Consider the following 144,179-nt stretch of genomic DNA (forward strand, 5'->3'; position numbering starts at 1 on the left):
ACCCCCTGAACTGGGCCCTCGGGTGGATGCGAGACCTCCGGGAACACTCCGGACGACTGCGCGAGTCACGCGGGGCTCTGCATAGCTCTGCGTACGCTCTGTGTTGGAACCCGTGACTGACAGGTGATACGAAGCGGCGGTGACTGGACACGTGTCGGAGGGATGTGTGGTGATCCGGGGTGGTGCAAGCCACACCTGGGAAATTGGCACATCGGGAATTGGATATGACTTCATTAGGGGATAACGGGGGAGGATGCTCAGCCCACCAGCCTGTTCGTTCGATGCCCCCCAACACACGGGTCAAACACTAGTCCAACCCAAAATCACCTTTATGACGTACCATGCTTGGTGCTCTCTTGGGCGTGTGGTGATTCAGGGTCCCGCAAGCCGCATCTGGTGTACAATCGGGAATCGGATATGACTACATTAGCAGATGGGTGGTGGTGGTGGGGGGGGGGTACTCAGCCCACCAGCCGGCCACAAGCCTGTTCGTTCGATACCCCTCAACACACGGGTCAGACACTAATCAGAACATCAAAGTCCAACCCAAAATCACCTCTATGACGTGTCATGTGACTTCGTGTAGGAGTCTCCAGCAGCTTGATGCTCTCTTGGACTCCTGGGTTCAGGCTTCAGCGCCTTCTGGATCATTCAGTGTTAAATTCATCCTGCTGTTATCAATCCTAGTCCCACCAGTCCTCACCGACCCTCCCGAACTCGCCCCCGCCGCATTTCAGAGGTTCGTTAGAGGTTCTGGGTGCAGGACGCATATTTCTGAAGAACCCGAGTGATTTAGTTTAAGGTGGAACGGTTCCGATCTCCTGAAGCTCAGATTCACCACACAGGTGAGGAATGAGTGTCTGGAGGGGTGACGTTCTCTTTCAGGGGTTAAACACACACACACACACACACACACACACTCTGCTCTTCTACTGCAGCGTAAAGATCATCCAGAACGTTTGCTTTTATCCCTCTCGGTTCTCTCTGCGTTTGTGTTTAGTTTCTGCTGGTGTTTCCGCACTGACGTCTGACGATGAACGAATGTTTTAAATGAACTGTGTTCAGCTGAAATTTGGGAAATGTATTTTTACCACGTGAACTTTTTATTCTTTTCTCTCACCACCTTTTTCTTCCTTTTTCTTTGTAAATTGATTTTTTTTCGTCACCAGACTGCAAAAACGACAAAAAAAAAGAAAAAAGTCCTCCTGTGTTTAGGCTCTTAAGCTTTACTTTGTTTTTTTTTTGTGTTTTTTTATATTAGAAAACAATCATGTTTGTGATGGTGACCTGATGGTAAAATTCCACAAGGTATTTTAATAAAATCCTGAAGATTAAACGCTCGTTCGGCCTCTTCATGCTCACAATAGAATAGAATAACATTAAAAACCACCTGCTTGTTAAAACCAGCTCCACTTACCATATAGAAGCACTTTGTAGTTCTACAATTACTGACTGTAGTCCATCTGTTTCTCTACATGCTTGGTTACCCCCCCACAGGACCCCCACAGAGCAGGTATTATTTAGGTGGTGGATGATTCTCAGCACTGCAGTGACACTGACATGGTGGTGGTGTGTTAGTGTGTGTTGTGCTGGTATGAGTGGATCAGACACAGCAGCGCTGCTGGAGTTTTTAAACACCGTGTCCACTCACTGTCCACTATTAGACACTCCTACCTAGTTGTTCCACCTTGTAGATGTAAAGTCAGAGACGATCGCTCATCTATTGCTGCTGTTTGAGTCGCTCATCTTCTAGACCTTCATCAGTGGTCACAGGACGCTGCCCACGGGGCGCTGTCAGCTGGATAATTTTGGTTGGTGGACGATTCTCAGTCCAGCAGTGACAGTGAGGTGTTTAAAAACTCCAGCAGCGCTGCTGTGTCTGATCCACTCATACCAGCACAACACACACTAACACACCACCACCATGTCAGTGTCACTGCAGTGCTGAGAATCATCCACCACCTAAATAATACCTGCTCTGTGGGGGTCCTGACCATTGAAATCATGTAGATAATGGACGTAACTTTTTTCCTAATTATTAAGTTAAAATGAGAAAACAAAAACACACACAACTCTACCATTATGAACATTTTCTTTACATTTTTAACTTCTATTTAAGATTTTTGACATGCAAATGATGTATTTATTTATTTAGGTAAAATTGGGGTTAAAAACTGTGAACATGAGCCGTGCTGATGTCTCAGGGGTTTGTTTGCATGTTTGGGGCTGCGCTGGAACCCTGTGGCGCGTGTTTACGATGCCCGCATGCCCCTGGCACGTGTTGGTGATCCAGTGCCATCAGGTTTATGAGCGCTTTCGGGCGTAAACACCCCGCCTCGCCTGCCAGCCCAAATTGTTACCAAATGGATCTTTATGAGCCGCCTCATCGCTGCCCTACATTTCAGAAACATGTTATTTTTTTGGCTGCGAGATCAGAACCCGCTCATCGAGGCCGCAAAACTGTCCGTCAGATCCACATCTAATAGTAGATCCCTCACCCTCACACGCACCATCAGATCCACATCTAATAGATCAGATTATTATTTGGACAGCCATTACTTTTATCCTTGTGTTATTTTTCAAGTGTCCATATAGTTTTGACTCAGGGAAGGTTGTTTTTCTGCTCCTTTAAAAGCTGCCGTTTGATGTTTTGATGTCCGTGTGTTTTGACTCCGTGGGGACGATGAAGGGAAACGAGTTTCACAGAACAGTTTTGGGATGACGTACCCTCGGTTCTCCGAAGAGCTTCAGCCAAACACGAGCCGATGAAACCGGAGCCCAGAGATCGTCTGTGTGACCCATCGGTTCAGTCTGATCCAAATCCACACACACGTGTTTACGAACCGCCTGTAGAACCATCGGTGCTGAGATCTGGAGCTCTGGGGCTCTGCTATCAGCCGGCCGGGCGCCTACACAGACTCACGATTGGCTGTGTGCCTGTGGGGGGAGGGAGGATGGCTGAGAGGGTTTCTCAAAACAAGGCTGGTGTAAGTGCGACCTCTGCTGGCAGTGCTTTGTGAGACTCCAGACCTAGCAGGGGAAAAGAAGCGATCCACGGCTGTGTGCATGACAGAAGGGGTGTGGGACAGCCAGAACTCCAATTGGCCACGCCTAGGTTTGGTGGAAAAAAGGGGAGGGGGAACATATGAATTAGAATCTCTGCTCTGCTACCGGTTGGCTGGGCGCCCCCTAGCGGGCACGTTTCGGCGGTGCAGCAGACCAAATTGGGAAAAGACGGGACTAAAAAGTGGGCGGGGTCGCTGTGTAAGGACTCTGGTTAGTATCCCGAGGCGCCTGTACAGAAGTGGAGGAACGTGGAGATCAGCGCGTGACTCTCCCTGAGTGAGACCGACCTCACACGCAGATCCACCGAAGTACGAGCGAATAAGAAGGGCTCACGTCAGAGGGAGGGCATGTCAGGAGAATATACCCTCCGTACGCCATCGGGGTCTCCAGCAGAGGAAGAGGAACTGGCTACGACTAAACAGGGAGACACGTGTGTGTGTGTGTGTGTGTGTGTGTGTGTGCAGGAGTGTTCCACGTGCGCTACAGTGCCGTACACGACCGCGAGCTGAGTGTGTATTATGTCTGAGAGCTTTACGAGCGAGCCGCTCTGTTTATGCGCCCTGATCAGCGGAGAGGAGACGATGTTTACGTGGTGCTCGATCCCCGTGTAGATGTTGAGATGTTCCGATGATGATGGAGGTGATTGTGGTGATTGTGGTCGCGTTTCTCCTTCACTGCGTCTGCACTTCATCTCAGACGCTGAGCTCATTCTTTCCATCCGGGATTTAGTTCTGCAGGGAGGCTGAACGTGCCGGGTTCTGAGGGCACGACGCGAGGAACGTTCCGGAGCTCTTGAGGAGCATCTGAGGAGCATCTGAGGAGCAAAGAGGCTTTGCTCAGCCTAAACGAACTCACTTCAGATATTAGAAGATGCACGGTCAGCATCGTTAACAAACGTCAAGGTTTTTATAGATCAACGCACTAATTAAAAGAAAGATGGGACAGTAGAGTAAAGGTAAACAAAAACAGGCAGCATTGCCTTATTAAACTTGTTCTGTGTTTCACGGCTGCAACACTTTCCAAAAAAAGTTGGGACGGGAGACTTGCAGTCTTTAACCTCGAGAGGGTAAACAGGTGTCAGTCACATCTAGTAGGAGCAGCATTGTTGGCCTTGCAGTCTCGGCTTGCAGTTTTTAACCTCGAGAGGGTAAACAGGTGTCCGTCAGAACCACCTCGGGGTAAAACAACAGAAGATGGAGTTACAATGTGAAATCATTAAGAATAAAATATCAGTTTTACAGAGAGTAGCTTTAGACTCCGCCCACTAATTATTACAGCATAACTAAAAGGGAGAGCGTGACCTGAGTGATCGGACAAGAGTGGCAGAACGACAGAAACCCAACATCCCTGATCACCACAAGTTTCTATCACTAAGAACCTCCAAGCTCTGCGCCTTTGTCTATATTCGGGGTGGGAAGCTCCGGTCCTAGAGGTCAGAAGCCAACATGCCCAGACCCCAGACGTCCAGGACCGGAGCCACACACCCCTAGTTTATAAAGACTAATCAAAAGCCTGAGTAAATAAATCTGTTTTCGATCTAGACTTGAACATTGAGACGTGTCCGAGTCCCAAAAAAAGGAAGGACGTGTGGTCGCCCTACTTGACACACTCGGTGCTTTTTTTATTTCCAGCACGTTCCATGTGAACCTGAATAGTTCCTCGTTCCTCTCGGATCTCCAGCGTTCCTCGGCGTGACCTGCTTGCTCGGAGCTTTTGTCCGGCGGAGTTCAGGTGGAGGTCAGTGTGTTCAGGGACGCGGTTTTACAGTCCGGTCAGTTTGTTCTGCTGTCCAAACGTAGACGCGGTCACCTCAGAACAAACCGCGCTACAGGAAGCATGTGTCCACCATTCCACGGGTTTACTCCACCTCTACGCTTGAGCAGCGTCAGTGATGGTTTGTTTAGGTCGTGATTTACGGGACCGAATGAGACGCGTCTGAATGGTCGAGGGTTTGTTTTAATTTCTGGATTGGTAACGAGCAGCCGCTTGCACTCGCGTCCCAATAAAGAGCTTTTTATTCTTCACGTTTTAAACGCGCTCTCCAGATCCAACTAGGCCGTCCTTGTAAAAACATTTTCCACAGACTGAAGCCATTTAGGAAACCGCGTTTATTCCTAGAAAAAAAAAAGAAAAAGACGCGGAGCTTCACCGATTCCTCCAGTTCTGTAATAACACACAATTCTGAAGGTCTGAGACGAAAAAACAGACACAGCGATCACTAACAGGTGTAATAAACCAGTCATATAATGGAAATACACTGTGTTCCAAATTATTATGCAAGTTAAATATCAAGTCAAGTCAACTTTATTTAAAAGGGCCAGTGATAGCTCAGTGGTTAAGGTACTGGACTAGTAAACAGAAGGTTGCCGGTTCAAGCCCCGCCACCACCAAGTTGCCACTGTTGTGGCCCCTGAGCAAGGCCCTTAACCCTCAATTGCTCATCGTGTTCAGCTCATTGTGTAAGTCGCTTTGGATAAATGCGTCTGCTAAATGCTGGAAATGTAAATATAAAATATTTATGTAGCGCTTTTTACAATAGACATCGTCTCAAAGCAACTTTACAAAATCCAGGACCAACAGATACAAAAACTCCTACTGAGCAAGCCGAGGGCGACAGTGGCAGGAAAAACTCCCTTAAAATTACAGGAAGAAACCTTGAGAGGAACCAGACTCAGCAGGGACCCACGTCCTTCTTGGGTGGCCTGGAGGATACTTTAAATAAATAAGATTTACACAAATCATACAAACACAGAATTAAAATGAACTAAAAGTTATAACTAGCAATAAATAAATAAATAATAATAGAGTTATTATTCAGTCCAGTCTGTGATAAAGTCTGTAGTGAGTTCTTGACATTCTTGGTGCGAACACGCCAGGTACCTGTCACATCCGGCAGGAGCAGCATTGTTGAAAAATATCTGTTCTACCGAGAGTTTTAGACTCCGGCAGCCCTAATTATTACAGCAGAACTAAAAGGGAGAGCGAGCAGGTAACAAGGTCATGAAGGCTTTCACAGGACATCAGCGCCCACCTCTCCTACCCAAACCGGAGTGATCGGACAAGAGAGGCAGAACGACAGCAACCCAACATCCCTGATCACCACAAGTTTCTATCACCAAGAACCTCCAAGCTCTGCGCCTTTGTCTATATTAATCAAAAGCCTGAGAAAATGAATATGTTTTCAGTCTAGACTTGAACATCGAGACTGTGTCCGAGTCCCGAACAGAGGCAGGAAGATTATTCCAAAGTTGTGGAGCTTTGTGAAAAAATGCTCTTCCACCAGCCGTGATCTTTTTAATTCTTGGAACTATAAGTAACCCTGCATCTTGTGAACGAAGTGGACGCGCTGGGTTGTAGTGATTAATAAGTTCACTCAGATACTGTGGTACAGACCATGTAGCGCTTTATAGGTTAGTAATTAATGCAGAATTTAACTGGCAGCCAGTGTGGAGATGATAGAACAGGACTGATATGATCAAACCTTCTAGTTCTAGTTAGCACTCGAGCTGCTGCATTCTGAACTAACTGGAGTTTGTGTATGGATCTACCAGAGCATCCAGTGAGAAGAGCATTACAATAATCTAACCCAGAAGTTATAAACGCGTATAAATAGGAATTCGATAAAACAAGCATTTAGGTTTTAGTTTTTAAAATGAAGTGTTTACTTGTTTTGTTTCTTATATTGTTTTAGATCTTTGGTATCAAACTCAGGCCGGTTTGTTAATTTGATTGCCAGATGATCCTGGTTAAAGGGAAAGTTACTTAAACAGATTGTTCCACGTTATTAAGCACGTCACCGTTCTCATGCAGTATGGTGAGGAATAAAGAGCTTTCTGAAGATGAAAAGCGTAAAATAGCTCAATGTCTTGCAAAAGACATAAAAACAACTGATATATCACGAAAACTAAAGAGAGATCATCGAACTGTATAAAGATGTGAGTGATTCACAGCACAGGTGAACACGATCTGATAAAAGCTTATTAAGGAGAGTTTCTATAAGACAAAATGAATCTTATTAAAAGCGCAGCTGTAAAATTCCACTGATGAGCAGCAAACAGGTATTTGAAGCTGCTGGTGTGTCCGGATCGTCACAAACCTCTCGATGCAGGATTCTCTTCACATGCTGCAGTTGTGCATAAACCTGTCGTTTGGCCACCTTCACCCAAAGCTCACTAACAGAAGGCTCACTATATTGCCAAAAATATTCGCTCGTCTGCCTTCACACGCATATGAACTTGAGTGACTCCCATTCTTAATCCATTGAGTCCTTAGTCGCTGTGGGCATAAAAGGAGATAAAATCTTGGTTTGGCCACCATCATCTCCTGACCACAATCCTACTGAGAACCTGTGGAGCATCCTTAAAAGGAAGATCTGTGAGAGTGGTCATCAGTATACCTCAAAACAGCAGCTCTGGGATGAACCGGAACATCGACTGATCGATCAGCGTCCAGGTGTACCGACTGAATGGGCACAAATTCCCACAGACACACTTCAAAGTCTTGTGAGAAGCTTGTCAGAAGAGCGGCTGTTGTTCTAGCTGAAAGGATCACACAGGGGGTCGGTCTGTTTTGCGTAAAATCAGATCAAACCGAATGCACCACCAACACCGCGCTGGCCAGGGAGAGATGCAGACTTGCACCTGGATGTATTGGCTTGTGCGGCGAAGGGGAATTCCTCATAACTGCTGCAGTTGCGCCCTCTGCTGGCTGATCGATGGCACTGCACAGAGACGGGGGATAACAGAGATCGGTGCGTGACTCTGATCCGTGTGTAATTCGGATCTCCGTATGAACACGCCCGGTGCAGGTGAAAAGAAGCATTCGGTACCGCACACGTCTTGGAGGGGGCGTGTGTCAGCAAGGAGGTGAAATACCATCAGGGAATTGGATATGACTAAGTTTTATGTTGCTGTTTAATGCTTTTTACATTTAACAGTACTCCGGGACGTTGGGAATTGTCGTGTAGGGCTGGAAGGGGAATGAGAGACAGTTGGGAGGATTTAGGGTGGGTGGGGGGTACTTTTTTGCACCCATACAAGGAGAAGGGGGGTAAAGAGGGGGCAGAAGGGGAGGGACGAGAGAGAGAGAGAGAGTTAAGGAGGGAGAGAAAACGAGAGGAGGGGAGAACAGGACGGGGTAGAGAAGGCTGGACGTTCTGCTCCGAGCTGCACATCTCCAGATCCAGCTCCCGACTCCGAGTGCCCGGCTGGCGTCTCCTCCTCTGCCCAGGTGAGCCTGTCTTGCTGTCTTGGCATCTCTGCCTGCACCGGGTGGCACGGGCACTGAGGGTGCCCACTCTGCTCTCCTCTCCTAGTGCTCCTGATCTTTTCTCTTCAATCTTCTGCAGCTCCTTCATCAGTGTTTCAGGTCTTTGCATGAGACGGAGGTGGCATGCACTCCGTCGCATGCGGTTTCCTAATTACGGCCTCTCCGAGTCACGCCCTCTTCCTCAGGTGCTAAAAAGCCACGGGCGCCTCGCTTTTATTGCGTCTGGTTCGCGCCCGAGGAGAAGAGCCGCCGTCTGAAAGCCGAAGACGATGTCTGAGCCTCCGTGTGTGTGTGTGTGTGTTGTGGGCAAATAAAGGTCGTCTTGTTTGAGGTCAGCGTGGGTGAAACTGCACATCTGGGTTCGTGCCTCGGCCCGATCTTTATCCGTCGGCGCAAGCAGATCTACACGTGTCGGTGTATTTACGGACCGGCCGCGGCACCGGTGGTAAAAGTTTGTGAAGCGTTTTATTGGCTGACCGGCCGCACCTCCTTTACGGGCCGTAAACTTTACGCCTGCGTGCAGAGCTGCAGAAAGTCCTCGCAGCAAAGTATGGGGACGCCGCGTTTAAATACACAATGACAAAAAGCTCCAGCAGTCTGCAACAGTTCTGGGATGAACCGGAACACCGACTGAAGCCATACAAATGCTGCTATCTTTTAACAGAATAGCCACAAATCCCCATAGACATACTACAAAGTCTGGTGAGAAGCTTCTTATTGGAGCGGCTGTTGTTCTTTCACTCTATAGACGTCCGACAAGCTCTTGGTCAGGCGTCCGAATACTTTTGGCCGTATTGCTTGTATGAACCTGTTCCTGACATGCCATGCCAGTACGTGGCAGCAGAGGGCGTGTTTTAGGTATGGCAGCAGCGACGAGGAACCCAGTCGGCCCTTCCTCCCTCGTGTGGCGTCAACTGTGCCTGTCGGACGTCCGGTCACGTTGATAGCACCACCGAGGTGAGAACACAAGAGCTTGAGATGTCTGCGCCACCCAAGTGCCCACGTTACACTTGCACAGTGATAGCTCAGAGGTTAAGGTACTGCACTAGTAATCAGAAGGTCGCTGGTTCAAGTCCCACCACCGCCAAGTTGCCACTGTTGGGCCCCTGAGCAAGGCCCTTAACCCTTGCTTAAAATCGTGTTCAGTCATGAATGTAAGTGGCTTTGGATGAATATCAATAAGTGGCTAAATACAACAACCTCCATCGCACTTCACAGCTGAATCTGATTGAGGGTTGAAATACTTTTTAAACCAAGTGTAACACACAGAGATTAAAACCACCTCCTTGTTTCTACATTCACTGTCCATTTTATCAGCTCCACTTACCATATAGAAGCACTTTGTAGTTCTACAATTACTGACTGTAGTCCATCTGTTTCTCTGCATGCTTTGTTACCCCCTTTCACCCTGTTCTTCAATGGTCATGACCCCCACAGGACCCCCACAGAGCAGGTATTATTTAGGTGGTGGATGATTCTCAGCACTGCGGTGACACTGACATGGTGGTGGTGTGTTAGTGTGTGTTGTGCTGGTATGAGTGGATCAGACAGCAGCGCTGCTGGAGTTTTTAGACACCTCACTGTCACTGCTGGACTATAGTCCAATAACCAAAAACATCCATCCAACAGCGCCCCCTGGGCAGCGTCCTGTGCCCACTGATGAAGGTCTAGAAGATGAGCGACTCAAACAGCAGCAATAGATGAGCGATCGTCTCTGACTTTACATCTACAAGGTGGACCGACTAGGTAGGAGTGTCTAATAGAGTGGACAGTGAGTGGACACGGTGTTTAAAAACTCCAGCAGCGCTGCTGTGTCTGATCCACTCATACCAGCACAACACACACTAACACACCACCACCATGTCAGTCTCACTGCAGTGCTGAGAATCATCCACCACCTAAATAATACCTGCTCTGTGGGGGTCCTGTGGGGGTCCTGACCATTGAAGAACAGGGTGAAAGGAGGTAACAAAGCATGCAGAGTAACAGATGGACTACAGTCAGTAATTGTAGAACTACAAAGTGCTTCTATATGGTAAGTGGAGCTGATAAAATGGACAGTGAATGTAGAAACAAGGAGGTGGTCATAATGTTATGGCTGATCGGTATAAATCTAGTCCTTGCTGTATGGCCAAAATTGATTTTCGTCAGAATCTGTGTGTGATCTTTTTATTTAGAACGACGGCCTCGCCTATGAGAAGCTCCTCACGAGACTTTGAAGTGTGTCTGTGGGAATTTGTGCCTGTTTGGTCAGTATGGCTGGGCGCTGATCGATCGGTCGGTGTTCCGGTTCATCCCAGAGCTGTTGAGTGGGGCTGAGGTCAGGGATCTGTGCAGGACAATGGAGCTTGTCTTCATGTCTTTATAGAGAACAGGCAGGTCCTTCCCTAAACTGTTGCTGCAAAGTCTGAAGCATCATGGATCATTTCCTTTATATGATTGATTTATTTCACCTGGCTGTTAGTGACTTAAGTAATTAGAAGGGGCGTCTAGATACTTTTGCCCATATAGTGAGGGTCTAGTACATGGAACAGTGGTCTCTTTGCCCAGGTCCTTGAGGTGGAGGGTGAGTTTAGCTCCGGGAACACACAGCTCGTGTGAAACTGTAGACAGTCAAGCGAGCATCAACACAACAAACCTCAGAACTTCAGTGTGAGAGTGAAGCTCGCTCGACTGTGTGCGGTGTCACCGGTGTTACCTCACATCATGACATGCTTTTAAATGTGGGGAAACAGTTTAGGGAAGGTCCTTTATTACGTTTCATGACAAACTGACAGCCATGAGGACTCGTGGAGGAACTCCAGCAGCCAGCGAACGCCGTGGAACGCCATGGGGAGGAATCGGAATGTCGACCGCCAGCCAGTTCTTCTCGTCCAAAACGTTCTGTTGACCGGATGAGCAAAAGTTTGTGGACACTCACAGAAAAGCACAGGCAGTGATGGATTAAACCGAAGTACCGACTGCGCACAGATGCAGTTCCATCCCGCTCATGCTCAGGTGTCCACATACTTTTGCTCGGAGCTCTCACGTCTTTATTAGGTGTGAGTCGGCACTTATTTTTTGGACGTCTGCTACGAGGTGAAGGAAGCCAGACGTCCTCATGAGCCAGGAGGTAGAACACGGAGACGTTAGCTCATCCTGTCGTCCCGTATGACTCAGAATTGCCCCAAACTTCTCTGTGTCCGTATAATTCCGGTCGTTCATCTTTTTCCTAAATCGTGCCGGGATTACCAGCGCAGACTCTCCGGGACCGCTGGAAAATGTGCGGAAGGTGACCGGGCCGCTGCTTTGGAAGCTGTGAAGCCTTGTGAGAAGCTTCCTACAAGACGTGGAAGTGTGTCTGAGGGAATTTGTGCCTGTTTAGTCAGTACGGCTGGGTGCTGATTGATCAGTCGGTGTTCCGGTTCATCCCAGAGCTGTTGAAAGGGGCTGAGTTTTTCTTCACATCTTTATAGAGTCTGCTCATGCTGGAACAGGAAGGACCTTCCCTAAACTGTTGCTGGACTGTTGGAAGCATGTGATTTTGGTTGTATGACTGATTTATTACACTATGCGGCTGAAACACGCGAATTCAACCATTAAAAGTGGCGTCCCAATACTTCTGTCCCTATAGTGAGGGTCTAGTACATGGAACAGTTGTCTCTTTTGCCAAGGTTGTAGGGTGTGGGTTTAGCAGACTCTCCGGGGCCGCTGGGAAATGTGGCCTTTGAACCGGCGGTCCGAGCCAGGCTGACCGGTCAGTGGGTGCAGTCGCCCTTCAAGGAGTTTACGTTTATAAATTGGCGTCGACAGACGTGGCGAATCCGTCTGGCACGCGTCCCCGCGCTGGACCAGACACACCCGCTCTGAAATAGCCGCCGCGCCCCCCCCCCATCCCTGACCCCGCTGTTGTCCAGCTATTTCGGTTCGGACGGGCCGTAAATCAGGACGTGCGAGGAGACGCGAGGGTTTGTTTGTGCGCCGTGGGGATGACGGATGGCCGTCGGAGACTCTCGGTTATTTACGGGCCGCGCCGAATTTACCGCCATCCCGTCCGACCCAGGCGAGCGCCGCTTATTTTAGGGCCGGCCCTCGAACCGTAGCACGTCCTGCACAGAGGGACTCGGCCGCTATTTTAGCCGCTTTGTAAACACGGGGAGATGAAAACGACACGCCGGGATCCTCGCCGTGCCTCCACTGGTGTTTAAAGTCGGTGATGACAGGGCACGAACGAAGTCGGTCGATCCTCGCGCGCCCGGGGGCTTAGCACCTGGCGAAAATAACCGCCGTCTCTTCTTTTTTGACCTCGCGGCGTTTCAGGCGCACGTCCGCAAACCACCTACCCGCCGTGCAGCTGTGCGACACCGCCTTCTCCCCGGGCGCTGATTATATCGTCTGGGATTATTGTTTGGGTTCCTCTGAAGGTTCCTCCGGTCATTCGGAGGATCTCGTTTAACCTAGTCAGGTACGGAGGGCCACGCCAGGCTCCGTGTGACCCCGCCCGCGTCCTCTCACACAGCGGCAGAGCGAAGGACCCGCCGTCCGACCTTCTCTTCATCAAACACGACACACCCAACTGTCTACTGGTCAGCTGGGCGCCCCCTAGTGTCTGCAGCAGACAAAATCGTCCGCTAGTCTGCTGGGTGGGAAAAGACGGGACTAAAAAGTGGGCGGGGTCTTGGATGTCGTGTGAGGACCCTGGTTAGTATACCGAGGCGCCTGTACAGAAGTGGAGGAACGTGGAGATCAGAGCGTGACTCTCCGTACGCGAGACTGACCTCACGCGCCGATCCACCGAAGTTTTGGCGAATAACAAGGGAGGGCGTGTCGGGAGAATATACCCTCCGTACGCCATCAGGGTCTCCATCAGAGGAAGAGGAACTGGCTATGACTAAATTGGGGAAAAAGAGAAAGTCGTAGGTCTCCGACGTTTCTCTAATGCAGCCTGTTCTTTCCGTAGTGGCATCTCATAGCTAATAATCTGAAGGTTGCCGGTTCAAGCCCCCGAACAACCAGATTGCAGTGAAGGTGGTGGTCTAGTGGGGAGAGATGTTTGAATCCCGGCTCTGCCATACAGCCACTGTTGGGCCCTTGAGCAAGGCCCTGAACGAGAACAGATGAAGGGAATCAGGATTGGTTTGGGACACGCCCCGTCTCTGTAAAGCTTGCTTGACCGAGGACAGCGGTAAACTATTCGGACGCCTGACCGTGAGCTTGTCGGACGTCTGTGTGATCTTTATAGCTAGAACGACAGCCGCTCGCTCTTCTGAGAAGCTTCTCACAAGACTTTGGAGTGTGTCTGTGGGGATTTGTGCCCATACTATCATTTCATTAATATAATTGCTTTATGACGTTACTCTGGGCGTCCCGATACTTTTGACCGTGTACTGTACTGGAGTGAAATGTCTTTATGTCCCGCAGACGATGACCTCTGAACCTTCCCTCCGCGCCGTGCTGCAGCACCTCCTCGTGGTGCTCCTGAAGCTGACCGTCTCCTCCGGCGCCCCCCTGAGACCGACCAACGGAACGGCGTGCCAGGCGCGAGGCCCCGCCTCCTACATCCTGGTCTTCACCGGACACTGGAGCCCGCTGATGTTCCCCAAGCAGTACCCCTTATTCAGGCCCCCGGCGCAGTGGTCCAAACTCATAGGTAAGACGAAGCTTATTTATTCATTCTCGCAGTTTAGTCGTACCCAGTTCCTCTTCCTCTGCTGGAGACCCCGATGGCGTACGGAGGGAATATTCTCCTGACACGCCCTCCCTCTGACGCGTGTGCGCTCCACCGACTCCTTCTTATCCCCCAGTACTTTGGTGGATCGGCGCGTGAGGTCGGTCTCGCTCACAGAGAGTCACGCGCTGATCTCCACGTTCCTCCATTCCGGGTTACTAACCAGGGTCCTTACACAGCCTCGAAGACCCCGCCCACTTTTTAGTCACGTCTTTTCCCACCCAGCAGACTAGTGGCCGATTTTGTCTGCCAAATTTGCCAACTAGGGGGCGCCCAGCCAACCGGTAGCAGAGGTGAGATTCAAATCCGAGGAGTTTAGAACCCCAGCGCTGGTGTGCTAGCGGAATAATTCGGTGAGCCAAGAGCCTCAAGCTGAAGCCTCACAGCTGATAATAGATCAATAAATAAATAAAATACATAAATAAATAAATAAAATACATAAATAAATAAATATATAAATAATATATATAAATATATAAATAAAATACAAAAATAAATAAATAAAATACAAAAATAAATAAATAAAATACATGAATAAATAAAATATATAAATTAATAATTAGATAAATAATTAAATATATAAATAAAATAAATAAATAAATAACTAAAATACATAAATAAATAAAATAATATATATATATACATAAATAAATGAATAAAATATATCAATACAAAAATATATAAATAAAATACATAAATAAATAAAAAACATAAATAAATAAAATATATAAATAAATAAATATATAAATAAATAAATATATAAATAAATTAAAAGTACACAAATAAAATACATAAATAAATAACTACATAAATAAATAAAATACATAGATAAATAAATAAGTTAAATAAATAAATAAAAAAATTCTAATAAGTAAATACATAAATAAATTGAAAATACACAAATAAAATACATAGATAAATAAATAAATACATAAATTAAATAAATAAATAAATAAATTAAATACACAAGTAAATAAATAAAATACATGAATAAATAAATAAATAAAAAACACAAATAAGTAAATAAAATATAAAAATATATAACTTAAATAAATGAAAAAATAAATGAAATCAAAATAAATAACTCAATAAATAACTCAATAAATAACTCAATAAATAACTCAATAAATAAATAAATAAATGCCACAATGCATCAAGAGCCTGAAGCTGAAGCCTGGCAGCTGGCCCTATAACCCACTGCATTGGCACCCCCCCCCCCCCCCCCCCCCCCCCTTCCTCCAAAAAATAAAGCCCTGGTCCATATGGGAGCGAGATGGATAATGAGGATAGCAGGAGGCGCGGGGGAGAGCGGGAGGAGAGTGTAAGTGCTACCAGATGACGGCGGTCACCACGCCGGTTCCATGTACCCGGGTGTGGGTGGAGGAAGCAGATCTGCTGCAGAGCTCTAGAGGAAGCAGGAGGAGGATGGAGATTCGACCTTCAGCGACCTTTTAAATAAATATATAACATTTACGCTCCCTCGCTGTCGGCAGGCAGAACTGCTCCCCGGCGTGTTTACAATAAGAAACCGCGCTGAGGGCATCCACGCCGTCCCTGCCTACAGGCCACGAGAGGACGGGACGCAAACCTGCACACGTCAGGGCGGGACCGTTAAAACCTTTACAGCTGGGGGAACTTCAGCACTGTCCAGATCAGCTTAGCTACTGGAGATTCTGTTCATCTGGACTGTCCATTTAATATTACAACTACAAATCAGAAACAGCTGGGACAGGACGGAAAATACAAATAAAATAATAATAAATAAAACACATAGATAAATAAATTAAAATGAATAAATAAATTAAAAGTACACAAATAAATTCTGTCTGCAATCAAATCACCGTCAAAACAAATTTATTTATTTATTTTCTTATTTATTTAATTTGTATTTGTTTATTTTTGTACTGTTTTATTTATCATTTTATTTATTTATTTCATTTACTGATGTATTTATCTATGTTTTTTATTTGTGTACTTTAAATTTTTTTTATGTATTTCGTTTATTTTTCTATGCATTTTATTTACTTATTTAATTAATTTGTATTTATTTATTTATCATTATATTTATTTTATTTTTTTATTTACTGATATATTTATATATTTTGTTTACTTATCTATGTATTTTATTTATTTATTATTTATTTATTTACTTATTTATTTAATTTGTATTTATGTATTGTTTTATTTATTATTTTATTTATTTATTATTTTGTTTATTTATGTATTTTATTTATTTATTTATGTATTTTATTTGTGTACTTTTAATTTTTTTAATTTATTTTGTTTATTTATTTATGTATTGTATTTATTTATTTTATTTACTGATATATTTATTTATGTATTTTGTTTATCTATACATTTTATTTATTTATTTACTTATTTATTTCATTTGTATTTTTTTTTTTAATTTTGTTTATTTATCTATGCATTTGATTTATTTATTTATGTATTTTATTTATTTATTAAATTTTTTATTTATTTGTTTTTTCCGTACCGTCCCAGCGTTTTCTGATATCTGGCAGATGAAGAGGTCACACGAGGCTCTGAGAAGGTTTTAGGGAGATAAAGACAGAGGTGAAGAGGACAGGGAGGGACGATTACTGTCGATTGGTGGTTGAGTTGTCTAAGCTCGGGATGTTTTGGCACTGGCTCGTGGCGCTTGTTCCAAACCCGGTGCAGTCGAACCCTCTCTCTCTCTCTCTCTCTCTCTGGCCCTGCTCACATTGCGGTTTGTCGCTGTGTAATGCGCCGCGGGATATCGAGGACACGCCTGATGACTTTTAAAGCTACTAGCAGCTCTGGGTTTTGGTTTTGCTCCCGTCTCCTCTAAAACATGCCAACCTGAAGCTTGTGACCCCCAGCTTTGGTTTTGAGTAATCTGTGGTTGATTAAACAGGAAAAGGTTCTACCTGCTTTCTGGAGACCTCAACCATGAACGATTCGAGAATAACCAAAGGTGTGCTGGCTTCTGACGGGCGCAGATCGAGGGGAATGTTTATGACGGGCGCAGATACGCTAACAACCCACGTGTGAAACCGCCAGCTGTGCAGGATTGTGTTTACGTTCAGGGTTTTTCTCCACATGCGTTTGTTTTATTCCTAAATGCAAACCAGAACCATAATCACTCCTGATCTCAGTAGGATAAGTAGTTTGGATAAAGAGCCTCTGTTTTACCTAATTCAAATCCGCTTCACCAGCGCTAACACTCCCGCACTTCCATTAAAGGAGACGAAACCTCAAACCCTACGATCGGACTGGCAGCGACTTTGAGTCTTATGTCGCTCCATGTTTACACTGGAAGCGTCAGAACGTCGATCTGAACGACTTAAATGTGCTCAAAGACTAAAAAACACGAAAACATTCCCAGTTCCGTTCCCTTGTGCTCCAGTTTCACCAGTAATGGTTTCTCTCTCCTCCTGCAGCCATCACCCATAATGAACAGTACCAGCTGTGGCAGGAGGGGGCGCCGGCGAGCCCCGGTGTGCAGATGTTTGCCGAGCTGGGCGTCACGGTCGAGCTGGTGAAGAAGGCGAAGGAGGCGAGAAAGAAGAGACTCATCGGATCCATGTACCGCACGGCCGGGATCCCGACCGGAGTCGGACACAGTTCCACCGAGCTCCTCCTGCAGCCCAGGAACCCACTGGTACCAAAAATCATCTCCAAACACCATCGAACATCTCCAAACACCATCAACATCTCCAAACATTTCAAAACATCATCAAACATTATCAAACATGTCTAAACATCATCACCGACTATCTCCAAACATCTCTAAACACCATCAAACATCTCCAAACACAATCAACATCTCCAAACATCTCAAAACATCATCAAACATCATCAAACATTATCAAACATGTCTAAACATCATCACCGACTATCTCCAAACATCTCTAAACACCATCAAACATCTCCAAACACAATCAACATCTCCAAACATCTCAAAACATCATCAAACATCATCAAACATTATCAAACATCTCTAAACATCATCACCGACTATCTCCAAACATCTCTAAACACCATCAAACATCTCCAAACACAATCAACATCTCCAAACATCTCAAAACATCATCAAACATCATCAAACATCTCTAAACATCATCACCGACTATCTCCAAACATCTCTAAACACCATCAAACATCTCCAAACACAATCAACATCTCCAAACATCTCTAAACACCATCAAACATCTCCAAACACCATCAACATCTCCAAACATCTCAAAACATCATCAAACATTATCAAACATCATCAAACATCTCTAAACATCATCACCGACTATCTCCAAACATCTCTAAACACCATCAAACATCTCCAAACACAATCAACATCTCCAAACATCTCTAAACACCATCAAACATCTCCAAACACAATCAACATCTCCAAACATCTCAAAACATCAAACATCTCTAAACATCATCACCGACTATCTCCAAACATCTCTAAACACCATCAAACATCTCCAAACATCAACAAACATCATCAAACACCATCACCAAATATCTCCAAACCACCAAACATCTCTAAACACAGCCAAACACCACTGAACATCATCAAACATCATCAAACATCACTGATCGTTCAGCTCTCAACACTTGGCTTTGTCTTTTACACTCTAGTTTGTTTTTCTCTGAACGGTTCTGGTTTAGATTCTGGTTCAGATTCAGGTTCAGGTTCTGGTTCAGGTTCTGGTTTGGTTCTCCCGGTGACTGGTAGCTGTTGATGGGTCGTTATTAGAATGCAGAAGCTGAAGCGAGCGTGATGGGAAGCGGCGAGCTGTTTATCTTTATTAGCTGCCGCGTGAGGAGCATGAGGAGGAGACTTGGGGGGGGGGGCTGGGGGCGATATAAAATCAGTCACGCTACTTTTCTTGGGCACATGCCTGGCATTGGTGCCCGACTCTGAGTGACCTCGACGTGTCACATGACTGAACGGCGGGATGACTACCATAGCGTGGCTGTTTTTAGATCAGCGGGGCGGATTATGGTGAACACAGAGCCCAGCGTGAGTGAGGTGCCACCTGACACACTTATTATTAGATTATTATTATTATTATTAATTATTATATTATTATTATATTATTATTATTATATTATTATTATTGTATTATTAATATTATTGTTATTATTCTTATTCTTATTATATTATTCTTATTATATTATTATTATTATATTGTTATTATTGTATTATTATTATTTTTATATTATTATTATTGTTGTTATTATTATATTATTATTATTATTATATTACTATTGTTATTGTATTATTATTATTATTATTATTATTATTATTATTACTATTATCATTACATTTAATATTATTGTTATTATTATTATTATTATTACACAGACCAAGTACAGACTCGATCAGCAGGTATTCGTCTCTCCCTCCCTCTACTCAGGCACTCCAGCTCAGCCTGATTGCCCTGATGGTGGCGCTATAATGTAGCGTTAAACTTTGAGGTCCATTTGAGGTCTTTAAATATATATATATGCTTCTCTAACTCTAAGAAAGCATCACACAGACATGTCACCAAACTCCAGAGTCACAGAGCTCAGGAAATACAGTGTAACTGCAGCACTATAACATGCATGATGATAATAATGTTACACAAACACAGACTGTCTGATTGATATGAATTTTGGCTCAGTGCTTCTGTGCCCTCCTTCAGGACTGGTTCTGTACATACTGGGTCACACTGAGCTCACAGTGCTCGAACCCTGGAATCGTCTCTCACTGTTCTCACTGTGAAGCACTTCGGTTCAAACCGACTTCCGTCCGTGCTCTCCGTGCAGGTTCATCTCCGGGACAAACTTCACCTCAGATCATGTGAGAAGGAACGGGGTTTCGATCAGGCGACCGCCGAGCTGCAGAGCGATGGTTCGAGCACCAGTTACTGGGTTTCGTTTGGAGACGTTTAGGCAGGACGTGGATCAGAGATAAATATTTATGGGTCGGTGCCAGGAGCGCGTGTTTAATGGGAACCAGACGCGTTATTGTTATTATTTTTATAATAATAATAATAATTATTATTATTATTATTATTACTGTTATTATTAATAATATTGTTATTATTATTATTATTATTACTGTTCTTTTTAATAATATTGTTATTATTATTATTATTATTATTTTAATTGTCTTTTACTTTTATTATTATTATTATTATTTTTACTATTATTATTATTATTATTATTAATAATAATATTATTACTATTATTATTATTATCATTATTATTATCATTATTATTAATATTATTATTATTAATATTATTATTATTACTATTATTATCATTATTGTTATCATTATTATTATTATTATTATTATTATTATTATTATTATTATTACACAGACCACATACAGACTCGATCAGCAGGTATTCGTCCCTCCCTCCTGATACTCAGGCGCTCCAGCTCAGTCTGATTGGCCTGATGGTGGCGCTATATTCTCACCTTGAAGCACTTCGGTTCAAACCGAGTTCCCCGAGTCCGTGCTCTCTGTGCGGGTTCATCTCCGGGACAAACTTCACCTCCGATCATCTGAGAAGGAACGGGGTTTCGATCAGGCGACCGCCGAGCTGCAGAGCGAGGGTTCGAACACCAGTTACTGGGTTCCGTTTGGAGCCGTTCAGGAGGGACGTGGATCAGAGATAAATATTTATGAGTGGGCGCCGGGCCGAGCGCGTGTTTAATGGGAACCAGACGCGTCCGGGGGCTGAAGCTTCATGTACGTTTTGGCTGAAGTCCTGCACCGGTGAGTCACATGTTGTTTTGGTGGTCGTGGTTCGTTTCCAAGCGTTTGGACGTTTTCAGGTCAGGGAGGAAATAAATGAAGGAGGTGCGTGCGATCTCGGCCTCGCCGGTCTGCACGCGTACCTCCACGCACCGCCGCGCTCCTCACACCAAACGTCCATCACGGTCGAACCGCCGGAGCCGGACGCGTTCCTGGAAGAGCCGCGGTGGGGGCTGGAGAGAGGTGGGAGGCGGGAGAGGTGAAGGAATCATCCATCAAACGTGATCGGTGATCCGGCGCGTGCGTCACTAGCCGGCGCTGGTCCGAGGATCAGGTTCGTGCTAGCGGTTATCCGAGCGCACCAGGAATAATTGCTCGGGTTCTGAGGTTCTGTGGCCTTGGATCGACCTCGCGGTGATTTCAGCTCGACGTGACTTCGCAGGAAGTTCTCTCGGCACAGCGCCGTCCCTCGAGCCAGGGGGTATAACGAGCGTGGGCGCTCACTGAAGAGGAAAAACACCAGCGCACTCACATAGGAAAGCCCGGAAGGGTCGCATTCGCTGCTGTTTGACCGTCTCGCTCTCTCTTCTTTCTCTCAGCTCTCCCTGATGGTGAAGGTGATCCCGAGTCCTGATTGGTTCGTCGGGTTGGACGGTCTCGACCTGTGCGAGGGTGGGCAGTGGAAGGAGGAGCTGACCTACGACCTGCACCCGTTCGACGCCGGCACCGACAGCGGCTTCACTTTCTCCTCGCCCAACTTTCCCACCTCGCCCCCCGAGAACATCACCATGGTGAGACCGACGTTCTGCTTTTCTATTTTATTTCTGCATTTTCTTCCAGTTTAGTCGTACCCAGTTCCTCTTCCTCTGCTGGAGACCCTGATGGCGTACGGAGGGTATATTCTCCTGACACGCCCACCCTCCGATGTGCCCTTCTTATTTGCCCATACTTCGGAGGATCAGCATGTGAGGTCGGTCTCACGCATGGAGAGTCACGCGCTGATCTCCACGTTCCAAGACCCCGCCCACTTTTTAGTCCCGTCTTTACCCACCCAGAAGACTAGTGGCCTGTAGGGGGCGCCCAGCCGACTGGTAGCAGAGCTGAGATCCAAACTTGGGGAGTCCAGAACCCCAGCGCTAGAATCCCAACGTCAGGAGTTTACATACACGCGACATTAAAGGCCAAAAGTATGTGGACGCCCCTCCTAATGATTATACTTGTTTCTGTCACAAGTTTGGGGAAGTCCCCTTTACTTTTACCCCTTTTACACAGAGTCCTGGCTTAACAGTTATCTTCCATCACTGACTTTACTGGGTGAACAGGCACAAATCCCCACAGATACACTCCAAAGTCTTGTAGAGGAGTGGATGATATTGAAGCTACTAATGAAAGACGGAGCGATTCAGTATAAGTGACACGGTTTTGAGACGGGACGTCCGACAAGGTGACGCTCAGGTGTCCAAAAGTATGTGGACACCTGGTGTATTTGTGTTTATACCTGTGTGAGTTTAGGGCACTCGGGTGGCACAGCAATTTAGCCCAGCACCTCAGAGACCTGTTTTTGAATCTCAGCTGTGCTATCGTCCGACGAGGCGCCAAACCCTTACCTTAGCACAAAGCAATGAGCTCCAGTCGCTCTACACAGAGTCCCGGCTTATCACTTATCTTCCATCACAGACTGTATTGGGTGAAGGGGCACAAATCCCCACAGACACACTCCAAAGTCTTGTAGAAAGGCTTTTGTAGAGGAGTGGATGATACTGAAGCTACTAATGAAAGAGGGAGCGATGTCCGACAAGGTGATACTCAGGTGTCCAAAAGTACCTGGTGTATCTGTGTTTATACCTGTGTGTTTGTTGTGTGAGTTTTGGGCACCCGGGTGGCACAGTAATCCATCCCAGCACCTCAGAGACCTGGGTTTGAATCTCAGCGGTGCTGTCGACCGACTGGGCGCCTACGTCATGCAGGCGTGATCGGCTACGTCTAAGTGACCCGACACGATGCGCTCGATGTAAACGGAACTACAGAAACGAAACCTTTACGCCCCAGTTTACTGTTTACGTTTTCAGATCACGTCCCAGAAGCCCAACCACCCGGCGAACTCCTTCTACTACCCGCGGTTATCGGAGCTGCCGCCGCTGGCCACCGTCTGGCTGAAGAAGCAACCGCGCTCAACCTCCCGGCAGCAGAACCACGTGTCCAACCACATCCTGCCCCGACTCAGCAAAGCCCTGCAGTTCTCAGGTGAGAAACAGATGCACTACAGGGCCAAAAGTATGTGCACGCCCTCCCGAACGTTCATTTAACTTGGTGCACAGACCAGCATCCATAAAGACCTAAATTTGACTGAATGGGCACAAATTCCCACAGACTCCCACGCTCCAGAATCTTGTGGAAAGCTTTCCTTAAAGAGTAGAGACTGTTATAGCCTCAAAAAAATCAAAAAAACTCCATCTTAATGCCTATTGGTCCACATTTTATGGCGGTATAGTGCACACGTACGATGTGTTTATATGAGCAGAACCCGGAACTTCCCTAATGTGTTTAATTGCTAAGACTACACCATGCGACCAAACGTATTCGGACGCCTTACAGCGAGCTTGTCGGACATCCTGATTTAAGTGACTTTGAAGTACGTCTGTGGGAATTTGTGCCCATTCTGTCAGCATTCACACGGCTTTGCACTCATGACGGTCAAGAACGCCTCAGTTGATGTTCCGTAGGCTGTCCAATACAGACCCACATCCTGACCATAGAGGGTCACTAGGGATGTACTGTATTTTGATACAGACCGCTTCTTTTCACCTACCAGACCGGATCCCAGAGGTGGAGGGCTAACTTAATGGACGGCTGTCGCCTTACAGCGAGAAGGTCCTGGGTTCGATTCTCTTTCTGTGTGGAGTTGGCATGTTCTCCTTGTGTCCTCCAAGTCAGGTTAACTGGAACTACTGTCTTAAGTGTGTGTGTGTCTACTCTGTGATGGGCTGGCGACCTGTCCAGAGTGTTTCCTATTTTTCGCCCAATGAATCAGACCCACCGCGACCCTGACCAGGATAAAGCCATGATAAAACAGACAATGAATCAATGAATCGATGAATCAGTGAATTGATTCGCTGATTCTTTTGCGTATAAAGGTTTTTGGGTGTAATTTAGGAATTCAGGAGAGGTTTTCGGGTTGAAACGTTCCTCGTTAGCTGGGCACCGATCTTCTGGGACGATCTCGTTAACCCGAGGGAAGAGTAAATGAAATAAACGAGGTTTTTTCCCCCCCGAACGATTCCTGTAAATGACTCTTCAGGTTTCTCAGGTTCTGGGATTTAGGAGGCAGATTTTTTCCGTTCTGGTTCTGCGAAGAATCAACGTGGAACATTTGGGACGGGTTTGAGACGGGCTGTGTTTGAGAGGCTTTACACGCGTGACCGCGCCCGCACAAACGAAAACGTGTTGTCCCTCGTTAAGCTCGTTACTGAATCCTTTTGTTTCCTTCGCTGAACATCCGAACATGACGTTCGAGTTTAAATAAAATCACTCCGGCTCAAACTGTTCATCTTGGACTCGTTTGTTCTTACGGCTGTGATGAATGAGGCCTCCTGTACCGAACCACAACCCCCCCGAATCAGCCCCCACCCCCCTTCGACAAACCCACCCGCCCCCGCACTTTCCAGGAACTGCAGGACTGCAGGACTGATCCGAAATCCTATAAAGCGAAACCGAATTTACACGGAATCCAGACTCCTGACGTCTGTGCACTACAGACTATATAAACAAAAGTATTGGGACAGCATTCCTATCAGACGAATGAAATCAACGATTTAAAATAGATAACATGCCTCTAAATATGTGCCAACAGTTTGGGGAAGGCCGTTCCCTTCCCTCCAGTATGACTGTTCCACTGTGCACAAAGAACACGCTCATTAAAAACTGGTGGAAGAGCACCGGGATGAATCGGAACCCTGACCGAGCCTCCCTCTCTCTCTCGTCCCTGCTGCCACCCCAACCCGGATCGAGGGGGCTGAGATGGTCAAGCACCCCCTCCGACGTGCGCCACCAATCACACGCTTCTGTTCAGAGCACTGTATCGCGTACGGAGAGCCGGTCAGCAGAGGTCCCACTTACACCAGACAACCCAATCGTGTGTCTGTGTGGGCGCCCGGTTGGCTGATAGCACAGCTGGGATCGTGGACGAGGTGCCACCAATCGCACGCTTCTGTTCACCTGAGGGGCGGGGCCTCACAGAGCACTGTATCGCGTACGGAGAGCCGGTCAGCAGAGGTCACACTTGCACCAGAGACGAGGAACGCTGTTCAGCCATCGTCCCGCCCCCTACAGACACACAGCCAATCGTGTGTCCGTGTAGGCGCCTGGTTGGCTGATAGCACAGCCCCCCTTTGAGATGCTCCACCAATCGCCGCTATTCACCCGAGTATCGTAAGGCGTCCGGATACTTTCGGCTGTGCGGTGTTACTCGTTACAAGCGGAATATCTAAATCTCGCTCTCCGGTGTCACCGGTAGGTCAGCGGGTTCCACGGTCGAGTCCGGTCGCCTGGAAAAGCGATCATGATCACGTCCCAAAATCTCGGAGGCCTGGAGCGCGTCTCGCTGTCGGGATCAAAGCCAGGAGCGGCGTCCAAAAATCACTGACCGCATCATTTACAACCACCGCATCGGAGACTCAAAGATACCGCTTAAGATATCGCTTAATGGAGCGCTCACTGACTTCTATAATGCATCTACAAATAAGTATAATAATGACCAAAAGTATTCGGACGCCAGACTGTGAGCTTGTTTCAAAAACAGACGATATTAAATTAAAGTGACCTGTGTGTGATCTGTGTGAACAACAGCCGTTCTTCTGAGAAGCTTCTCACAAGGTTTTGGAGTGTATCTGTGGGAATTCGTGCCTGTTTAGTCAGTATGGCTGGATGCTGATTGATCAGTCGGAGTTCCGGTTCATCCCAGAGCTGTTGACTGGGGCTGAGCTCAGGGCTCTGTGCAGGACGCTGGAGCTTTTCTTCACGTCTTTATAGAGCTCAATCGTAGGGCAGTTGTAGTCTAGTGGTTAAAGTATAATCAAAAGGTCGCCGGTTCAAGCCCCACCGCTGCCAGCTTGCCACTGTCGGGCCCTTGAGCGAGGCCCTTAACCCTCAATTGCTCAGACTGTACACTGTCACAGTGCTGTAAGTCACTTTGGATAAAGCGTCCGCTAAATACTGAAAATGTAAATGTAGAACAACAGCCGCTCTACTGAGAAGCTTCTCACAAGGTTTTGGAGTGTATCTGTGGGAATTTGTGCCTGTTTAGTCAGTATGGCTGGACGCTGATTGATCAGTCGGAGTTCCGGTTCATCCCAGAGCTGTTGACTGGGGCTGAGCTCAGGGCTCTGTGCAGGACGTCTTTATAGAGCTCGCTCATGCTGGAACAGGGCAGTCCTTCCCTAAACTGTTGCTGCAGAATCAGAAGCATCATGGATCATTTCCTGTATATGATTGATGATTGAATAACCCGCTCATTGATTGTCTGTTGCAGAAACGCCGCTGGACTGCGAGGTCTCCATGTGGTCGTCCTGGGGCCTCTGCGTGGGCCCCTGCTCCAGCGAAGGGGTCCGCCATCGTACCCGCTACATCCTCCTGAAGCCCGCCAACAGCGGCACGCCCTGCCCCGAGCTGGAGGAGCAGACCCAGTGCACGCCACACAACTGCCTGGTGCAGCAGTGATGCCCGTTCCGGTCCTGGCACTGACGCTCCGACGCTCCACACCCAGAGCCGGCTCGAGGTGCCAGGCGTCGCCGTGTCACGCCCTCCGAGCGCTGGCGCCTAACGTGTTGAGCTCTGGATCCCGAGAGACTGATCATAAAATATCCACGTCACATATTTTACAGTCGTTATTATTATTATTATTATTATTATTATGGACGCTAGATTTTTTAATACTCGTTAAATTGTGGACGCTTTTTATTATTAATTACGTGTCACAACAGCACTGAGACGCAAGAACTTCAGTTGTGAATTAAATCCGCCGACCGTTCCCGGTTCTCCTCACCAGTTCACTCGAAGGAATCGTTTGGCCAAAATAAAACACACCGAGGACCGAATCGGCTCCGTACACGCGGCGAGGGCCCGAAAGTTCGGGGCCGCACAGTGAAAACAATCCTGGCTCTCAGAAGGGAGGGAGTACCGTAGTGATTCCTCATAACTGCTGCAGTTACGCCCTCTGCTGGCTGATCGACGGTGCTGCACAGAGACAGGGGATAATGGAGACTCTCCGTGCGCGATGCGGATCTTCGTATGAACCCGTCGGAAAGAAGCGGTCGGTGCTGCACCGCTATACAGCTGTGTGTCGTCTGCATAGCAGTGAAAATCGATGCCACGTTTATGCATAATTTCTCCTAGTGGCAGCATATAGAGTGTAAATAATAGAGGTCCCAGTACTGACCCCTGTGGAACACCACACTTTATTATTTACATAAATGAATTGAGAGCGGTCACTCAGATAGGATTTAAACCAAGAGAGAGCGAGTCCTTTAACACCTACTGTATCTTCTAGCCTCTCCAGTTGAATGTTCTGATAGACCGTACCAAACGCTGCACTAAGATCTAATAGAACAAGAAAAGAGACGCGTCCATTATCAGAAGACATTAATAACTCATTAACTACTCTAATTAATGCGGTTTCGGTACTATGGTTGGGCCTAACCCAAGAGCATTACAATAATCTAACCCAGAAGTTATAAACGCATGAATCAGTTTTTCAGCGTCATTAACAGATAATATATTTCTTATTTTAGAGATGTTACACAGATGATAGAAAGCAACTCTAGTAATATTATTAACGTGTGTATCAAAGGAGAGATCTGAGTCTAGTGTGACACCCAGGTTTTTTACATCTGAACTGGGAGTAACAGAGAAAGTGTTCCCATCTCCCGAAACCCTGAACCTCTTGGTCCAATTGAACAACTATATAAATATAATTTCTGGCCAAATTATTCCTTTAATTAAATCCCGGTGAGACTGAAATCTGATATTTGATGAAATTTGGGCTCTTTAACATGATCAGTGTGAATACGTAACCCCATATATCGGCGTTTTCTTTATTCCAGAGACATTTTATAGGTTGTATATATGTGTATTTGATAATTTTCTCCTCTAAATAAATGATTCCTTTCATTACGGTGTTCTCTGTTCTTTCTGTCGTCCTTATACACAAACCTGGTGAGGGCGTCTGAATCCTTATCTCCCTTAAAATGCTCCTACTGCTCCCAATAAATTCTCATTGATGTTTAATACACCGATCATCCATAACATTAAAACCACCTCCTTGTTTCTACACTCACTGTCCATTTATCAGCTCCACTTACCATACAGAAGCACTTTGTAGTTCTACAATTACTGACTGTAGTCCATCTGTTTCTCTGCATGCTTTGATAGCTCCTTTCATGCTGTTCTTCAATGGTCAGGACCCCCACAGAGCAGGTATTATTTAGGTGGTGGATGATTCTCAGCACTGCAGTGTGTTGTGCTGCTGGAGTTTTTAAACACCGTGTCCACTCACTGTCCACTCTATTAGACACTCCTACCTAGTTGGTCCACCTTGTAGATGTAAAGTCAGAGACGATCGCTCATCTATTGCTGCTGTTTGAGTCGCTCATCTTCTAGACCTTCATCAGTGGGCACAGGACGCTGCCCACGGGGCGCTGTCGGCTGGATGTTTTTGGTTGGTGGACGATTCTCAGTCCAGCAGTGACAGTGAGGTGTTTAAAAACTCCAGCAGCGCTGCTGTGTCTGACCCACTCATACCAGCACAACACACACTAACACACCACCACCATGTCAGTGTCACTGCAGTGCTGAGAATCATCCACCACCTAAATAATACCTGCTCTGTGGGGGTCCTGACCATTGAAGAACAGCATGAAAGGGGGTAACAAAGCATGTAGAGAAACAGATGGACTACAGTCAGTAATTGTAGAACTACAAAGTGCTTCTATATGGTAAGTGGAGCTGATAACATGGACAGTGAGGGTAGAAACAAGGAGGTGGTTTTAATGTTATGGCTGAATCCTGCACTGATCACTAATTACAAGCCGCGTGAACTCTTGTGATGTGGTTTCTTGAAGCTCCGGCCCAGACGCCTACTGAGCCACCCTGACCGGTAGACGAGTCTAAACAAATCCGAGGTACCTCAGAACAAACCTGCTCGTTAGGACTAAGCTCTCCGCTCCTGATGAGAAGGTGCAGGTTAACTGGGGCGGCTACTGTGTAGATTTAATACCATGGTGGTTTCATCCTGGTCCTTAATCGAATGACCCTGGACTTCTGGGTTCAGTGTTCCACCCTGGATCAGTCCTTAGGTCGTCATCAGGCAGGGTCGTTCTGGATGGGTGATGCTGCGTGTACTTTATGTGTGTGTTTACGGGGTATAAACGACGGCTCTACTGGAGGTTGGAACAAGCTGCAACAAGAGTCCAGGGGACCTGGGTTTGATCCATGCTTACAATTCCTCTCTATGATGAGTTTGTTGTGGGTTTCATGTTCGGCTGGGTGCTCTGGTTTCAATTCACTGGCGTGTGTGTGTGTGTGTGTGTGTGTGTATAAAAGGTCTAGCCTTGCAGCCAGCGTTCCCGGGTATAGCACAGGACCCATTTCAACCCTGACCAGGATGAAACGGCGTGTTTTCCTGCTGTCAGTAAGTCAGTGTGCCTTCAGGATGGTAAATGATGCTGGAGCCTATCCCAGCTTTTCAATGGGCACAAGGCACACAGTAACACCCTGGACGATGCACCAGTCCATCGCAGGGCAAACACACACACACACACACACACGCCAGTGAATTGAAACCAGAGCTCCCAGCCGAACATGAAACCCACAACAAACTCATCATAGAGAGGAATTGTAAGCGTGGATCGAACCCAGGTCCCCTGGACTTTACCCACAAGGCTGCTGTATCACTCTATCGCTCTATCAGGCTAATAAATCATGTTGATTCATTAAAAAAATCACATAATTTAAGGCACAGTGGTTAAGGTACTGGAGTAGTAATCGGAAGGTCGCTGGTTCAAGCCCCACCGCTGCCAGGTTGCCACTTTTGGGCCCTTGAGCGAGACCCTTAACCTTTAATTGCTTAGACGAAACACTGTCACAGTAAAGTAAGTCGCTTTGGTTTGATAAGTGTGGGTGCTGCACGGCTCCAGGTTCCTCCTGACCAGGGTGCGATCATCACTGTTGATCCTTTTGGTATGTGAGATTTTACATGTTCTCCCCACATGTTCTCCAGGATCTGTGGTGTCATGACCTTGGATAAACACATGGACAGGATGGTTAGATGCTGTAAATGCTCCTCATGTGTGATTAAATGAACGGATGAAAGTGAAAACGTGAATATTAAATTAAATCCGTGTTTACAGATGAGATGAAACGAGGCTGAGAAATTCGTGTAAAGCATCTGGCGCCATCTAGTGGTGAGTGTGGGGAGCGTCTAAAAACAAACTACAGTATATTAAAACAGAGATATACCGATCAGCCATAACATTATAACCACCTCCTTGTTTCTACACTCACTGTCCATTTTATCAGCTCAGCTTACCATATAGAAGCACTTTGTGGTTCTACAATTACTGACTGTAGTCCATCTGTTTCTCTACATGCTTTGTTAGCCCCCTTTCATGCTGTTCTTCAATGGTCAGGACCCCCACAGGACCACCACAGAGCAGGTATTATTTAGGTGGTGGATGATTCTCAGCACTGCAGTGACACTGACATGGTGGTGGTGTGTTAGTGTGTGTTGTGCTGGTACGAGTGGATCAGACACAGCAGCGCTGCTGGAGTTTTTAAACACCTCACTGTCACTGCTGGACCGAGAATAGTCCACCAACCAAAAACATCCAGCCGACAGCGCCCCGTGGGCGGCGTCCTGTGAGCACTGATGAAGGTCTAGAAGATGAGCGACTCAAACAGCAGCAATAGATGAGCGATCGTCTCTGACTTTACATCTACAAGGTGGACCGACTAGGTAGGAGTGTCTAATAGAGTGGACAGTGAGTGGACACGGTGTTTAAAAACTCACTCATACCAGCACAACACACACTAACACACCACCACCATGTCAGTGTCACTGCAGTGCTGAGAATCATCCACCACCTAAATAATACCTGCTCTGTGGGGGTCCTGACCATTGTATGTAGAGAAACAGATGGACTACAGTCAGTAATTGTAGAACTACAAAGTGCTTCTATATGGTAAGTGGAGCTGATAACATGGACAGTGAGTGTAGAAATTGGCTGATCAGTGTAGCTCTGTTTTAAGCTTGTGGTCAGGTGTTCAAATACTTTTGGCCACACAGTGTAAACTGTGAAACACTTTGAGAACAACACGAACGTCCTGCAAAGATTACAGTGCTGCTTTTATCTGCTTGTTGGATAAAAAATGTATTTCAGTACATAAACCCAAGGCCTCATAATAAAGTGTGTGTACGATCACTACATTTACATTTGGATTTAAACAGAACTCGTAACTACAAACCACATTTTCCATAAAAGTTGGGACATTTTGTAAAACAAATCTATTGAATCTGTATTTAACTGATAAAAGTAGAAAGAAAAGATTTCCAGATTCTGGTTCAACCATTGTTGGGACCTTGAGCAAGCTGCTTAACCTTCATTTCCTTGGATTGTGGGGTGTGTTGGACAAAAGCGTTTGCTAATTAGTAGAAAAGTAAATGCAGGAGTGTGAAGTAAGAATACCCTTTAAGATAATTGTCTGTTTTACCACTGGTTTATCCAATTCAGGGTCGCAACGGGTGCAATTCACTGGGCAAAAGGTTGCCAGTCCATCACAGGGTAAACCCACACACACTCACACACATATACACCCATACCTAGGTGGACTTTAGTAGCTCCAGTTAACCTGACCGCATGTCTTTGGACTGTGGGAGGAAACTCCAAATTCCACACAGAAAGGACCTGGACTGCTCCACTTGGGAATCAAACCCAGAACCTTCGTGCTGATGAGCTTCCAGGCCCTTCTCGCCTCAAAACAAGGCGACCAGGGTCCTTTCTGTGTGGGGTTTGCATGTTCTCCCCATGTCCGTGTGGGTTCCCTCCCATGAGTCCAAAGACATGCAGTCACGCCTTTCACCCAACTAATCAGACCCACCGCGACCCTGACCAGAATGAAGGTGTGGTAAAACAGACAGTGAATTAATTCATTAATAAACGAAACGAATGAGTGGATGGTTTTGGATGTGCATTCTCGGTGATGTATTGACGGTAGGAAGGGCCTGGGTTCGATTCCCAGGTGGAGCGGTCAGGGTCCTTTCTGTGTGGAGTTTGCATGTTCTCCCTGTGTCCATGTGGATTTCCTTCAGATGCTCCGGTGGCCTCCCATGAGTCTAAAGACATGCAGTCAGGACCATGGCTGGATTACTGACCGGGCCAGTGGGGCCAGCGCCCAGGGGCCCTTGAGGTCAGGGGGCCCCGGGGGGGGCCCTGGCCCAAAACATTTTGCGATGCCTATCAACATTTATGATACAATATATTTTTATTTCCGACGGCCCTCCATTTTAAGGATCCTCTGACTATTAGGGACTTTGACCCCAGGGCCTCTTGGGGCCCCTAGCCATGCTTTAGGGCCCCTGCCATGCTTTTGGGCCCCTTATGAAAATGGATGAGGTGTTGTGGCACTGCTCTGACTTCGACTTCTGGCTATTAGGGGTCCTAGGAAAGAGGGGGGCATATTTTTAGAGGGCCCTGGTTATGAGAGCCCCTACCAGGGGGCCCTAGAGAAGAGCAGGGCATACCATTAGAGGGCCCTTGATCACGAGGGCCCCTGCTATGGGGCCCTTGACTTCCTCCTTGACCTACTAGGGACCTACAAATTGCCAGGCAAGCTACCAGATTTCATAACAGACGTTTTGTTGCAAATATGCGATTCAGGCCCTTACTTAATGTTTCTGAATTTGTATTGTTTCAAAATTATTATGTTCAATTTCTCTTAAGCGCAGAGACACACATTAATTTAGCAATTTTGCCCAGACTATCCTTAATCCGTCCTTGGTCAGGACATTTAAAGCCACTGCCTTGCCACTGCCTTTCACCCAACTAATCAGACCCAGCGCGACCCTGACCAGGATAAAAACCGTGGTAAAACAATGAACGAATGGTTTAGGACTTTAGCATTTGCGATGCTGTATTGCCGGTGAGATCCAGCAGGGGGCGCTGCGGCGCTTCTCGCGCTGTGTGTACGAGGACGAGGAGTGCGTTTGGTTAGTACAAACCTAAATGGCGGATGCAGCGCAGGGGCCGCAGCTGAACAATAACACTTCGGATTGTGTGTAAAACGCAGCGCGGAGCGGCTCGATTCTCCCCGGAATCGCTCCCTGGACGCGGCTTTCATCGTGCAGATGCAGCTGGACGTTGATCGCGGGTCTCTGCTGGTCTGGTTCGAAGCGATTTGAGGCGTGCAGCATCCGAGGCTTCGCTAATAGCTGCGGGAGTTTGAGGCAGAAGGACGCGGCCTCTCGGTCTCTTCATGCTGGATCTGTGAACATGGGAGACTCGCTGGGTCTGATCGGGAAACGGCTGCTTCTCCTGCCCAACGATGCAGCTCCTGCTGCCGGGAACAAACCGGAGCAGCAGGCGGCCTGGCTACGAGGAACCGTCCGGGCAGTCAGGGCAAGTGGGCAGGCGAGCCCGGGGGTGGAGGTAGGAGAGCCAAAAAATGTGACCAAGAAATAACAAAAGCAAAAGAGAGAGAAGTCAATAACACAACTAATGAGGACAAATACAGGGTGAAATTAAACACTAAACGAGGAGAAATAAAGAGAAAAGGGAACAAAACATTGATTAAGGGTGGGGGTATGGGGGTGGGGTGGGGTGGGGGAGATGCCTTTTAATTATATTAGAAAGAATCGAAAATGAGAGCAAATATAGAAAAAAATACCCAAAATAAGAACAAAAGAAGTGTCTGTCTGTCGGGAAAATAAGAGCAAATACACTGGGGAAGCAAAACTACGAGGACAAAGCATAAAGTTTAGGAGGAAGAAGCAAAAATAACACACAATTTGTGGCAGGGGAACAAAAATAGGACCAAGTATCTGTGGAGAAAACAGAAATATTGCAGTTGTGCAAAAGATAAGAGCAAATATAGGGAAAATATGGAAAGAAAATGATTATTGATGTATGAAAGACAGCAAAAATGAGAGCAAATACACTGGGGAAGCAAAGCTAGGAGGAAAAAGCACAAATAACATAAACTTTGGGTCTGGGGAACAAAAATAGGACCAAATATCTGAGGAAAAAACAAAAATATTGCAGTTGTATGAAAAAGAAGCAAAAAATGAGAGTGAATATAGGGTAAAATACCCAAATAAGAACAGAAGTAGGGAAATAAAATGATTGCTGATGTTTGAAAGAGCAAATACACTGGGAAAGCAAAACTAGGAGAAAAAGCAAAAATAACACAAAATTTGAGGCTGGGGAACAAAAATAGGACCAAATATCTGAGGAAGACACAAAAATATTGTAGTTGTGCAAAAAATGAGAGCAAATATAGGGAAAAATACCCAAATAAGAACAGAAGTAGTGAAAGAAAATGATTGCTGATGTATGAAAGACCAGGAAAAACCAGGAGACCAGGAAAAAAAGCACAAAGTATGAGAGAAAGAAGTACAAATGACACTAAATTTGGGGCTGCGGAACAAAAATAGGACCAGATATCTGAGGTAGAAACAAACATATTGCAGTTGTATAAAAAAAGAAACAAAAAATGAGAGCAAATACACTGGGGAAGCAAACCTGGGAGGAAAAAGCACAAATATTGGGGGGAAGAAGCAAAAATAACACAAACTTTGGGGCTGGGGAACAAAAATAGAACCAAATATCTGAGAAAGAAACAAAAATATTGCAGTTGTATAAAAAAGAAGCAAAAATGAGAGTGAATATAGGGGAAAAAAAACCCAAATAAGAACAGAAGTAGTGAAAGAAAAATGATTGCTAATGTTTGAAAGACAGCAAAAATGAGATGCAAATACACTGGGGAAGCAAAACTAGGAGGAAAAAGCACAAAGTATGAGAGAAAGAAGTACAAATGACACCAAATTTGGGACAGGGGAACAAAAATAGGACCAAATATCTGATGTAGAAACAAAAATATTGCAGTTGTATAAAAAAGAAGCAAAAAATGAGAGCAGATGTAGGGAAAAATACCCAAATAAGAACAAAAGTAGGGAAATAAGATAAGATAAGATAAGATCGCCTTTTATTATCCCACGGGGGAAATTTGCAGTGTTACAGCAGCTTTCAAGAATATAAAAAGAAAAACAATACAAAAGCAAAACTAGGAGGAAAAAGCACAAATATTGGGAGGAAGGCTGGGGAACAAAAATAGAACCAAATATCTGAGGAAGAAACTAAAATATTGCAGTTGTATAAAATAATGAGAGGAAAAAATCAGAGTAAATATAGAAGAGGAAATTAATACTTAGAGAAAGAATAGAAAAGAAAACCAAAGATAAGAAGAGAAAACCATAAAGATCGACTGCAGTAAAGTTATATTAATAATAATAAAAACAGATAATAAAATAATTATTAGAAGAATAAGATGCAGAGAAAAGCAAAAATTTAATGTCATGTAATGAAAGCAACATCAACAAAAAACACAAATAAGACCACAGGTTAGAGAATAATTGACAATAGAACATAATTGCAGATGATGTGGTGAACAAAAACTAAAAGAATAAATAAAATACAGAGGAAAAAACCCCAAATGAAACTCAGATTAGAGGAGAAACAACAAAATAATACGACAATATAATAATACAAGCATTTGTGGAGAAAAAGGCTAAAAATCTGAGAACGAAACACAATATTACTGCAGAGGATAGTAAATAAAATCAAATGAAAGACCAAATATGTTATTAAAAAGACGAAAAATTTAAATACTGCACAGGAATATCTTTAATTTCATGTGTGTATTACATTTAGCGGGATTACTGAGTGATTTGGGACACGGCCCTCAACTCCAGCTATCGCTTTCGTTCAACCTCAAAACTACACACAGAACAAATACGCACAATAATAAACACAAAGTTATATACATGTAAAATAAATCAGTTTTATGAAGTAAAGCGCGTTTATAAATCATTTTCTGTACCAGAAGCGTCGAATCTCGGTTATAGATGTGTACTATGCTAGCGGGACAGCTAACCATACATGCTAAGTAAGCTAGCATTCATTGTAAATCTTAGTTACAGATCGTCGCGATTAAAAACATCTGAGGTAAAACCACTAAATAATCACGTAATAAAAACAGACAACAATTTGATGTTTTATTTTGTGTTTCTTTTAATTGTAATGACTTAAAAGCTGTTCAATTTGTTAGCTAGCATGTGAGGTACGCTAGCTTGAAGAATGCTAACCAAACAGAAGAAACAACACAAGTGAGGGGTGAAAAAGTTTTGGCACCCCGGTGAAGTCGTTTTATCGAGTTTATTTATTAAACTGTATAACTCGTGTTTTATAGACTTACTATAGTAGTAACATACACGATTAGAATGAAAGTATCCACACCCTTGCTTTTGTAACAATAGCAATTATTGATCCATCACCCATTTTGTATTTGTGAGGTCTGTCCGTATGGTAAAGTCTGTCTACAAAACTAATCAGTAAGTCAAGTGAGTTAGACAACAAACTATTGAAACATACATAGAATACAGCCATGCTGCCTAAATCAGGTCGACCCTCCAAACTTGGTTAACAAACCAGAAGGGCTCTTGTTAAATTGGCTGCTGATGGTTGCAAAATCTGTCGGATCAACAACTTTCAAGATGTTCCCTCATAAAATAAACCAGTAGATCAATGCAGATTCAGTGTTTCCAGTCAGTATTGTGCAGGGCATGTTACACTTTCTATATACACCAATGAGCCAAAACATTAAGAACTCTCCCATAACGTTCTGTCAACCAGCTCTGACCCACAGAGACCTGGACTCCACAAGATATCTCAAGGATTTCTGTGGTATCTGCTACCAGGACGTTACCAGCATCTCCTTCAGTTTCTGCACTTTGTGATGTGGATCGTCCTGCAGGGCATTGTTTTTTTTGTGGATCCTATTGTGGATTCCTTATGCCGGTTGACCTTCTTCCACTGCCCAGATGTCCAGTTCTGATGTCTGCGTGCCTATTGTAGATGCTTTTGACAGTGGACAGAAAGTAGCTCAGGCATTTTGACTGACCTGTGACTACGCAGCCTGGTACACAGAAGGGTTTGATGCCCAGTGTGCTGTGACACATTCACGTCAGTCTTGGCCTCCCGACAACCTGCTGCGTTCAACACGTGAACTACAAGGAACCTCCATCAGATCCACATTTAATAGATCCCTCACCTTCACACGCACCATCAGATCACTATCTAATAGATCCCTCACCCTCATACACACCATCAGATCCACATCTAATAGATCCCTCAACCTCACACGCACCATCAGATCCACATCTAATAGATCCCTCACCCTCACACACACCATCAGATCCACATCTAATAGATCCCTCACACGCACACACACCGTCAGATCTACATCTAACAGATCCCTCACACGCACCATCAGATCGACATCTAAGAGATCCCTCACTCGCACCATCAGATCCACATCTAATAGATCCCTCACCCTGAAACGCACCATCAGATCAACATCTAACAGATCCCTCACACCCACCATCAGATCAACATCTAATAGATCCCTCACCTTCACACGCACCATCAGATCACTATCTAATAGATCCCTCACCCTCATACGCACCATCAGATCATCTAATAGATCCCTCAACCTCACACGCACCATCAGATCCACATCTAATAGATCCCTCACCCTCACCATCAGATCAACATCTAATAGATCCCTCACCCTCACCATCAGATCCACATCTAATAGATCCCTCACCCTCACACACACCATCAGATCCACATCTAATAGATCCCTCACCCTCACCATCAGATCAACATCTAATAGATCCCTCACCATCAGATCCACATCTAATAGATCCCTCACCCTCACCATCAGATCCACATCTAATAGATCCCTCACCCTCTTACACACCATCAGATCCACATCTAATAGATCCCTCACCCTCTTACACACCATCAGATCCACATCTAATAGAGCCCTCACACACACCATCAGATCCACATCTAATAGATCCCTCACCATCAGATCAACATCTAATAGATCCCTCACCATCAGATCCACATCTAACAGATCCCTCACCCTCACCATCAGATCCACATCTAATAGATCCCTCACCCTCTTACACACCATCAGATCCACATCTAATAGATCCCTCACCCTCACCATCAGATCCACATCTAATAGATCCCTCACCCTCTTACACACCATCAAATTCAACAACAAATAGAGCCCTCACACACACCATCAGATCCACATCTAATAGATCCCTCACCCTCACCATCATATCCACATCTAATAGATCCCTCACCCTCACACGCACCATCAGATCCACATCTAATAGATCCCTCACCCTCACCATCAGATCAACATCTAATAGATCCCTCACCCTCACACACACCATCAGATCCACATCTAATAGATCCCTCACCATCAGATCAACATCTAATAGATCCCTCACCCTCACACACACCATCAGATCCACATCTAATAGATCCCTCACCCTCACCATCAGATCCACATCTAATAGATCCCTCACCCTCTTACACACCATCAGATCCACATCTAATAGAGCCCTCACACACACCATCAGATCCACATCTAATAGATCCCTCACCCTCTTACACACCATCAGATCCACATCTAATAGATCCCTCACACACACCATCAGATCCACATCTAATAGATCCCTCACCCTCACACACACCATCAGATCCACATCTAATAGATCCCTCACCCTCACCATCAGATCCACATCTAATAGATCCCTCACCCTCTTACACACCATCAGATCCACATCTAATAGATCCCTCACCCTCTTACACACCATCAGATCCACATCTAATAGATCCCTCACACACACCATCAGATCCACATCTAATAGATCCCTCACCCTCACACACACCATCAGATCCACATCTAATAGATCCCTCACACACACCATCAGATCCACATCTAATAGATCCCTCACCCTCACACACACCATCAGATCCACATCTAATAGATCCCTCACCCTCACACACACCATCAGATCCACATCTAATAGATCCCTCACCCGCACACGCACCATCAGCTCCACATCTAATAGATCCCTCACCCTCACACACACCATCAGATCCACATCTAATAGATCCCTCACCCTCACACGCACCATCAGATCCACATCTAATAGATCCCTCACCCTCACACACACCATCAGATCCACATCTAATAGATCCCTCACACGCACCATCAGCTCCACATCTAATAGATCCCTCACCCTCACACACACCATCAGATCAACATCTAACAGATCCCTCACACCCACCATCAGATCAACATCTAATAGATCCCTCACCTTCACACGCACCATCAGATCACTATCTAATAGATCCCTCACCCTCATACGCACCATCAGATCATCTAATAGATCCCTCAACCTCACACGCACCATCAGATCCACATCATCCCTCACCCTCACCATCAGATCAACATCTAATAGATCCCTCACCCTCACCATCAGATCCACATCTAATAGATCCCTCACCCTCACACACACCATCAGATCCACATCTAATAGATCCCTCACCCTCACCATCAGATCAACATCTAATAGATCCCTCACCATCAGATCCACATCTAATAGATCCCTCACCCTCACCATCAGATCCACATCTAATAGATCCCTCACCCTCTTACACACCATCAGATCCACATCTAATAGATCCCTCACCCTCTTACACACCATCAGATCCACATCTAATAGAGCCCTCACACACACCATCAGATCCACATCTAATAGATCCCTCACCCTCACCATCAGATCAACATCTAATAGATCCCTCACCATCAGATCCACATCTAACAGATCCCTCACCCTCACCATCAGATCCACATCTAATAGATCCCTCACCCTCTTACACACCATCAGATCCACATCTAATAGATCCCTCACCCTCACCATCAGATCCACATCTAATAGATCCCTCACCCTCTTACACACCATCAAATTCAACAACAAATAGAGCCCTCACCCTCACCATCAGATCAACATCTAATAGATCCCTCACCCTCACCATCAGATCAACATCTAATAGATCCCTCACCATCAGATCCACATCTAACAGATCCCTCACCCTCACCATCAGATCCACATCTAATAGATCCCTCACCCTCTTACACACCATCAGATCCACATCTAATAGATCCCTCACCCTCACCATCATATCCACATCTAATAGATCCCTCACCCTCACACGCACCATCAGATCCACATCTAATAGATCCCTCACCCTCACCATCAGATCAACATCTAATAGATCCCTCACCCTCACACACACCATCAGATCCACATCTAATAGATCCCTCACCATCAGATCAACATCTAATAGATCCCTCACCCTCACACACACCATCAGATCCACATCTAATAGATCCCTCACCCTCACCATCAGATCCACATCTAATAGATCCCTCACCCTCTTACACACCATCAGATCCACATCTAATAGAGCCCTCACACACACCATCAGATCCACATCTAATAGATCCCTCACCCTCTTACACACCATCAGATCCACATCTAATAGATCCCTCACACACACCATCAGATCCACATCTAATAGATCCCTCACCCTCACACACACCATCAGATCCACATCTAATAGATCCCTCACCCTCACCATCAGATCCACATCTAATAGATCCCTCACCCTCTTACACACCATCAGATCCACATCTAATAGATCCCTCACCCTCTTACACACCATCAGATCCACATCTAATAGATCCCTCACACACACCATCAGATCCACATCTAATAGATCCCTCACCCTCACACACACCATCAGATCCACATCTAATAGATCCCTCACACACACCATCAGATCCACATCTAATAGATCCCTCACCCTCACACACACCATCAGATCCACATCTAATAGATCCCTCACCCTCACACACACCATCAGATCCACATCTAATAGATCCCTCACCCGCACACGCACCATCAGCTCCACATCTAATAGATCCCTCACCCTCACACACACCATCAGATCCACATCTAATAGATCCCTCACCCTCACACACACCATCAGATCCACATCTAATAGATCCCTCACACGCACCATCAGCTCCACATCTAATAGATCCCTCACCCTCACACACACCATCAGATCCACATCTAATAGATCCCTCACCCTCACACACACCATCAGATCCACATCTAATAGATCCCTCACACGCACCATCAGATCCACATCTAATAGATCCCTCACCCTCACACACACCATCAGATCCACATCTAATAGATCCCTCACCCTCACACACACCATCAGATCCACATCTAATAGATCCCTCACACGCACCATCAGATCCACATCTAATAGATCCCTCACCCTCACACACACCATCAGATCCACATCTAATAGATCCCTCACACGCACCATCAGATCCACATCTAATAGATCCCTCACCCTCACACACACCATCAGATCCACATCTAATAGATCCCTCACACGCACCATCAGATCCACATCTAATAGATCCCTCACACGCACCATCAGATCCACATCTAATAGATCCCTCACCCTCACACACACCATCAGATCCACATCTAATAGATCCCTCACACGCACCATCAGATCCACATCTAATAGATCCCTCACCCTCACCATCAGATCAACATCTAATAGATCCCTCACCCTCACACACACCATCAGATCCACATCTAATAGATCCCTCACCATCAGATCAACATCTAATAGATCCCTCACCCTCACACACACCATCAGATCCACATCTAATAGATCCCTCACCCTCACCATCAGATCCACATCTAATAGATCCCTCACCCTCTTACACACCATCAGATCCACATCTAATAGAGCCCTCACACACACCATCAGATCCACATCTAATTGATCCCTCACCCTCTTACACACCATCAGATCCACATCTAATAGATCCCTCACACACACCATCAGATCCACATCTAATAGATCCCTCACCCTCACACACACCATCAGATCCACATCTAATAGATCCCTCACCCTCACCATCAGATCCACATCTAATAGATCCCTCACCCTCTTACACACCATCAGATCCACATCTAATAGATCCCTCACCCTCTTACACACCATCAGATCCACATCTAATAGATCCCTCACACACACCATCAGATCCACATCTAATAGATCCCTCACCCTCACACACACCATCAGATCCACATCTAATAGATCCCTCACACACACCATCAGATCCACATCTAATAGATCCCTCACCCTCACACACACCATCAGATCCACATCTAATAGATCCCTCACCCTCACACACACCATCAGATCCACATCTAATAGATCCCTCACCCGCACACGCACCATCAGCTCCACATCTAATAGATCCCTCACCCTCACACACACCATCAGATCCACATCTAATAGATCCCTCACCCTCACACACACCATCAGATCCACATCTAATAGATCCCTCACACGCACCATCAGCTCCACATCTAATAGATCCCTCACCCTCACACACACCATCAGATCCACATCTAATAGATCCCTCACCCTCACACACACCATCAGATCCACATCTAATAGATCCCTCACACGCACCATCAGATCCACATCTAATAGATCCCTCACCCTCACACACACCATCAGATCCACATCTAATAGATCCCTCACCCTCACACACACCATCAGATCCACATCTAATAGATCCCTCACCCTCACACACACCATCAGATCCACATCTAATAGATCCCTCACACGCACCATCAGATCCACATCTAATAGATCCCTCACACGCACCATCAGATCCACATCTAATAGATCCCTCACCCTCACACACACCATCAGATCCACATCTAATAGATCCCTCACACGCACCATCAGATCCACATCTAATAGATCCCTCACCCTCACACACACCATCAGATCCACATCTAATAGATCCCTCACACGCACCATCAGATCCACATCTAATAGATCCCTCACACGCACCATCAGATCCACATCTAATAGATCCCGTGCACATAGTTTTTTTCAGTGGTGGTCTAAATGTTCTGGCTCTTTAGTGTAACCGTACACTGTAGATGATCTGACCAAATCTGATGTAGGTTATGAATTGAACCCGAGACTGTAACGCACACGTTACGCTGGTTTTTCTAGGTGTTCCTGGAGTTCGAGGGAAGCCCATGGCGGCAGCGCACCTGGATTCAGGTGTTCGGAGAGGAGGTCAGAGCGGCCCTGATGGAGAACACCGTAGTGTGGGCGCCTGTTAGCGACTCCTCCGTTTCTGCGGTCGGGGGAACGTCTCCGAGCCTCTGGCCAGCCTTGGTGAGTACTGACGCCTCCCTTATTTACTGTTACGTCTCCAAAGTTCAGTCTGAAAGGATCAGGTGGCTTCTTCAGTCTGCAGACTCGGAGGGCCGACCGTCTATCCGACGCTGTGCTGCAGCAGTGCTTTATTTTCATTTAAAAACAGATCAGAATGAATTAAAATGAGCTGCTTATTACCGACACGGAAACAAACACGAACATTATGTTCATGTGAACTTGGACTTTATGGAACTGCGTCATAACCACCATGTCCACTATACATTCATGATGAAGATGATACTTCAAGATAAAACTCTGTGTTATACAACAAAACTTTGTTTGGTAGCTTTCAGTGAGACCAGCAGCAATTATATGTACGTACACACCCATCAGCCATAACATTAAAACCACCTCCTTGTTTCTACACTCACTGTCCATGTTATCAGCTCCACTTACCATATAGAAGCACTTTGTAGTTCTACAATTACTGACTGTAGTCCATCTGTTTCTCTACATGCTTTGTTACCCCCCTTTCATGCTGTTATTCAATGGTCAGGACCCCCACAGGACCCCCACAGAGCAGGTATTATTTAGGTGGTGGATGATTCTCGGCACTGCAGTGACACTGACATGGTGCTGGTGTGTTAGTGTGTGTTGTGCTGCTGGAGTTTTTAAACACCGTGTCCACTCACCGTCCACTCTGTTAGACACTCCTACCTAGTCGGTCCACCTTGTAGATGTAAAGTCAGAGACGATCGCTCATCTATTGCTGCTGTTCGAGTCGCTCATCTTCTAGACCTTCATCAGTGCTCACGGGATGCTGTTGGCTGGATATTTTTGGTTGGTGGACGATTCTCAGTCCAGCAGTCACAATGAGGTGTTTAAAAACTCCATCAGCGAGAATGATCCACCACCTAAATAATACCTGCTCTGTGGGGGTCCTGTGGGGGTCCTGACCATTGAAGAACAGCATGAAAGGGGGGTAACAAAGCATGCAGAGAAACAGATGGACTACAGTCAGTAATTGTAGAACGACAAAGTGCTTCTATATGGTAAGTGGAGCTGATAAAATGGACAGTGAGTGTAGAAACAAGGAGGTGGTTTTAATGTTATCGGTGCACATCAGTCCTGTGATTAAAAACATCCCTAACGGTAAACGTTTACCTCCTTGTTTCCGTGGTTCAGGTTTTCCAGCCGCTCGTGGACCGTGTCGGGTTGGGATCGCTGGTTCCTGTTGAGTTCTTCATGAGCAGGAAGCTGGAGTTCCTCTCCAGTGTGAACACGCTGCAGAGATTTGAGGTTCTCTTTGATTACTTATATATATATATATACACACGTGTGTGTGTGTGTGTGTGTGTGTGTGTGTGTGTGTGTGTGTGTGTGTGTGTGTGTGTGTGTGTGTGTGTGAGACTGGAGCTCAAGGTCATGCGTTCTGTTCCTCTGCAGGCTGATAAGGACCTACGGCACCCGCTGTTGCAGGAGCAGCCGGCCCTCCATGCGGCGGTCAGCGGCTGGAACCAGGACAAGGAGCTGCAGGAAATTCTAAGAAAAGGTGAGCTGAAGTTGTGGATAGAGCTTTAGGCTATCAAGCAGCCACTGTTGGGCCCTTGAGCGAGGCTCTTAACCCTGTCTGCTTCAGGGGCCGTACGGTGGCTGGCCTGCTCTCTATATCCGGCTTCCAAAAAGCTGGGACACGTGTAAAAGTATTTAATTGCACTGTACACGTGTATATGAATATATGACAGATGAAGGCATTGTTTTGGGTCTTTGGTTAGGTCCGTTCACCATCCAGGGCAGACGGGTGCGGGTTTACCAGCCGGAGTTTGAAGAACCCTGGGCTCACGGGCTGGTCTCTCAGCACGACCCCGTTACACACGTGATGGAAATCACCATGGACCAGGTTCGTGTCTTATAATCTTCGTTCAGATCTTTTATTCTGTTATAATATCGCTTCAAAAGTATTGGGACATCCTTTCTAATGACTGAATTTAGGTGTAAATCGATCATACGAATGAAATTATATGATATACTGACACAGGTCAACGTTCTTCACCCAAGTTCCCCTGGTGCAGTTCCAAATCCGGTCTGATGCACCGTATCGGAATCGGATCCGGTCGCATCCAGTACCCGTGCACCGATCCGCCCCGTTATGAAAACAGAAAGACCTTAATACCCCAAAAAACGATGGGAACAAAGTATCTACACAAGATGCCAGGGCGGCACGGTGGCTAAGTGGGTGGCACTGTCGCCTCACAGCGAGAAGGTCCCGGGTTCGATCCCCGGGTGGCGCGGTCCGGGTCCTTTCTGTGTGGAGTTTGCATGTTCTCCCCGTGTCTGTGTGGATTTCCTCCAGGTGCTCCGGTTTCCACGTGTAAGTGAGGTGAACTGGAGACACTGAATAGTTCATGACTGTGTTCGATATTCAACCTGAACTGATGAATCTTGTGTGAGCAGTAACGACCCGTCCTGTCATGAATGGAACCAGAGTGTGTAAAATATGACGTTACAATCCTAATAAATAAATAATAAATAAATACTACCCCCAAAAAACATTGGGAACAAATGATCTACGCAAGGTACGCACCAAATTCACCCATACCTGCCTGACAAAAGGAGGACAGGCCTCCACTTGGCCCATTTGTGGATCAAGAACCTCTATTAAACACATCCTCTATTTATGGCGAAGGATAAACACCATCAGAACAGAATTCTACCATACAGACAACTAAAAATTGCTTAAATTTTAGGAGCACTAGCACTTAATACAATTAATAACAGCCATAGCAGCTAACATGGTGTTAAGAATCAAACAAGTATCAGATTAGGACGTGCCTTAGAAAAGCATCTCGGACTCTGATTGGTCAGATTGTTTTGTGTTTGAATGTTTATTCGCTCTGATTATTTTCTGTTACAGGGTGAGGAGTCGCAGGTCGTCGATCCGCGCGGCGTTCACGTAACGCTCGCTAGTGATTCAGCAGATGAGGTACGAACACCTTTTACTACACTGTACTTATCATCCCTCATCTCATTGCCAATCAAGACCCACACTGATTAAGGAGAGCTGAAGAGGGGCTAAGTGAGGGTGAAGGAGGGCTGCTGGTCCACAAATCTCGTTTTTCTGAGCAAGCCCACTTTCCCTCCAATTTAGTCATGTCCAGTTCTAGGGATGTCCCGATCTGGTCTCAAAGATCGGGATCGGGGCCGATCGAGGCATTTTTTAACTGACCGGTATCGGCTTTTCTAAACCCGATCGTAATCCCGATCCTTCGTTTAACGTCAGCATGTCCGCTGTGTGGAAATACTTTAAATTGGAAAGTGAAACGAGTCCAGCAGTGAAGTGTAACGTCTGCACTGTGAGCGCTTCACGAGGCGGTGGGAGCAGAGCCGCGTTCATTACTGTAGAATTTTACTGTTTATAATGGTGTGTGAGTCCAGGATCACTCCGGTTTACAAAACAATAACTTATAATCCCAGTATGAAAACTTCAGGACCAGAACATACAGCTTTTACGAGTTTACGTGTTACAAGACAAGTGATGCACTCGCTTAATGAAGAAATAAATACTCGCTATATTCACAGATTGTCGGGAGCATTTAACACTTTATTAACTTCCTCTGTTACGGTACCGGATAGCGGACAGCGACAGTCATCGCGTCAGCCGAGCACGCTATTCCATTCACTATGGAAGCCCCGAAGGGTCAAAACACTCTCACTTCACGCAGAAACGTCCATCAAACCGTCGTCACAATACAAGCACTTTAAGAACTGGCTTTCCTTCATAACAAAAGAGTGACTTTCCATTTTATTTTGGTATTCAGGTTTTACTGTAATGCTGTTAAGTAACTTATTTTTTTTTTTTTTTATATACAAGTTAAGCTGCTACACGACTTCTGAGTGTTCTAGTGTTACTGCTACACTGCTGCACTAAGTTTGTTTAGTTTTATGTTGTAAAAATAAAAGAACATTAAGCAATAGTTGGATGCAGGCGATTGTTTTTCCTACAGCACTGCAGAGCTATTCAGTTGTTAAACATGTACACTGGATTAATGTGAGTAACTGTAATGTAGTTGAAGTGAGCACCGTGTGAACAGTATTATCCAGTTCTTATCTAGACAATATCTAGAAAATACAAGTATCGGTATCGGATCGGGAACAATAAAACGTGATCGGGACATCCCTATCCAGTTTCCAAGGAGAGCTGTAGGACTATCTATAGAGTTGTCCTGTACCCCAGCGGTCCCCAACCTTTCTTGCAGCACATATAAGTTTCATATAAGATATAATTTCACGGACCGTCAGGGTGCATAAATGACCCATGCACCGGTACCGGTCCGCGGCCCGGTGGTTGGGGACCACTGCTGTACCCAACCACTTCTTTTTACGTGCCGGAGGCGCTTTGACCGGCCAGCAGAGGCCGCAATTACTGCGTCCTGCAGTGCCAATCATGAGGACAGTGATGGCTCAGTGGTAAAGGCTAGTAATCTAGTAATCTGAACATTACCGGCTTGAGCACCACCACTAGCAGGCTGCCACTGTTGGACCCCTGAGCGTGGCTCTTAACTTCCTTGGATTGTTTCGGGTCGCTGTGGTTGCCTGACAGCTGAAATTCGAACCTGAAAGCATGCGATCTTGGCACTGGGCAAAAAAAAACAAAAACTGCTACCCCAGACTGGAAAACCTGCCTGCCCTGGCGCTCTGGCTCGTGATTTAATCTCCAGATAGCCCTAATAAAATATCTAATCCGCTCGTACGCTGAGCCGGTGCATGCCAGGGTGACTTTATCTCCAGGTGTCTTCTGCTTCGTGACGTTAATGACCTTTTGTTTTGGCAGAGCCAGGACCGGCGAAGGAAAGAGACGGACGGAAAGGGCGAGTGCGCGCGGCGGAGACGGACGGCATCCGAGTGCGACGAGGACGTGACCCTCAAGCGATTCAAGGCTACCGGAGAGGTCGCGCCGAATGGGCAGGACGACGGCGTGTTCAGCAAGGACTCGGAGACCCTGGTAACCATAGGCAGCGAGCTTTCTACACCGGTATTCGTTTGGCAAATAATGTAGAGGGTAGAAAATCTGTTTTCTAATCTGTTCTCTGTCAGCAGGAACACTCGGGCGTCAGATCTGCCGGGTTCATCAAGGAGAACGGCAGCGCCGCGCTGATCCAAGACAAATCTGCGGTGCCTCCTACGTCCACCCTCACGCCCCCACCTTTAAAACCCGCTCCCTCAGCCTTCTCCAGCTCCTTTCCCTCTCTGGGTCAGATGCCCAGTCTGGTGCCCGGAGCGCCCGCGTCGAGGTCCTCCCCCACAGCAGCGGAGCGGGAGGACGGCGTTCTCTCGGTCTATCCGAAATCTGCCCCCCTGATATCCCCGGGGCCCGTCACTATCTCCTCCCCCTCCCAGGGTAACTCTCCCAGCGTCATCCTCTCGGCGCACCCCGAGCTCGGCCGGAAGGCGCCCGTCTGGGGGGCACTCGCAGAAGCAAACCAGGTAAGTTTTATTCCTGTTTTGATTTCCACACGCACCCTTTGACACGTGTCCGATCTGCAGCCGCTTCTCTTCACCTGCCAGTGTTGGGTTCCTGCATACGGATAGCCACGCTAAGCCGGCTGAGTTCCCCCTCCCCCTGGCACAGTTCCATCCCAAACGTTTCAAACTTTACTCTACAAGCAAATCTTGATAGTGAATGTTTGAGAAATAAGCTTATCGTTTGATTCAGTTCCGCTGGAGGTGCCTGACTGATTCTTACTCGCGCACACATTGTTAACGAGGGCTGCGTCCCAAACCGCATTGGGTCCTACAAGTCTCGGAACTAAACCACTGAAGTGCACTATTAGGTGTACTACTTAGTAGTGTAGTTAGTGATTTGGGACACAGCCGCTTAGAATGTCACATATGGAGCTTCGTTTTTAGGAGGCGCAGATCGGCTTCCACGTGTTCTCAGTCTTTCTAGTGTTCTGAATTTCCCCAGTCTTCCCAACGTTCCCAGTATTCACAGTGTTCCAAATGTTTCCAGTGTTCCAAATGTTCCCAGTATTCACAGTGTTCCAAATGTTTCCAGTGTTCCCAACGTTCCCAGTATTCAGTGTTCCAAATGTTCCCAACGTTCCCTGTATTCAGTGTTCCAAATGTTCCCAGTGTTCCCAACGTTCCCAGTATTCACAGTGTTCCAAATGTTCCCAACGTTCCCTGTATTCAGTGTTCCAAATGTTTCCAGTGTTCCCAACGTTCCCAGTATTCACAGTGTTCCAAATGTTCCCAACGTTCCCTGTATTCAGTGTTCCAAATGTTCCCAGTGTTCCCAACATTCCCAGTATTCCCAGTGTTCCAAATGTTCCCAACGTTCCCTGTATTCAGTGTTCCAAGTGTTCCCAGTGTTCCCAACGTTCCCAGTATTCACAGTGTTCCAAATGTTTCCAGTGTTCCAAATGTTCCCAGTATTCAGTGTTTCCAGGATTCACAGTGTTCCAAATGTTCCCAGTGTTCCCAACGTTCCCAGTATTCACAGGGTTCCAAATGTTCCCAGTGTTCCCAATGTTCCCAGTATTCACAGGGCTCCAAATGTTCCCAGTGTTCCCAACGTTCCCAGTATTCAGTGTTTCAAATGTTTACAGTAGTCACAGTGTTCCCAGGATTCAGGGTTCCAAATGTTCCCAGTGTTCCAAGTGTTCCCAGGATTCAGGTTTTCAAATGTTCCAAGTGTTCCAAATGTTCCCAGTATTCCAAATGTTCCCAGTGTTCCCAGTGAAGTGCACTAACATCTGGCCTGGTTTGATGGTATTGGTAAATCTTTAGGATGAATTGGAACCTTGTTAGTGAGCCAGGCCTTCTCTCTTAACATCAGACTCTCACCTCATGAACGTTTTTCGACTCGCGTGCTTGAACGTGTCTCCACCATGTCTCCACCATGTCTCCACCATGTCTCCACCATGTCTCCACCATGTCTCCACCATGTCTCCAAACATCTCCACCACCAGTTAGTGGAGGAGAAGTGTGAGTTCACGGTGAGACGTTGGTTATAACCCGGTGCTTCTCTTCCAGACTCACAAGACGACCCTCGTGGGTTCTGGAGTCGGTTCTTCTCAGCCTAAGCAGTCGGGCGTGTTCGGAGACGTGCAGACGAACGGATCTTCTCAAGAGGCCGCGCCCTTCGGCTTCTACTTCTCCAGCAGCAAAGAGTCCCAGCAGCAGGCGTCCAGTCCGTCTCAGAACCTGTTCATCCAGTGCATGTCTCAGGCTCAGAGCCCGGCGCTCGGCCAAGGTCAGTCCAAGGACACGAACTACTTTACGGCCGTGTCGGAGAGCCTGAGCAAAGAGCCGCCCACGCTGTTCAAACCCGCCGCGCCCTCTCCCTCCGAGGGCCTGAAGAAGGCCGTGGTGGCGTCGGCGTCCGCCGGGCTCTTCGGTTCCGCGCCGGTGGGCGCCCTGGCGTCCGTCAAGGAGCAACCCAAAGCGCTGGACGTCAAGGCGACGGGGAACGGCGTCCTGATGAACAAACCTTTCGGAGCAGGAGGGGACGCGCTGGGCAAACTGGCGCCCGGGTTCCCCGCGGGTATCGGCAGCAACCCGGTCGTAGGTTCGGGCGACATTTCCAAACCCGCTCTGGGCCTCGGGACCTCCCTGGGTCTGAGTGGATTGAAAGCTCCGAGCGTTGCCAGCCCCGCCAGCGGGTTCGGCCTGCTTTCGGGCGGCAAGGCTTCAGAACCTCACGAGAACCTGTTCCTGCAGGCCTCGAAAGAGACCAATCCCTTCCTGGCTCTCGGCGGGGGGGTCTCGAACAGCCCGTTCAGCTCGCTGCCCACTCCGAAACCGCCCCCGCCGGTGTCGGCGCCTCTGCCCGCGGGCGGCGTTCCTAACCAAGATCCGCCCGCCGCTGACAGCCAGGCCAATCTCTTCACCATGGCCGAACCTCCCAAAGGAATCCTTTCTTCCCAGTTCGTCGGTTCTTCCACCTCGGCGGCGTCTTTTACGCCTCAGCGGGAGGAGGGCGTGGCCGGCGTGGGCGCCGAGAGCAGGCTCGCGGAGGGCCCGGCCGGCCCCGTGCTTTTCGACCAGGCGTCTCAGAAGTTCGCCCTGGACGAGCGAGTTCAGACCAGCAAGCGAGACTCGGACTCCAGCTCCAACAGCGACCTGTCTGACCTGAGCGAGGCCGAGGACGATGCAGAGCAAAGCCAGGGGGACCACGCCCAACCGGGCTCCGCAGACGGCGCTAAGGGCCAGAAGACCAAGGCTCAGGGCGTCCCTAAGGGCAGGCCGAGAAACCAGCCATTCAAAGGTAGATACTTTCTCCATTTTAGAAGGTGAGGGATCTATTAGATGTGGATCCGATGGTGTGTGTGAGGGTGAGGGATCTATTAGATGTGGATCTGATGGTGCGTGTGAGGGTGAGGGATCTATTAGATGTGGATCTGATGGTGCGTGTGAGGGTGAGGGATCTATTAGATGTGGATCTGATGGTGCGTGTGAGGGTGAGGGATCTATTAGATGTGGATCTGATGGTGCGTTTGAGGGTGAGGGATCTATTAGATGTGAATCTGATGGTGCGTTTGAGGGTGAGGGATCTATTAGATGCGGATCTGATGGCGAGGGTGAGGGATCTATTAGATGTGGATCCGATGGTGCGTGTGAGGGTGAGGGATCTATTAGATGTGGATCTGATGGTGCGTGTGAGGGTGAGGGATCTATTAGATTTGGATCTGAGGGTGAGGGTGAGGGATCTATTAGATGTGGATCCGATGGTGCGTGTGAGGGTGAGGGATCTATTAGATGTGGATCTGATGGTGCGTGTGAGGGTGAGGGATCTATTAGATTTGGATCTGAGGGTGAGGGTGAGGGATCTATTAGATGTGGATCTGATGGTGAGGGTGAGGGATCTATTAGATGTGGATCTGATGGTGCGTGTGAGGGTGAGGGATCTATTAGATGTGGATCTGATGGTGCGTTTGAGGGTGAGGGATCTATTAGATGTGGATCTGAGGGTGAGGGTGAGGGATCTATTAGATGTGGATCTGATGGTGAGGGTGAGGGTGAGGGATCTATTAGATTTGGATCTGAGGGTGAGGGTGAGGGTGAGGGATCTATTAGATGTGGATCTGATGGTGTGTGTGAGGGTGAGGGATCTATTAGATGTGGATCTGATGGTGCGTGTGAGGGTGAGGGATCTATTAGATGTGGATCTGATGGTGTGTGTGAGGGTGAGGGATCTATTAGATGTGGATCTGATGGTGCGTTTGAGGGTGAGGGATCTATTAGATGTGAATCTGATGGTGCGTTTGAGGGTGAGGGATCTATTAGATGTGGATCTGATGGTGCGTGTGAGGGTGAGGGATCTATTAGATGTGGATCTGATGGTGCGTGTGAGGGTGAGGGATCTATTAGATGTGGATCTGATGGTGCGTTTGAGGGTGAGGGATCTATTAGATGTGAATCTGATGGTGCGTTTGAGGGTGAGGGATCTATTAGATGCGGATCTGATGGCGAGGGTGAGGGATCTATTAGATGTGGATCTGATGGCGAGGGTGAGGGATCTATTAGATGCGGATCTGATGGCGAGGGTGAGGGATCTATTAGATGCGGATCTGATGGCGAGGGTGAGGGATCTATTAGATGTGGATCTGATGGCGAGGGTGAGGGATCTATTAGATGCGGATCTGATGGCGAGGGTGAGGGATCTATTAGATGCGGATCTGATGGCGAGGGTGAGGGATCTATTAGATGCGGATCTGATGGCGAGGGTGAGGGATCACTAAAGCGTTTGTTTTTTTGGTTGCAGCCGGTCAGTCGGTACTGAAGGACCCGAACAAGGTGCGGCGGCTGAAGCAGTCGGGCGAGGCCTTCCTCCAGGACGCCTCCTGCATCAACGTGGCGCCGCACCTGCACAAGTGCCGCGAGTGCCGCCTGGAGCGCTACCGCAAGTTCCGCGAGCAGGATTCGGAGGACGACGACCCCAACGTGTCCTGCCGCTTCTTCCACTTCCGCAGGTCAGTACGGGAACGCCCAGGGGAAGATCCAGAGGGTTCTGGGTTCTAACGTTCGTGTAATTAGGTAGTGGAATTGGTGGGTGGGTAGGTAGGGAGCAGGGTCGGGCCTCACCGCCGCCACCGTTGGGCCCCTGAGCAAGGCCCTTCCCCTCAAACTGTAATCACTTTGGATAAAAGGCGCCTCCTAAATGCTGAAAATGCGAATCGTGCTTGTTTTATTATCGTTATTCATGGCGCGGGCGTCTGCGGGTTCGACTCTCAGCGGTGCTACCTGCCAGCCCGGCGTCTGCGCAGACATGATCGGCATCACAGCCGTTTGTGCCGGTGTTCTCTCGCCTTTAGTGGTGAACGCTGGTGAGGCGGGTAAACGGGTCTGTCGGTTATCAGACCAGCGACGTTATGGGTTCAGGATCTTCACTAGGTTACAGAAGTGTTTGTCGGGCGTGATGTTCAGACAGGGCTGGACGATATGGCTAAAATGTATATCACGATATAACTCCTAATTTCGGTTGATACGATATAATTCCGATATCGATATGAATAATACAAATGTCAGAAAAACTGCCAAGAACACCAACATTAAATGTCTGCACCTGCAAACCTCTTTTCTGATTTCTGGCAAGAAATACAAGCAGAATACACGACTGAATCAGTCCGTCCTCTCTCATCAGCTATTTCATCAAGTGAAAAACTAAAATATAACCTATAACCTTAACATTACGAGGAAGAATTTTAAAGATATTCCTTTGCAATACTTGATCATTTGACTGCAAACTTGTGTACTGATGAGACTCATCCGAACCCCAGAACATGCCGGTGTGAATGCATGGAAAATTATTAATGCATGGAAATTAATTTTCTTTCAAGAATATGATACAGACTGACCAACACTATTAAGCCAAATCAGCACTGAAAATTGACTTTATTTGTAATATCCTTCTACAATGCTGGAGCTTCTTAAAACTGAATGTTTTCTTTGAAATAGAAGTGATATTTAACTGCCATTAAACAACAGTTAGTTCCGACCTTACAATCTGATTGGTTGAGAAGCGTTCTAGCCGTGCTGATATTGGTGATAACGGTGCGGCCTTTTCACACCACAACCGTATTACTCCGCTGACGCGTCGCCATTAACGACGAGCTTCGTGCACACAAACGCGCACGCAGGCGACACCGACTTTATTCCCGATCGCGTTTTAAATCCGTTATCTGATACACAATCTAGTGCACTATGTAGGGAACAAATCAATTATCTAATTCACTATAAAGTGCACTGTGTAGGGAACAAATCAATTATCTAATTCACTATAAAGTGCACTGTGTAGGGAACATAAATCTGTTATCTGATACACTATCTAGTGCACTGTGTAGGGAACATAAATCAATTATCTAATTCACTATCTAGTGCACTGTGTAGGGAACATAAATCAATTATCTAATTCACTATCTAGTGCACTGTGTAGGGAACATAAATCAATTATCTAATTCACTATCTAGTGCACTATGTAGGGAACATAAATCAATTATCTAATTCACTATCTAGTGCACTGTGTAGGGAACATAAATCAATTATCTAATTCACTATCTAGTGCACTGTGTAGGGAACATAAATCAATTATCTAATTCACTATCTAGTGCACTATGTAGGGAACATAAATCAATTATCTAATTCACTATCTAGTGCACTGTGTAGGGAACATAAATCAATTATCTAATTCACTATCTAGTGCACTATGTAGGGAACATTAATGTGTTTGTAACACGAACAGTTAGCTTAATAGCCCAGTTAGCAGCTCCTACAAGTTCTGTTATCACCCATAATCCTTTGGTGTGTGCGAGAGGTTTTTTATTTCTTTTTTTCCCTTCGGAGGTTCTCGCTTTCTTCTTCTTCTTCTTGTTCTTCTTACCTCCCTGAAATGAGTTTTTGCAGCTTGGGATGTCTGCTGTGTAGTGTTAAACTATATATTCGGTATGGAACTACTTTTTGGCGGAAGGTTTTGTCAATATTAAAGCATATTTATTATGTAATTCAGGGCTTCTTTGATTTATTTTCTTTCTTTATTTTGTAAAAACTGTTGTATAAAAGCAACAGAACACTCGAGGTCGTGTGTTACTCACCTTCGCCTCGTGCCTGCGACCGAATCACAGCCGTGATGTACTCGGTAGTATTAGTACTCAGTAGTACTACTACTTCTGTAATTGTGTTGGTGGTTGACGTTTATGTTGAGTGTATTACTGCACTGCTTTGGTGGAGAACTACTTGCTTGAGGTGCGCTGTTGAATTGCGTCCCTGTGGGAACACCTGCGAGCTCGTTCCCTCACAGCTGGCTTCGTGCCTGTGGCGTACCTCATCATGCACTGACGTCGTGTATATCCATATGGAATTATTGTTCAGCGCGGCGTTTCTCCCTCGAGCAGGCTGGCGTTCACCAAAAAAGGAGTCCTTCGTGTGGAGGGCTTCCTGACCCCGCAGCAGAGCGACAGCATGGCGATGGGCTTGTGGCTCCCCTCCTCTAACGCACAAGAGGGCCTCGACCTGGACACGTCCAAGTACATCCTGGCTAACGTCGGGGACCAGTTCTGCCAGCTCGTCATGTCCGAGAAAGAAGCCATGATGATGGTGGAGCCTCACCGTAAGTCCTCGCCGTCTGTACGACCGTTTAAGTTGCCAGATTGTACAAAGTTCCTCTTCCCTCTGGGTTACGCTCGGTGTGTGTGTGTGTGTGTGTGTGTGTGTGTGTGAGCAGAGAAGGTGGCGTGGAAGCGGGCGGTCCGGGGCGTGAGGGAGATGTGCGACGTGTGTGAGACCACGCTCTTTAACATCCACTGGGTGTGTCGCAAGTGCGGTTTCGGTGTTTGCCTGGACTGTTACCGGCTCCGGAAGAGCCGACCGCCCGACGGTGAGCTGACGACGGTTTGGTTTTCGCTTGCCAGCAGTGATGTTGGCCGCCGTTCCGTAACCTGTGTGTGTTTCATGCCCGTGTAGAGGATGAAGAAGGGGCGGACGACGACGTCTTCTCGTGGCTGAAGTGTGCCAAAGGTCAACCTCACGAACCCCAGAACCTCATGCCCACTCAGATCATACCTGGCACAGGTAGGCATTCCATTTCTTTTTAAATGTAGATGTGCTGTTTATTCCTAGTGGCTTAAATCCCAGTAGGCCTGGTGCTAAAAATCCAACAGTTTAGATGAATCAGATCCGGATGCGTGGAGATTCGTTCGAGTAAAAACTTGATTCCTTTGTGAATCATTCGGTGAGTCATATAGAATTTCAATTCACAATTGTAAATATGCAAATACAACGTGCTTATTTTATTATCGTTATTTTTGCGGGTTTGAATCTCAGCGGTGCTACCTGCCAGCCCGGCGTCTGCACAGACGTGATCGGCATCGCAGCCGTTTGTGCCGATGTTCTCACGCTTTTAGCTGTGAACGCTGGTGAGGCGGGTAAACGGGTCTGTCGGTTCCAGACCACCGACGTTATGGGTTCAGAACCGTACCAGTTTTACTGTGCAGGATTTTACCACCAGCACCATGCCAGTGGAAAAGTGCTATCAGAGAACCGGCCCACGATTGCACCAGTTTTTACTGGTGGGCACTGAACAAAGCCTATGCTGTTAGAACTCGACACGCCCACGGATGTCCTCACGGTTCGTGCTGCTGTTCTTTGGTTCCAGCTGGGAACTGTTCCCGGTTTTTAATGGAACTGGTTCCATAAGCTTCTTAACAGCTCGTTTGTTGTTCTTGCCGGCCGTCCTCTTCCTCATTTACCCTCAACTCCTCCGAGTGTACTGGTCTTTTCTGCTGGTTATCCACCGGTTCTTTTCAGCTGTGTGTTTGGGTGCTTTGTGCTGATATAGACGTTATGTTGTCGTAGCGCTCTACAATATAGGGGACATGGTACACGCGACCCGGGGGAAGTGGGGAATCAAGGCCAACTGTCCCTGTACCAGCCGACACATCAAAGCCCCGACACGCCCCGCTGCTCCCAACGGCCTCTCACAGGTAAAGCTCCGTTTAAACTTCTGAATGAGTGATTCAGGGATTGAATGATTAAATAAATGAATGACTGAATGATTGATCAATTAAATAAATGAAGAAATGAATTAATAATCAATTAAATAAATAAATAAATAAATGATTGATGAATTAAATACATAAATAAATAAATGATCGATCAAATAAAGAAATAAATGATTGATCATTTAAATACATTAATAAATGATTGATCAAATAATTAAATAAATAAATAATTGATCAATTAAATACATAAATAAATAAATGATTGATCAATTAAATAAATAAATGATTTATCAAATAAATTAATGATTTATCCATTAAATAAATAATCAATTAAATAAATAAATAAATTATTGATCAAATAAGTAAATAAATAAATTATTGATCATTTAAATAAATAAATAATAGATCAATTAATTAAATAAATAAATTAATGATTAATCAAATAAACAAATGATCAATTAAATAAATACATAATTGATCAATTAAATACATAAATAAATAAATGATAGATCATTTAAATAAATAAATAATAGATCAATTAATTAAATAAATTAATTAATGATTAATCAAATAAATGATCAATTAAATAAATACATAAATGATTGATCATTTACATAAATAAATAAATAATAGATCAATTAAATAAATAAATGATTGATCATTTAAATAAATAAATAAATGATTGATCAAATAAATAAATAAATGATTGATCAATTAAATAAATAAATAAATGATTGATCAAGTCAATAATTGAATGATTAATTAATTGAATACATAAATAAATGATCAATGAAATAAATGAATGAATGAAAGACTAATTGAATTAATGAATGAGTGTGTAAAAGAATAAATTAATGATTAAATAATTGAATAATTGAGTGAATGAATAAACGATTAAATGACTTGTGAATTTTTGAATGAATGAATGAGTGAATGTGTAAAAGAATAAATGAGCTGTTATTAGAGGTGTCCACATACTTTTGGCCCTGTGTTGTGTATCACAACAGTGTTTTTTTGTTCGTTTGCAGTCGGGCGCTTCCTCCAGCACAGGAAACGGAAACGGTGCCGCTTCCACGTCGACCACGCCTCGACCTGACGGCGATTCCGCGACAGCCGTGTCGATGAAACTAGAACCCGGTACGGAGGGGAGCGGTGCCGATCCGTCAGCCGCCAGCGGTGCCAGCATCAGCGCAGCCAGCGCAGCTAACGCCCTCACGCCTGGCACCAAGGATGGCAAGGGTAACTCCTCGTCTGCTCTTCACTGGCTGGCTGATCTGGCCACGCAGAAAGCTAAAGACGACTCCAAAGGTGAGCTGCTACCTCATACTGGTTCCTCAGACCTGCAACTGGAACCACTGGCTTAATCAAAACTGGTCCATCAGTCTGACCTTCTGGTTCCAGTTCATTATTCTACCAGCTTGAGTGAAGATTAAAGTGTAGTTAAGTGAGGTAGATGGATAGAGTAGCTAATCCACCTACTGGCACAGATGTGAGTAGAACACGCCCGGTTCTCTGGACACTCACTGGAGGCAGGTTTGAACCCGGGTCCCTGGTGTCGTGCACAACCACACAACAGTGCCAAAATCGGCCAGAAAGACGTGGACGAATTTAAATCTTGGTTTCATTGGCCCGACGAGGCGCCCGCACAGACACGATTGGCTGTGTTTGTGGGTGATAAGGTCGATAGCGGCTCTCTGTGTCAACCTGTGTCTGGTAGGTAAAAAGAAGCGACGGCGACTACACCTGTCAGATGGGGCGTGTTATAAATACGGTCAGGCTCGGGGTCTGTAGCTGTTGGGAATTAGGTATGACTAAATTGTGAAATGTTTATTCATGGTGGATTATGACGCGTTAGAGGCTTAAATCCCAGTAGGCCTGGTGCTAAAAATCCAGCAGTTTAGATGAATCACATTCAGATCAAGTACAAACTTGATTCCTTTGTGAATCATTCAGTGAGTCATATAGAATTCGAATCCACATCGAGGGAGCTTGCTCGTTTGAAAGGCTGAGCGGCACCAATCACACTGTACATGTGATTGATCAGTTAAATACATAAATAAATGAATGATTGATTGATTAAATAAATAAATGAATGATTGATTAAATAAATAAATGAATGATTAATTAAATAAATGAATGATTAATTAAATAAATAAATAAATGATTAATTAAATAAATGAATGATTAATTAAATAAATAAATGAATGATTAATTAAATAAATGAATGATTAATTAAATAAATAAATAAATGATTAAATAAATAAATGAATGATTGATTAAATAAATAAATGAATGATTAATTAAATAAATGAATGATTAATTAAATAAATAAATAAATGATTAATTAAATAAATAAATGAATGAATGAATAATTAAACAAATAAATAAATGAATGATTAATTAAATAAATAAATGAATGAATGAATAATTAAACAAATAAATAAATGAATGATTAATTAAATAAATAAATAAATGATTGATCAATTAAATAAATAAATGATTTATCAGTTAAATACATACATAAATAAATAAATGAATGAGTAATCAATTAAATAAATAAATGATTGATCAATTAAATACATAAATAAATAAATGAATGATTAATCATTTAAATAAATAAATGATTGATCAATTAAATACATAAATAAATAAATAATTGATTAATTAAATACATAAATAAATAAATGATTAATCAATTAAATACATAAATAAATAAATGAATGATTAATCAATTAAATAAATAAATGATTGATCAATTAAATACATAAATAAATAAATAATTGATTAAATACATAAATAAATAAATGAATGATTAATCAATTAAATAAATAAATAAATGATTGATCAATTAAATACATAAATAAATAAATGATTGATTAATTAAATACTTAAATAAATAAATGAATGATTAATCAATTAAATAAATAAATGATTGATCAATTAAATACATAAATAAATAAATGATTGATCAATTAAATAAATAAATAAATGATTTATCAACTAAATACATAAATAAATAAATAAATGATCAATTAAATACATAAATGAATGAATGATTGATCAATTAAATGTGAGTGAATGTATAAAAGAATAAATGAACTGTTATTAAAGGTGTCCACATACTTTTGGCCCCATGTTAGGGATGCCAGGTCTCCGAAAATCAACCCTGGGTCTGGTACCCGCTGACTAGAGTAGAACCTCGTCTGATGTGATGTGAGATACGTTCAGCGTGTTGGTTTGCTGGTCACGTAACGCCGTCCTTACGTCCTCTTTAGACTCGGGATCCCTGCGGGCCATGATGAATCGGGATGCCCGGCCTCCCTTCGGCCTGGACGCCTTCAGCACCCTGTCCAAGCCGCCGGGTTCCAGTCCCAAACTCTTCAACAGCCTCCTGCTGGGCTCCGGCCCCACCCAGCCTAAAGCGGAGGGGAGCAGCCTGCGGGACCTGCTGAACTCCGGCCCGGGCAAACTGCCCCCGGCCCCTGATGGTGGAGTCCAGTTTCCTTCGGTGTTCTCCTCCTCTGCAGGGGTAAGATCAGATCAGTTTACTTTAGATGGTTTGTAAAGTGTTCATGATGGAGTAAGCAGCACCTCTTGTTTTTTTTGGCAGGCTGAAAGGGGTAAGGGGGGTCTTCCTACCATCCTGGATCACATCATCGCGTCTGTGGTGGAGAACAAGAAGGCGGAGGGTCGGCGCGCCGCCGGCTCGGCCGAGGCCGGGGAGTCCGGAGGCGTGCCGCGCAGAGACGGGGCGATGGGTCTGAGCGTGCTCGACCCTCACACGTCTCACTCGTGGCTGTGCGACGGGCGTCTGCTCTGCCTGCAGGACCCCAGCAACACCAACAACTGGAAGATCTTCCGCGAGTGCTGGAAACAGGGACAGGTACGCGCCCTCGTATCCGATTCCCCGACTGTACCCTCACCACCCGGGCCGAGGAGTCTCACAGAGAGACGTATGGCGTACAGAAAGTCACGCTGCTATCGGAGAATGAAAAATCTCTCATGCAGGTGCATCGACCGGCCAGCAGGGGTCGTAATTGCAGCAGCAATGAAGATTCAGTTCAGCCAATCGTGTCTGTCTAGGCGCCCAACCTGTTGGGCCCTTCATCGAGGCCCCTATGCTGTGAAGCTCGCACCTTGAACCATGAACTGTGTGCCAAACGGTATTACGATTGATCAGTTAAATACATAAATAAATAAACGATTGATCGATTAAATACATAAGTAAATAAATAAATGATCAATTAAATAAATAAATAAATAATAGGTCAAATAAATAAATAAATGATTAATTTAAATAAATAAATAAATAAATGATTGATCAAATAAATAAGTGATTAATGTAAATAAATAAATGATTAATCAATTAAATAAATAAATAAATGATTGATCGATTAAATACATAAGTAAATAAATAAATGATCAATTAAATAAATAAATAAATGATTGATTATTTAAATAAGTAAATAAATAAATAGTATATCAAATAAATAAATGATTGATTGATCAATTAAATAAATAAATAAATGATTGATCGATTAAATACATAAGTAAATAAATAAATGATCAATTAAATAAATAAATAAATGATTGATTATTTAAATAAGTAAATAAATAAATAATATATCAAATAAATAAATGATTGATTGATCAATTAAATAAATAAATAAATGATTGATCATTTAAATAAGTAAATAAATAAATAATAGATCAAATAAATAAATACATGATTGATCAAATAAATAAATAAATGAATAATTTAAATAAATAAATGATTAATCAGTTAAATAAATAAATAAATGATTGATCATTTAATTAAATAAATAAATAATAGATCAAATAAATAAATAAATGATCAATTAAAAAAATAAATAAATGATTAATTTAAACAAATGAATAATAATATATGAATAAATAAAAACAGGCGTGGCACATCTATCTACTCTGTAACATCAGTGCTTTTATTATCTAGCACGGGGTTTGGGTCGCGACCCACCCAACGGCCAAAACACATATATGTACATTTATGTTTTCGGACTTACAGTACTGTGATAGTGTACTGTCTAAGCAATTGAGGGTTAAGGGCCTTGCTCAAGGGCCCAACAGTGGCAACCTGGCAGTAATGGGGCTTGAACCAATGAGCTCTTGATTACTAGTCCAGTATCTTAACCTAAACTGCTACAACAGGCATATAATCACGAAATGAACTTGTACACAAACGCCCCCTTGTGGAGGCTTTGCGTTACACCTCGTCAACCACAGTGTGACCAGATCGCCTCCGTTTTTATTAATGAAATATATTTAGTTTTGTGTTGAAACGTCCGTGTCCTTCCCCAACGTTGTTGTTTCTGTTCCCCGTTCAGCCGGTCCTGGTGTCGGGCGTCCACAAGAGGCTGAACAGCGGCCTGTGGAGGCCCGAGGCCTTCAGCGAGGAGTTCGGCGACCAGGTCGTGGACCTGGTCAACTGCAGGAACTGCGCCATCATCTCTGAGGTCAAGGTCCGAGACTTCTGGGACGGCTTCCAGGTCATCTCCAGTGAGTAGAGTGTCCGTCTAGATCAGCGAAGTCACATGATCCAGAGATCCAGTCGTTGGCCTTAGTTTTTAATGTCGTGTCCGAACCTGCTACGGTCACACCATCATCTGGTGGGTGGGTGGGGTGGGCGTCCTTTAGGGGTAATTTTCCATTCATAGTTGGGGTACAGAGCAACACAGACAACAGTCAGTGATTGTATACCCACCTGGTTTATCTGTATGGTATGCGTATATACTCTAGGACTCTAGTTCATCCTGTGTTCTGATTGGGTCTTCAAGCGCCCTAATGCCTCAAAAGCTTCAGTTTGGCACAGAGAGTCACGCACCGATCACTACTATCCCCCGTCTCTGTGCAGCACCGTGGATCAGCCAGCAGAGGGCGTATAACTGCAGCAGTTATGAGGAACCCATTCAGCCCGCCCTCCCTCACTCGGATGAGCCGGTCATCGCCCGACTGGCCGATAGCAGAGCTGAGATTCGAAAACAGCTTTTATCCAAAGAGACTTACAGCACTGTGACAGTATTACTGTCTAAGCAATTAAGGGTTAAGGGCCTCGCTCAAGGGCCCAACAGTGGCAACCTGGCAGTAGTGGGGCTCGAACCAATGAGCTTAACCACTAGACTACGCCTGATGCATTCAGCAGACGCTTCTATCCGAAGCGACTTACACTTATCACTGAATACAATTCAAGCAATAAAGGGTTAGGGGCCTTGCTCAGGGGCCCAACAGTGGCAACTTGATGGGGCTTGAACCAGCAACCTCATGATTACAATTCCAGCACCTTAACCACTAGACTACACCTGCCCGGCCGGGTTTACTTTTCACGTTTACAATTGCGGCATTCAGCAGACGCTTCTATCCAAAGTGACTTACAGTACTGTGACAAGTGTACTGTCTGAGCAATTGAGGGTTAAGGGCCTCGCTCAAGGGCCCAACAGTGGCAACCTAACAGTGGTGGGTCTTGAACCAATGAGCTTAACCACTAGGCTACACCTGCCTGGCCGGTTTCATTTTTACGTTTACATTTACAGCATTCAGCAGACGCTTTTATCAATTCAAGCAATTAAGGGTTAAGGGCCTTGCTCAGGGGCCCAACGGTGGCGACTTGATGGGGGTTGAACCGGCAACCTCATGATTACAAGTCCAGCACCTTAACCGCCAGACTACACCTGCCCGGCCGGGTTTACGTTTACATTTACGGCATTCAGCAGACGCTTCTATCCAAAGCGACTTACATTCATCACAGAATACAATTCAAACTATAAAGGGTTAAGGGCCTTGCTCAGGGGCCCAACGGTGGCGACTTGATGGGGCTTGAACCGGCAAGCTCATGATCACAAGTCCAGCTGTGCTACCCCTGCCCAACAGGACTGATCTGATTCTGCTTGGTCGATATTTTAGGTTCAGATGCGCCCACACTGATCATGTCTGTGTTTGTAATCCTGCAGAACGGCTGCAGGGCGCCGATGGTCAGGCCATGGTACTGAAGCTGAAAGACTGGCCCCCGGGGGAGGATTTTCGGGACATGATGCCCTTGCGGTGAGCTCTTCTCGAGTCCTGAAGCTTAAAGATCAAAGAAGAATTGTTCTTAATATTAATATTCGATCCTCTGTGTGCAGGTTCGACGACCTGATGAATAACCTTCCGTTACCAGAGTACACCAAGAGGGACGGGCGGTTAAACCTGGCCTCCCGGCTTCCTAACTTTTTTGTGCGGCCGGATCTCGGGCCCAAAATGTACAACGCGTACGGTGAGGACGCCGCCGAGTCTGCTTGACCGCTCGCCGTTCCACGGATCGATTCTCCGGGTTCACACTCTTGTTTTTCGTTACAGGTCTGATATCCACGGAGGACAGGAAGGTCGGCACCACCAACCTGCATTTGGACGTGTCCGATGCGGTTAACGTGATGGTGTACGTGGGAATTCCACGAGACGAAAGCAATCATGAATCAGGTACCGTGTGGATTTCTTGAGATGTATTCCCTGTATGGAAATGTCGAAGCGATCCCTGTGGTTAAATTATTATTATTATTATTTTGTAATCGATGCCAGTGTGCCAGACAGCCCCCCGTTTTATCTTTTTTTGCAAAATGCATGTGCTTTGTGCGTTTACATGTTTCAGTCTGCATTTTGGAGTCGCCCCCCCCCCCCCCCCCCCCCCCGGGGTTCAGACTGTCCGATCGCACGTCGTTTAGTATGTTATCCTTCAGCTCAAAACAAAGCGTAGGGATCAAAATGTTCCGAATCCTATTAACCGATAACAGGCCGTCGTTAGGAGTCACTTGATCTCATAAGAGATACCCGTTTGCATCCAAGGAGAAGCACGTCGTGCACAACCCTCCTCTTTTTGCCCCTGCATTTTGCACAGGCGTCTCTTACGCACGGTGTATGACGCATAGTCCGGCCACACATAGTCCGGCCCCCGCCCTGCAGATACGGTGGCCAATTAGTATCTGCTGCAGGCGCTGCCAAGTATGCCCGCTAGATGGTGCCCAGCCGACCGGAGGGCCGTCGTTATTTTAACGAGGACAGCCTGGGTTTATCCACATACCACAGCAAATTCAGTCCCCCGACGTTTAGGAGCAGGGAAGCTTACAATTACTGACTGTAGTCCATCTGTTTCTCTACATGCTTTGTTACCCCCCTTTCATGCTGTTCTTCAATGGTCAGGACCCCCACAGAGCAGCTATTATTTAGGTGGTGGATGATTCTCAGCACTGCAGTGACGCTGACAAGGTGGTGGTGTGTTAGTGTGTGTTGTGCTGGTATGAGTGAGTTTTTAAATACCGTGTCCACTCACTGTCCACTCTATTAGACACTCCTACCTAGTCGGTCCACCTTGTAGATGTAAAGTCAGAGACGATCGCTCATCTATTGCTGCTGTTTGAGTCGCTCATCTTCTAGACCTTCATCGGTGGTCACAGGACGCTGCCCACGGGGCGCTGTCGGCTGGATGTTTTTGTTTGGTGGACGATTCTCAGTCCAGCTGCGCTGCTGTGTCTGATCCACTCATACCAGCACAACACACACTCACACACCACCACCATGTCAGAGTCACTGCAGTGCTGAGAATCATCCACCACCTAAATAATACCTGCTCTGTGGGGGTCCTGACCATTGAAGAACAGCATGAAAGGGGGGTAACAAAGCATGCAGAGAAACAGATGGACTACAGTCAGTAATTGTAGAACCACAAAGTGCTTCTATATGGTAAGTGGAGCTGATAAAATGGACAGTGAGTGTAGAAACAAGGAGGTGGTTTTAATGTTATGGCTGGAAATATTCTACACTGGTGGCGGGTGTGGGGATTTCTGCTTGGTCAGATTTCATCACAGCGCTGCATTAATTTAAACATCAGTCGTTATCGGACGTTATCGGTTAATCGTTCGGTCGTTTCCATCCCTACCTGTGAGCATGTTTAGTTAGCGTGAACGTCCCGAGCTCGCTGGCCCCCCGGCCCCCCGCGTGGCCTCTAGCTCGGTCGTTCAGGGTCCTGCTTCTTTTGATTGTGGCACCATTTCTCATTCGCAGAAGCAGACCCGGCTGGATACAAAGGTGTGTGCATTTTATTTTTTACAACCTGTCTGTTTTTATTCGCATGCTTCTCCAGACTAACCTCTCCATCTTTCTTCTCTCTCATTATTCTCTTCATGTCTAAACGAATCCCTGCTCAGATCGAACAGGCGCTTTATCCTGGTCAGGGTCTGGGTGCAGGGCAGGAACACCCTGGCCTGGTGTTCTGATAGCACAGCTGAGATTCGAACCCGCGTCCCTGGATGGTGGTGGAGCGTGATACGCTGCTGTGCCACCCGAATTACCAAACTATGATCATTTCCGGGTCTGAACAACATAAACCAAAACAAACAAACACTGAGATTCTGCCATCAAATACTATCCACTCATTGAAGCTTTAAGGGCCTTAATGAGGAGATTAGAACCTTTGACCTTTAGATTGCTAGTCCGATACCTTAAGCACTGAGCCGCATGTTATATAGATTTTATATGATCGTGAGGCACTGGGGTGGTGCAGCAGTCTGATGCGCTGTAATCTAGCAGACCGGCTCTCGAGTTCCAGTCTCAGCTGTGCTATCGACCGCCCGGGCGCTTGCACAGATACAAGTGCAGAAGGGCACCGGATAACCCGCAGCTCTCCTCGGTCAGGGCGGGGGTCCGAGGGCAGGGCTCTGCACCGGTAGTGGGGGAAAATGATAAAATAGAAAAAATTATATGATTATGCTGGAATCCCCAAACTATCCCACATTTTCAAAGGCTGTAATCCCAAAGCATTCCCACATTTCTGTATCTGCAATCCCATGTTTCGAAATCCTGTAATCCCAAAGCATTCCCACATTTCTAAAGGCTGGAATTGCTTGTCTAAGCTCTGTGGCCCTTTGACACCAATCAGTGCGCATTTAGATTAGCAAAATAAAGCCTCATAAAGCCGCTTTGGTCCAAGCAATCCCACATTTCTGTATCTGCAATCCTGCATTTCCAAATCCTGGATTCTCAAAGCAATCCCACATTTCTGTAAATGCATTCCCACATTTCTAAAGACTGTAATCTCAAAGCAATCCCACATTTCTGTATCTGCAATCCCATGTTTCCAAATCCTGTAATCCCCAAGCAATCCCACGTTTCAAAATCCTTCAGTCCCATATTTTGAAATCTTGCAATCCCGCATTTCTGAATCTGCAGTCTCGCATTTCCCAAGGCTGTAATCCCAATGCAATCCCGCATTTCTGTATCTGCAATCCCATGTTTCCAAATCCTGTAATCCCAAAGCATTCCCACATTTCTAAAGGCTGGAATTGCTTGTCTAAGCTCTGTGGCCCTTTGATACCAATCACTGTGTATTTAGATTAACAAAATAAAGTCTCATAAAGCCGCTTTGGTCCAAGCAATCCCACGTTTCCAAAGGCTGTAATACCAAAGCATTCCCACATTTTAAAATCCTTCAGTCCCACATTTCCAAACCCTGTAATCCCACATTTTTAAAGGCTGGAATCCCATGCTTCCAAAACTTGGAATCGCTTGTCGAGGCTCTGTAGCTCTTTGATACCAATCTGCTTTGGTCTAAGCAATCCCACATCCTGGAATTTTTAAAGCAATTACACATTTCCAAATCCTGCACTTCCGAAGCATTCCCACGCTTCAAAATCCTGGAATCGCTTGTCGTGGCTCTTTGATACCAATCGTTGCGTATTTATATTAACAAAATAAAGGCTCATAAAGCCGTTATAGAGCTCGCCGCTCTGTGCTCGTGACAGTCGCCTGAAAGGAACGCCAACAAATTCTACGCCTGGTTGATCATGCTCCTCCATCAGTGTGTGGTTCTGGATCTGTGGTGGTGTGGTGTGCTGGTGTGAGATGGGAGAAGCTTCGTACGGTCCTGTATGTTCTGGTGTTGGGTGGATGTGACGCGGATCTCTTTCCTCCTCAGTTTTTTTACTTTAATGCTGTTGTTATGTTTCACGTTCAGTAGCAACGTCACATAAATACGCTGATCGAGCGCCGAGTGCAACCGAGGTCTCAAAGCCTCCCCCAAAAAACCTTCACTAAACTCAGTCTGTACCAGCGGCTTCATAGTGGTCAATACACCGATCAGCCAAAACATTAGGACCACCCACATAATCCGCTGTAAGATCAGCTCCGACCCGTCGAGACGTCTGAAGGGTTCATGTGGTATCTGTTACCAGGATGTTACCAGCAGCCCCTTCAACCTCAGTCTATTCTGATGCCCGGATGCCCACTGCGGGTGATTTGGATGGACCATTGTGCCTCTTAAACCACAGTAGATGTTCCGTCGGTCAGTACCAGACGCCACAGCCTTCACGTCCTCTGGCTCATCCTTCTTTGGACCACGCCCGCCTTCGACACCCCCTGCTGTTTAATGCGTAACGATCCGTCCTGGTGTCCTAATGTTTTGTCTCGTCAGTGTATAAGCACAACGTGAGGTGTTTTTATGTGTATGGTTGTACACTGTATGACCAAAAGTATGTGAACACAGGGGCGCCCAGGTGGCGCAGCCGGAGATTCCGCTAGCACACCAGCGCAGAGATTCTGAACTCCTCGGTGTTGCCACCGGTCGGCCGGGCGCCATCTAGCGGGCGTAATCGGCAGTGCCTGCAGCAGACACGGTTCTGCTAGGGCGGGATGACCGGACTACGTGGGTGGGGTCTTCCAACGCTGTGTAAGGACCCTGATTGGTAGATAGGAGGCGCCTGTGCAGAGTGCATGGGTGAAAAAGGGTTCTTCGGAGGCGTGAGCAGCAACATACCCACCTCACCTACAATCAGGGATCCACCAGCAGGGGGAGACAAACTGACCACGATAAACTGGGAGAAAATAGAAAAAAAAGTATATGAACACCCCTCCAGGCTGAGTGCACTAGCCCACCTATCCAGTCGAACTCAAGCCTATAGACCACCTATGTGATGAATTGGAACGCCGACTGCGAGCCATGCCTTCTTGTTTAACATCAGTGTAGAAAAAGCCTTGTTAGAAGAGCGTGGGCTGTTATAGTCGCAAAGAGGTGCATCGTTTCGGAATGGGACGCCCAACGAGCTCGTGGTCCGATGTCCACGTACAGTAGTAATGAACTGAACATGATAAACCAACACAAGGGGTCACGGTCGAAGATTCAGAAAGTATTCACACCCCGTGACATGTTGCACTCGTTATTGTGTCATGGGTTTGATCTTGAATGCACCAATCACCCAGAACGACACGGTGAAAACATCAGAACCTGAAATCTCTCCCCAAAAGTATTCAGACGCTTTATTAAATACTCTGTAGACGCTCCTTTGGGAGCAGTTACATCTGTGATGGATTTAGGCAGTTTATCCCGTTCGTCATGGCAGATCTTTGAAGCTCTGTCAGATTAATGGTGAGTGCCTGTGATCTGGCCTCTTGCTGGACCACTCAAGACGTTCAGAGCCTCGTCCTGAACCCCCTCTGTTGATGTTTTGGCTGATGGAAGGTGAACCGTCGCTCCAGTCTGAGTTTGTGTAGCTCTGGAGGAGTGGCTGCATTCATTCGTCCCTGCTGCTCAGAAGCACCCTAATGCACGATGCTACCACCACCACGTTTCACTGCAGCGATGGTATTAACCAGAGGACCTGCAGTTTAGCTAAACCAAGCGGGATTTATGGAGGCTACAGAGATGGTTGTCCTTCCGACAGGTTCTCCATCTCTGCTCAGGACCTCTGGAGCTCTTTTAGAGTGACCGTCTGGTTCCTCTTTACCTCCCTGACCTAGACCATCCTTGCCCGAACGGCAGGAGTACACCCACAGAGCCAGAACATCATCTCTAACCACATTAAACAACAAACGTCTACCGGAAAGTCTTATTAAAGTGCTTTTTTTATATGGACAAAAGTATTGGGACGCCACTTCTAATTGTTTAATTCAGGGTTCAATTTATCAAGATGATTGAAGCCTCAGATATTGTTTATACGATGGTGGAGCTCCACAGACGCGTCCTCGGACTTCATGGTTTGGGTCCTGAAAGTGCAGTGTAGATTGGGGGGGTTCTTAGAAACCACAGCGTGTCTGGTCAATTCAGATTCCAGTAGGTGGATTCAGTTCAGTTCTGGACATGTCCTCAAGTGTCCTGAAGCAAACGGGGTCTAAAGAAGAGATTTTAGATTTTGACGTTCTCCATTGGTCATTCTGGGTGCACAAAGGTGTGTAGGTGTGTGTGTTTGTGGTCACTGACCTGTGTTATAACCGCAGAGGTGTCGACCACCATCGAGGAGGGTGACGTGGACGAGATGACCAAGAGGAGGATTTATGAGAATAAGGAGAAACCTGGCGCCCTCTGGCACATCTACGCCGCCAAGGACGCCGAGAAGATCCGCGAGCTCCTGCGGAAGGTAACGATGCATCCTGTATATATACACTGATCAGCCATAACATTAAAACCACCACTTTGTAGTCCCACAATTACTGACTGTAGTCCATCTGTTTCTCTACATGCTTTGTTACCTCTTTTCATCCTGTTCTTCAATGGTCAGGACCCCCACAGGACCCCCACAGAGCAGGTATTATTTAGGTGGTGGATGATTCTCAGCACTGCAGTGACACTGACATGGTGGTGGTGTGTTAGTGTGTGTTGTGCTGGTATGAGTGGATCAGACACAGCAGCGCTGCTGGAGTTTTTAAACACCGTGTCCACTCACTGTCCACTCTATTAGACACTCCTACCTAGTTGCTCCATCTGTTGGTGGATGATTCTCAGTCCAGCAGTGACAATGAGGTTCTGTGTCTGATCCACTCGTACCAGTACAACACACACTAACACACCACCACCATGTCAGTGTCACTGCAGTGCTGAGAATCATCCACCACCTAAATAATACCGGCTCTGTGGGGGTCCTGTGGTGGTCCTGACCATTGAAGAACAGGGTGAAAGGGGGCTAACAAAGCATGTAGAGAAACAGATGGACTACAGTCAGTAATTGTAGAACTACAAAGTGCTTCAATATGGTCCCTCTGGGATTTACAAGATGTAACACAAAGCCTCCACAAGGGGGCGTTTGTGTACAACCTTATTTAATTCTTTATATGTTTCTCTGCGAACGCATCCTTAAATCACGGCGCTCTCCTGCTAACCGTCTCACCTCACGTTCTTGTAGGTGGGAGACGAGCAGGGTCAGGAGAACCCGCCGGATCACGACCCCATCCACGATCAGAGCTGGTACCTGGACCAGGTCCTGCGCCGGCGGCTCTTCGAGGAGTACGGCGTCCAGGGCTGGGCCATCGTTCAGTTCCTGGGAGACGCCGTGTTCATTCCCGCCGGAGCGCCTCATCAGGTAAGAAGTGAGATCCTCCCGCGGGTTTCGATGCTCACCGGTGTGTAGTCCAGGACTGACTGTGGTTTGCCGGTGTGTTCAGGTGCACAACCTGTACAGCTGCATCAAGGTGGCGGAGGACTTCGTCTCGCCCGAGCACGTCAGGCACTGTTTCAGACTGACGCAGGAGTTCCGACACCTCTCCACCACACACACCAACCACGAGGACAAGCTGCAGGTACGTTCTCCACAGGGTTCACTGCTAGGAACTTTAATCCTGCTCCGTTCTTCAGTTATTAGCATATTCGAGAACTTTTAGATCATTTGAGATGTTTCGTGTCTGTGAGTGGCTTAGATCAGGCAACCCACATTTTGTCCATGATTTTCTATACAGGATGTAACATAAAGCCTCCACAAGGGGGCGTTTATGTACAATTTATTATTAATAATTATTATTAGGGATGCATCAATACCATCAATACCAATTTTTATCCCTATTCTAGTCGTGTCCAGTTACCCTTGCCCCCTCCGGCACGCAATCAGTACAGCCTGCATTTTTCACCCGCACGAGCCGAGTTCATACACCGAGAGACACCGCGCACGGAGGGTCACACCCCCCCCTCGATGTTATTCCTCAGCCCTGTGCAGGCGCCGTCAGTCAACCAGCAGGGGCCGCAGTCGTACCAGTTACGAGGACCTACGCTCCGACTCTACCCCTAACCCTGAACAACAGCCAGACGTTGTTCATACTGCCGCCCGACCCGGTCGGAAAGGTAGAGCCGAGTTTCGATACGATGCATCTGGAGACCCCGACTCTGGTGCGCTGGCGTACTTTACCGCTGCGCCACCTGAGCGGCTTAAGTACATGTATTTTTGTACTTGCCGATACCGATACCTATTGGATCAGATATCTGACGTGCTAGAAAACTCGATCCGGTCGCCGAGCGCTCGGCGAGCCGGTCGGATCGAGTTGTTGGATAGTTCACACTTAGCGATCGAGAGCCGAGTTTTGATCGCCGAGCGAACGGCGAGTTGCTCCCGAGCCGAGTGAAAATCAGGGCAAAAATCGTGTAGTGTGAACCGGGCGTAACGCAGCGACGTGCACTAGGCTCACGGTATCGGATGTTTAGTATCGGAGCCTCGTTTGCGAGTACGAGTACGAGTTAATGAGCGCGGTATCGGGCAAATACCCGACACCAGTATCGGTACTCGTGCATCTCTAATTATTATTGTTTTTCTCTGCGGCCCATTTTTTAAAATAAAAAACCCTGGTTTAGAACACACTTCATCTACACCGACGATTCTGTGGTATCTGGGACCAGGACGTTCCCAGCAGGTCGTAGCCTGGTTCAGAATCTTCCACCTATGTGTTTAGTTCCATTACCAAAACACAGCACTGAGTCTTCTCCTGTAATGCTTGATTAGATGGGAAATGGAAGAAATCATGCCTCTCTAACCATCCTCCTCACTTCCGACTTAATAATAAGTGCTACTCGTTGGCGGCTTTGAGCGTGATGAGCGTTATGCGCTCGATTCCTGGATCAGGAAATGCCCGGTTTAAGGTGGAACGGAACAATTCCCTTCCGATGCCGTCATATAAACAATACGTCTGATTGCGGTCACCGGGAAACGCAGATCTGCAGATAAAGTAGGGTGTCGATATTATTTTCTCTGTGAATTTGGCCGCTGTCACGTGGTATTTGTACCCCTTGGTGAAACAGGAGGTCAGGGGCGAGTGCTCAGGAGGTTTTCACCAATATATTTAATAGTTTTTCTATAATAAATCTGATCTATGGGCCGCTCAGGTGGCGCAGCGGTAAACACACACGCTGGAACACCAGAGCTGGGATCTCGAATACACCCGGCTGGGCTGAGCGGCCACATGAACGACGATCGGCCTGTTGTTCATATAGGGGTGGGGTATTAAGCCGGATGGGGTCTCTCTCTCATAACTGATGCAATTACGACCTCTGCTGGCTGATTAATGGGGCCTGCACAGGTGCGTTAATCAGGGTGTGTCTCTCTGTACACAGTGCTGAGCTGCACTGCACTCGTCAAAGTGTAGGTGATGAAACTCATACGGCTGCTGCCCACGTGTCGGAGGGGGCGTGGGTTAGCTTCGTTCTCCTCATTTAGAGTGGGGATTGGCATTGGTGGAGAAGAAGCATGACACAATCGGGCAATTGGACATAAACATAAACAAAATATATATAAAAAATAAGTAAATAAATCTGATCTATAAAATACTTTAATAAGAGTAATCTAAGTGGGTGACAAATTACAGGAAAAAACTGTATGATTGGGTGGGGAAACAGGTGCACTCATGATACAGGTAAGCAGTTCCGGTCCCAAACACGTGTCTGAACAGAAATAGATTAAAAATGCTTCATTTTATTAATTCAGCAACAAACTCGCACATCCAGCAGCCGTCTGAGTACTGATTGGTCGGTGCTACTCGCAGCAGACTCGTCCGGTTCTGATTGGTCAGTTACTGAAATGATCCGCGCTGACTGCTTCTCGTTTTGTGTGCCGTTTCCAGGTGAAGAACATCATCTACCACGCTGTGAAGGACGCCGTGGGGACGTTAAAAGCTCACGAAGCCAAGCTGGCTCGCTCCTAGTCCCCGCCGCTCCCTGGCTGACCTGAAAAGCTGTAGAGCTGTAGAGCTGGAGGCCGAGTGTTATTGGGCACTTAAAAAAAAAAAAAAAGGGGGTTCGTGGGGGTTCCGATGCGCTCGCCGAACAAGCTCATTAGTTCGAGACGTCGGCTTCAGATTAGGATTAAAGATTCGCTTCATCAGTGTTACAAACGCCTCTCTCTCACACACACACACACACACACACACACACACACACACACACACACACACACACACACACACACTCATTTCATCTGAGATATGGGAGGATTTTATAATGCGGGACGTTCGTGGGACTCCTGGAGAAGGATCCACGGCAGGATGGTTTCCTCCGGGGACCACGCGAGCGCCGGGTTCTTTTTAGCCGACCTGATTTCTTTTCTTTAGCTCTGTACTGATGGTTAATAAAGGTTCCTTCCCTCGTCTGTTCTCTTCTCTTCTGTTTGAGGTGGACATGCGTTTTTAATGAAACTAGACCAAAGTTTTGTATTTTTAGTTGTTTTTTCTCATCATTTCAACTAAAACATCATCATCATCATCATCATCATCGTCTGGTCTGGTTTTCCTTTTATAGGCCCTTAGCTGATTTGATTCACTGATGAACGCTAGTCAGACATGAAATGTTCAGAAATCAAGATTTTCCAGTCATGGACTACTGGTCGTGGATATGTAACGATATGTATTGATCTTAGCCGTGTGTATGATTTTTCAAAATAAAGACAAACAAACAATTAAACTCTGTTTACAGACGTGTGTCGACTCTGTTTCTACTTGGTGTTTGTGGATTTCAGGTGCTTTCCTGTTCCAGTATGAGCGAGCTCTACACTGATCAGCCATACACCGACACTGACACGGTGGTGGTGGTGTGTTAGTGTGTGTTCTGCTGGTATGAGTTTTTAAACACCGTGTCCACTCACTGTCCACTCTATTAGACACTCCTACCCAGTCGGTCCACCTTGTAGATGTAAAGTCAGAGACGATCGCTCATCTATTGCTGCTGTTTGAGTCGCTCATCTTCTAGACCTTCATCAGTGGTCACAGGACGCTGCCCACGGGGCGCTGTTGGCTGGATGTTTTTGGTTGGTGGACTATTCTCGGTCCAGCAGTGACAGTGAGGTGATTAAAAACTCCAGCAGCGCTGCTGTGCCTGATCCACTCATACCAGCACAACACACACTAACACACCAGCACCATGTCAGTGTCACTGCAGTGCTGAGAATCATCCACCACCTAAATAATACCTGCTCTGTGGAGGTCCTGACCACTGAAGAACATCATGTAGAGAAACAAATGGACTACAGTCAGTAATTGTAGAACTACAAAGTGCTTCTATATGGTAAGTGGAGCTGATAAAATGGACAGTGAGTGTAGAAACAAGGAGGTGGTCATAATGTTATGGCTGATTGGTGTATATTCTTTGAATTCCTCCACTATTGGTGCTGGCGCCTCAACCGGACAACAAGAGTCTGTTGCAGCAGCATTGAGAAAAAAACCCTATCCCATCTCTCCAGCCACACCCAGTTATGTCTGTTAAGCACTTGGTCAGGTTGGTAGCACAGCTGACTGTTGCACTAAGTGCCAAGTTAAAGAAAGTTTTGAAGTCCAGCCACCTCTAGGTTGATTAACCCTTGTTACAATTTTTTTCTTAGTTTATAGACAGGGACCCTGTTTTCTAAAAATCACACCACATTTCACGTTAGTCACTAAATGACGCTCATAAACTAAATGATAGAATAAATAAAGCTATGATACACAGCACAGCTACATTAATAGTTGAATATAAACCTAGAACATCCAGCGACGGTGTGAGGCTTCATGTTCTGTCTCAAATACCAAAATTCTCCTCTGTGTTTGGACCCCCCCTCTGCGTCCACAGAATTGGTTGTTAGTTTTCCAGACTCACTTACCCGAGTCGTGTTTTTAGCTGCTTTACACTGTTCCACATCTCTGACATTTTGACCAAGCGATTGCTAACTGAATTGCCGTAGTATTGCTAGGATGCCTCATAGTGCAGATTAACCAGTAAACATGAGACATTTGAACACGTATGAAAAATGTTAAATCGCTAAATACAAACATTATATAGGGCAGTGATAGCTCAGTGGTTAAGGTACTGGACTAGTAAACAGAAGGTTGCCGGTTCAAGCCCCACCACCACCAAGTTGCCACTGTTGGGTCCCCGAGCAAGGTCCTTAACCCTCAACTGCTCATCGTGTTCAGCCCATTGTGTAAGTCGCTTTGGATAAAAGCGTCTGCTGAAAATGTAAATTATATTTAGAATTTTACAGCAAATTTCATATTACACAGGAGACAGCTCATTTCACGGTCCATGACATCTTGGACATCATAACGTTTTTTGCTGTTCCAAAACGTTCTAAGATTGCAGAATGGTTTTCCTGTAGAAGCTTTAAACTAACTGCTTGACTGATGGCAAGATTTAGATGAGTGAGCTTGGTATTCTGCACGGCAAACAAGTTTAGGCTGGTTGTGTCCTTTTATTAGCTAAATAGACCTACCAACATCTACCAACTGAATGATTTACTAACCACAATTATTATTATTCTTTTTTAATCAGGGTGATGTGTGTGTTGGATAACTTTGTTCCATAACCAACTCAAATTGTGTTTAACACATTGCTTAGTTTAAACTTCACCTCTGGTCAAAAAATAAGCAGGTGTGACCAACATGCAGTAATAACAGCCATCAGGAATGGGTTGGATGGATTGGCGCCCTGTTTAGGGTATTCCTGCCTTGTGCCCAGTGTTTCCTTTCTGAAGCCGGACCTTCCACCTCCTGAGAACATGCGGAAGGTAAATTGGTTTCACTGAGACACCCTGAGATGGGTTTGCGCCCCAGTTTAGGGTATTCCTGCCTTGCGCCCCGTGTTACCTGGTGAAATTGGACCTTCCACCTCCTGAAAACATGCAAAAGGTAAATTGGTTTCACTAAATTTCCTCGGCGATAAGGTTGGAACACCCTGAAATGGGTTTGCGCCCCAGTTCCGGGTGTTTCTGCCCTGCGCCCGGTGCTTTGGGTGGCGCAGGAAACCAATGAGAGAATGATTGGCTAAACTATGTTGTATTATTTCGGGGTGGCAGTGGCACGGGGAGACAACTGGCAGAGTAAAGTCCACGTGGCGCAACAACAGGGGATCTGGGCATCTGGGTTCGATCCTTGTGTAGAGAAACATCTCCTCACATCAGCATGGATTAGCTGTTCAAATTGCCTCTAATGTGTCTTCAGGTTGGTATCCAGGTGGAACAGGGCCCACTGTAACCCTGACCAGGATGAAACCGTATATAAATGTATTGTATTTATTTTATTTTAAATAAATGTATGAATTTATTTGGTGTGTTTATGATAGTGTTACTTTACATGTTTGTGTTGTGTTTAACGCTATTCCTTTCAATGAACGACAAAGAGGACGCGGTCTCTTTAAGAGAGGCTTCATCTCAAATAACTCTGCGGGTGTCATGTAGTGCACTAGATAGCGCGCACGAGCCTTTATCACCCACCGCGTGTAGTGCACCTATATAGGGAGGACACTGCCATTCGGGATTCAGTCAGCGTCCATGCGAGATGTAGCAGTCAGCAGGCGAGATGTTGGAAGGTACCCGTGATTGATTCGAGGCGGCGGTGTGATCAGGTGGAAATCGGCTTTATTTATAGGAATGATTGGTAAAGATAGTTAAATATAGAGACGCGACCAGGATCAGGATGGTGTCGTGGATTATTTCCAGGATGGTGGTGTGAGTATTGATGTTACTGTTATTTTTATGCTCATGTCGGCCAGGCTTCCTGCATCCTACCTTTACTGGCCAAGGAGCTTCTGAAATAAATATATACATTAAATCAAATGCATTATATACATCTATTTATATATTCCAAAATAACATTTGAATGTATTTATTTTAGTTAATAGGCTGTTAGCTGCCAGAATGCTTATTAAACAGAATCCAGAACCTTGTTTGTGCAGGTCGTCGTTTAAAAGCACATCTTTAATTAATAATAAAATCATAAACATATTTAATAGTTTTCCTGTAAGAAATCTGATCTATAAAATGCTGTAATAACAATAATCTAATTGAGGGACAAATTAAAGAAAAAACCCGTAATGATAGGGTGTGGAAACAGGTGCACTCATGATACAGGTGAGTAGTTCCAGTCCCATAATGCTTTATAGTGTTTATATAAAATACACAAGTAAGGTGGATTTTATATGAAAATGGTGAGTCTGTCTATATACACCGATCAGCCATAACATTAAAACCACCTCCTTGTTTCTACAGTCCATTTTATCAGCCCTTTGTAGTAAGAGAGTACCGGTGCTGTACTGGCCTGCCTGCAGTGCAGATCTTAAGTCGCTGCATCGTGTTTAAAACTATGTTTATAAAGGATCCTTTTTAATTTCTACATCGTCTCCGTTCATATAAGCGTTCATATGATTCCCTCAGCACTACTCGCCGTGTGCAGGACCTCAGTCGTATCTGCTCCGGTCGCTGGTTGGCGGCATTAAGCGCCGTCTTAAAAAACGCCGTCTGCAGCCGTCAGAGGACGATTGTAGAGCTTTCAAATAACAGATCAAAGTTCTCCACGACCCAAATCATCCAAAGTTTGGCACAAAACTAAAAGCTGGTTTGTTCACTGTGTAAAGCTTTGATGGTACCACAGCAGCACCGGCGCCGTGCTGCACGTCTATATTGTTTCATTACGCTTCTTAATCGTGGAGATGTTGGAACAGCGTATTTCTTATTGAGTTCAGTTAGACCGCCGCGTACTTTACTGCGTCAGACTCTCATGTGTAACACTCACCACTGTGTTTACATGGTTTAGAATGTGCAGTAAGTGTTGAGTGAATGTGGAGGTTAGAATCGGGGCTTGTTCTGTCGTTACTGTACGCTGGACTTAATGAGACGCGGCTACATCTAACTATTTTATCTCTGCTATAAGTTGAAGCATGTTGCTGTGTGTACAGAACAGCATAAACACGAGCTGCACTCTGTTTAATATGGAGCACTTATATGAGAATGTGATCATATGGACATAAACCCTGTTTACATTTAGTTCTGTGTTAGATTATTATGCTGTACAGTTTAGTGTTCCAATAAAAGAAGCTTAAATGAGATTCTGAATTACACTTTTTGGAGGAAAGTTAATCGTTGGATTAATCGATTAATCGATAAACTACTGTTTAGATAAATCATTAGAAACACAGTCATTAGTGGCGGCCCTAGATCTGTCTCCTTTTGAAATCGTATGAATTCTTATGAAGCACAAGATAGGAGAGTAAAGGTCCTGGACCGTATCAAGCAATATAAACACCTGAGTTCTCAGATTATTACAGAGCGTACGGTGGTGAACACGCCCCTGTGTTGTAGATCAGAAGCAAGGCATTATGGGAGTGTCTCCAGCCCAAGTAGGACAGAGGGCGTGTGCACTGCACTGCACCGAACCTGCACACAGATACACAGTCCGTGCACGTCAGTGAGCGACGACCGTTCTGTATCACGGCGGCCTCAGATTCTGTCCCATCAGCACGAACACCATGAAGCTGTGGCCCACTGGGAGAGCTGGGAGAGCTGACATTTTTTTGTGTCTGCTTTCTGTGCAGATCCACCATGTCAGTGTAGTAGTGAGCGGTTCTGGGGTCAAATCAATGTTCGTCGTTTGTTTATGCTGGTTGTTTGGTTGCCACTGTTGGACCCTTGAGCAAAGCCATTAGCCCTCAGGTGCTTGAACCGCACTAGGTAACGACTTTAGATGAAGCGTTGGATAAAGTGTCCCTCATTCTCGCTCTGTAAATCATCACTAATCGTGACGGCCATGACTTGTTCAGCGTTTACACGTCAGGAGCTGCTTGTGGGTCACGTGGAGATTAGAAACGTGTGAGGGATCTGGACTATTGGTGGGTAGAAACAATAATCCGATAATAAAACTGAAATAAATAAAACGATCCACGACTCCTGCGAGTGGAGTGGAGTTCCAAGCTGTGCTGTGTCCCAAACTTCAAACTACTAATGTAAATTGTAGGAACTGTATGCATTCATAATCAGTGGTTTTATGTTTTGTTTTGGCTATTTTGGCTATTTTATCGATTATTCGATTAATCTAAACGATTAATTTTCCTCCAAAAAAATTCATTTAGAATCTCATTTAAGCTTCTTTTATTTTAACAATAAACTGCACGGCATAATAATATAACACAGAACTAAATGTAAACAGGGTTTATGTTCAGATTATCACATTCTCAGGTGCTCCATATTAAACACAGTCTATTCCAACATCTCCACGATTAAGAAGCGTAATGAAACAATATAGACGTGCAGCACGGCGCCGGTGCTGCTGTGGTACCATCAAAGCTTTACACAGTGAACAAACCAGCTTTTAGTTTTGTACCAGTTTTAAGTATCACCAAACTTTGGATGATTTGGGTCGTGGAGAACTTTGATCTTCTCTTTGAAAGCTCTACAATCGTCCTCTGACGGCTGCAGACGGTGTTTTTTAAGACGGCGCTTAATGCCGCCGACCAGTGACCAGAGCTGATACGACTGAGGTCCTGCACACGGCGAGTAGTGCTGAGGGAATCATATGAACGCTTATATGAACGGAAACTGTAGAAATTAAAAAGGATCCTTTATAAACATAGTTTTAAACTTGATGTAGCGACTAGGACGAGCAATCGTACACCAATAATTACCATATATTAATCCCTTGTTGTGTGTCCAAATACTTTTGGTCACATGGGTCTGTGTGAAAACTTAGCGATCTCTCTAGACAGACACATTTTACATCATCCTACACTCCCGAGAAGAAGGCATGTCTAAATTTTTAGATTTGTGCGTCTAAATAATCTGATTATGAGCTCCAGGTCTGATTAGAATCCTCTCTACTGATTTGCTGATCAGGCAGGTAGTGGGGAGCAGGGCGGGTCACCAGGTTCTCACAAAGACCCAGTAGTGTACTGTGTAATTCGTCTCAGTCAGTGTAAGATGATCTGGGCTGAGTTTACTGGAACAGAGACTGTATTTCCTCTCAGCTGAAGGTGAACGTCTCTCTCTCTCTGGTTCTCTTCATCAGCCTGGCGTTCGGGACCCTGTACCCAGCGTACTCCTCCTATAAGGCGGTGAAGACGAAAAACGTCAAGGAGTATGTGAGTATTCCAGCGCGGCTGCACGTCCTTCTCCTGTACCCATTACAGCACATGGAACAGTGGTCTGCCTCGAGGCCTGATGCTTAGATACAAAAACTGCTGGAACATGGCTGCCACTGTCCATATTCGAGCAGGTTCTAAACTATACGTTTACCTTACTTTGAGACTTGGGTTACATCTGACCACACAGACATTTAGCTTTACTACCACTGTGGGCACTCTGTGGGTGGAATGGCAGTAAAATATGCCAGCCTACCAGCATCAAGGTCTTGGGATCGAATCTGAGCGCTGCTATCGGTTGGTCGGGCGTCTACACAGACATGATTGGCTGAATTTATCAGAATAAACGACTTTTAATTACAGCAGTCTGCAGTTTTTAATCCGTCCACTAGTTGGCGACAGTTGCTTATTGTAATTAGTAATTAATAATAAGGGTTCCGGGTGTCACGGTGGCTCGGTGGGTAGCTCTGTCTCCTCACAGCGACAGTGCGGAGTTTGCATGTTCTCCCCGTGTCTGCGTGGGTTTCCTCCTGGTGCTCCAGTTTAATCCCACAGTCCAAAAATGTGCAGTCAAGTTAATTGGAGACACAGAATTACCCTATAGGTGAGTGTGTGTGACGCTAGGTTCTCATACAGACCCCTGTGTGTATTATCTGTAGCTGTGTTTAAATATCTGGTGTGTGTGTGTGTGTGTGTGTGTGTGTGTGTGTGTGTGTGTGTGTGTGTGTGTGTTTCAGGTGAAGTGGATGATGTACTGGATCGTGTTTGCTTTGTTCTCTACAGCTGAGACGGTCACAGACATGTTTCTGTCCTGGTGAGTGACCCTCACACACACCGAGCGACGCCGGGACCGAATTACAGCATCACATTATAACATTAAAACCACCTCCTTGTTTCTACACTCACTGTACATGTTATCAGCTCCACTTACCATATAGAAGCACTTTGTAGTTCTACAATTACTGACTGTAGTCCATCTGTTTCTCTACATGCTTTGTTAGCCCCCTTTCATGCTGTTCTTCAATGGTCAGGACCCCCACAGGACCCCCACAGAGCAGGTATTATTTAGGTGGTGGATGATTCTCAGCACTGCAGTGACACTGACATGGTGGTGGTGTGTTAGTGTGTGTTGTGCTGGTATGAGTGGATCAGACACAGCAGCGCTGCTGGAGTTTTTAAACACCTCACCGTCACTGCTGGACTGAGAACCGTCCACCGACCAAAAATATCTAGCCAACAGCGCCCCGTGGGCAGCGTCCTGTGACCACTGATGAAGGTCTAGAAGATGAGCGACTCAAACAGCAGCAATAGATGAGCGATCGTCTCTGACTTTACATCTACAAGGTGGACCGACTAGGTAGGAGTGTCTAATAGAGTGGACAGTGAGTGGACACGGTGTTTAAAAACTCCAGCAGCGCTGCTGTGTCTGATCCACTCATACCAGCACAACACACACTAACACACCACCACCATGTCAGTGTCACTGCAGTGCTGAGAATCATCCACCACCTAAATAATACCTGCTCTGTGGGGGTCCTGACCATTGAAGAACAGGGTGAGAGGGGCTAACAAAGCATGTAGAGAAACAGATGGACTACAGTCAGTAATTGTAGAACTACAAAGTGCTTCTATATGGTAAGTTGCTGCTCTACGCAGTCGACTGATACGATTTATGAAGTCCCGCCCCCTAAACCATATAACATGTTGGACTTTGATCCAAAGTGACGCACAATTATGACTGAATACAACTTGCGCAATTGAGCATTAAGGGCCTCGCTCAGGGGCCCAACAGTGGCAACCTGGTGATAATGTGGCTTGAACCAGAAACCTTCTGATAACAAATCCTGGACCCTAACCATCGAGCTGCTGAGCTGCTGCTCTAGATCACTTCAGTCTTGTCACAGACTGATGGATTTTATCCCCTTTATCTCCCAATTTGGTCATTTCCAGTTCCCGATAGTGAACACGCTGGTGCTCGCATGACCCCCGATCTGATCAAGAAGACTGTGGTATGATGGAAGCTGTTGGAAAGATTTAATACTGTTTCAGGTTTTCTCGCTTTGGACTTAGTGGCTCTCGCTGTGGTTCTCTAGAGTCCTAAAAGCTTGGCAATAGCTTTGTAAGCTTTTCAGAGGTTACTCAGGTTGCCCGTCTCTCCCTTTGATGTTTTTTTTAATTTTATTTGAAGCAATTAAACATGACGAATGTGTGAAAATGAACGGAATTAGAACTCTACACATCTCACGCTTCACAGGTTTCCGTTTTATTTCGAGCTGAAGATCGCCTTCGTCGTCTGGCTGCTCTCGCCGTACACCAAGGGCTCCAGCGTGCTCTACCGAAAGTTTGTGCACCCCACCCTGTCCAACAAAGAGAAGGTCTGGACTCGTACGCTTGACACTGCACTTGTACTGTACGCCGCACCCACCGGCGCGTTCACGTTCCTCACGCCAGCGTTTGTCTTGCAGGAGATCGACGAGTACATCACCCAGGCCAAGGACCGCAGCTACCAGACCACCATGCGTTTTTGGAAGAGGGGGCTGAACATCGCGGCCACGGTGGCGGTCTCGGCGGCCGCTAAGGTCAGCGCGCGCTCGGCTCGGTTTCTGACAGGGTAACGTTGGGTGGTGTGTGTGTGTGTGTATTTTCGGGTGATGGTGTGTATCGCGCAGGGTCAGGGCGTGCTGTCGGAGAAGCTGCGCAGCTTCAGCCTGCAGGATCTGACGCTCATCCAGAACGAGGAGGAGCTGCTGGATGGTGTTGATGAGACCCACGCTGCTGCTACGCTCCCCCGCGCCAAAACACGCACAGGTACACGCTAGCACCTGCACTGCCAGCTAGGTGGGTTACACAGAAACATAATACCTGTCTTACCATATAGAAGCACTTTATAGTTCTACAATTACTGACTGTAGTCCATCTGTTCCTCTACATACTTTGTTACCCCCCTTTCATGCTGTTCTTCAATGGTCAGGACCCCCACAGGACCACCACAGAGCAGGTATTATTTAGGTGGTGGATGATTCTCAGCACTGCAGTGACACTGACATGGTGGTGGTGTGTTAGTGTGTGTTGTGCTGGTATGAGTGGATCAGACACAGCAGCGCTGCTGGAGTTTTTAAACACCTCACTGTCACTGCTGGACCGAGAATCGTCCACCGACCAAAAACATCCAGCCAACAGCGCCCCGTGGGCAGCGTCCTGTGCCCACTGATGAAGGTCTAGAAGATGAGCGACTCAAACAGCAGCAATAGATGAGCGATCGTTTCTGACTTTACATCTACAAGGTGGACCGACTAGGTAGGAGTGTCTAATAGAGTGGACAGTGAGTGGACACGGTGTTTAAAAACTCCAGCAGCGCTGCTGTGTCTGATCCACTCATACCAGCACAACACACACTAACACACCACCACCATGTCAGTGTCACTGCATGTCAAGACGATGACGGTGGACGATCCTGGAACCTCTGGGGCTGTATCTGTAGAGCACAAACCCACCCAGCCGGAGTCGTGTGCTCCTTTTTTAGCTGATTTACTGGAACCCAGTTGAACCCAGACAGCCTTTGTCCGAGCTCGTCTGTATTCTGCTGTGTGACCGGTGTGTGATTTCGGGAATTTAAAGAGACGGTGAGATGGAACTGGTCAGATCAGTCGGGTGCTCTGGCCACCCTGGCAGAACCGGGTTCGGTCCGGAACGTGTCGTTTGGGGAGGGTGAATGTGCCAGCCAGCATCACGCTCCGTGCCAACATTCAGCGTGGGTAATGTGGGCAGTTTAAATGCAGAGTTCGTCTCTCTGGCTCTGAAGGTCCGTCGAGGAGAAAGAGAGGGAGCTCGTCAGGGGCGGCATTCGAATTAAGATCAGTCTCGGTTCAGGCGTTCAGATTCTTAGTGCTTGATTATTTAATTTATTACAACTTCTGATGGCCCAAAATGTGAAGACACAATAAAATAAACAGACAGGAACATAATACCTGTTTTGTCATTAAATAACACACACGTGTTAAACATTAAAACCCAACGGTTTACCATACGAACATTTCGGGTTACAAACGATCTGTTTTAACTTGACGCGAAACACGTGACATCACGAACAAGTTGACTCCGAGCGTCTCTCTCTCTGTATATATTTAGTGAGTGAAAATTTGCACAGCGGACGGTGTTTTTCCGGTGTTTTCGGTATTAAAATGTCCCCAAATAAGGTGCAGAGAGAGCGCAGAGCTGAGAAACATTACGTTTGTTGTTGTATAATTACTCCTGCCAGTAGGTGTCACTGTGTATCAGACAGAGGGGACAGTGAGTGAGAGAGAAGAAGGAACTCGTCTTTCTTTCGTGCAGTTACACCTACAAAATACAACACTACTGAAATAAAGAAGGAAATAATAGAGAAATATGAGAGTTATTGTTGTTTCTGGTAGATACAGTTTATATAAAAGAAGGAAATGTATTATGGTGTATGTGATGGTGTATGGTGCAGCACATGCACTGTACTGAAATGTGGTGTGTTTATGTACTGGACTACTGTGTATTATTGTTTATTACAGTATTATCTATTCTATAATTTAAGATTTAAGTGAAAATATACGTGTATTTATAACAAAAAAAGAGCATTTAAGAGATTAGAGAGGTTAGGGGTAAGGGGGGGGTTGGGAGGTCTGGCACGGATTAATTCTGTTTACATTATTTCTTATGGGAAAAAAAACAGGTTTAACTAACGAACATTTTGACTTAAGAACAGAACTTCAGAACCAATTACATTCATAAGTCAAGGGTCTACTGTAAATAAATAAATAAATAAATAAATGCAACAATTTCCAGACTTTAGCAAAAAGAAAAAAGTCCCGTCCCAATATTTATGATGAACTGTACTTGCAATCCAGTTCCCAAAAAATACATGGGACGGTAGGTATTATGCAAGTAATTGGTAACCTTTTCAATTTATATACACTAATTCAAAATTTGATGCCTGAAACACATTCCAAAAAATTTAGGACAGGGGCTGAACTGATTGTCACGATTGTCTATAACAGGAGCTCTAACGAAATCGAAGAATGATGGGTCTGTGCGAGCGAATAACCCAAAGTTTTAAAAAGGCCACCGTATCTGCAGGGTGGGGGCCGGACTATGTGTGGGTGGGTGGGTCGACGCCTGTGCAGAATGCAGGGGCGAGAAGAGGAGGGCGTGTACAGCGACGTGCTCTCCTCGGATGCAATCTGGTATCTCTCAGCAGCGGGGGACAAAATTGAGTCGCTAAATCAGGAGGAAGATGGGGAGAAAACGCTTTAAAAAAAAAAGAGCAAAATTCTGGGAATTTACCATCTACAGTCCATAATATTATTACAAGATTCAACAAAATCACTTCAGTCTCTCAGACCGGATCTCACACTGTAATAAACAGAACCACGTGGACTCTGGAGTTCTTCAGAAAACCCTCGTCAGTGAACACGGTTCATCACTGCAACTACAAACATGAGTTAAGAAATGCCACTGACGTCTCTAATGTCAGAATCATCTGAGAAGGACCAGAGGAAGTAGATTTGGGGAGTCTATCTCCAGCTTTTCCTTTGTACCGATCTTCAGAGGAGGATCATGGTCGCTCGGAGGTCCTGAGCCTAAATCTGCCCCTTAAAGCTCAGCGCCGTAGGGTGCGCCTGTTATATGACCGACCAAAGCCGTCACTGGACCTTCTGATTCAAATGGGCGCCGCTCGTACTAGTACTGAACCTTCAGGAGCTTAACCTCCTCTGAACATCTGATGAGGGTCTTGTCTCAGTGGCTGGTGATTCTGATACACATGTTCAAAAGTATTTGGACACCCCCTCTAAAGAATTCACATGTTTCAGCCACATCAGTTACTAACAAGTGTAATGACTCAGTCATGTAAAGGAAATGATTATTACTTTGCGTTTCTTCTCCTGTCAGCACGAGCCCCGCCCATAACGGCAGACAGCGAATCACAGCTCAGTTCCCGGCCTGATGCCGACCAGTCTGATAGCCGGACGGAGCAGTCGGAGGAAGATGCTGCTGATAAAATGATCAAGAGGGCGCCGAGCGTCAGAGCGGCCAAGAAACCAGCCGCTGCTAAGACTGAGGTAAACACACACACACACACACACACACACACACACACATTCTAGGGATCTATTAGATGTGGATCTGATGGTGTGTGTGAGGGTGAGGGATCTATTAGATGTGGATCTGATGGTGTGTGTGAGGGTGAGGGATCTATTAGATGTGGATCTGATAGTGTGTGTGAGGGTGAGGGATCTATTAGATGTGGATCTGATAGTGTGTGTGAGGGTGAGGGATCTATTAGATGTGGATCTGATGGTGTGTGTGAGGGTGAGGGATCTATTAGATGTGGATCTGATGGTGTGTGTGAGGGTGAGGGATCTATTAGATGTGGAGCTGATGGTGAGGGTGAGGGATCTATTAAATGTGGAGCTGATGGTGTGTGAGGGTGAGGGATCTATTAGATGTGGAGCTGATGGTGCGTGTGAGGGTGAGGGATCTATTAGATGTGGAGCTGATGGTGCGTGTGAGGGTGAGGGATCTATTAGATGTGGAGCTGATGGTGAGGGTGAGGGATCTATTAAATGTGGAGCTGATGGTGTGTGAGGGTGAGGGATCTATTAGATGTGGAGCTGATGGTGCGTGTGAGGGTGAGGGATCTATTAGATGTGGAGCTGATGGTGAAGGTGAGGGATCTATTAGATGTGGAGTTGATGGTGCGTGTGAGGGTGAGGGATCTATTAGATGTGGATCTGATGGTGTGTGAGGGTGAGGGATCTATTAGATGTGGATCTGATGGTGCATGTGAGGGTGAGGGATCTATTAGATGTGGATCTGATGGTGCGTGTGAGGGTGAGGGATCTATTAGATGTGGATCTGATGGTGCGTGTGAGGGTGAGGGATCTATTAGATGTGGATCTGATGGTGTGTGTGAGGGTGAGGGATCTATTAGATGTGGATCTGATGGTGTGTGAGGGTGAGGGATCTATTAGATGTGGAGCTGATGGTGTGTGTGAGGGTGAGGGATCTATTAGATGTGGATCTGATGGTGTGTGAGGGTGAGGGATCTATTAGATGTGGAGCTGATGGTGCGTGTGAGGGTGAGGGATCTATTAGATGTGGAGCTGATGGTGAGGGTGAGGGATCTATTAGATGTGGAGTTGATGGTGCGTGTGAGGGTGAGGGATCTATTAGATGTGGATCTGATGGTGTGTGAGGGTGAGGGATCTATTAGATGTGGATCTGATGGTGCATGTGAGGGTGAGGGATCTATTAGATGTGGATCTGATGGTGCGTGTGAGGGTGAGGGATCTATTAGATGTGGATCTGATGGTGCGTGTGAGGGTGAGGGATCTATTAGATGTGGATCTGATGGTGCATGTGAGGGTGAGGGATCTATTAGATGTGGATCTGATGGTGAGGGTGAGGGATCTATTAGATGTGGAGCTGATGGTGAGGGTGAGGGATCTATTAGATGTGGATCTGATGGTGTGTGAGGGTGAGGGATCTATTAGATGTGGAGTTGATGGTGCGTGTGAGGGTGAGGGATCTATTAGATGTGGATCTGATGGTGTGTGAGGGATCTATTAGATGTGGAGTTGATGGTGCGTGTGAGGGTGAGGGATCTATTAGATGTGGATCTGATGGTGCGTGTGAGGGTGAGGGATCTATTAGATGTTGATCTGATTGTGTGAGGGTGAGGGATCTGTTAGATGTGGATCTGATGGTGGTGTGAGGGTGAGGGATCTATTAGATGTGGATCTGATGGTGCGTGTGAGGGTGAGGGATCTATTAGATGTGGATCTGATGGTGTGTGTGAGGGTGAGGGATCTATTAGATGTGGATCTGATGGTGCGTGTGAGGGATCTATTAGATGTGGATCTGATGGTGCGTGTGAGGGTGAGGGATCTATTAGATGTGGAGCTGATGGTGAGGGTGAGGGATCTATTAAATGTGGAGCTGATGGTGTGTGAGGGTGAGGGATCTATTAGATGTGGAGCTGATGGTGCGTGTGAGGGTGAGGGATCTATTAGATGTGGAGCTGATGGTGCGTGTGAGGGTGAGGGATCTATTAGATGTGGAGCTGATGGTGAGGGTGAGGGATCTATTAAATGTGGAGCTGATGGTGTGTGAGGGTGAGGGATCTATTAGATGTGGAGCTGATGGTGCGTGTGAGGGTGAGGGATCTATTAGATGTGGAGCTGATGGTGAAGGTGAGGGATCTATTAGATGTGGAGTTGATGGTGCGTGTGAGGGTGAGGGATCTATTAGATGTGGATCTGATGGTGTGTGAGGGTGAGGGATCTATTAGATGTGGATCTGATGGTGCATGTGAGGGTGAGGGATCTATTAGATGTGGATCTGAAGGTGCGTGTGAGGGTGAGGGATCTATTAGATGTGGATCTGATGGTGCGTGTGAGGGTGAGGGATCTATTAGATGTGGATCTGATGGTGTGTGTGAGGGTGAGGGATCTATTAGATGTGGATCTGATGGTGTGTGAGGGTGAGGGATCTATTAGATGTGGAGCTGATGGTGTGTGTGAGGGATCTATTAGATGTGGATCTGATGGTGTGTGAGGGTGAGGGATCTATTAGATGTGGAGCTGATGGTGCGTGTGAGGGTGAGGGATCTATTAGATGTGGAGCTGATGGTGAGGGTGAGGGATCTATTAGATGTGGAGTTGATGGTGTGTGAGGGTGAGGGATCTATTAGATGTGGATCTGATGGTGCATGTGAGGGTGAGGGATCTATTAGATGTGGATCTGATGGTGCGTGTGAGGGTGAGGGATCTATTAGATGTGGATCTGATGGTGAGGGTGAGGGATCTATTAGATGTGGAGCTGATGGTGAGGGTGAGGGATCTATTAGATGTGGATCTGATGGTGTGTGAGGGTGAGGGATCTATTAGATGTGGAGTTGATGGTGCGTGTGAGGGTGAGGGATCTATTAGATGTGGATCTGATGGTGCGTGTGAGGGTGAGGGATCTATTAGATGTGGATCTGATGGTGTGTGTGAGGGTGAGGGATCTATTAGATGTGGAGCTGATGGTGCGTGTGAGGGTGAGGGATCTATTAGATGTGGAGCTGATGGTGCGTGTGAGGGTGAGGGATCTATTAGATGTGGAGCTGATGGTGCGTGTGAGGGTGAGGGATCTATTAGATGTGGAGCTGATGGTGCGTGTGAGGGTGAGGGATCTATTAGATGTGGAGCTGATGGTGAGGGTGAGGGATCTATTAAATGTGGAGCTGATGGTGTGTGAGGGTGAGGGATCTATTAGATGTGGAGCTGATGGTGCGTGTGAGGGTGAGGGATCTATTAGATGTGGAGCTGATGGTGAAGGTGAGGGATCTATTAGATGTGGAGTTGATGGTGCGTGTGAGGGTGAGGGATCTATTAGATGTGGATCTGATGGTGTGTGAGGGTGAGGGATCTATTAGATGTGGATCTGATGGTGCATGTGAGGGTGAGGGATCTATTAGATGTGGATCTGATGGTGCGTGTGAGGGTGAGGGATCTATTAGATGTGGATCTGATGGTGCGTGTGAGGGTGAGGGATCTATTAGATGTGGATCTGATGGTGTGTGTGAGGGTGAGGGATCTATTAGATGTGGATCTGATGGTGTGTGAGGGTGAGGGATCTATTAGATGTGGAGCTGATGGTGTGTGTGAGGGTGAGGGATCTATTAGATGTGGATCTGATGGTGTGTGAGGGTGAGGGATCTATTAGATGTGGAGCTGATGGTGAGGGTGAGGGATCTATTAGATGTGGAGTTGATGGTGCGTGTGAGGGTGAGGGATCTATTAGATGTGGATCTGATGGTGTGTGAGGGTGAGGGATCTATTAGATGTGGATCTGATGGTGCATGTGAGGGTGAGGGATCTATTAGATGTGGATCTGATGGTGCGTGTGAGGGTGAGGGATCTATTAGATGTGGATCTGATGGTGCGTGTGAGGGTGAGGGATCTATTAGATGTGGATCTGATGGTGCATGTGAGGGTGAGGGATCTATTAGATGTGGATCTGATGGTGAGGGTGAGGGATCTATTAGATGTGGAGCTGATGGTGAGGGTGAGGGATCTATTAGATGTGGATCTGATGGTGTGTGAGGGTGAGGGATCTATTAGATGTGGAGTTGATGGTGCGTGTGAGGGTGAGGGATCTATTAGATGTGGATCTGATGGTGTGTGAGGGATCTATTAGATGTGGAGTTGATGGTGCGTGTGAGGGTGAGGGATCTATTAGATGTGGATCTGATGGTGCGTGTGAGGGTGAGGGATCTATTAGATGTTGATCTGATTGTGTGAGGGTGAGGGATCTGTTAGATGTGGATCTGATGGTGGTGTGAGGGTGAGGGATCTATTAGATGTGGATCTGATGGTGCGTGTGAGGGTGAGGGATCTATTAGATGTGGATCTGATGGTGTGTGTGAGGGTGAGGGATCTATTAGATGTGGATCTGATGGTGCGTGTGAGGGATCTATTAGATGTGGATCTGATGGTGCGTGTGAGGGTGAGGGATCTATTAGATGTGGAGCTGATGGTGAGGGTGAGGGATCTATTAAATGTGGAGCTGATGGTGTGTGAGGGTGAGGGATCTATTAGATGTGGAGCTGATGGTGCGTGTGAGGGTGAGGGATCTATTAGATGTGGAGCTGATGGTGCGGGTGAGGGTGAGGGATCTATTAGATGTGGAGCTGATGGTGAGGGTGAGGGATCTATTAAATGTGGAGCTGATGGTGTGTGAGGGTGAGGGATCTATTAGATGTGGAGCTGATGGTGCGTGTGAGGGTGAGGGATCTATTAGATGTGGAGCTGATGGTGAAGGTGAGGGATCTATTAGATGTGGAGTTGATGGTGCGTGTGAGGGTGAGGGATCTATTAGATGTGGATCTGATGGTGTGTGAGGGTGAGGGATCTATTAGATGTGGATCTGATGGTGCATGTGAGGGTGAGGGATCTATTAGATGTGGATCTGATGGTGCGTGTGAGGGTGAGGGATCTATTAGATGTGGATCTGATGGTGCGTGTGAGGGTGAGGGATCTATTAGATGTGGATCTGATGGTGTGTGTGAGGGTGAGGGATCTATTAGATGTGGATCTGATGGTGTGTGAGGGTGAGGGATCTATTAGATGTGGAGCTGATGGTGTGTGTGAGGGATCTATTAGATGTGGATCTGATGGTGTGTGAGGGTGAGGGATCTATTAGATGTGGAGCTGATGGTGCGTGTGAGGGTGAGGGATCTATTAGATGTGGAGCTGATGGTGAGGGTGAGGGATCTATTAGATGTGGAGTTGATGGTGTGTGAGGGTGAGGGATCTATTAGATGTGGATCTGATGGTGCATGTGAGGGTGAGGGATCTATTAGATGTGGATCTGATGGTGCGTGTGAGGGTGAGGGATCTATTAGATGTGGATCTGATGGTGCGTGTGAGGGTGAGGGATCTATTAGATGTGGATCTGATGGTGCATGTGAGGGTGAGGGATCTATTAGATGTGGATCTGATGGTGAGGGTGAGGGATCTATTAGATGTGGAGCTGATGGTGAGGGTGAGGGATCTATTAGATGTGGATCTGATGGTGTGTGAGGGTGAGGGATCTATTAGATGTGGAGTTGATGGTGCGTGTGAGGGTGAGGGATCTATTAGATGTGGATCTGATGGTGCGTGTGAGGGTGAGGGATCTATTAGATGTTGATCTGATTGTGTGAGGGTGAGGGATCTGTTAGATGTGGATCTGATGGTGGTGTGAGGGTGAGGGATCTATTAGATGTGGATCTGATGGTGCGTGTGAGGGTGAGGGATCTATTAGATGTGGATCTGATGGTGTGTGTGAGGGTGAGGGATCTATTAGATGTGGATCTGATGGTGCGTGTGAGGGATCTATTAGATGTGGATCTGATGGTGCGTGTGAGGGTGAGGGATCTATTAGATGTGGATCTGATGGTGCGTGTGAGGGTGAGGGATCTATTAGATGTGGATCTGATGGTGCGTGTGAGGGTGAGGGATCTATTAGATGTGGATCTGATGGTGCGTGTGAGGGTGAGGGATCTATTAGATGTGGATCTGATGGTGCGTATGAGGGTGAGGGATCTATTAGATGTGGATCTGATGGTGCGTGTGAGGGTGAGGTATTTATTAGATGTGGATCTGATGGTGGGTGTGAGGGTGAGGGATCTATTAGATGTGGATCTGATGGTGCGTGTGAGGGTGAGGGATCTATTAGATGTGGATCTGATGGTGCATGTGAGGGTGAGGGATCTATTAGATGTGGATCTGATGGTGTGTGTGAGGGTGAGGGATCTATTAGATGTGGATCTGATGGTGCGTGTGAGGGATCTATTAGATGTGGATCTGATGGTGCGTGTGAGGGTGAGGGATCTATTAGATGTGGATCTGATGGTGCGTGTGAGGGTGAGGGATCTATTAGATGTGGATCTGATGGTGCGTGTGAGGGTGAGGGATCTATTAGATGTGGATCTGATGGTGCGTGTGAGGGTGAGGGATCTATTAGATGTGGATCTGATGGTGCGTATGAGGGTGAGGGATCTATTAGATGTGGATCTGATGGTGCGTGTGAGGGTGAGGTATTTATTAGATGTGGATCTGATGGTGGGTGTGAGGGTGAGGGATCTATTAGATGTGGATCTGATGGTGCGTGTGAGGGTGAGGGATCTATTAGATGTGGATCTGATGGTGCATGTGAGGGTGAGGGATCTATTAGATGTGGATCTGATAAAAGTGTTTTTGTCCTTCTTTTTGAAACCAGGTGACCAAGACGGTGAAGAAACAGCCGAAGAAGAAGAGCACGGCTACGAGCAACACCGCCGAGACGCCGCCTTGAGATCCAGAGTCCCACACACACACACACACACACACACACACACACACACACGTCCATGCTTACAGGTTCTCGATCATCTACATCATTATGGTCCTCCTACATCCCATAATATGCTCACTTAGCCCGTATGCATGAGCCACCACCATCATAGTATCTCCTCAGATCCCAGTTCCCCCAGTTTTAGGACGTCACGTCTTCCAGTCACGGGTCTGGTTTTCTTTTCTCGGCACGTAGGGCGCCCCCTGTGGGACGTTTGGCGGATTTCAGAGCTGCGAGCACAACTCTGACCTCACTTGCCGCCGCCGCCGAACATCATCCGTCACCACGCCCGGAACTGTCGTCGAAAATAGTCCTCACCTCGCGTTCCTCCCCTCAGCCTCGCGCGGCTGACCTCACATCTTAACACGTTAGGTTTTAATCGGGATTTTAGCCTCATAATAAACGATTGTAGCTTATCATCGGCCTGCATCGGAACCCTAACGGCTCAGGCCGGGCAGTTCGGCTTCTCGTGAATGTGTCGGTGTACTGGCGTCTCCGAGTCGCCCTTCTACGCTCGGAAACGCGGCCTGTGAGCCGCACGCATGTCGTTTTTATTCATTTTAAATCAATAAAACGCTGCTGTCAGGACTGTGTGGTTTTCCTCCCGGCGCTCCGGTTTCTGTGCTTTGGCTGGTGTGTGTGCGTGTGTGTGCGTGTGCGTGTGCGTGTGTGTCTGAATTCATGTGTTTCAGCCACAACAGTTACTAACAGGTGTGATATAAAGGAAACCATATGCTTCCAACTTTGCAGCAACAGTTTAGGGAAGGCCCTGTCCTGTTCCAGTATAACTAAAGAAACAGCCCTGAAATCCCTGCAATCGACAGCTCAGCGCCCAGCCATACAAATGCTGCCATCTTCTGACCGAATGGGCACAAATTCCCATACACAGACGCACTTCAAAGCCTTGTGAGAAGCTTCTCAGAAGAGTGGCAGGTCGTGGTGCAGTTACTACAGGCGTCCAGCAGGGGGAGACAAACTCTGCCGACCTGAAGCTCACACGAGCCTCATCATGTTTACGTCATGTTTATTAGTTTATAATTTGAGGTATTTTGGGTATCTGAGGGTGCTGTTTGTGGTCTGGGTCGCTGAGCTTATGATTTTAGGACCTCGAGGTGGTTTCTTGTGTAAATTTACTGCTAAACACGGTGTAAATGTGTGTATATTCTAAACTGTACTGAACCAGCTTTGCTTGTTTGATGGTATTTGCTCTAAATGAAAAGATCACACAGACGTCGCTCTGTTTTAATAGCGTTTGTTTTTAAAATTGGACGTCCGACAAGCTTAAGGTCAGGTGTCCGAATACTTTTGGTCATATCGGGTACGAGCATTAATACAGCTGCTCATTTAGGTTTGTCGTTTTAGCAGTTCTAGATTCTGAAATACATGATTGAATGTTTTACTAAATTAAACTGACCTGGAGAATTCCCTGCTCGCGCTTGGATCTCCACACTGATCCTGCTTCTTATCTTAGACGAAAGCCAGTTGCATAACTACGCTTCAGAATTCCCTGCTCGCGCTCGGATCTCCACACTGATCCTGCTTCTTATCTTAGACGAAAGCCAGTTGCATAACTACGCTTCAGAATTCCCTGCTCTCGCTCGGATCTCCACACTGATCCTGCTTCTTATCTTAGACGAAAGCCAGTTGCATAACTACGCTTCAGAATTCACTGCTCGAGCTCGGATCTCCACACTGATCCTGCTTCTTATCTTAGACGAAAGCCAGTTGCATAACTACGCTTCAGAATTCACTGCTCGAGCTCGGATCTCCACACTGAACCTGCTTCTTATCTTAGACGAAAGCCAGTTGCATATCTACGCTTTAGAATTCCCTGCTCGCGCTCGGATCTCCACACTGATCCTGCTTCTTATCTTAGACGAAAGCCAGTTGCATAACTACGCTTCAGAATTCACTGCTCACGCTCGGATCTCCACACTGAACCTGCTTCTTATCTTAGACGAAAGCCAGTTGCATAACTACGCTTCAGAATTCAGAATTCAGCTTATCATCGGCCTGCATCGGAACCCTAACGGCTCAGGCCGGGCAGTTCGGCTTCTCGTGAATGTGTCGGTGTACTGGCGTCTCCGAGTCGCCCTTCTACGCTCGGAAACGCGGCCTGTGAGCCGCACGCATGTCGTTTTTATTCATTTTAAATCAATAAAACGCTGCTGTCAGGACTGTGTGGTTTTCCTCCCGGCGCTCCGGTTTCTGTGCTTTGGCTGGTGTGTGTGCGTGTGTGCGTGTGCGTGTGTGTCTGAATTCATGTGTTTCAGCCACAACAGTTACTAACAGGTGTGATATAAAGGAAACCATATGCTTCCAACTTTGCAGCAACAGTTTAGGGAAGGCCCTGTCCTGTTCCAGTATAACTAAAGAAACAGCCCTGAAATCCCTGCAATCGACAGCTCAGCGCCCAGCCATACAAATGCTGCCATCTTCTGACCGAATGGGCACAAATTCCCATACACAGACGCACTTCAAAGCCTTGTGAGAAGCTTCTCAGAAGAGTGGCAGGTCGTGGTGCAGTTACTACAGGCGTCCAGCAGGGGGAGACAAACTCTGCCGACCTGAAGCTCACACGAGCCTCATCATGTTTACGTCATGTTTATTAGTTTATAATTTGAGGTATTTTGGGTATCTGAGGGTGCTGTTTGTGGTCTGGGTCGCTGAGCTTATGATTTTAGGACCTCGAGGTGGTTTCTTGTGTAAATTTACTGCTAAACACGGTGTAAATGTGTGTATATTCTAAACTGTACTGAACCAGCTTTGCTTGTTTGATGGTATTTGCTCTAAATGAAAAGATCACACAGACGTCGCTCTGTTTTAATAGCGTTTGTTTTTAAAATTGGACGTCCGACAAGCTTAAGGTCAGGTGTCCGAATACTTTTGGTCATATCGGGTACGAGCATTAATACAGCTGCTCATTTAGGTTTGTCGTTTTAGCAGTTCTAGATTCTGAAATACATGATTGAATGTTTTACTAAATTAAACTGACCTGGAGAATTCCCTGCTCGCGCTTGGATCTCCACACTGATCCTGCTTCTTATCTTAGACGAAAGCCAGTTGCATAACTACGCTTCAGAATTCCCTGCTCGCGCTCGGATCTCCACACTGATCCTGCTTCTTATCTTAGACGAAAGCCAGTTGCATAACTACGCTTCAGAATTCCCTGCTCGCGCTCGGATCTCCACACTGATCCTGCTTCTTATCTTAGACGAAAGCCAGTTGCATAACTACGCTTCAGAATTCCCTGCTCGAGCTCGGATCTCCACACTGATCCTGCTTCTTATCTTAGACGAAAGCCAGTTGCATAACTACGCTTCAGAATTCCCTGCTCGCGCTTGCATCTCCACACTAAACCTGCTTCTTATCTTAGACGAAAGCCAGTTGCATAACTACGCTTCAGAATTCACTGCTCGAGCTCGGATCTCCACACTGATCCTGCTTCTTATCTTAGACGAAAGCCAGTTGCATAACTACGCTTCAGAATTCCCTGCTCGAGCTCGGATCTCCACACTGAACCTGCTTCTTATCTTAGACGAAAGCCAGTTGCATAACTACGCTTCAGAATTCCCTGCTCGCGCTCGGATCTCCACACTGATCCTGCTTCTTATCTTAGACGAAAGCCAGTTGCATAACTACGCTTCAGAATTCCCTGCTCGCGCTCGGATCTCCACACTGATCCTGCTTCTTATCTTAGACGAAAGCCAGTTGCATAACTACGCTTCAGAATTCACTGCTCGAGCTCGGATCTCCACACTGATCCTGCTTCTTATCTTAGACGAAAGCCAGTTGCATAACTACGCTTCAGAATTCACTGCTCGAGCTCGGATCTCCACACTGAACCTGCTTCTTATCTTAGACGAAAGCCAGTTGCATATCTACGCTTTAGAATTCCCTGCTCGCGCTCGGATCTCCACACTGATCCTGCTTCTTATCTTAGACGAAAGCCAGTTGCATAACTACGCTTCAGAATTCCCTGCTCACGCTCGGATCTCCACACTGATCCTGCTTCTTATCTTAGACGAAAGCCAGTTGCATAACTACGCTTCAGAATTCACTGCTCACGCTCGGATCTCCACACTGAACCTGCTTCTTATCTTAGACGAAAGCCAGTTGCATAACTACGCTTCAGAATTCACTGCTCGAGCTCGGATCATCCGTCACAGACTCGTATCAGCCCAGCCGAAAAATTAAAGCATAAAATCGTCCCGGTGAGAATTTGGTCGTGTTTTTTAAAGATCCGTATCGGCTGGATATATCGTTGTAACTCTGGAGCATCACATCTCCCCGCCCATGTGACATGTAAAATACGAATTGAGCTCCACATTCGCTCAGTTAAACAAACTGGCTTTCGACTTTTATTATCTGTCGATTTTAATTAAACGAGTTCTTTGTTTTGTTGTTTTTTTCGGGACAGGACGTGTGTTGATTCGCTCCGGATGCTGTCGATCAGAATTCGGGTTAAAAAAACGCAGCAGTATTTCTTTACCCCGTCTGATTTTATATAATAATCTAAAATAATGTTGAAATCATTACGGGGGGATAAAAAAGCGCCCTGATATCTGATATTTCTGAGCCGTGTGGCCCCCCCGGGCGTGTCTGATCGCCCCTGTTGTGTATGCCTCAATTTCCTTCGGGATTAATAAAGTATCTATCTATCTATCTATCTATCTATCTATCTATCTATCTATCTATCTATCTATCTATCTATCTATCTATCTATCTATCTATCTATCTATCTATCTATCTATCCTGGCCGGCGGTGGAAAATCTGTCGTGATGCAGTTACTACAGGCGTCCAGCAGGGGGAGACAAAACTCTGCTGGCCTGAAGCTCACACGAGCCTCATCATGTTTACGTCATGTTTATTAGTTTATAATTTGAGGTATTTTGGGTATCTGAGGGTGCTGTTGGTGGTCTGGGTCGCTGAGCTTATGATTTTAGGACCTCGAGGTGGTTTCTTGTGTAAATTTACTGCTAAACACGGTGTAAATGCATGTATATTCTAAACTGTACTGAACCAGCTTTGCTTGTTTGATGGTATTTGCTCTAAATGAAAAGATCACACAGACGTCGCTCTGTTTTAATAGCGTTTGTTTTTAAAATTGGACGTCCGACAAGCTTAAGGTCAGGTGTCCGAATACTTTTGGTCATATCGGGTACGAGCATTAATACAGCTGCTCATTTAGGTTTGTCGTTTTAGCAGTTCTAGATTCCGAAATACATGATTGAATGTTTTACTGAATTAAACTGACCTGGAGAATTCCCTGCTCGCGCTCGGATCTCCACACTGATCCTGCTTCTTATCTTAGACGAAAGCCAGTTGCATAACTACGCTTCAGAATTCCCTGCTCGCGCTCGGATCTCCACACTGATCCTGCTTCTTATCTTAGACGAAAGCCAGTTGCATAACTCCACACTGATCCTGCTTCTTATCTTAGACGAAAGCCAGTTGCATATCTACGCTTTAGAATTCCCTGCTCGCGCTCAGATCTCCACACTGATCCTGCTTCTTATCTTAGACGAAAGCCAGTTGCATAACTACGCTTCAGAATTCACTGCTTGAGCTCGGATCTCCACACTGATCCTGCTTCTTATCTTAGACGAAAGCCAGTTGCATAACTACGCTTCAGAATTCCCTGCTCGCGCTCGGATCTCCACACTGAACCTGCTTCTTATCTTAGACGAAAGCCAGTTGCATAACTACGCTTCAGAATTCCCTGCTCGCGCTCGGATCTCCACACTGATCCTGCTTCTTATCTTAGACGAAAGCCAGTTGCATAACTACGCTTCAGAATTCACTGCTCGAGCTCGGATCATCCGTCACAGACTCGTATCAGCCCAGCCGAAAAATTAAAGCATAAAATCGTCCCGGTGAGAATTTGGTCGTGTTTTTTAAAGATCCGTATCGGCTGGATATATCGTTGTAACTCTGGAGCATCACATCTTCCCGCCCATGTGACATGTAAAATACGAATTGAGCTCCACATTCGCTCAGTTAAACAAACTGGCTTTCGACTTTTATTATCTGTCGATTTTAATTAAACGAGTTCTTTGTTTTGTTGTTTTTTTCGGGACAGGACGTGTGTTGATTCGCTCCGGATGCTGTCGATCAGAATTCGGGTTAAAAAAAAACGCAGCAGTATTTCTTTACCCCGTCTGATTTTATATAATAATCTAAAATAATGTTGAAATCATTACGGGGGGATAAAAAAGCGCCCTGATATCTAATATTTCTGAGCCGTGTGGCCCCCCCGGGCGTGTCTGATCGCCCCTGTTGTGTATTCTGGCCGGCGGTGGAAAATCTGTCGGCTCGAGTTGAGAGACGATCTCAGAAAGAGCGTGAATAATCAGATTGTTGCTCCTGGCAGATTTGTTAGGATCCAGATCAGCTTCAGCCTCCAGCTCTCCTGTCAGGATCGATTAGATCAACCTGAGTAACGGAGCTGTGATGCAGTTACTACCGGCGTCCAGCAGGGGGAGACAAAGCTCTGCCGACCTGAATCTTACATGCGCCTCATTGTGTTTACGTTTTATTAGTTTATAATTTGAGGTATTTTGGGTATCTGAGGGTGCTGTTTGTGGTCTGGGTCGCTGAGCTTATGATTTTAGGACCTCAAGGTGGTTTCTTGGGTAAATTTACTGCTAAACACGGTGTAAATGCATGTATATTCTAAACTGTACTGAACCAGCTTTGATGGTATTTGCTCTAAATGAAAAGATCACACAGACGTCGCTCTGTTTTAATAGCGTTTGTTTTTAAAATTGGATGTCCGACAAGCTTAAGGTCAGGTGTCCAAATACTTTTGGTCATATCGGGTACGAGCATTAATACAGCTGCTCATTTAGGTTTGTCGTTTTAGCAGTTCTAGATTCCGAAAGACACGATCGAATGTTTTATTTATCACCAGACTGAGAAGCTTCAAATGCTCGTCCGGGTTTCTCTGAGGACTTTAGTTTCTTTCCACTCCCCCAAAACCTTCAGCAGGTGGATTGGCTGCTTTAAATTGCCCTGTGGTGGTGGATTGGTGCCCTGTTTAGAGAGTCTGGGTGAAGTGGTTTGAAAAGAATCAAATGATTGTTCCACAAAGGGTCGTAGTGGGTCCGGTTTCCCCAGAATCACTGGGCGCAGTTCAGTAACACGCTCTCAACAGGACGCCAATCCATTGCAGGTCCCTGCCAACCGTCTGTATGTAGGTGCCCAACCAACCGATAGCACCACGATGGCTAAGAGTTTAGAGACGCCATATACACTGATAAGCCATAACATTAAAACCACCTCCTTGTTTCTACACTCACTGTCCATGTTATCAGCTCCACTTACCATATAGAAGCTCTTAGTAGTTCTACAATTACTGACTGTAGTCCATCTGTTTCTCTACATGCTTTGTTACCCCCTTTCATGCTGTTCTTCAATGGTCAGGACCCCCACAGAGCAGGTATTATTTAGGTGGTGGATGATTCTCAGCACTGCAGTGACACTGACATGGTGCTGGTGTGAGTGTGTGTCCACTCATTGTCCACTCTATTAGACACTTCTACCTAGTCGGTCCACCTTGTAGATGTGAAGTCAGAGACGATCGCTCATCTATTGCTGCTGTTTCAGTCGCTCATCTTCTAGACCTTCATCAGTGGTCACAGGACGCTGCCCATGGGGCGCTGTTGGCTGGATATTTTTGGTTGGTGGACTATTCTCAGTCCAGCAGTGACAGTGAGGTGTTTAAAAACTCCAGCAGCGCTGCTGTGTCTGATCCACTCATACCAGCACAACACACACTAACACACCACCACCATGTCAGTGTCACTGCAGTGCTGAGAATCATCCACCACCTAAATAATACCTGCTCTGTGGGGGTCCTGACCATTGAAGAACAGCATGAAAGGGGGTAACAAAGCATGTAGAGAAACAGATGGACTACAGTCAGTAATTGTAGAACTACAGAGTGCTTCTATATGGTAAGTGGAGCTGATAAAATGGACAGTGAGTGTAGAAACAAGGAGGTGGTTTTAATGTTATAGCTGCTGCAGTTACGCCCTCTGCTGGCTGATCGATGGTGCTGCACAGAGACGGGGGATAATGGAGATCAGTGCTTGACTTTCTGTGCGTGATACGGATCTCTATATGAACCCGGGGCAGGTGAAAAGAAGCGGTCGGTGCTGCACACGTGTTGGAGCGGCGTGTGTTAGGTACGACTTTCAGTCAGGAGTGGAGGTGAAATATTATTGGGGAATTGGAATATAATTAAAAGCGTTTTCTTTCTCCTTCATTTCTGCGCTGTGTGTGTGTGATCAGTATTATTGTGTACAGGACTTTAGTCATTCAGCTCTAATATTATTAATATTATTTGTTCTGATCTGAGACGCTCGACTCTAATAAAGAACGAAGAGGAAAATGAAACGTTAAACTGCTGCTCTGTACTGATTTAACGACTGATAAAATAAAAAATAAATAACACTCATTTACGCCTCTTTTTTTTGCTTTGAGTTGTATTGATCATGTTATAGTGTCCACAGGCGAGCAAGCTTTACGATGCAGTGGACTTGGAGGCTGTCGGGGACTCCGAAACCACGCCAGCGTAAAGCTCACTTGACCGTGGACGACTTTTTATTTGACAGTTTGAGCTGTGGAAGACGAACTGCGCCTCCTGAATACTGAGCTCATAATAACATTGGTGTTCTAAGTGGCTGTGTCTCAAATTGCTCTCTACTTAAGTAAGCAGTACGTTTAAGTAGTTCACTTCAGTGGTTTAGTTCCACACCATGTAGCACACTGCGGTTGGGATGCAGATGAGACGTGATGAGATCTCTGGACACGAAGGTGAAGTGAAGATCGCCGCGCTGGAGCCGGACCATCTGCAGTGCAACACCTCCGAGAGAACTCAATCAAACGGTAAGCTCATTTCTAAAACATTCACTCTCAAGATGTGTCTGGTTTTCTGGACGTTGTTGATATTTGAGTCCGAACTCGTGTTTGTAGATGCAGTGATGAGCCGTGTTTACTGACGAGGGTTTTCTGAACGATTCCTTGTGCTTCTGTTCTTTACAGAAATCAGTGTTGATTTTTGGCTTTTTTTTTTTTTTTTACACACACAGGAGATTTCTCTGGTTTATTTGAATCTGTTAATAATATTATGAACGGTGGGTGGTGACATTCTAAAATTGCATGTACATAAATTCTACTGAAGGTGTAAAAATTAAATGTATTTGTGCTGTTAATAATGAAATTCCTGTGAAAGACAGTTTAGAAGTCACACCCTTCTGTTTTTATTTGCCTTTATACACTGTCCCAAATTTTTTGGAATTGGTTTAGAGCAGCAGTTGCAACGTTTTTTGCACCACAGACTGGTTTCATATAAGATATAATTTCATGGACCGGTGGGGGCCGGAGGATTTAAAATAGAATAACAGTACTACTCGCGAATTATGGGAAATGACCATTTTTTTTGCTGCAACGAGACTCTGCTCCCACCTAGTGGTAATGGGAGACAATAACACCTGAAGTGTGTTGGAAATGGAAGCAGTATGTCATTGCTCTTGTAGCGTCTCTAATTATTTATTCTTTCTGTGCGGCCCGGTAATAAATGACCCACGGACTGGTGCCGGTCCGCAACCCGGTGGTTGGGTAGCACTGATTTAGAGTTTTATCCAGCTCTGTCTGTTTGTAATCATATATCATTTGTATTTTGATGTTTGATTTGATGCACTTGTTAATTTAGAATGGATAAAATCACAATTTTTTCCATCAGTCAACACTTAACGACGGTGTGAAAACGTGGCTTATTAATATTGAACTGGAAGGAGCTTGGCACACGGGCTCGGCCGTCCAGCCTGTCTGAGCCAGAGACATTCACAAGTCACAAAATACGAGTCTGAGTCGAGTCACGAGTCAATATAATCTACACAAAACATATATTATAAATGTAGTGTAGAAATAAAGAAATAATCAGTAAGTTCAGATAAAAACAACAACAGATTAGCGAGTGTATTTAGCCGTTTTACTTCGTGCCTTTACTTTCCTAGGTTCCAGTTAAAAGCTTAAACTGACGTTTTGTTTTCATTGCAAATCACGGCACAGCGGCCAAAATCACAAGCAGCAAAATATCCACAATACTGCTTACCTGAGCTTCTGTTCTTCCAGATGCTATTACATTTATAAGCGCGCGTCCCATTAGGAACAGAATCCGTTATTTTGTAAATGTGCTTATAATTAAAAACCTTCAAACTTTTCCCGGTGGTGAAGTAAAACAGGAAGTGGTTAGAAAGCCGATCGAGCGTTTCATTACCACGTCATCTGTGTGACGCAAACCGAATAAATGCAAATAACAGCATTTCTTACTAACAATTACAATCAGAAGCTCTGATTGGTTCAGAAAGCGGTTCTTACAACCATTAGCTCCGATTCTGTAGGAGCGTTCCATTCACCCCGGTTGTTCCTGTGAAGTGCACTATGTAGGGTATTCCACCATTTTAAGCGAGATTCTGATCCAAAGGTAACGAGAATGTTCAAATGAAGTGAACTTCAGACTGTGTAGGGAGTAGGGAGCGACGCTTCATCACTACACCGGAAGCTGCTGGAACATTTACACATTGCGTGTGTTGTGGGTTAAGACGGCCGGAGTGTTATTATTATTATTATTATTATTACTATTAGAGAGCAGAAAATGACACAATCAGAATGATGTCGGATCATATATATATATATAATTGCCACACGTAACTAATGTTGCTGACTTTTGTTGTCCACGAGTCATTTTATGCGAGTCACGAGTCGAGTCTGAAGTCGCTGTGTGTGCGACTTATGTGCGACTCGGACTCGAGTCCCCGTCTCTGGTCTAAGCTTCAGTGAAAGACGGTCTTGGTCAGGAAGGAATGAAAGAACCCAACAGTCACTCCAAAAGAGCTCCGGAAGTCCTGTGCAGAGACGGACAACCATCATTGCAGCCTTCATAAATCAGACCTTTATGAGAGCGGCGGGATGGGAAGCCATGTGGCGGGTAATTAGAGATTAGCTAAACGACATGTGAAGGATGGAACAGCAGGCACCGTGTCTGGCACAAACAGCCACTTAAACCAGATCAGACACCTGAAGACGGAGCTTGACAGGATAAGCCATGAATAATGGGATAAACTGCCTAAATCCTGATGTGCAATACTTGTCGAGACGTATCCAAAAAGACTTTCAGATGTAATTGCTGTCAAAAGAGCGTTTATAAACCCTACAAAGAATAATTCTGTGAGTGAGATTTTAGTTCTAAATGTTTTCACTTCGTCATTCTGGGTGATTAAGTGCATCACAAACAACAACAACAACAACAACACACAGTGTGCAAAAACTCTCAGGGTGTGAATACTTTCTAAATCCACGGTACAAACTGAGAACACAACACCGAGAACACCGAGGATCATCAAGCATCATCGCTGAATGATTTTAAATCTTTATTTCTGATATTTTTGATATAAAGTGTGAGTGCAGTACTGTGCAGTACCACTAAGCGTCGCTCTTTACCAACTTACCGCATCATAACATGAGCTCTGCTAATCCGTTACCGATAAATGTTGTGCTAATTTTGTAGCGTCTATATACTTTTGCTTTACATGGGTCAGATAAAACAGCCTAATAAATGGACAGATAAACAATAAACACAGCTGTTGTTCTAGAGTCAGTCTATTTTTAAATAGTTTGTTTTTGAAACTGGATGTCCGACAAGCTCACGGTCAGGCGTCCAAATACTTTTGACCATGTAGTTCCATAAGCAGTTTAGAATTGAAATGCTTTCTGTAACTGTACGATTGAAATACGCCTTTAGTTAATTTATCTTGGTGGCGTGAACCTCTTATTCCTCATCAGGGACTACATGCCCATATAAATAGGGGCAGGTTTGGCTAAATTGTATTACATGTGCATGGAACAGTGGTCTTCTGCCAAGGTTGGGAACCTGTACTGCTTTAGTGGAATTGGGGGCACTCGTGTGGGTTTACTCCGGGTGCTCTGGTTTCCTCCCACTAGTCCAAATGCATGCAGTCAGGACAACTGGAGCTACTAGAAATTGTCATGACTGTATTACATGTGCATGGAACAGTGGTCTTCTGCCAGGGTGGGAAACCTGTAGTGTTTGTGTGGAATTGGGGGTGGCACGGAGGCACGTTCGTGTGGGTTTACTCCGGGTGCTCTGGTTTCCTCCCACTAGTCCAAAGATGTGCAGTCAGGACAATTGGAGCTACTGGAGCTACTTGAAATAGGGCCAGCTGTAGCCTAGTGGTTAAGGTACTGGACCAGTGATCAGAGGGTGGCTGGTTCAAGCCCCACCACTGCCAGGTTACTGCTGTTGGGTCCTTAAGCAAGGCCCTCAAACCTCAATTGCTTTGACTGTATGGTGTCACAGTACTGTAAGTCGCTTTGGATAAAAGTGTCTGTTAAATGCCAAAAATGTGAATGAATGAGTGAATGTGTGTGTTTAATCATGTATCACATCAAAGTGAAGCCTCCCTTTCATCTGTTGTTTCCGTTATTTTGTCCGCTGGTGTGTGTACAGCAGTGTGTGGATGTCAGGTCGACTGTGTGGGGTCCAGGCTGGTTGCATAAGGCTCCGCAGTGGCTGAATCTCATTAGTGCTGCAGTGCTTGTGTGTGTGTGTGTGTGTGTGTGTGTGTGTGTGTGTGTGTGTGTGTGTGTGTGTGTGTGTGTGTGTGTGTGTGTGTGTGTGTGTGTGTGTGTGTGTGTGTGTGTGTGTGTGTGTGTGTGTGTGTGTGTGTGTGTGTGTGTGTGTGTGTGTGAGTGTGTGTGTGTGAGTGAACGAACCCCTCCGGCTTGGGGAATCCCTGGGCTTGCCCAGTACCTTCATTACCACCAGTTCTCTTCACCCCCCCCATCCTGCTTTTACAGTAGGTGAGTGGGTGAGTGGGTAAAGGGGGCGGATGGGTATCCTGTTGCTAAGTGCCTCTCTTCCAAACCGACCCCCCCGGAGACTGCGGAGCTTTTGGGTTTGACGTCATGGGACAGACCCTGTTATATAACCCGGGCTGTTCCGGTGCAGGCCGTGTGGGTGGAGGGGAGTTTACTTACTGCTGTTAAAGCGCCATTATTCAGCATTCAGAGAGCTTATTTATTTATTTACTTATAAATGTTTATTTCTTTCAAAGTTTTATTTATTAATTCATTTATATATTTTTTGTATACATTCAGCTTATTAATTTATTTTGTTTATTTATGCATTTTTATGCATTCATTTATGGATTGATTTATAAATATTTAAATTTATTTTTAATTTATTAATTAATTTATCTATGCATATTTAGTTATTTATTAATTTATTTATTGAGAAATTGTTTATTTATTTAATAATTATTTTTTATACATTTTGTTTATTTATTCATTTGTTTATAAATTGCTTATTTGTTCATCTGGTTTATTTTGCTTATTAATTATTTTATTTATTTATGTGTGCATTTATTTATGAATTGATTTATAAATATTTAATTATTTTAAATGTATTTATTTAAAAATATTAATTAATTTTTGTTTTTGTACATCTGTGTATTTATTTTATTTATTTATTTAATTTATTTATACATGTATTTAATTATACATATTGCTTATTTATTCATTTATTTATTTATTCCATTTATTTATCCAGGTTTGTGTGTTTATTTAATTGTTTTTATTTATTTAATAATTTATTTGTGTGCATTTATTTATTTATTGATCTGTGCATATTTAGTTATTTATTAATTTATTTATTTAGAATGTGTTTATTTATTTAATTGTATTTTGTATTTATTTATTACTTTATTTATTTAGAAATTGTTTATTTATTTAATAATAATAATAATAATAATTATCTGGTTTATTTATAAAAAATTTTTAAATTTATTATTTTACATTTGTTTTAAATACACCAAATTCAGGCTGATCCTGGTTACCGTGCATCAAATAAAAAAAAAAAATTATAATAAATATTATAAATTATATTTTAACAAAAAAATTTCCGGGGACCAAAAATATCAAAACTTAATTTGTTAATTCATTCATGTTTTCATTTGGCTGGACTCACTTTCTTGGAGAATCTTTCCTTCAGGTTTTGGAGAGTGTCTGTGGGAAATTGTGTCCACTCAGTTGAAACACATTTGTTGCTTTAGACCCGGCATCATTCAGACAGCCAATCATGTCTGTGTGGACCAAAAGCACCACTGAGATTCGAACCCTGGATTAGATGTAACAGACAGTTTTATATTGTTTATCCTGGTGCGTCATGCTGTCATGTGACCACCAGGGGCCCTTGTTAGATCAGAAACCAGTGTTCCACGTACAGTAGAATCACTGGAACTGGCTTCAGAAATACAGAGATCAGAACAGTTACTCTAATGTGACTGAATGTACTGCTGTATCGGCACCACTGGTCTCGAACCTTCCACCGGGCGCCAGTCCTCCCAACCAATCACAACGTCAGTAACAGACGGTTCGGATTTCTGGCTTCACGGTCACGTTCTGCTCTGGGTTTGGAGCCGATACAGCTGAGACTTCAACTCGTACCATCTCCTCCAGAGCCTTCAGCAGCCCAGGGGGACAGGAACAAAACGGGTCATTCCTTTGATCTTTCTTTTGATCATTTCTTTGATCTTTTTTTAATCATAAGATTAAAAATTGTATTTAACTTTTAACAAGTGCAGAGTTTTGTTCATATTTCCCCCCGTTGTAGTCACACTTGCACCAGAGACGAGGATCCCTGTTCCAGCCGTCGTCCTGCCCCCTAGAGACACACAGCCAATCGTGTGTCTGTGCAGACGCCCGGTCGGCTGATAGCAGAGCTGAAATTGGCACCACCCGAGTTTTGTTAATATTTTGAATAAAAGGTAAACAGCCGTTGGGATTCACGTCTTCCAAAGACTTTATCGGTAGTGACTTCTGATTCTGGCAGCAGTATTTTGGCCGCTCCCATATTTAGGCGTCGCCACAGCGGCTTGGCGCAGGTTTTACGCTCGATGCCCTTCCTGGCGCATTTAATTTGTGCTTGGGACCTGCACTGAGAACACACTGACAAGTGTGCCTCACAATACCTAGGCTGTTTTGCCAATCATGCCTGTGTGGACGCCTGACCGACTGATAGCACTGCTGGAATGCAATTACCTCTTATCCAAGTGCGACATGCAGAAGGGATTCCTTGTTTTTGCTGTAGTAATAGCGGCCTCTGCTGGCTGGTCGAGACGCTGCACAGAGACGGTGAATAACAGAGAGCAGTGCGTGGCTCTCTGTACTATATGAACCCACCTTGTGCAGGTGAAAAGAAACGGTTGGGTGTTAGGTACGACCCTCCTCAGTTAGGGTCGGGGTCTGCAGCAGCAGAGCGGATACAACTGGGGAACTGGATACGACTAAATACGGAGTGAAAGAGAAAAAATTCAGAAATATTGAAGCTGCTAGCCTGTGGCTCTCCTCGGTCAGTGCGGGTGTTGAATGTTTAAACTGGGATGTAAAAAGGTGAGCTCACTTTCGGTATCAGCGGAAACGGTGTGTGTGTGTGTGTGTGTGTGTGTTGACAGTACGCCAGCTGTCCCCTCAGCAGTGACTCCACGGTAAACACAGGTAGACGCAGCGAGGCCGAGCTCATCCACCTCTCGAACCCGGTCCTCCCGTCAGCACGTACGCCCTTCATCCGCCCAAATCTGTCAGCCCTGAGATCAGCGTTTATCAGAGCGTGACCGGGTGGGAGTGGGGTGTGTAAAATGAAATCAGTGGGAAGGACGAGACCTTGGCGCTTGGTGCTTGGACACTCGGGGCGATGATGGAAGTGTGCTCTGGACGTCAGCGGCTCTCTGAGGTTCCTCATTACGGCTGGATGGGAGGGCGGGGTCGCAAACATCTGACCACCAGAGTTTCTACAATCACCGGTGACTCCCGGTTCTGCTTCTCGACAATGTAGTCTGTAATAGGTGCAGTCAAACTTGCCTTATTTATATTGGCACAGAGAAGTCACCAGCTGTACTCAAACAGGAATTTACATTTACATCTTCGGCTTTTAGCAGACGCTTCGCTTGTATCCTAAGCGACTTACATTACTGTGACAGTATACAGAGTCGATCGCTACAGACCTCCAAACTTCATGTGGCCTTCAGATGAGCTCAGGAACAGTGTGTAGAGCTTCATGGAATGGGTTTCCATGGCCGAGTAGCTGCATCCAAGCCTTACATCACCAAGCGCATGGTGTAAAGCACACCGCCACTGGACTCTAGAGCAGTGGAGACGTGTTCTCTGGAGTGACGGATCATGCTTCTCCATCTGGAGATCAGATGGACGAGTCTGGGTTTGGCGGTTGCCAGGAGACGGTACCTGTCTGACTGTATTGTGCCGAGTGTAAAGTGTGGTGGAGGGGGGATTATGGTGTGGGGGTGTTTTTCAGGAGTTGGGCTCGGCCCCTTAGTTCCAGTGAAAGGAACTCTTAATGATTCAGCGCACCAAGAGATTCTGGACAAGTTCATGCTCCCAACTTTGTGGGAACAGTTTGGGGATGGCCCCTTCCTGTTCCAACATGACTGCGCACCAATGCACAAAGCACAAGCTCCATAAAGACATGGATGAGCCAGTTTGGTGTGGAAGAACTCGACTGGCCTGTCCTGACCTCAAACTGATAACTGATAAACGGGCGTTTTTATCCAAATATGAGCGATTGCAATATGAGCAAGTGAGGGTTAAGGGCCTCGCTCAAGGGCCCAACAGTGGCGACTTGGTACTGAATACTGAAGATACTGAAGATAAAAAAAACAGAAGATAAGAGAAGGAAAATAAAAGAGGAAAATGAGAATCATAGGAGAGGATGAGAAGAAAGAAGAGACGAGAACTTGATCTGAAGATGAGTACGAGACGACGAATTTAGAGAGCAAAACAAGAACAAGAATAAAAAATAAAATTATGGAGCGAGAAAGATGAAACAAAAAAGATAAACTTCAGAAATGAGGAAGATCAGGAGGAGTGAGGTCGAATCTCAGGTTTGACTCCCTTGTTTACAACGTGAGAGTCAGTGTTGGCTCGTGTATGTGAGGGATCCTGACTAGTTCCAACACTCACCTCTGGTCAGCCACTGTGCGGTTATTGGCCTGCTGTGACGACCTCTAAACACAGGGGCAGGTTAAATACAAGATTTACGCCTAGTCATATCCGATTCCCGACTGTGAACCCAGTGCCGCTTGCACTACCCCCGATCTGATCAAGGAGAGACCATCACCACACGCTTCCTTCGAGGCGTGTCCAATCTGTGGCCACCTACCAGTGTTGGGTTCCCACATACCAGTAGAAACACACAGTGATGGAGGGATGGGGGGGGGGGGGGGTAATACAAATTGGGAACGTTTGTGAGCTCCTGCTGGTGAGAAAGCTGAGCCAGGAACGCTCGCTGGAGCGAGTGAGATGAAGCGACTCTCAGCTCAGTAAATCATCGTTTCCACTTCTGAGCAGATAGTGAGAAAACCTGGAGAGCCTGAAGGTCACCAGTCCAACCTGATATACCCACCACCAGCACACAGACCAGCTGGACCAGAGAGAGAGACGGGAGAGAGAGACAGGAGAGAGAGAGAGAGAGATATGAGAAGATGAAAAGAGAAGAACTTGATGTGAGAAGCAGATAAGAAGAGACGATGAAACTGAGACGAGAGCAGCACAAAACAATTAATACAAAATAAAATTATTAAGCTTTGACCAGACTGGGAGGAAAATTGGGGGAAAAATGCAGAAATTAAATTAAAAAGAATTTAAAAATAAAATGAGGATGATCAGGAGAAACAAGAAGAGAGAGAGAGAATGAAATAGAGAAGAAAGTGAGTAACATGAGAAGAGAAAAGAGAACCAGAGCGAGATGAGAAGATGAAATAGAGAGGAGAAGATAAGGAGAAGATGAGGAGAGAAAATGAGATTAAGGAAGATGAGAAGAAAAAGATGAAGAATAATAGAAGAGAAGATGAGAAGCTGGGATGAGCAGATGAGAAAGAGATAAGAAGATCAGATGAGAAGATGAGACGGAAGATGAAAAGGGGATGAAGAAGATTAAAGGGGGATGAAAAGATGGAAGACAATGAAGATGACACGAAGATGTGACGAAGATGAAGATGAGAATGTGATGAGGAAGACAAGGAGAGAAGATGAGGAATATGAGAAGATGAAGATGAGAAGGAGAAGATGAAGATGAAGATGAGAAGATGAGTAGGAAGATGAAGATGAGGTGAAAAGACGAAGGAGCTGAAGATGAAGAAGATGAAGATAAGATGGATCAATGAAGATGAGAAGATGAGGAAGATGAGAAGAAGAAAAATAAGGAGAGAAGATGATAATGAGAATTAGAGAAAGATGAGAAAAAGATGATGAAGATGAGGTTGTGATGAGACGAGAAGAAGATGAAGATAAGATGGATTAAGAAAGATGATAAGATGAGATAAGGAAGATGAGAAAAAAAAGATGAAGAATAATAGGAGAAGATGCGAAGAAGATGAAAAAGATGAAAGTTTAAAAGAAAGTGAGAAGAAGATGAGGAAATAAAGATGAGACGAAGGTGAAAAGAAGATCAAGATGAGATTGAGATGAAAATGAAGCTGAGAAGAAGACGAGAAAGATGAGATTGGGATGAAGATGAGGCTGAGAAGGAGATGAAGATAAGATGGATTAAAGAAGATGTGAAGATGAAAAGGAGATAAAAAAGATTAAAAAGAGATAAGAAGAAGAGGAAGATGAGAAGATGATATGATAAGAAAATGAAGATGAGAAGATGAGAAAGATAAAATGAGAAGGAGATGAGAAGATGGAAGAAGAGGATGGTGAAAAGAAGATTTAAAGGAGATGAGGAAGACAAGACAATGAGCAAGATGAGGAAGATGAGATGAAGATAAATAATAGATGATGAAGATGAAGCTGAGAAGGAGATGAGACAGATGAGAAGGAGAGAGAGAAAGATGAAGATAAGATGGATTATGGAAGATGAGAATATGAGATATAGATATAGATTAAAAGAAGACAAGAATAGTAAGAGGAGAAGGTGAGAAAAAGATTAAAAGGAGATGAGAAGAAGATGAGGAGATGGAGAGAAGATGAGAAGAAGAAGATAAAGCTGAGAAGGAGATAAAGATGAGATGGAGAGATGAGAAGATGAAGATGAGAAGAGGATGAAGATGAAGGCTGCTGAAGGTAAGGCGAGAGCTGGAGGCGGATCAGTGTGTCCACTTGACCCCTGTATTAGCTCGGCCCGCTCTAATTAGCGCTAAGCTAAGTGCCAGTAATTAGCCGTGTGGTGTCTCCGCCGCGCATGGTCTTTGTTGGAGTTGCTATGGATACCAAGGGAGAAGAATGGAGACGGGAACGGGAGAGGGGCGCGGAACGAGGAACGACACAAACACGAAGGTGAGCTTGACTGGTCAGGGTCCAAAAAACCTCGGAACCACTTCAACCCTTAAACAGCAATAAGTATTTAAACCCCCCCCCCCCCCCCCCCCCCACACACACATCAAGAAGCCAATATATTATCACCACTCACCATGATGTGAGGTCATCAGTCCATGGCAACCTCACGCCCGTCTCAACCACTCAACCCTCGTTACCCTCGGTACCCTTAACGACCCTCGTTTATTATTAAATATAGATAAACTGTGATTGGTTGGAACCTCAGATTCAGGCGCTCTGTGATGTTCGTGTGTTGGGTTCAGACCCCATTACATTCCGATTTGTCCTCGTTATGCGCCGGGCGTGACGTCGCCTCCTGCAGGGCGAGACCGAGCGCTTGATCTGTGCTGTGATGTGGATGATAAAACGGAGCTCATGTCCCCCCCCCCCCCCAGGTTTAAAGGCGCGTCCCGGCCGTGTGATCTTCTGCAGCCGGGAGCAAATTGGTCGCGACCTGCTGCGTCCCGACCACGTCCAGCTCGTACCGGAACTCATTACTGCGCTAACTCAAAGTGCTTCTGATACGGGAACGTTCAGGAACACACGGGCGCGTCGGGGCGCTACAGGTACTGAGGATAGACATCATAAAGGAACCTTCAGATCCTTACACACCAGTGTGTGTGTGTGTGTGTGTGTGTGTGTGTGGGTGTGTGTGGGTGTATGAGTGTGTGTGTGTGTGTATGAGTGTGTGTGTGTATGAGTGTGTATGTGTGTGTATCAACTGTAAAGTATGAGAGGCCGTGTAGGCCATAATTCTAAGTTGAATTCTCTCACACACACCATCATACTTTCTCACACACACTATCATACTCTCTCACACACACCATCATACTCTCTCACACACACCATCATACTCTCTCACACACACCATCATACTCTCTCACACACACCATCATACTCTCTCACACACACCATCATACTCTCTCACACACACCATCATACTCTCTCACACACACCATCATACTCTCTCACACACACCATCATACTCTCTCACACACACTATCATACTCTCTCACACACACCATCATACTCTCTCACACACACTATCATACTCTCTCACACACACCATCATACTCTCTCACACACACTATCATACTCTCTCACACACACCATCATACTCTCTCACACACACCATCATACTCTCTCACACACTATCATACTCTCTCACACACACCATCATACTCTCTCACACACACCATCATACTCTCTCACACACACCATCATACTCTCTCACACACACCATCATACTCTCTCACACACACCATCATACTCTCTCACACACACCATCATACTCTCTCACACACACTATCATACTCTCTCACACACACCATCATACTCTCTCACACACACTATCATACTCTCTCACACACACCATCATACTCTCTCTCACACACACCATCATACTCTCTCACACACACCATCATACTCTCTCACACACCATCAAGGTGTTAAAAGGAGGCCAGGAAGGAGGACAGGAAGTCAGATTGGCTTACAGCTGTAAGAACAGAGCCTGCACATAAATTGGTCTACAAAAAACATTTAAATCTGGCAGCAGACCTTTTAACAATGACTACACTTTTGTTGAGCTTTGTTGAACTAGCCATGATATTTCTACTTTCTACCTTTTTTACAAGGTCACTTTGGTTTGTGGAAATAAATGGTAATGAGGAGGACATGTTTTACTATTTTTGTCCATCACAATGAGATGCATTTAGAACATTGAAAGGAAAACTGACAGCATGGGACATACCAGCATGATTCTGGAAATATTATTTTGTGAGCTTAATGGATAAACACTGACAACTTTTTACTTTCTTTTAATTAGCCCGCAGTTAGAAGGAGGTGACAGTCAATGAAGTTTGGGTGCACTGGAGGCACATTATGCATGTTTTTGTTCCCTAAAAAATTTATAGGAAAACTCAAGATCAGTAGAAATTAGACATAGGGATATATTTTCTCCAAGATTACCTCCAACAATCAGAACTGGTCATCCTACATAAACAAATTACCTTCGGTTTGTCTCTTGAAATTCGTTGCTAAAGAATAGCTGTATGCTTTGGAATCATCAGGAGGAAATTATACAGGCACAAATAGCAACTTCAAATTGGTTAACTGACGTGTGTGTGTGTGTGAGAGAGAGAGCATACAGCAATGTCTGCGACTTTGGCTGACATTGTTAATAAGATTCTTCAAATCACCCCAAATGCAGATGAAAGGTACGTGCTAGGAGGACAACAGTCTTGCAACATCAGAAAACAGCGCTGGCATGCGCTGCAGGTGCTGGACCCAAATGGACATGCCTTCCATCACGGGTGTGCAACTGGCCAAAGAATTTACAATGTTCAAATTCCAAATTAGTTATGGTTATTAGAGTTATTTGTGATAGTAATTAAAACGTCATAATGTATTTCTGATAAATGAAACAATGCAGTAATGTTAAAAAAAACAAAAAAAAACAAAAAAAAACAAAAAAAAACGAGGACACCCCATATAATATTTAGATATTTATTATCAAGTTATGGACAGGTCAGGAAATCACTATTATACTGGTTAACAAAGAACTTGTCCCAAGCAAACAAATGTTTCTTATTTATTGTTGCATGCAGAAACCAAATATTTCAGAACAGTCTCAACAGCAAATAATCTGTCACTCAGGTGGATTAAGGTATCCTTAGTCCTTGTAGTCATACAATGACTGGTGTGGTACTTCTGTGGTCACTAGATGCTGTTGTCGTGTCAACCTCCACACCACTGTCCTCTAAATCTGTGGTGACAAACTAAAAACAAACAAAACAAACACACACACACAATGCATTTAGAAAATGTTGGGGGTTAGCCTATTGCCAAACCATGAAATCTAAATGCTACAAATGACTTATTATTATTAATAATATGCAATATAAACATACTGCTTACATTATTTTTAAATAACTTACCGTAAATGTGTCATTGTCTAATGTACACTGCCTTTGATGTAAATGTATTGTCAATCATGAAGCCATTTAGTTTCTGGCCCTCGTGCAACTTTGGTGAAACCAGTTTGTTTCCTCATGCCATCAAAAGTTCAATACTGAAATCACAAAAATTGAATTTAGTTTCAAAACCAGTCTATAGCAATTCACCCAATACAATCAAATATTTAGAGAACAGTTACTCAAGAGAGCTTGGTCTCAATCTATAATGAATTACATTTTCTGTAATAAAAGAAAGATAACAAACTTTAATAGTACAAGTGACTAAGTTAGAATGAGCACTGAGACAGATTTTGAAATGTTAGACTGTAAGTCTGTAGCTTTCCATGTGCAGCAGCTTGTTTATGATTGTGTATACAAAATGAATCTATATTTTATTTTACTTATTAAGACCTACATAGGGAAGAGTCCAAAAGTTCCATGTAATTCGACTCGAATGTAGTGACACATTAATGTGGAGCAACTATAGCCATTAAAACGATAAAGTAATTTTATTTATTGTTCTTTAAGAAAGCTTCCAAAACAAAGTTTCTTATAAATGTGCTTTATGAGAACTCACTTACTTAGTTTGGCATTACTAGAACGTTTAAAACGTGTAATTTGCAGACGGTCCCTTACAAAGACGAATATTTATAAAATATCCCAATCTAAACCCGACTCTATCAGAAGCTAAATGAAGAGGTGAATGATGTAGTGAACTCACCTGTCCCCTGACTCTGGAGCCTCTGCTCTCTGTGGTTGAGGCTGATATGGAGGTCAGCACCTGGCTGATGGTTCGGATATAAAGCTTCACCGCATCTCTTCCTCCGCGGCCGCGTTTAGACTCCTGTCGGGCTGTCGGGTTTAAATCCACATTTCTGACATGGATGTGGCAGCGGTGGAAAAGTTTAAAATGTTAACAGGCCGATGCTCCATTGATTCTCTCTCGGTCCACTATCCTCTCCTATCAGTAATAATGAGGAAGGATCTGTCTCGCGTGTGTATCCCGCGTCTTCCACCAATCAGGTACTGAGAATTTAATATTACTTCCGTTTCAATCAAACTCGTTTCCGTATCAATCAAACTCTCTCACACACACTATCATACTCTCACACACACACCATCAAACTCTCTCACACATACAACTATTCTTATTCACATGCACTATCATTCTGTCTTACATTCACTATCATTCTGTTCCATAAACATGATTATTTGCATTCACATACACTATTTATTACGCTTACATATAATAATATTCTCTTACACATACAGTAGATCTTTGTTTTACATAGCTATAGTTATATGTGCACGAGAGAATAGTGCTGTGTGTATGAGAGTATAATAGTAAATAAAAGAAAGTGTGATTATAGTTGTAAGTGGGTATTGTAGTATATGTGAAAGAGTATAGTAAACCATGTATGAGAGTATGATGGTGTGTGTGTGAGAGTATGATGGTGTGTGTGAGAGAGTATGATGGTGTGTGTGAGAGAGTATGATGGTGTGTGTGTGAGAGTATGATGGTGTGTGTGTGTGAGAGTATGATGGTGTGTGTGTGAGAGTATGATGGTGTGTGTGTGAGAGTATGATGGTGTGTGTGTGAGAGTATGATGGTGTGTGTGTGAGAGTATGATGGTGTGTGTGTGAGAGTATGATGGTGTGTGTGAGAGAATTCAACTTAGAATTATGGCCTACACGGCCTCTCATAGTAAAGCGCCTATATTAGCATAAAACATTTATTATTTTTGTTATTTATCGACCTAAAAACACTTTATTATTAAATGCGAAATGCAAAATAAAAGTGTGATTAATTATTACTTATTTACGTAAAAGATTGAGATGAAATAGCGGAGTGATTGGAGGGTGGAACACAGGTGATACACAGTCGATACACAGGCGTTACACAGGTTAAACACAGGTGATACACAGGTGATACACAGGTGAAACAGGTGTCACACAGGTGATACACAGGTTAAACACAGGTTAAACACAGGTGATACACAGGCGTTACACAGGTGAAACACAGGTTAAACACAAGTGATACACAGGTGTTACACAAACGATACACAGGTAATACACAGGCAGTACACAGGTGATACACAGGTGATACACAGACGGTACACAGGTGATACACAGGTGAAACACAGGCGGTACACAGACTGTACACAGGTGATACACAGGTGATACAGAAGCGATACACAAGCGATACACAGGTGATAACACAGGTGATACACAGGTGGTACAAAGGCTGTACACAGGTGATACACAGGTAAAACACAGGTGAAACACAGGTGAAACACAGGTGATACACAGGCGGTACAAAGGCTGTGCACAGGTGGTACACAGGTGATACACCGGCTGTACACAAGTGGTACACAGGTGATACACAGGCGATACACAGACTGTACACAGGCAGTACACAGGCGGTACACAGGCTTTACACAGGTGGTACGCAGGCGATACACAGGCGTTACACAGTTGATACAGAGATGAAGCCGTGGTCTCCATCCTATAGAATGTATATGTTAATTTTGAGGGGGATTCGGGGTGATGTCCAAAACAAAATGAAAAAGTCAAGAAAGTTCATATGATTGTATAAACGTTATGGAAGGAGCGGCACATCAATCAAAATGTCAAAGGATCTGATGGATTCATGTAGATCAAACACATGGGATTGCACGTGGGTACAGTCAGTAATTGTATACTGTATAGTAATGTACAGTGTATCACAAAAGTGAGTACACCCCTCACATTTCTGCAATTATTTCATTATATCTTTTCATGGGACAACACTATAGACATGAAACTTGGATATAACTTAGAGTAGTCAGTGTACAGCTTGTATAGCAGTGTAGATTTACTGTCTTCTGAAAATAACTCAACACACAGCCATTAATGTCTAAATAGCTGCAACATAAGTGAGTACACCCCACAGTGAACATGTCCAAATTGTGCCCAAATGTGTCGTTGTCCCTCCCTGGTGTCATGTGTCAAGGTCCCAGGTGTAAATGGGGAGCAGGGCTGTTAAATTTGGTGTTTTGGGTACAATTCTCTCATACTGGCCACTGGATATTCAACATGGCACCTCATGGCAAAGAACTCTCTGAGGATGTGAGAAATAGAATTGTTGCTCTCCACAAAGATGGCCTGGGCTATAAGAAGATTGCTAACACCCTGAAACTGAGCTACAGCATGGTGGCCAAGGTCATACAGCGGTTTTCCAGGACAGGTTCCACTCGGAACAGGCTTCGCCAGGGTCGACCAAAGAAGTCGAGTCCACGTGTTCGGCATCATATCCAGAGGTTGGCTTTAAAAAATAGACACATGAGTGCTGCCAGCATTGCTGCAGAGGTTGAAGACGTGGGAGGTCAGCCTGTCAGTGCTCAGACCATACGCCGCACACTGCATCAACTCGGTCTGCATGGTCGTCATCCCAGAAGGAAGCTGACGCACAAGAAAGCCCGCAAACAGTTTGCTGAAGACAAGCAGTCCAAGAACATGGATTACTGGAATGCCCTGTGGTCTGACGACATCAAGATAAACTTGCTCAGATGGTGTCCAGCATGTGTAGCGGTGCCCTGTTGAGAAGTACCAAGACAACTGTATCTTGCCTACAGTCAAGCATGGTGGTGGTAGCATCATGGTCTTGGGCTGCATGAGTGTTGCTGGCACTGGGGAGCTGCAGTTCATTGAGGGAAGCATGAATTCCATCATGTACTGTGACATTCTGAAACAGAGCATGATCCCCTCCCTTCGAAAACTGGGCCTCATGGCAGTTTTTAAACAGAATAACGACCCCAAACACAACCTCCAAGATGACAACTGCCTTGCTGAGGAAGCTGAAGGTAAAGGGGATGGACTAAACCCAATTGAGCACCTGTGGCGCATCCTCAAGTGGAAGGTGGAGGAGTTCAAGGTGTCTAACATCCTGTGATGTCATCATGATGTGATGTCATCATGGAGGAGTGGAAGAGGATTCCAGTAGCAACCTGTGCAGCTCTGGTGAATTCCATGCCCAGGAGGGTTAAGGCAGTGCTGGATAATAATGGTGGTCACACAAAATATTGACACTTTGGGCACAATTTGGACATGTTCACTGTGGGGTGTACTCACTTATGTTGCAGCTATTTAGACATTAATGGCTGTGTGTTGAGTTATTTTCAGAAGACAGTAAATCTACACTGCTATACAAGTTGTACACTGAGTACTTTAAGTTATATCCAAGTTTTATTTCTATAGTGTTGTCCCATGAAAAGATATAATAAAATATTTGCAGAAATGTGAGGGGTGTACTCACTTTTGTGATACACTGTATTTATATAGAGAGTTATAGAGTCAGTATGGTAGTTTATTTGTTAGGGCAAACACACACACACACACACACACACACAGTCAGCGTTCTGGTGTATGTGTGTGTGTGTGTGTGGGTGTGTGTGTGTGGGTGTGTGTGTGTGGGTGTGCCGACACACCACTAACACACACTAACACAATAAAGACTCAGGAACAGGAGAAATCTGTAAACCCAATTAGAATAAACCAAATTACACAAAAACTCAGAACAAAATATCTGAATTATTGGGAAACTGAAACTAAATCTCAAAGTAAAATGCAGTTATTTATTATTTGTTGTTATTTGTTGTTATTTGTTATTTGGCCCTAAACAGACACTACAGTGCAGCAGATTATCTGAGCGCAGTATCCGACCCTAAATTAAGAAACACCCTGACGAGGTACAGACTGAGCGCACACGACCTGGCCGTGGAGACGGGGCGACACACCCGGTCCTGGCTGCCCCGGGAGGAGAGGTTGTGTCAGCACTGCACTCTCAGTACAGTAGAGACGGAGCTGCACTTCCTCACCCGGTGTACCAAGTACCACCACGTCCGCTCCCAATTCTTCCCTAAATTTAATAACATCATCCCCAACTTCACCTCCCTCCCAGACCCCGACAAACTGCCCCACCTACTGGGGGAGCACAGAGAGAGCTGCACACTAGCAGCACTCTATACACACACCTGCCACCAGGTGAGGGACAGTGGGTGACCATGTCTCATACACACACACACACACACACACACACATACACACACACACGCACAAACTGATTGTTTTACTACCTCATTATTGTAAATATTATACTTTTTATTGTTATTATTTTGCACTGTTTTTATTAATATTTTATTCTATTTTATATTTTTGCACATGTAACTATTCTGTATATTTTTGTTCTTTCTTATTTTTATTGTTAATATTTCTCTGTAACTTGCTTTGGCAATACGAATGTCCTTATTTGTCATGCCAATAAAGCTTCTTTTGAGTTTGAGTTGAGAGTGTGTGTGTGAGTGTGTGTGTGTGTGTGTGTGTGTGTGTGTGTGTGGGTGTGTGTGTGTGTGTGTGTGTGTGTGTTGGGGAAAGCCCTTGTTTCCACCCACCAGCAGCTGTGCTAATCTGTTAACACAGCTTTATTTTCCTCCGTAAATAATGGGACGGAGTCTCCCGATATTACTTCATAAATATTACATCAATAACCGGCGCTAATGCCCCCCCCCCCCCCCCACACACACACAACCGCCCCCGCCCCCCGTTACACTCTCCTAAATTCTTCTCGCTGGTTCCTTTCTCTTCATGGCAGTTCACTGTTTAATTTAACGAGTTACACACACACACTCGGATACGTGCCTGTTCCGTTGTCGCGGGCCGTTTCACTTCATCTATCGTAGCTTGATATTATATTATATTATGTATACTTTATATTCATCGCCATAGCAACTCAGGTCCTCATACCAGACTCGGTACAGTTTTTACCCCGAGCGCCCTTCCTGACGCGACCCTCCTGTTTGTATCCGGGCTTGTGACCTACACTGACGAGCGCACCTCCCGAAACCTGGGCTGTTTTGGCCCTCATGGGGCCGTCTAGGCTGCTTTACATCACGAGGCGGGTCTACGTGCGTGATGTTTGGGTCCAGCGGGTCTGGCAGTGATTTAGTAGTGGGGGGGGTTAGCAATTCAATTTAATGAGAGTATAATTGACCAATCATATCGTCCCTCTAAATAGACGAGCATTATCATCTCTAATTTTATGACATGTTCCACCCACCATGTTGGCCGCAATAATATCTGCCATGTGTTTTAAACTCTGACTTAATGAATGAAAATAGTGGCGATCTGGTCCTACTGTGGTTTACCAGGTGTAACGTAAAGCCTCCACAAGAGGGCGTTTGTGTACAAGCTTATTTCGTGTTCACGTGCCTGTTAAGATTCGTTTATTTAATTCCTTCTGTTTTTCTCTGCGACCCATGTTTTTTTGGCTTGCCACTCAGACTAGCGGCTGATTTTGTCCGCTGCACTGTCTGCACTGCCGATCGTGCCCACTAGGGGGCGCCCAGCCGAGCATTAACAGAGCTGAGATTCAAACTCGGAGTGATCAGAACCCCCAGTGCTGGTCTTGCTCAAGGGTCCAACAGTGGCTGCATGGCCTGGATTTGAACCCACGGTCTTTAAGCTGATAGCGCAAAGCTCCACCTACTCGGCTCCCACTGTTCTCTGAGGTCTTTGGGATGAATTGGAACGTAAACTGTAAGCCAGGCCAGCATGACCAAAAAAAAACAAACTGAAAAGGCACAAATTCCAGGGTCGCGACCCAAAACCCTGCCCTACATCACCGGTCCGGGAGTAAAAAGCTGCACATGAATCATGATGACGTACCTTACCCTTTCCAGCATGCTGTTAGGTGTGTTAGAATATAAATTCGCATCTTTGCATCTTTACGTCCATATTTTTTGAAATACTACACTCGTCTCGTCTCGCCTCGTCTCGAATCGTCTGGGATCGGGTCGATGCCCGTTTTACGTATCCGTCTTTGCCCCCTCGTCTCTCAGGACGGCGAGCCCAGACTGAACGTGAGAACACGGCTCCTCTCCACGCCGTCGGAGGAACGGATCCCCGTCACGTCTGAAAGCTTTTCTCCGGCGGTCGATAGCGCCGATACGCCGGGAGCGTGAATCACCTTGACACTGAGCCACCCGCCGGGGCCCCCGAGGCCCCCGAGGCTCCTGGAGAGAAGCGCGGACTCGACACGGTGCTCCTCCTGAGACCTGATATTATTATTATTATAGTTTTATTCTTTTTTTATCAGTGTGCTGGTTTCGGTGCTTTGTGTAGGCTGAGCACCGGGGGGAACGTGGCACCAGTGCCAGGGGCGGGGCGGGGCCGCCGGTGGATCACGGGGTTCAGCTCAGATTGGAGACGATTTAAGGGTCATAAAAGCTGCCGCTGGTGTTCGGGGGGTGAAATACTGGAGCTGTTACGGCACAAATCCGGCCGTAAACACGTCGCAATATTTCTGCATTAGACGCAGTGATAGGAGAAGGAACAGTGTGTGTGTGAGTGTGTGTGAGTGTGTGTGTGAGTGTGTGTGAGTGTGTGTGTGAGTGTGTGTGAGTGTGTGTGTGTTTGTGTGTATGTGTGAGTATTAGTGTGTTTGTGTGTTTGTATTAGTGTGAGTGTATTTGTGTGTCTGTGTTTGTGTGTGTGTGTGTGAGTATTAGTGTGTTTGTGTGTGTGTATTAGTGTGAGTGTGTGTATTAGTGTGTTTGTGTGTATGTGTGAGTGTATTTGTGTGAGTGTATTTGTGTGTCTGTGTTTGTGTGTGTGTGTTTGTATTAGTGTGAGTGTGTGTATTAGTGTGTTTGTGTGTATGTGTGAGTGTATTTGTGTGTCTGTGTTTGTGTGTGTGTGAGTATTAGTGTGTTTGTGTGTATGTGTGAGTGTATTTGTGTGTGTGTGTTTGTATTAGTGTGAGTGTGTGTATTAGTGTGTTTGTGTGTATGTGTGAGTGTATTTGTGTGTCTGTGTTTGTGTGTGTGTGAGTATTAGTGTGTTTGTGTGTATGTGTGAGTGTATTTGTGTGTCTGTGTTTGTGTGTGTGTGAGTATTAGTGTGTTTGTGTGTGTGTGTATGTGTAAGTGTATTTGTATGTGTGTGTTTGTGTGTATGTGTGTGTATTAGTGTGTTTGTGTGTTTGTGTTAGTGTGTGTGTGTGTATGTGTGTGTGTATTAGTGTGTTTGTGTGTTTGTATTGGTGTGAGTGTGTGTGTATGTGTGTGTATTAGTGTGTTTGTGTGTTTGTGTGTTTGTATTAGTGTGAGTGTGTGTATTAGTGTGTGTGTGTGTGTGTGTGTATTAGTGTGTTTGTGTGTTTGTATTAGTGTGAGTGTGTGTATTAGTGTGTGTGTGTGTGTGTGTGTGTGTATTAGTGTGTTTGTGTGTTTGTATTAGTGTGAGTGTGTGTATTAGTGTGTGTGTGTGTGTATGTGTGTGTGTATTAGTGTGTTTGTGTGTTTGTATTAGTGTGAGTGTGTGTGTATTTGTGTGTGTGTGTGTGTGTGTGTGTGTGTGTGTGTGTGTGTGTGTGTGTGTGTGTGTGTGTGTTCTCCCATTACAGCAGTTTGGGCGCTTGATTAAGCGATCGATGGATGGAGCTCACGGTTGCATTCTCAGTTTAGTCGTATCCAGTTCCTCTTCCTCTGCTGGAGACCCTGACGGTGTATAGAGGGTATACAGTATTCTCCTGACACGCCCTCTCTCCGACCCCTTCTTATCCCCCCGTACTTTGGTGGATCGGTGCGTGAGGTCGGTCTCGCGCAGGGAGAGTCACGCACTGATCTCCACGTTTCTCCACTTCTGTACAGGCGCCTCGGGCTACTTATCAGGGTCCTTACACAGCCTTGAAGACCCCGCCCACTTTTTAGTCCCGTCTTTTCCCGGTAGCAGGGCTGGTCTTGCTCAAGTGTCCAACAGTGGCTGCATGGCAGAGCCTGGATTTGAACCCACAATTTTTCAACTGGCTCCCACTGTCCTCTAAGGTCTTTGGGATGAATTGGAACATCAACTATGAGCCAGGCCATCACGCCTCACTTTAGCGCCTGGCGTGCGTTAGTCACAACCCTCATCGGTCAGGAGCGGAGCTCTGCAGCAGTGCCGCAAGCCACCTTCTGCACATGATACAACAGCATGGCTTTATAGTACAGTATGAGAGTGCGAGTGCTAGACTGACCTGCCTGCATTACAAAAACGAGGAGCATAATGAAGAGCCAAATCAGACCTTCATAAAGTGTTTTATGAAGCGCTAATGGGAGCAAAAGAGACTGAACAGGAACAAACTCCAACAGACACACTTCCCATCTAAAGTGCTAACTGTACCGACGTGCTAAACCCTCGTGTCGTGGAGCTTTAGCCAGTTTTGTAAGGAAGTAAAACCACGGCGTATTTATTAGCGCCGCTTCACTCTTTCATCGGCTCTCCATCCACCGCGGAACCGCCGACCTCAAGCTGAAAGGTTTTTTTATTACGGGGTGAACGTAGCTGAGCGATGAACAGAGGCGCACTTTTAGCTTTAGCGCCTGCTCTAGCGGCCGTGCGGGAGGAAATCATATTAGCCGTAAATGGCGTCTCTCTCCTTCCTCTCCTCTTTATTAATAAGAGAGCGCCGAGCGTCCTCGGACAGACCCGGATCCAAACCGCCGCAGCTCGCGACCCGACCCGACCTCTCGTGGGAAGCACCGCCGCGCTGCGCTCGCGTCAGCTCCGAGCAGCACGAAGTACGCCGCTAACTTTCCTCAATACGGCGGGTGAGGGTTCAGCGTCTGAGATTCATATCCGCTTCCCTCTAATGGACGCGCTTCGTCTCTGTGTGTCTAAATTTAACCGAGTGAACGTGGGAGGAAACGCTGGAGCTCAGACTCGGCGTGGGTTTAATCCGCTAACACCATCGTCCGCTGGATCCACAACCTGAAATTACATACGTATAAAATATTAAAATAAACCCTCAGATAACGGAGAGATAACGGACAGATAACGGAGGGATTAATTATTATTACTGATCTTTATTATGTTAATCAGCTCGGAATGTGTTACAGGAATTAAATTAAAACATCTCGTTTATTTTCTCTCTCTCTGATTTATTCTCACATTCTCTCCTGTTCTAACGTTTAAAAATGTTAAAAAGGTTCATAAATACATTTTAAAATCTTAGTGAGTAAATTCTTGTAAGATTCTCTTTAATCTTTAATTTTAATGCTCATAAATACTTTATTACCCCCCAGTTATACGTCAAAATAATAATAATAACAGAGCAGCAACAAAATCAATATTCTAATTATTAGTTGTTATTATTATCATTATTACATTATATTATTACAACATTATTTTTTATCATTAATAATTTTATTATTAGTAGTAATGTTGTTATTATTGTTATATTATTACTATTTCTAATTTTTTTAATAAATTATTTTATTAATATAGTTATTATTTATTATTATATTTATTATTATTCATTTTATTATAATACTAGTATCATTATTACTGTTATTATTGTTTGTATTTGTGTTATTAATGTTATTATTATTAGTATTAAAGCTGTATAAAAGTAAATAATAGTGTTATTATTAATGATATTATCATTGTTATTATTATTATTAATTATCATTATTATTACATTATAATTATCATTATTTTATTATCATTATTATTATTATTATCATTATATCATTATTTTTATTATTATTTTCATTATTATTACTTCTATTATTATCATTATTATTATTATTTATTTATTATTATTACTATATTATTATTATTATTATCATTATTATTAGTATTATTATTTTAATTATTATTACTATTGTATTATTATTATTATTATTATTATTATTATTATTATTATTATTACTATTATTATTATTATTACCATTATTACTATTATTATTATTATTATTATTTTCATTATTATTTTCATTATTATTACTTCTATTTTTATCATAATTATTCTTATTAATGTTATTATCGGAACGTAAATCTGAGATGAACACCATGTTAGTGATGATGTTGATAAGTGGAGGTTACGTGATGCTGGTACAGAGATGGCACGTCTATTGGGCGCGATAACAGAATGAACATAAACACTGACAAATAATCATCGTTTTAAAACCCCAGATCCAGATCCACACTTTCTGTGCTGGTTTTAATCCCGGGAGGATTATTGAATACTGTTTTTACGCCTCTGAAGTCGCCCGTTTTGGAGGCTCGCCCTGCGGTGCCGTTGGTGCCAGGAATCAGGACCGGTGGTGATAACACGAGGATGAATAACAGGCTTTCGGATCAGGAGAGGGATTTAGAGCCGAGCTTCTGAGGAACAAAGAGAGAACGAGAGAGGAGCCCCGGGCTTCCACCCACACCTCAGTGTTCAGATTATATTTATTTATTTATTTATTTATTTTATGTTTTTATATTTAAACACGTGTGGAACGAAGCTGAAGCTCCTTGGTCTGATCGGCTTGTCCAATGGGTCTCTGTGCAGCGCCATCAATCAGCCAGCAGAGGGTGTAACTGCTGCAGTTATGAGGAGGGTATAACTCCGGCGGAGGGGATTCCTCATTACTCCCTCTGCTGGCTGATCGATGGCGCTGCACAGAGACGGAGGATAACGGAGATAAGTGCGTGACTCTTTAATCTGTGCACAATTCGGATCTCCGTATGAACCCTGGTGCAGGTTAAAAGAAGCGCTCGGTACTGCACATGTATCGGAGGGGGGCGTGTTAGTCACAACCGTCCTTGCAAGCCACCTTCTGCACATAATACAACAGCATGGCTTTATAGTTTAGTATGAGAGTGCAGGTGCTAGACTGACCTGCCTGCACTAGAAAAGTGAGGAGCATTATGAAGAGAGAGCTTCATTAAGTGTTTTATGAAGAGATAACGGAACCAAATTCCACATTCACACCTACGACAATCGGAGCTCTTAATGAATTAATTATTTTTAATAATAATAATAATAATAATAATAATAATAATAATAATAATAATAATTATTATTATTATTATCATTATTATTATTATTATTATTATTATTATTTTTATATCTATATTATTATTAATATTAATATTAGTATTATTTTTAGATCTATATAAATTATTATTATTATTATTAATATTTTTTTATATCTATATTAATTATTATTATTATGATTATTAATAATATTATTTTATTATTTTATCTGTAGTAATTATTATTATTATTATTATTGTTATTATTAATATTAAAATTATTATTATTATTGTTGTTATTATTATTAATATTAAAATTATTATTATTATTATTATTATTGTTGTTATTATTATTAAAAATATTATTATTATTAATTACCACAATCAGAGCTCTCGGTTACCATGGTTACAGAAAGTACGGCTCTAAAAATTCTCCCGTCCCAAATTTTTTGGCACCGTGTGTTCCTCTATCAATCAGTATTATATAATAAAGCGCCTCTCGTTTAGTGCTCGGCGGTTTCAGCTCTGCCTCTCATTACCAGGTTTCGTTCGCCATGGCAACCGCTTCCTCTCCTCCATCGCTCATCCGCCCCCGGTCTCGCTCCGCCGAAAACGAGGCGCTCATCAGTTCCGATGTCACAACAGTCACAACAGTCCTGCTCCTCACTCCTCCGGTATTTTATTTATCTTCCCTTCTGAGGATCGTTGTCGGCTCGACCCGCCGGGCATCGACCAAAAGTAATCCCGGGGAAAGCGATCCAGGGTGTTCGCGTGGTGAGCTGAGGGTCCCGAGGGTCCCCGGGCCCTCACCTCGCCGAAGCGTCGGGGCCGAGATGTCAGTGCCGCTATTCTCGCCGATTACCTGCGGCCGGTTCTTATTTTAGCGCTCCTCGGCCGTCTCTATGGAAACGCCTGGCTCCAGCGCCAGCCGGTTCTGCGCCGGTTCCACCGAGGGCCACAAATTTGACCAAAACGTGTCTTTAAATCCACCACAGATGTGTAGGACGTGGCGCGGCCTGTGGTGGGTTTAAAGACACGTTTCGGCTAGGTTCGAACCCGCGATCCGAGAGAGCGAGCATGCTGGGTAACGGGGGCAAATTACGGTCATTAGGGTGACAAATAAGCGAGTGGCTGCACACGCTCCACACGTATACTTAAGCTCTGAAGAACAACATCACACACTGACAGCTCTGATAAAGGGGCGCGCAGGAGATCGCTCTGAACCTCTCGGCGGGGGGTTCCCAAAAATCTGGCCGTGACTCAGAGGGCCACGCGGGGTGTTATTTTAGAGCCCGGAGCACTAACACCGTGTCAAATGTGTATCAACACACGGTGACGAGGCAGATCTGCTTCAGTCTGGTCATGTATACGCTTCAGAGAAATGCTTCAGATTAGAGTTCAATACCAGATTTGATGAAGCACGGATGGCAGGAGCTTCAGTCATTATTTATAATAATAATAATAATAAGATTATTATTAGAAATCTTTTAAATGTTACCATTATTATTAATATTATTATTATAAAATATGTTTTTTTTTATCATAAACAACACCTTTAGTATTATTTTTACTGTTATTATTATCAATATTATAACATTTACTATATCAATGTTATTATTATTATAAAAATATTATGATAATAATCATTACCTCTATCATTATTACCAACATTATTATTATTATTATTATTAAAATTAGGATTATTTTTATTATTATAAATAACAATTTATTACTATCATAATTATTTTCTCATTAATTATATTAATTATTATTAATTAATTTAATTATAATAATTTTTATTAGTTATAATTATATTTTTATTAATATTTTTTAGCATTATTATTAATAATATTACAATTATTATTATTCTTATTTTCATTATTATTATTAATATAATTTTTATTATTATCATTGTTATTATTATTATTATTGATATTATTATTATATTATTATTGTTATTATTATTATTACAATTAATATTACTTTTATTATTATTATTATTGATATTATAATAATAATAATAATAATAATAATAATTATTATTATTATTGATATTATTATTATTATTGATATTATTATTATTATATTATTGTTATTATTAATATTACTTTTATTATTACTATTGTTATTATCATTATTCTTATTCTTATTCTTATTGATATTTTTATATTATTATTATTATTATTGTTGTTATTATTATTATTACAATTAATATTACTTTTATTATTATTATTGATATTATTAATATTACTTTTATTATTAATTTTTTTATTATTATTATTAATATTACTTTTATTATTATTATTATTATTATTATTATTATTATTAATAATAATGTAATAATAATAATTCTTCTCAGAGAGAAAGAGAGAGACGTATCGTGTACAGAGAGTCATTCATTCACTGTCTCTTTTACCACCACTTTATCCTGGTCTGGGTCGCGGTGGGTGCAGTTCACTGAGAAAAAACACCCAGGACAGGTTGCCAGTCCATCACAGAGCACACACACACTTATTTGGCATCTCTAGTTAAACGGACTGCATGTTTTTGGACTGTAGGAGGAAACCGGAGCTCCCAGACATAGGGAGTACATGCAAAACTCCACACAGAAAGGGAATCGAACCCAGGACATTCTTGCTGTGAGGTGACAGTGCTACCCACCGAGCCACCCTTGTACAGAGAGTCGAGCACTACTATGTGCAAATCAGCCAGCTCTCGTGCAGCGCTCTGATCGGCCAGCAGAGGTCACGACTGCAGCAGAGCAACCAGGTCGTCATGGACTGAAGGAATTTGTGCCCTCATCCGTCAGCTCAATAAGAAACGGATCCTGATGGCAGAGCGGCGGCTGACATTTATCCTCGTGCTATCGATCACAGGTCCGTCACTAAACCAAACCAAACCAAACATGGCCTCTGTAACACTGAAGCAGCTCTCGGCGGGAGGGCGGCGTGAGTGTTTATTACAGGCGGCTCCTCACGGCGCGTGGAGTCTGATACGGGTCACCTATGGAGCAAAGGCTGCTGGGTAATCGTATTAGAGCAGGATTCCCTCACAGTAGCCTCGGCGTGATGTTGCGCGGATCGATGGTGGCGCTCCAGGACGGATCGATGGTCCCCGGCGCAGCAGCGAGACCGGAGGAAATCCTCCCAGCTCGTGTTTCTGAAGGGGGCGGATTTATTTTCGAGGAAGCGCAGGACTCGTGAGAGGGTTAAACACGAGCTTTATGAGCGCCAGGGTTTAGCAGCGAGCCGCGCTGGAATTAATAGCTCAGCTGCTCACCGAGCTCGGCGATTACGGTTATTAAGATTCGGTAATTGACCCGGTGATCTTCTAAGTGCTGCTGTGTGGCTCCACTCGACGATGAGAACGTGGAGGCCGGGCAAACACAGAGCTATAAAAACAATCTGGAACGTTTTAACCTCCCGAAATAGCGCTGAGGTAAAGAGTCCCAGTTAAAAAGTGAAATTAAATTAAGAAATAATAATAATAAACAAAAATAAGATCGAGACGATCGTCTGTACCCGACACAGCGAGGAGGACGGTTAGAGAGGCACAACATCTCAGCGATGGAGTCTCACAGAGAGCCGTATAGTGTATGGATACCCTGCTCCGTGAGTCCTACTCCTCTCAGACAGCAGAGGGCGCTGTCTCCCTCAGGCACAGCCAACAGTGCTTGTTAGGCCCCCGGACAGGTCGACAGCTCGGCTGGGAATGGATTTCTATGGCATGGTACTGAACTAGTAATCAGAAGGTCGCTGGTTCAAGCCCCACCACTGCCAAGTTGCCACTGTTGGACCCTTGTGCAAGGCCCTTAACCCTCAATTGCTTAGACTGTATACTGTCACACTAATGTCAGTCGCTTTGGATAAAGGCGTCTGCTAAATGCCGAAAATGTAAATGTACTGTAAAATGTACAGCAATTAAGGCTTAAGGGCCTCGCTCAGGAGCCCAACAATGGCATCTCGGCGGTGATGGAGCTTGACCCGACAACCTTCTGATTAATACCTCAGTACTTTAACAGCTGGGCTGCTGCCCTAATATACAGACGTTTGGGTGGCGCTGGTCTGAGTTCAAATCTCAGCCCTGCTGTCAGTCAGCTGGGCGTCTACACAGACACACGATTGATTGGCTGTGTGTCTGTAGGGGGCGGGGCGATGCTGAAACAGGGATCCTCGTCTCCGGTGCGAGTGCGCCCTCTGCTGGTGTACGTACACGATACTCGACCCTCCTTGATCAGGAGCGACGATATAAAGACGTGTTTCCGTTATTTTGTCCCATTCTTCCTACAGACACAGTTCAGGGTTCAAGATTGTCCTCACGTCCTCTATCGGGGACAGAGCAGGACTGCAGGCAGGCCGCTCCAGCACCCGCACTGGTTAATAAAAACAGGATTAAAAGCTGATAAAGAATGGATTATAAACGCTGATGGTAACGCGGTGTCGTTGATTTACTCAGCGCTCTGATTTAAATGAGAAGATGAGAGCGCAGTAACGAGAGGATTTTTATTACTGAATATTTCTGATGAAGCGATCAGCGAACACGTTTCTGTCACCTTCATTTATTCTTCATCTTCGCTTCCACGTCGAGCCGCCGAGCTGATGAAGTAAAACGCCGCCGCACTCACACGCTGGAATATTTCATCTATAATTGCTCTTAATTACGACGCGTTCCGTCACACGCCGTATCAGAAAGTGACATTAATAACGTAGAAGGAGAAGTATTCAACCGCTGCCCTCGTTCTCTTTATTTAATAGAGCCGCGCCGCGTTAAATCCACCTCACGCTAACACATGCACACGCAACAACGTTTATGTTCCGCCTACAAATACCAACACAAACTGGTGAGAATAAAAAGCTGTGGTTACGTTAGAAAGTCTATCAATTATATAAAACCACAAATCATAAAAGTAAGGACAGTACAGAAAATTCTAATACATTGAGTAAAAAAATAAATAAAATACACAAATAAAATACACATAAATAAATGAATTATACTTAAATAAAATACATAAATAAATACTCAAATAAAATAAATAAATAAAATACCTAAATAAAAAAACACATAAATAAATAAATAAAAAACACACAAATAAAATACATAGATAAATAAATAAATAAAATAGATAAATAAATGAAATACATGGATAAATAAATACATAAAATAGATAAATAAATATAATACATAGATACATAAATAAATTATACTCAAATAAAATAAACAGATAAATAAATGAATAAAATAAATAGATAAATAAATAAATTAAATAGATAAATAAATAAATTATACTCAAATAAAATAAATAGATAAATAAATAAATAAAATACATGGATAAATAAATACAATAAATAAATAAATAAAATAAATAAATAAATAGATAAATAAATCAATTAATAAAATACATAGATAAATAAATAAATAAAACATATAGATAAATAAATAAAATAAATAAATAAATAAATAAATAGATAAATAAATAAATAAAATATATAGATAAATAAAAAAATTATACTCGAATAAATTACGTAGATAAATAAAAAAATAAAAAATACATGGATAAATAAAAAAAAAAAAAAAAAAAAAAAAAAAAAAAAAATACATTGATAAATAAATAAATAAAATACATGGATAAATAAATACATAATTAAATAAAAAAATACACAAATAAAATGGCTAGCAAACGAGTTTTCTCTTTAGTGTGTGTTAGCCGAGTGTGGCTGTTTGAATGGACTCAGTAATGAAGAGACCGTCTCGTCCACATCATGAAAGAGTTCGAGCTCCACACGGAAGGAGCCGAGCTCAAAGCGTCCACATTAAAAGAACTCATTAGGTCCGAGACGCCGAAGCTAAATTAGCATCTTTCTTCTTACGTCTGAGTTGCTAACACTAAATTAGCATCTTTCTTCTTACATCTGAGTTGCTAACACTAATTTAGCATCCTTCTTCTTACGTCTGAGATGCTAACACTAATTTAGCATCCTTCTTCTTACGTCTTTTGTGTGTTTTTTTATAAACAATCACGTACCAGTTTGACGCCAACAAAGATTCGCTTCTTAAAAGCGCGATTTAACGAGCGCAGAGACGCGTCAGTCTTTGATTAGCCCGGACGCACGCCGAGTGTGGGATTGTGGGTATTTTGGAGAGATGTCCGTTGCCGTGGACACACGCTATTACTGAGGGACGGATGAATCCACCCTCCGTCAGGAGATTCTCGAGAATAATGTACGACGGTCACATTTCGTTCCTTTCTCCCCAGATTCTGTTACAACCTCATTTCCGAAGAACTTGCGATAAAAAGTAGAATCCTAGGTGGCGCTGCAGAGTTTGGAACTCGCGAGCAGAGCTGCCGACCTGGCCGGGCGTCCACACAAACACACTTGGCCGTGTCGTGTTTGAGGGAGGGAGGGTCGGCAGCGTCTCTTCCCTCTGTCACTGTGATGCGAGACCTCCAGGACTAATCCGGACAACTGCGTGAGCCACATGGAGCTTATACGTGATACGGCTCTCTGTGGAACCCAACATTGGCGGGTGATAAGAAGCGGCGGCAGATTGGACGTGTGGTGATCCGGCTCACTTCGCTCAGACCTGGTGTTGTTCAACTGCAGCGGATTTACAGTTGGGAACTGGGTACGACTAAATTACTCTGATGATAGTGTCTGACCTTTGAGCCCTCAGACGGCAGTGCATGTGAAGCTGTGATAAATATAGCTGCATGAGTTCAGGAGAGCTTCAGAAAACCCACTTAACCCAGGCCGCCGCTGCAACTCACACAAATTACACACACACACACACACACAGAGAAAGTCGTACATAAATTCTGTACAGAAACGCCTCCGAGTTCTCCGGGCCTAAAAGCATCCAATATACATGGGGGGCAGGGGAAGATGGCACGTGGCCCCCAATATTTAGATATGCACAACCCCCCCACCCCAAAAAAACATATATTGATGTAAACATTATGAGTAAACATGTTCTTCTCATGAGCTTTGCGTATTGTTGGGATCCGTTAGTGTTCCCATCAGTTGTTGATATGGCAGGACCCCCCCTCCCCTCCTAAATTTAGCCCCCCCATGCCAAATTCATGGCTACAGTCTCAGATGGACTGAAGGACAGTGGACACGTGTGCTGTGGTCAGATGAGTCCACCATCCGGACTGTTATCAGTGAAAGGTGCAAAAGCCAACATCAGTCCTGGTACGGGGGGCATCAGCACATGTGTGAAGGTACCACTGATGCGGAGGCGTATTTTGGGATTCTACAGAGACACGCTGCCATGAGGGCGGCATCTTTACACACAGAGTGCGTGTGCTCGTCCCGCCCGCCTGCAGTCCAGATCTGTCTCCTGTTACAAATGTCGGGCGCATCATGAAGAGGAGAATCAGACGACGGCGAGGACGGACTGTCGAGCAGCTAAAGTCTCGTATCTAGCAAGAACGTTTATATTTCTATTTATTTATACTCATTTATTAAATGGGCTTTGAAGCAATGGTTTAGGGAAGGCCCTTTCCTGATTCTGTGTGGCTGCGCCCCCTGTGCACAAAGCAAGAAGCTCCAGTGTAATGCACAGAGCCCAGAGCTCTGCCCCACTCAGCAGCTCTGGGATGAACCGGAACATCGACTGATCGATCAGCACCCAGCCGTACACATGCTGTCACAAATTCCCACACACAGACTCACTTCTAATTCTTGTGAGAAGCAACTTTTGGAAGACCAGAGCAATAAAACCAGACTGAATATGAGCACCACGCTGCCCCCGCTGGCCCGGTTCTCACAGATCAGAATAATTATTTATATTACTTTATTTGTAATATTCTTTATCCAGTACAGGAGGAAATGAGGTGAGAGAGGCGCCTGTAACACGGGAGAGTGAGAGCCCCTCAGGTACGTTCTGATTGATTTTTTTTCGTTAGGTCAAAACGAGAGCCGAGAGGGAGAATGGTAGAATCATCTAGAGCTCAAGAGAACGTAAATACAAATTATTATTATTATTATCATTATTATTATTTTTATTTCAATAAAATCAAAAATCAATAATAATTATTATTATTAATATTATCATCATTGTTATTATTATTATTATTATTATTAGCATTATTATTATTATATTAATATTATATTATTATTATATTATCATTATTATTATATTATTATTTTTGTTATTACTTTTATTATTATTATTTTCATAATTATTATCATTATTATTATTATATTATTATTATTATTACTTTTATTATATTATTATTATTATTATATCATTATTATGATTACTTTTATTATTATTATTATTATTATCATTATATTATATTATTATTATTATCATTATTATATTATTATTATTATTACTTTTATTATTATTATTATTATCATTATTATGATTACTTTTTTATTATTATTATTATTATCATATTATTATATTATTATTATTATTATTATTATTATTATTGTTATTATTATTATATTATTATTATTATCATCATTATTATTATTATTGTTATTATTATTATTATATTATTATTATCATTATTATTATTATTTTTTTTATTACTATCATTTTTATTATTGTTATTAATATTATTATTATTATGATTATTATTTAAAACTAATATTATTGTATATTACACTCTATAGCCAAAAGTATGTGGACACATGACCATGATCTTGTTGGTCTTAATATGGACCGTCCCCGCTATAACAGGCTTCATTCTTCCGAGAGGATCTGCACAGTATTTCGGAGTGTGTCTGTGGGAATGTGTGCCTGTTTTTAGCACGAGTTTAGTAGTGAAGACGCCGCACAGGCCGCAGGAGGATGTAAGATCAAGCGGTCGAGAGAGCTTCACTTACTGAGAGAAAGAGAGAGAGAGAGAGAGCTAAAGTACAGGGGAATAAAGAAGCTCCAGATTCCACTTTCCTGACCGGAACGATGGCACGTCCACCGCCAAACTCAATGACTGTTCTCGTAATTAGAGGTTTTAATTAAGAGAGAGAGAGAGAGAGAGAGAGAGAGAGAGAGAGAGAGAGAGAAAAGACGTATCGGCATGCGTTTGATTTAAATATCAGATTAATTAATTTAATGACTGAATTCATGTGTTTCTGCCACCACAGTCACTAACAGGGGGAAATAAATCAATCATATAAAGGAAATTATATGTAGTGCTTCTGACTTTGCAGCAACAGTTTAGGGAAGGACCTGCCCTGTTCCAACATGATCGTGCTCTATAAAGACGTGAAGAAAAGCTCGGTTTAAAACCAAGAATCTCAACAGCTTTGTGATGAACCGGAACATCAACTGATCGATCAGCACCCAGCCATACTAACGCTGTCAAACTTTAAGTAAACAGGCACAAATCCCCACAGACACACTCCAAAGTGTCGTGAGAAGCTTCTCATTAGAGCGGCGGTTGTTCTGGGTGTAAAGATCACACAGAGGTCGGTGTGTTTGAAACGTCCTGTCCTGCTCATGGTCAGGCGTCCGGATACTTTTGGTGCAGGCGTCGGCGTCTGAGCGGTTTATTCAGGACGGCGGTGGCGGTGATGGTGGTGGCGTTGACAGCGAGATGATGAGACGTGATGAAGAGGAGAGGAATTCGGGAGGAAGGTGGCGGGAGGTGTTTGAAACGGTATATAAGAGACGCATGGAGAGATAGATGAGAGGGAAAGTGTGTGTGTGTGTGTGTGTGTGTGTGTGTGTGTGTGTGAGGCAGTGGCACGGCTGAACCTGACACTAATGAGCCGCCGTTCTGATGGGACCTGACAGCGCAGAAGAAAGTCGAATCCCTCGACACCGACGCTACACAACACTCCCGCCTAATTGGAGCAGTGTGTGTGTGTGTGTGTGTGTGTGTGTGTGTGTGTGTGTGTGTGTGTGTGTGTGTGTGTGTGTTGCGTGAGGGAAACCTGAGCTTTACTTTGTATGTTGGTGCTAATAACCGTGATTACACACTGTGCTGCAGGGGGAGAAGTTCAGAGACCAGGACTTGTTCGTAGATGCGCCGTGATTTTACTGAAGGTGACATGTTTTTTTTTTGGGGGGGGGCAGGAGGTTGTGTTTGTGTGTGTGTGGGGGGGGGGAGGCTGTTTGGGGTTCCTCTCTTTGCTCCTAATTCCTATACGCTTGGTTACCTTGTGCACTCATGTGACCTCTGTCCATGCTACAAGGGCAAAGCAGCAGGGTAGCATCTTTGCTCCAGCTAGCGGCGGATGGGCGGAGTCTCTGCGCGTACCGAGGACGTCGAGCCGCGTCAGGTCGAGCCTCACTGTCCTAGCATAGCGTATTGGAACACTGCGCCTCCCGAGCGCCCCCGATTCAGCTTCTTTCTCTCTGTGTAACAGAGTTCAGGTTGCATTTGTTGATGCAGCGGCGAACCGTGTTAAGTGACAACGGTTTTCTGAAGCGCTCCTGTGCCCACAGTAGCGTGACGGTTTCTCACGCAGTGCCGTCTGTGAGCTGAAAGGTCATGAGCATTTACACGGACACCGAATGAGATGCTTTCAGGTTCCCTGAATCTTTCCACGATATCATGTACAGTAGATGGTGAAAGATTGAATTATTTGCAATCTCGCATTGAGAAATTGTTTTTTGAAGTTTGGAACACAGTGGTGAGCCACGCCCCATCATTACTTGTACAGACTGATCCTGATCCAGGTGGATCCTTTTACATCCGATCATGATTCCCTCACCTGGTACCGACTCACCTGCTGGAACACTGGAACTTCAACATTCCATCAACGTCTCACTCTTATTAAAGTTCTCTATCGCTCGACGTCACATCCAGTTCCCAGTTCTGCTCTGTCCCTGTTCTGTCCACATTCTCCGTCCTGCGGCGGATGTTTTTCTGTCTTTTATTTGGTACTTTGTTACTACAACCCCAAATCAGAAAAAGTTGGGACAGTGTGGAAAATGCAATTAATATATAAACACAGAGTTTCTTACATTGACTTTGACTTGTATTAGATGCCAGACAGGATGAAGCTGAGATATTTCATCTTTTATCTGCTCAACTTCATTTCATTTATTAATAAACATCCATTCCTGAATTTCAGGCCTGCAACACATTCCAAAAAAAGTTGGGACGGTAAAGCATTTACCACTTTGTAACGCTGTCGTTCCTTTTCACCACTTAAAAGAGGTTTTGGCACCGAGGAGAGCGAGTGATTTAGTGTTTCAGCAAACACGTCTTAAGATGTGCAGCAGTACGGGAGGGGGGCGTTGTCGTTTCAAAATCCTCCACACGTTCTCTGTGTGACAGGTCGGGACTGCAGGCGGGTCATCACAGAAGTGTAAATGACCTTTGCCAAGGGCACTGACACACCCCCATACTATGACAGACTCTGGCTTTTGGACGTGTCGCTGATAACAGTCTGGATCCTTTTCGTCTTTGGTCCGGAGCACACGGCATTCATTTTTTCCCAAAAAGACCTGGAATGCTGATTCATCTGACCACAATACACATTTCCACTGTGTGATGGTCCATCCTAGACGCCTCCGAGCCCAGAGAAGTGGACGCCGCTTCTGGACATGGTTAACATGAGGCTTCTTTTTTGCACAGTAAAGTGTTAAGTATGATTAGTGCAGTAACTCTGTATTGTAGAGCTGATAAAGGTTTGATAAACTAATCCCTCACCCATGTGCTTATATCAGCTAGTGTTGAGTGGAGGTTCTTGATGCGTCTGAGGGATGGAAGATCACGAGCGTTCAGATTAAGCTGCACCCTCCACCTTTACACACTGAAATTCCTCCTGATTCCTTGAACGGTTTAATGATATTCTGCACTGTAGAGGGAGAACATGCAAATCCCTTCCAATCTTTCTTTGAGGTTCATTGTTTTTAAACATTTCAATCATTTTCTCACACATTTGTGGACAAACTGGATCCTCTGATCATCTTTACTCATCAGAGACTCTCAGCCGAACCTGGATGCTGCTTTTGTACCAAACCATGATCACAATCACCTGTTCACATCACCTGTTTAACATCACATCATTATTTAGTGTTTTCACCTCATTACTAGCACTAAATTACCCCCGTCCCAACTTTATTTGGAATATGTTGCAGGTCTGAAATGCAGGAATGGATATTTATTAATAAATTACAATAAGAATTCTGATTTCCAGTGTGGCTCGTGGCTACGTTTCCTGAACACAGATTAATCATTAAATCCTTTATTTATTTTTAGCGTGTAAAGCCGTTCCGCTCAGTAAATCAGGATACGCGGGACTCACACGACACCGTTTTATTTTCCGCTAAATATCAGGATGCGGCGCTGTGGGCGGATCGAGCGGAACGTTTCCTACGACTCAATGCTAATCGACGGAGCGCCGGCGACGCCTCGGGTGGCTGAATCACGCCTCTGAGGTGATCGCACCGCGGACGCCGTACGTTTCCCCCTCACACGCGCTGAAATTCCTCGTTTCCTTCGGCGGCGTTCGCGTCTCGGCGTCTGAATCAATCGCTCTGAATTCACGGCGAGGGATTTACGTCCCGACGCCCGATTCTGCCTCCAATAAGGAACAAGAAAAACAGAACGTGCGCTAATCTGTCGACTGAAGCGATTAGCGCTGGAAACCCAATCAGAGCTGACGTGAATAGACCCGGAACACCAAATCGTATTAGCGGCGTGGGCCTCTCACCGGCGGCGTTCCGCGTGTTCCTCACTCTCCCGCCTTTACTTCACCCACCTGAAATCTCCACACATAAAAGCTGGAGGACTGACGCTACCTCACAGTGGGATGGGGGGGGGGGGGGGTCAAGGGGTTCAAGGGGTTCACAGATTAATGCCAGCATGCCAGTGCCAACGCTGGCACCATCACGCAATCAGATCCACAGCGGGTACTGAACGCCAACTCAGTACTTCAGTAACCTGCTCTGTTTACACCTCGCTCTCACTCCAGCGTTTATGGTTACGCTGCCCAACGCCGTTCTCAAAATAAAACATTTATTAACTTCCCTACTTCATACTTCCACTCACTCGCCATTTTATCAGCTCCACTTACCATACAGAAGCACTTTGTAGTTCTACAATTACTGACTGTAGTCCATCTGTTTCTCTGCATGCCTTGTTAGCTCCTTTCACCCTGTTCTTTAATGGTCAGGACCCCCACAGGACCACCACAGAGCAGGTATTATTTAGGTGGTGGATGATTCTCAGCACTGCAGTGACACTGACATGGTGCTGGTGTGTTAGTGTGTGTTGTGCTGGTACGAGTGGATCAGACACAGCAGCGCTCCTGGAGTTCTTAAACACCTCACTGTCACTGCTGGACTGAGAATAGTCCACCAACCAAAAATATCCAGCCGACAGCGCCCCGTGGGCAGCGTCCTGTGACCACTGATGAAGGTCTAGAAGATGACCGACTCAAACAGCAGCAATAGATGAGCGATCGTCTCTGACTTTACATCTACAAGGTGGACCGACTAGGTAGGCGTGTCTAATAGAGTGGACAGTGAGTGGACACGGTATTTAAAAACTCCAGCAGCGCTGCTGTGTCTGATCCACTCGTACCAACACAACACACACTAACACACCACCACCATGTCAGTGTCACTGCAGTGCTGAGAATCATCCACCACCTAAATAATACCTGCTCTGTGGGGGTCCTGTGGGGGTCCTGACCATTAAAGAACAGCGTGAAAGGAGCTAACAAGGCATGCAGAGAAACAGATGGACTACAGTCAGTAATTGTAGAACTACAAAGTGCTTCTATATGGTAAGTGGAGCTGATAAAATGGACAGTGAGTGTAGAAACAAGGAGGTGGTTTTAATGTTATGGCTGATCGCCACGAATCAGGTCTGAAACGCAGTCAACACTGTCCACAGTCGATCAAGCTTTACATCAGCACAAACTTAAAGGCTGCTGGACGAGAGAGAAGCTTCTTCTATATATAAACAATATTAATGTGCAGTGAACAAGAATCTGTAAAACACGGCGGTGGTAGCATCACATTATGCGGTCATTTTTAGGGTCCCAGTTTAGTCATAACCAGTTCCTCTTCCTCTGCTGGAGACCCTGATGGCGTACAGAGGGTATATTCTCCTGACACGCCCCCCCACGGCACACAGAGAGTCATGCACTGATCTCCACGTTCCTCCTACAGCCTACTAACCAGGGTCCTTACACATCCTCGAAGACCCCGCCCACTTTTTAGTCACGTCTTTTCCCACCCAGCAGACTAGTGGCCAATTTCATCTGCTGCACGCACTAGGGGGCGCCCATTCGTCCGGTAGCAGAGCTGAGATTCAAACTCATGAACTCCGACGTCTGTCCTGAATCTGATTGGCTCATCTCTTGGTTTCAGTACCTGGAGCAGTCAGGAGGAGGCGCTGTTGCAGGACTGATGCTGCAGGTCTGTATGTGTGTGAGGGTTTGTGTTTATGTTTGGGAGAAAGAGGGCGGGTCACACTGCTCGGTGATTTCGGCCAGGTCCTCGGCGTGAGGTTCCCCAGCACAGATGGTCCTCACCACAGGGTTTGGTGTGGCAGGGGGACTCCCTACACACACACACACACACTCACACACACACACACACACACACTCACACACACACACACACACACACACACTCTCTCTCACACACACACACACACACACACACGTTTACCGTGAAGGTCGATCCGCTCGGGCATTTATGAGCGACCGGCTGCTGACCAATCTCACAAACACCCGACAGAAAAATAGAAACAGGGCAGTTGTAGCCTAGCGGTTAAGGTACTGGACTAGTAATCGGAAGGTCGCTGGTTCAAGCCCCACCACTGCCAGGTTTCCACTGTTGGGCCCTTGAGCAAGGCCCTTAACCCTCAATTGCTTAGACAGTATACTGTCACAGTACTGTAAGTCGATTTGGATAAAAGCGTCCGCTAAATGCAGAAAATGTAAATGTAAATAAAAACCTGCTCTATTATACATTATAGGGACAAAAGCATATGCTTTGCAGCAACAGTTTAGGGAAGGACCTGTCCTGTATAGAACGCATTACATAAAGACACCGATGTGTGTAAATACAGGCTGATCTGATGCCTCCAAAATACCCAGAACAGTAAAGAACAGAACCACGTGGACTCTGGAGTTCTTCAGAAAACCCTCGTCAGTAAACACGGTTCATCACTGCAACTGCGAATATCTACAACGTCCAGAAACGCCGCCGACTTCTAGCCAGAGAGGAACAGGACAGGACCTTCCCTAATGTTACCAAGACAAAGTTTAAAAGCCAGTGACTTACACTATATGGCCAAAAGTATGTGGACACTCGACCATGAGATAAACGATATTAAATTACTGTGTGATCATTTCAGCTAGAACAGCAGCCGCTCTGCTGAGAAGCTTCTCACAAGACTTTGAAGTGTGTCTGTGGGGATTTGTTCCCATTCAGGCACTGATGTCGGTCAGGAAAGCCTCAGTCGGTGTTCCGGTTCATCCCAGAGCTGTTTAGTGGGGCTCAGCTCAGGGCTCTGTGCAGGACAAATACTTTTGGTTATATAGTGGCTTTTGAATGTTATCTCAGTAACATTAGGGAAGGTCCTGTCCTGTTCCTCTCTGGCTTTGGTAAACGATGTGAAATCTGGACTTAAGAAGTCAGCGGCGTTTCTGGACGTTTGATGAACCGTGTTTACTGACGAGGGTTTTCTGAAGAACTCCAGAGTCCATGTGGTTCTGTTCTTTACTGTTCTGGGTATTTTGGAGGCATCAGATCAGCCTGTATTTACACACATCGGTGTGTTTATGTGCTGCTTTATATACA

The 144,179-nt window shown here is 44.9% G+C and overlaps 3 protein-coding genes and 1 long non-coding RNA gene across 6 annotated transcripts; 3 read left to right on the forward strand and 1 right to left on the reverse strand.

The window, feature by feature from the left end:
* The first annotated feature begins 8,239 nt into the window (after positions 1-8,239).
* spon2a (spondin 2a, extracellular matrix protein) lies at positions 8,240-26,652 on the forward strand. The gene is made up of 6 exons (XM_063000201.1): positions 8,240-8,295; positions 13,735-13,963; positions 17,464-17,684; positions 21,378-21,569; positions 22,848-23,022; positions 26,306-26,652. Exons 2-6 carry the CDS (start codon positions 13,738-13,740, stop codon positions 26,491-26,493), a joined length of 1,002 nt encoding a protein of 333 aa, XP_062856271.1. The 5' UTR covers positions 8,240-8,295; positions 13,735-13,737; the 3' UTR covers positions 26,494-26,652.
* A 6,399-nt stretch (positions 26,653-33,051) lies between these two features.
* Positions 33,052-74,959, forward strand: kdm3b (lysine (K)-specific demethylase 3B). Of its 2 annotated transcripts, none has more exons than XM_063000903.1 (26): positions 33,052-33,473; positions 43,107-43,274; positions 44,442-44,555; positions 44,703-44,808; positions 45,032-45,156; positions 46,171-46,239; positions 48,088-48,258; positions 48,351-48,740; positions 50,292-51,525; positions 53,023-53,230; positions 55,649-55,863; positions 55,978-56,130; positions 56,217-56,324; positions 57,108-57,235; positions 58,282-58,561; positions 60,529-60,782; positions 60,864-61,136; positions 62,617-62,788; positions 64,237-64,327; positions 64,408-64,538; positions 64,622-64,741; positions 66,320-66,343; positions 70,523-70,662; positions 71,425-71,601; positions 71,684-71,818; positions 74,120-74,959. In XM_063000903.1, exons 1-26 carry the CDS (start codon positions 33,318-33,320, stop codon positions 74,198-74,200), a joined length of 5,223 nt encoding a protein of 1,740 aa, XP_062856973.1. In that variant the 5' UTR covers positions 33,052-33,317; the 3' UTR covers positions 74,201-74,959. The 2 variants fall into 2 exon arrangements, with proteins under 2 accessions (XP_062856973.1, XP_062856974.1); XM_063000904.1 differs by having other exon boundaries at positions 48,354-48,740.
* A 2,423-nt stretch (positions 74,960-77,382) lies between these two features.
* On the forward strand, positions 77,383-94,844 carry reep2 (receptor accessory protein 2). 2 transcript variants are annotated; one of them, XM_063000203.1, is made up of 8 exons: positions 77,383-77,461; positions 81,296-81,368; positions 82,106-82,182; positions 83,623-83,743; positions 83,834-83,947; positions 84,038-84,176; positions 87,285-87,454; positions 94,143-94,844. In XM_063000203.1, exons 3-8 carry the CDS (start codon positions 82,115-82,117, stop codon positions 94,215-94,217), a joined length of 687 nt encoding a protein of 228 aa, XP_062856273.1. In that variant the 5' UTR covers positions 77,383-77,461; positions 81,296-81,368; positions 82,106-82,114; the 3' UTR covers positions 94,218-94,844. The 2 variants fall into 2 exon arrangements, with proteins under 2 accessions (XP_062856273.1, XP_062856272.1); XM_063000202.1 differs by lacking the exon at positions 77,383-77,461 and adding an exon at positions 77,803-77,967.
* Positions 94,845-116,250: 21,406 nt separating this feature from the next.
* On the reverse strand, positions 116,251-117,583 carry LOC134319174 (uncharacterized). Its single transcript, XR_010013472.1, has 3 exons — positions 117,349-117,583; positions 116,610-116,743; positions 116,251-116,450 (listed from the first exon to the last, which is right to left on the reverse strand). It is a non-coding gene; the product is annotated as an uncharacterized LOC134319174 (long non-coding RNA).
* Positions 117,584-144,179: the final 26,596 nt, after the last annotated feature.

Source organism: Trichomycterus rosablanca, chromosome 8 (assembly GCF_030014385.1).
Source record: "Trichomycterus rosablanca isolate fTriRos1 chromosome 8, fTriRos1.hap1, whole genome shotgun sequence".
NCBI lineage: Eukaryota > Metazoa > Chordata > Actinopteri > Siluriformes > Trichomycteridae > Trichomycterus > Trichomycterus rosablanca.

Bases quoted from the DNA above. Each gene is read 5' to 3' on its own strand.
- spon2a (XM_063000201.1), top strand. From the start codon at position 13,738: ATGACCTCTGAACCTTCCCTCCGCGCCGTGCTGCAGCACCTCCTCGTG. The intron at 13,964-17,463 runs GTAAGACGAAGC...CTCCTCCTGCAG, and splicing joins GCAGTGGTCCAAACTCATAG to CCATCACCCATAATGAACAG. The intron at 17,685-21,377 runs GTACCAAAAATC...TCTTTCTCTCAG, and splicing joins TGCAGCCCAGGAACCCACTG to CTCTCCCTGATGGTGAAGGT.
- reep2 (XM_063000202.1), top strand. From the start codon at position 77,936: ATGGTGTCGTGGATTATTTCCAGGATGGTGGT. The intron at 82,183-83,622 runs GTGAGTGACCCT...CACGCTTCACAG, and splicing joins ACAGACATGTTTCTGTCCTG to GTTTCCGTTTTATTTCGAGC. The intron at 83,948-84,037 runs GTCAGCGCGCGC...TGTATCGCGCAG, and splicing joins CGGTCTCGGCGGCCGCTAAG to GGTCAGGGCGTGCTGTCGGA.
- kdm3b (XM_063000903.1), top strand. From the start codon at position 33,318: ATGGGAGACTCGCTGGGTCTGATCGGGAAACGGCTGCTTCTCCTGCCC. The intron at 60,783-60,863 runs GTAAGATCAGAT...TTTTTTTGGCAG, and splicing joins TGTTCTCCTCCTCTGCAGGG to GCTGAAAGGGGTAAGGGGGG. The intron at 64,328-64,407 runs GTGAGCTCTTCT...CTCTGTGTGCAG, and splicing joins CGGGACATGATGCCCTTGCG to GTTCGACGACCTGATGAATA.